The sequence below is a fragment of the Xyrauchen texanus genome, chromosome 47, assembly GCF_025860055.1.
Source record: "Xyrauchen texanus isolate HMW12.3.18 chromosome 47, RBS_HiC_50CHRs, whole genome shotgun sequence".
Lineage (NCBI taxonomy): Eukaryota > Metazoa > Chordata > Actinopteri > Cypriniformes > Catostomidae > Xyrauchen > Xyrauchen texanus.
The window spans coordinates 8,941,733-9,085,911 of NC_068322.1; the positions used below are offsets into that span (position 1 = coordinate 8,941,733).

The 144,179-nt window shown below is 38.9% G+C and overlaps 4 protein-coding genes, 1 non-coding gene and 1 pseudogene across 6 annotated transcripts; all 6 read right to left on the reverse strand.

Annotated features, from left to right (window-relative positions):
- LOC127638841 (ankyrin repeat and SOCS box protein 13-like) overlaps positions 1-1,047 on the reverse strand; it is a 2,940-nt pseudogene extending 1,893 nt beyond the window's left edge.
- A 1,975-nt stretch (positions 1,048-3,022) lies between these two features.
- LOC127638920 (rab GDP dissociation inhibitor beta-like) lies at positions 3,023-17,441 on the reverse strand. Its single transcript, XM_052120678.1, has 11 exons — positions 17,296-17,441; positions 10,118-10,225; positions 8,283-8,382; positions 7,873-8,007; positions 6,241-6,439; positions 5,959-6,090; positions 5,692-5,791; positions 5,426-5,597; positions 5,091-5,235; positions 4,932-4,986; positions 3,023-4,317 (listed from the first exon to the last, which is right to left on the reverse strand). The coding sequence occupies exons 1-11, from the start codon at positions 17,338-17,340 to the stop codon at positions 4,162-4,164; spliced, it is 1,347 nt and encodes a 448-aa protein (XP_051976638.1). The 5' UTR covers positions 17,341-17,441; the 3' UTR covers positions 3,023-4,161.
- A 2,170-nt stretch (positions 17,442-19,611) lies between these two features.
- On the reverse strand, positions 19,612-22,308 carry LOC127639175 (ankyrin repeat domain-containing protein 16-like). Of its 2 annotated transcripts, none has more exons than XM_052121059.1 (7): positions 21,842-22,308; positions 20,775-20,995; positions 20,623-20,665; positions 20,404-20,512; positions 20,142-20,303; positions 19,958-20,036; positions 19,612-19,834 (listed from the first exon to the last, which is right to left on the reverse strand). In XM_052121059.1, exons 1-7 carry the CDS (start codon positions 22,171-22,173, stop codon positions 19,680-19,682), a joined length of 1,101 nt encoding a protein of 366 aa, XP_051977019.1. In that variant the 5' UTR covers positions 22,174-22,308; the 3' UTR covers positions 19,612-19,679. The 2 variants fall into 2 exon arrangements, with proteins under 2 accessions (XP_051977019.1, XP_051977018.1); XM_052121058.1 differs by having other exon boundaries at positions 19,612-19,846.
- Positions 21,683-21,770, reverse strand: trnay-gua (transfer RNA tyrosine (anticodon GUA)). Its single transcript is given in 2 exon segments — positions 21,683-21,718; positions 21,734-21,770. It is a non-coding gene; the product is annotated as a tRNA-Tyr (tRNA).
- A 1,134-nt stretch (positions 22,309-23,442) lies between the features above and the next one.
- LOC127638890 (protein piccolo-like) lies at positions 23,443-77,344 on the reverse strand. Its single transcript, XM_052120618.1, has 27 exons — positions 77,163-77,344; positions 74,523-75,471; positions 72,111-73,196; positions 56,673-57,200; positions 50,370-54,594; positions 48,462-50,008; positions 45,913-47,974; positions 44,343-44,411; positions 43,021-43,109; positions 42,307-42,382; positions 40,636-40,761; positions 38,085-38,193; positions 37,621-37,682; positions 37,275-37,468; positions 37,129-37,179; positions 36,701-36,831; positions 35,362-35,388; positions 34,935-35,028; positions 32,928-32,999; positions 32,457-32,706; positions 31,293-31,469; positions 29,798-29,938; positions 28,658-28,799; positions 28,387-28,442; positions 27,828-27,962; positions 26,776-26,921; positions 23,443-26,579 (listed from the first exon to the last, which is right to left on the reverse strand). Exons 1-27 carry the CDS (start codon positions 77,342-77,344, stop codon positions 26,436-26,438), a joined length of 12,870 nt encoding a protein of 4,289 aa, XP_051976578.1. The 3' UTR covers positions 23,443-26,435.
- Positions 77,345-94,126: 16,782 nt separating this feature from the next.
- Positions 94,127-134,411, reverse strand: LOC127638891 (semaphorin-3aa). The gene is made up of 17 exons (XM_052120619.1): positions 133,878-134,411; positions 121,329-121,489; positions 118,805-118,867; positions 111,591-111,710; positions 110,745-110,838; positions 110,519-110,638; positions 106,001-106,143; positions 105,773-105,887; positions 105,588-105,657; positions 103,430-103,574; positions 102,832-103,051; positions 102,556-102,647; positions 102,339-102,380; positions 102,074-102,231; positions 98,636-98,703; positions 98,322-98,467; positions 94,127-96,554 (listed from the first exon to the last, which is right to left on the reverse strand). Exons 1-17 carry the CDS (start codon positions 133,987-133,989, stop codon positions 95,820-95,822), a joined length of 2,604 nt encoding a protein of 867 aa, XP_051976579.1. The 5' UTR covers positions 133,990-134,411; the 3' UTR covers positions 94,127-95,819.
- Positions 134,412-144,179: the final 9,768 nt, after the last annotated feature.

Below are 144,179 nucleotides of genomic sequence, written 5' to 3' on the forward strand. Positions count from 1 at the left end.
GTCCAGTATTTGTTGGAATATTTTTACATTAAAATGAAATATGTTTTATATTTCTTTAGATTCAGATACCCAAGTATGAGGCATAGAAGCCCTTGTGACTGTGGAATGATGCTGAATGTGGGTTCAGGGGTGTCCCGAGAGAAAATGTAAAAAACATTTTTGGAAAAAACATATTTTCATTAAAGTGAGAGTCTACTAACTAGTAATTTTAGCCTGAGAAAGCCGAACTGCTTGTGTTTTAGCGACACACAGTAAATATCGAAAATTTCTCAAAAACTTAGCGTGGATTTTCTTTATCGTGATATATATCGATATAATTTTATCGCCCAGCCCTAAGGGGGCGTGGCTAATTCAACAGTTCAGCCACACAAAAGCTTCAGAATGCTAAAATCGCTTACAGCACCTTTAAGTTGCTCTCTCTCTTTCTTTCTCTGCTTTACCTGAGAATCTATGTGACAGCCTGACTATCAATGTAGTTAGCTTGTCTTACTGTACTGTCTACTTCAAACTTAAAACTGTTAAAACTAGTGTTATCTTTCAGAAAAGGCTTTGTCAAGACAACATCAAAGCTTGTTTCCCATACAGGCCTCATGTAGAGGGAAGGTGGTCCGTGAGGTAAGGGTTGGGTTGACTTTTGCTCCATGCTCCAGAAAAAGCCTTGCACACTCAAGATCAAAGTTCCCAATGGAGCACGCCTCACACAGCGTGGTGCCATCCACATTCCTTGCATCAACCTGTAACCCCAGGAGACAATTTCCATCTGATGTGTTATCATGATCAATTTCAGACATAAATAATTGAAGACATTCTGCACTTGTGCGTGCGACTAGTACCTGTGCCCCAGCATCCAGCAGGAGTCTCACACACTGTGTCTGTCCCCATGTAGCAGCCTCGTGGAGGGGGGTGATGGAGTCTACTGCCACAAAATTGCCTGAAGCTCCACTCTGAATTAAACTCTGCAGCTCACACCTGACCTTGATATGCAGCCTTATGAACTTCTGTCCTCTCTGCCCAGAAAACTAACACACACACAATCAACCCAGCCATGCACAAGCAGTAAAACCATAACCAAAAGATTTAAGAGTCACACAACAGCTCACTTCATAATAACTTTCATTCAGTCATCAACAAACAATGTTACATTGTAATATATAATGCAGAACAGATCATTAATGTAGATTAAAACAGTTTGAAAGGTCATAAAACTATTTACATTTAACAGTAATCTGTAGAAAGCATTATGTAATGTATATTTAATGACTAAATTAGTTTTGTTTTTACTTGTATGGAATTTAAATAGGCTATGATATATATATATATATATATATATATATATATATATATATTTTTTTTTTTTATGTAATTCCATTCACGTTAAAAATTATTGGGCAATAAACTAATTCTACATCTAACATGAATGCTATTATAGTGTTGCCGCTTATGTTAAAAAGGGGGAGAAGTTTTACATAATTTATATAAGTTATATGATCACTGGCATTAATCAATGACTGTATCTATTTAGACATTATTTGTATACACTGTTATTACATGGCGTGATACAGAGAGCATTATAATGTGACATTTTATAGGTTGTGGTAATTTTATTATGTATTGTTTATATGTGGGCTGGACGCACATGACACTGCAGCAAACACGCTCTTACAATTACAATTCGCCGTTACAATGTCACCGAAGAAAGGTCATGCTGGTTCCACTTCCGTCTGTTTTCATTAAAAATTGCAAAATTGTAAACTTAACAAAAATTGCAAACAAAAAGAAGGAATCCAGCCGTATTTACAAATAAAGGATGTACATCACGTGGTCATAATGACGTTTCACTGTGAATGCTGGAAGATGTAGTTAATTGTGCGTATCAGTCGCAGTAATTTTAACAGAACATTTTTATATTCTTAAGTGCAATTCAGCATTTTTAACAATTACATACACGTTTTGAAAAAATGTTCAAGACATTGTGGCACATTCATTTTATTTATTGGAGGTCAAGTGTGCCAATAGTAATAAAAACAGAGTTGCGGAAATGATTTTGTAAATAGTGTTTTCTCTGTACGCCTACCAATGTTTTATTTAAAGCTGTCTCTGCAGATTAAATAGGATGGGATAAATTATTTAACAGAAACCAATTGCACACACCTTCTCGTATTCTGAGGTAAAGAAGCACAATATATGACACCAGCGTTGTCAGATGTTAGGGCTGATTTGAAATATGTCATTTGAACGCAATCTTGACCATTTCCATTTCGGTCTTTCCCCAATCAAGTTGATAGGAGCTGCACAGGCATGACTGGAAATGGTCTCGCGGGAGGGTTTCAAAGATGGCCGACAGTGGACTGACTTGCTAGAAAAACTAAAAAGAAAAAAAAACAAAAAAAAAAAAACAACTCAAATGTTGACCTGGCTGGAGCGACCACCACAAATCCCCAAAAAGTATTATTTTTTTCTTTAGCTGGCATTAAATATTTTTCATAAAGCACTGAGAAGTTAAACTAAAAGTAAACTATGTAGATGAGTAGGATCTACGTGGTTTCTTATGATTTGCGACACAAGGGACTGAAGGCAAATTCCCAGGGGCATTCTGGGAGGTGCAGTTCCTCAAGTGTTTAAAAGTCAAAGCTCAGAACTGATACCACAATTTTGAAAACGTAAACTTGTTTTTTTGTTAATGAAGCTCATTAGTGCTCCAGTCGATATAATTCAAATGTTAAATAAAAGATTAACCTGCGGCATTGTCTCTGTGTATATGTGCAAGGCATGCGATCATAGGTTTATTGTTTTAAACAATGTAAATTTTCTCTTATAAGGCCTACAGCTGAAACAAAAGTATATCTAAAATGGAATAGCGCTGATGTAATTCCTACACTAAAATAAAACTCAATGCACTTTCATGGAACAGACTTTGATCTAATAAAACTGCACCAAAAAAAAAAAAAGAAGGGAATTTTGGCATTTCCACCTTTGAGCACTACATACTCACAAAAATTTGTCTCCATTTCGACACATTGACAAAAGAAAGAAAAACACTGTTTTCCACAAGTTAATATTTTTTACTTTGCAGTATATAAATCATTTGAGCCCCATTCGTTCAGCATTTGTTTAAAACATTGGTGACAATTTGCACAGGGCCCCGGTCATGTCAATACTGCTATAGACATTTTGGTCCTTTAACACATCAGAGCCATTGAGGAGTACTCAGCAACTATTGCTTGCTCCCATCTGCTCTGAGGTGAGGGAGAAGGAGAGCTCCTTTAACACACACAAGACAAGCAGATTCCCAGACTTACAGTTAAGCAGCTTTTCCCGATGACGTGTGATACCTCCCTGGTTAGTGGCCTTAGAATCATGCATAAACCACCAGAAAAGAGATACAAGGCAAAGCTAAAGGAGAACACCACATAAGCAAGTAGCACAATTTACAGCTAATAGAGGGTCAGTTATGTCAAAAGAATGTAGCTTTACATTAGCATTGCAAAATAATTACTGTGTACTTGGACACCGATTACACAAAAGATTATCTACACTTGTGTGCTTGATTTTTCCCTTCGGTCTGTAAACATAGGAATTGGAGATATATTGTGAAACAATATGCTGAAATGGTTGAAGCACCAGTTTTGTAGGAAAATAGAATAATGACTCCATGGAAGTTGTTTTAGTAGATCGTTTTTCCTAAAAATTATTTGTGGAAATCGTGTGCTGTTAACCTGCAACATATAATTTCACAATTTTGCAAACCTGATCCCTCTCTATTTGAGAGTTTACTTTTATGGCCCACACGCATAATTAAAAAATACGCATTTCTTCATTTCATTTGAATACATCTGATCAATTGACATTTTTGGACTTTACACATCCCATGTCTTAGCAGGTTGAGATAAAGATCACATGATGGTAACAATGCAGGGCAATGATAAACAATGAGTGCAAAATGTATCTTGTTTCCTGATAATAAAAGCAGACTTGCAGAACCTTCTCCCCTTCTCCCCCCGAAAATGCTATATTTGTAACGGTTTACTTGAAATTCCATTATGGGCAAAACATACATTTGGATAGCCAGCTTGCCCAATTTGGTTGGCTTTTTTTTTCTTCTTTTTACGTTAAGATTATGATCGTCTGAATATCCGATATTCAAGAGCAGCTGGAGCTAATTTACTGGTCGGCACAATCTCCAAAGATGTCATTCTTCTTGCGTTCCATTTCGGCGAAGTCAAACTCTGTGCCTGTCATTCGCTTGTAGATGTCTTTTATGTCGTCGCAGGTTGTCTCGAAGTGGGTTGTGGCATCATAGGTGCGAGAGATGAAGATCTGGATACGGACAAACATTTCATTATTGTATAGTGCCACAAAACAAGCAAGAAATCAAAACTAGTTATTTCCTTTCTTAATAAATGTCCCTTGTTTAGTGTGCCTAATTCACTCACATTATTCTTAAAGGGATAGTTCACCCAAAAACGTGAAATCAATGAAAACATTTGAAAAAAATTCTCATTACTTTCTCACCCTCATGATATCCAAGGTGTAAATGACTTTCTTCACCAGAAAACATTATTAGAAAACAAAAACTTAGCTCAGTAGGTCCTTACAATGCAAGTGAATGGAGATTTCTCTTTTGCAGCTCCAAAACTCACAGACAGTCAGCATAAACGTTAAGTTTTGGATCTTCAAAAGAGTAATCTCCATTCACTTGCATTTTAAGGACCTACTGAGCTATTTTTTTATTTATTTTTTCTGGTGAAGAAAGAAAGCCATACACACATGAAGGTGAGTAAATATGAGAGAATGTTCATTTTTGGGTGAACTACTTTTTCACTGGCTTTTATAAAAATGTAATTATGTAATTTCTCCAAAACCACAACCACTTTTCTGGATCGCTACGTGCTAGATTTGCTTCAGTCATGGGGTTGTGCCCGAGCACTTACCTGGCTGTCAGCTCCCAAGTCAGTTGGTGCATACTGGTCACTAATGCTCACAAACCTACAAAAAGCACACACACACAGATATTATCTTTATATGATTACATACATATATGATACACATCAGGATAAGCTTCAGATTTCAGCAAGAACAAACAAACATACTTTTGCTCAACTGGTTCCAAAAGGTCCAGGGCTGGTTTGATCTCTTTCTCAGGGTCGTTGGTTTCCACAGTAGTACTGACGATGGCCACATATTTACCCTGTGCTGCCACATTGTGTGCATAGGAGATCATGCACACATAGATGTCTGAAACAAAACAAGAACATCTTAAATCTTTAATTAAAACTCTACACTAAACATATCAATGAACATACATTTCTAAAAACAAAGAATAAAGTGACCTGAAAATAAATTGGGAGGACTTAATGTTGTATTGCTCGAGTTAACGAATAAAGTGAATAAAGATCATAGTGCTGTAGCTTCCCTTCAAACTAACCATGCTTCCTGTTGACCTGGTTCTGAGGGATGATGATCTGGCAGGAGTTGGCGTCACTGATGTTTTTGATGGGGTGGTTCATGATACAGATGACCCGGATCACCTGACCCACCTTGTTGACTCGGTCCATGACATAGCTGGGGTCGCATATCAGCTGCTTACAGCGTGCAATCTGAGCATGAAGAATACAAATATGAAATCGTTAATTCAGAATGAGGTATCTGGTTGTGTACATTCACAGCACTCAGCCTACAACAGAAACTCACCTCTCCCTCAGATTTGACGCCCACCACTTTGCCGTTCTCTATGACAATCTCCTCAATGGGCTTGTTCAACATGTAGGTTCCTCCATAAATGGCACTTAATCTAAAAGTGACAAAAATAAACCTCTAGTGCCTGCACAAAGTACATCGCAGACATATAGTCACAGGTGACTGTTAAAATGAGACTCTACTTTGTAGACTTTGAGTGTGTATACACACACACACACACACACACACACACACACACACACACACACACACACACCTCACCTGGCAAAGCCTTGGGGCAGCTCTCCCAGGCCATAGAGAGGGTACAGATATGGACTCTTCCCATACCTCGCCAAAGACTCACTGTACAACTTAATCCTGTTTATCGCATCCATACAGGGCTGATCCAGGTAGCTGTATAGATAAAGAGCACAAACACACAAACAGGGTTAACGTCACCAAATATAAAACATTTTGCTTTTACAGCATTCAACGTTCTCTTCCTTCACAAAGTAGGAATCAACACTGTTTTAAGTGCATTTCTGAAGCAAAGGTTTGACTCACTCATCTGTGCGGTAGAGTGCGAGAGCATGGCCGGTAAAGTCGACCACGTCCTGCCCGAGGTCGAACTTTTTGTACACATCCCGCATGGTGCTCTTTTTAGGGTCTACTCCCTCCAAGGTCTTTGGGTCGTTTTCATCAAAGTTGGCAACAAACACGAGGAACTTCCGGAACCGTCTCTTCTCAAAAAGTCCCATGAGGCCTGAGAGACAATTAACACACCTTAGAAGATACCAAAGGTTCCACATAGCTACACAAGTATGAGTGGACCCAACTATAAATGGTTTACATCTGCTTTAGTAACGTACCATGCAAGCGTCTCAAACTTAGATTGCAAAAATGAAAGAGGAACCACAAAAAAGTTGTACACACCACACTATTTTCATTATAGTATAAAATGAATAAAAAGAGAAGTACAGCACATTACTGTAATTCCTCTAGCTCTCATACGAACATACAAACAGTCTTGTCATCTACGCCATTCAAATTCGTGGTTATATGGTATGGGATTTTTGAAAAATAACTAATTGCTTCATTACATCAGATCTAGGTGATAGTTTTGTTTGATGTACTTAGTAGCAGGTTAACTGGATATCCACAAGCAGAACTTTATATTCTGTGAGTTACAAATGTGAAATAATCAGTACCTTTTCTGGATAAATTAAGAATCAAGATTTTTTTGCTTAAAGTAAAGATTGTGATTATCTCACAAAGACTGCTTGTGTCACTGGATTGCAAAATTCCCAGAATGGGACCATAAAGTATATTCTATTCCATTCTCTTCTAGAATAAAATATTCTAAAAACAGCGGCATCTTGTGCAGAAGCGCTGCATTCATCACGAGACACAAGTGCACGGGCAGACCCATGCATGTGAGCGTTGGAAAGCAGCCGGCTGTAATCAAACAACTCCCGAGAAGTTAATTTATTCAGATCTGGGTAATGCTGATATTTTTTTTTAGCATCAGTCGGTGGCTTGCATTTAAAGTTTAAAAGATAAACATTTAAAAATGCATCTTGAAGTTAATTTCTCATTTAAATTCGACCACCATACAAAAGGCATGCCACGGGAACATTTATATACGTCGCAGAATCGTTATCAGTTAGCATCGCAATCTTTTAACGATTAATTGTGCAGCTCTAATACACAGCAGTTCTGATTACAAAATCTACACACTCCCACCAATTTCTCTTTTGGTTCAAACATTCCCAGATATATTGACCCAGTTTTATTTATTTTTTTCCACTGCTGGTCCAATCTTCTGATCTTACTCATTTCCGATGTTGCCCCTAAATGTAAAAAAAATTAATAAATCTATATGAACTGTGGTTGGTTCATTTATATGTCTGTCAGATAGTCTCTTTCTGTCCAAATGGGCGATTCTTGGCCAGAATAAGATGCAAAGTGGAACAGACTTAGTCAAAAATATGAATTTGAGAGACTAACTTGGCCATGACTTCTTGAAGGACAGGTAGTTAGAACCAGTTAAAAGGGTTGTTTTATGTCATGTTAATTGTCTGTAGCAAAATATCGCCAGTTGCTGTAGTTGCTACCATCAAAAACACAATTAAGGTTAACATATAGATGGAATTTAATTTCTCAAGTTTGAGTCATAACCACGTAAATGTCACTTACTGGATGCCAGCGCTTCAGTCTCAGTAGATGGCACTTTGTAGATGCTGCCCTTTTTGTAGACAAAACTGCCCTCGATCACTTTGAAGTCCAGGTAACGCGTCACCTGTGTGATCAGCAGCATACGGACAAGCTGGCCTACATGTGCAAAAAGGAGATTGATCTATCATTGGAGGCTTCAAAAATGTAAAAAAAAAATGTAGCCCCTGCATTTCCGCTTCAATATAAAAGTTCCATCAATCTATGATTCGCCAAAAGTTTTTGATGCATTTTAAAAGAGAGGAACTGCTTAGCAACAGGATAAGCAAGACTGAGGAATCCAGCTGCCACAGAGCGGTCCAGAAAATGCTGGGTATTTTATGCAGTGATGACTGAAGTGTTAATGCTCAGAGTTGGATGTTGTTGTTTCTTACCATTGGCCATTAGAAATTTGGGAATGAGGTCCACGTTCCAGTCGCGACCCTTTCCCATTGATTCAGGAGGGCTGCCAGGAAGGCTGAAGCGCTTGTACAGCTACAAACAGACCGTGAAAGGGTGTTAGCACTGGAAAGTCTTAGGCGCAAAGTCTTTCACCTGCATAAACTTCAATAATACAATAACTCTACATTCTACATTTAAAGGGACAGTTTGGACAAAATGAAAAATCTGTCAAACCTGTTTGACAAGAGATGTTAGGCAAAATGTTAGCCTCAGTCACCATTCACTTTGACTGCATGGGAACATTTTTTGCAAGTGAATGGTGACCAAGATTAACATTCTGCCTAACATTGTCTTCATGGAAGAAAGTCATAGAATTTGGAAAAAATGAAACTGATTTCATTGGGCCCTCCGTTTTCCATTTTATTATTTCTGAAATCTGTGTTTTAAAGTTAAATGAAAACAGAATAATTACATTTAAACATACCACTACACTATTTTTATCACACAAAGTGCTTCTATACAGATCCTCACCTCACAATCCAAAACTCAAAATGTTTTTTTTTTGTGCTGCATAATATAGCATCAAAGTATTAATGAAAACTTTTCTGTACAACAGCACTCTTGCTTGCAAGATATTGATTAAACAATGTAATTATTAATATATTGTTAAACATAAAAAAAATTTTTGAACTTGTATGGTAGACAGCATCTTTACTTGCTGAGCTACCCAGACCCACCTATTAGTACTATTATTATTATTATTAATATTATGATCACTAAATTGAACATTACATTTCACCATACAGTAGTAATATATTTCTGCCGCATCTTTTCAATTTCACACATCTAGTTATTTTCAGATTATTTTAATGGAAAACCAAATTAACCCAGAAGTTTGTATGTTTGACAAAAGCTTCTTTCGTCTAAGCAGTTCGCTATATGACCTAAAGTGCTTGTTAACAAGTTTGAAATACCACCTGTTTTCAGCAGAGAACAGCAAGCGAAAACAAGCAGTATAAGAAACGGGCAGCTGTACAGAGAACAAACCACACTCAGGCTTGCTTGACACTAGCGACAACACAAGATGAGGTTGTGTACTTCAAACTGTTCAAACAGCTAGACGGAGCAAAATTCCAAAGTCAGGTATCTCGAAACATTTCAAACTGTTCAAACTTAACTTAGGTTTAAGTGAGATGCTCTAAAAGCATTCATCTAATGCATGTGTTTGTTGAGTCCTTAGAAAAGACCTTAATAAATATATCTCTGACATATTGATGAATTAAATTGCAAAATGGATTGCTGTGGACTGCATTTCAATGACAGGCTTAAGTTCAATGATATGGAAATAATATTTTGGCTTCTAAAGCAACCTGTTAATTTTTAATTGATTAACAGCCATAATAAATATAATCTTCATATGCTGGGTGCTTCAGTGAATAAGCGATCTGCTCTCTGTCATGAATTACGCACAGCACGCTGTGTTTTTTTAAACAAGTGTTTTTGTATAAACGGTCACATTAACACATTCCTTTTGAAGCAAGCAGCACATGCAGAACGTATATTTAAATAAATTGCTGCCTTTTGTGGTTTAATAATGAACATTTCATGATTTTAATTTGATAATTTGTGCATTCATACATTCATTTTATCCCAAAGATGTAAAATTCCATGACATAGGCCTACACATTTTATAGTTAATTCTGTTTTTATGATTGGATTCAGCAAATTCACCCGTGTTTTCTGGAACACCATGCCAGTGAATAAAATCAAAGAACCTCTGCAAAGATTTAGATAACAGTGTGAGGTCAGAGGTAAAACAGAGACATACATCCTCCAGAGGGGTGATGGAGGCGCTCTCCCCTCCATAGTATGAGTTCCTATCCATGTGTAACACCTTCTTCCCCTTCACGGACATGATCCCGGACAGGATGCATTCCTAGGAAATGAAGCACAACATACATAAGCCATATGCAGCAGGACTTCACACAAACCCAATAAAAACATTAAGTAAAAACGCTTTGCAACATCATGTATTAAATGCCAGTTTTTCATTTGTTTCAAGGGGGATGCATCACTGTAGTAAATGCATGTCAACAACTGTGTGTGTGTCTTTTAAAACACTGCTTGTATCGTTTCATTTTCTGGAACCAATCCAAGCAAGTTGACAGCTTGTAGACATACCTTTAATAAAAAAAAAAAGCCCTAGAACATGTTTGAGTTTTTTTTTTTTTTTTCCAATGGCAGTATGGAGTAGGTCAAAGGGGTTCTGCAGAGGAACTTCCCATTTGATTAACATTACAAGAATTCCACAACTCGAACAGTCAGAGAGCTTTACTTATTGTTGACATTTTAACACTGCAGCACTGAAATCACAATAATCTAATAAGAGCTGAACAAATGATGTAGAAGTCCAGAAATAAACTAAGCAAGTAGTTAACCAAGGGAGAAAGAGTCAGAGAAAAACAGCAAAACATATTTTCTTCACTATGTGCCCACAAATCAAATCACTGCACAAATTCATTAGAATTATACAACATTATGCAACAAAATCCATCCAAAGTGGAGGCGAGCCAGAGCCTTAGCATTACAAATATGTGTCTAAATAAGGAGAATGGCTGCTTTGAATGACAATGATAAGGAGCTGCTGGCAAGGAGCAATGCTGGTATTTTGAATTAATGTAAAATGATAGCAGCAGGACTGGGTTACACATAAGATCTACATCTCACCCTGTCTATTTAACACTAGGCTGTTGGATATGCAGCAATGTACTACTACTACTACTGGAAATACGTAATCGTGTACGTATTTGCTAATTCACCCCTTTGTCCATGATTGACTTTATGGATAATGTCCAAACCACACCTAGTCCAAACTCTCATAACCAAATAGAGAAACCACCTCATCTCTGGATCAATGTATGCCAAGAAGGTGTTTGAATAGACTTTTCATGCTTTTCAGCATTTTTTTTTTTTAGACCTCTGAGGATTTAACACTGCAATTTTGCATTTAAAAAGCCAATTTCTCATCCTTGCGCTTAGGACAAAAATCAATGTCCTCACCTTAAATTCTCATGACTCAACACAACAATCGAAAAGGTTCTCAGCTGAAATAGGGGGACTGCCCAAAAATATGTTTTTAAAGTTCATGGATTACAGGACTCCACACTAAAATCGGAGAGCGGTAGCTCCGGTGCATCCAAGTTGAGGGTGGGCGGTTCCTAAACAGATGTGACGCGATACCACGATATCCATACACTAAAATACTTATAAATGTTAATAAAAGCAGTTGTTACAACAGTCAGATGAAACGGTGTTTATTGAATGTACCTAATTTTCCTACTGAAGCTGCGTACATGGACATACACTTTCTATGGCAAATCTCAAGGGGATAGTACACGTTAACACACATACACACACAAGGCAAAATTACTTTATGAATCTCGTCAAAAATCAGTCCGTTCCCATATTTTTTTATGTTTATCCACTTACGCAGTACAATTTTGTTATTTGTGTCCTAAATTCAGAGAGCAACTTCAGCAGCAATAAGGGTTAAACGTTAACATTCACTGTAAAAAGTATGGTACAGCCAAACAGGCCACAAAAGACACTTTGCTTAATAAAGAGTCAGGCTTCAGTCACATGAAAGGCAAAGCTTATGACATTTGTATTCCTCTTTCATAGCTTTGAACACCTGCTGGGATCCAGAGCTTTTGGCTATGACAGTCAGGGTGTTACCATCTTGACAGAAATCATCAGGGTCTGTCACTCTGCAAAGCTGCTCGTCATTTCTCTCTCTTTTTCACATCTTTGCTCTGCATTTTGATTTGATCTCCCTTTTATCTGTTGTCTTCACCAGTCAATTCACAACAGATGATTAATCACATTATGTGGAGAAATAGAGGCATCTACACAATAAGATATGCTGCATTGCTGAAAGAGAACTACAATACAAAGAGCTACAAGTGTTTTTCATTTTACTGTAAAGCTGCAATTACAGGCTAAATGCTGTCCTCATAGACAGTGCTTCAATACTTTGGCAAGTCATTAAAATTCTCAGCAACCCATAGAGAAATATCGATCATCCAAAAATGAAAATCCTGTCATCATTTATTTATGTTGTTCTGTGTAACACAGGAGGAGTCTCACACCAGACAAGAAGCACCACAATGCAATTTCTCTGTATGTAGCCTTCAACAGGTTTTGTTCAAGATGCCAAACCACAAAGAGACACACTTGTAAATGAAAATACATTGTGCAGGCTACATGAACGATACAAATATGCATTATCTCATCTAGTGATAGCACGAGTAAATTATCCATGTCCTTTGACAATGATTTGGGTCGTAGCTGGCACCGCTGACAGATGGGGAATGGTGGCCATGGTTTGCATTCCTTCATAGAAAATAATTGTTTTGAATTTCAGAAGACACCATGTTGTCCGCCAGACATGTCCGGTGTGCGACTCACTTAAAGGGACGGTCACACTAGGCTTTGAGCAAGCAATTTTTCTGGATAACTGCTGTAAGTAAATAGTACATCACAAATAATATTACATATAAACTTTTTAAATTAGGGCTGTCAATCGATTAAACATTTTAATCAAACTAATAACATGACGATTAATTAATCAAAATAGTCACAATTAATTGCATACATCATTATTTGCTGATAAAGGTCCCAAATAAAGGTATTCATATAAATGATGCATAATAATTCAGATATTTATAATATGTAGGCCTATAATAAATAATAGGGATTGAAATTAAGTTTGAAATAAATTGCATTATTGTGGCAGAAGAATAAATTGTTTAGACAATGCAAAAAGTGGCTTAAAAACTCACTATATTGTTAGTTTAATTCTCATATTATTGAACAAGCCTACAGTTGACAACAACCTGTTTGCATGGAGTTCGTCAATGTTTTGGTCGTCAGTTCTCACAGTACATGTATCTACGTTTGGAGTGTGTCATTGGTATTCAACATCCACATTTTTATGACGCTTCATCAAGTTAAAAGTAGTTGAAAGAATCACATCTCAAGATCCCTTCATTCTGTTGTTCTTCGCCCAACTGTTGTGCTTCAGTGAGCAGTTCACATTCTGTGACTGCACTGCTTGTGAGGTTTGTCAAAGACAGATGTACTTTTATTACATCCATACTAGAGATGCACCGATTGCAATTTTCTTGGCCGATTTCGATTTCAGATTTTTGGCAAGTGTGACCTGCCGATACAGATTTTTTCCGATTCTCTTTCTAAGAACTATTATTGACCGCATATACAAACAAAATCTACCTTTCTTCAATGCTAAATTTTATTTTCATAATAAAATAAATGATTAAACATTACAATTTCCCCCAAACTGCACTAAGTTTACAGGATCTTCTCTCACTTAAACAACTCTAATAAAGTGCTCTGTGACTGGAAAGAGGTAGAAATAACAATTAACTGCAAATTATTTGCTTTATATAACAAAACAGATGTAATTTTCAACTATTTTCATAAATGGACCTTTTTCCTCTTTATTATTCATCTAACAAAACAATTCCAAAGATTACAAGCCTAAGAACAAAACTGATGTGTCCAATAAGCTCAACATTGACATTAAGCTTACGTTAGATGTCCAAAATCTGACTGCTGCTTCGGGATCGGCTTGTAACCATACCTGTAAACACTCCCGGTTTTCCCAGGAGTCTCCCGTATTTCATACCCATCTCCCGCCCCCTCCTGTTTTTTTATTTCTCCCGGGAAACTCCCATAATTTGTATGGCCCAAACCACGTTATATGAATAATCACATCAATATATTACTCCAAGGTTGTCCAGTTGCCAGATCTTATATGAAACGCATCCTACTCACACAATCGACACATCATACAAATTTCTAATAATTTGTGACCTCAACCTGGCAACAAAAACACAGCTGCTCTGCTGATATCTGCGCAGGCAGTAGACGCGGGAAGTTGAATCAAGCATCACTGGTAGATTGGAGGAGAAGACTCAGGTGGTGCTCCGGCAAAAAATATAAAATAAATATTATATATTATATAAACACACACATACATTTAACAACAGCTGGACGGAAGAATTTAATTACATATCCCGAAGCCATATCAACAAAACCTTTTGCAATGTGTGTCGCACTGATTTTAATATCGGACACGGTATTTTCGCTGCTCGTACCAAGGAAAGATAGGAAAGGCTGCTAACTTGTGGCTGGCTCTGAGTTCTGGCTAGCTTTAGCAGCTTTCCCTTTTTTAGCTTCTTTTTTAAAATGGGCATTTTCAGCTGGGTGATGGTGTTTTAAGTGTGTAAATTAGGTTTGTTGTTCCGAACGTTATTGTGGTGGTTCCCCGCGGTTTACTTAAGCCTTACAATCATTACAAATTGCGAACTTTGTATTCTTCACAGTGATGATCTTCCACGCCAATGACATGTTTACATGCAGCAGTGACGTTATTGCCTGCGCCGCTGGCAACAAAACGGACCGGCTTGGAATCGGAAAGACGAGAGGCTGACCGGCCGGTCACTAGTCTGGGCCGAGCATGCGGAAAATCGGGTGATTCCGGTCCCTGGCAGGTCGATCGGTGCATCTCTAGTCTTAACTGCGCTCACAGAAGAATAACAAAGCGAAAAAATACAAATATATAAAATACATTGTCTTATCAATGATTAACTCTTCAGCCACCAGAATTTAATGCATTTTAGTTATCTGAATATGAATATATATAAATATTTAAAGACAACTACATATAAATATTTCATCATAATACATTGAATTATTGTTATATGAAGTGCTTTCTTACCAAATATTTGTATAGGCAATTAAATGCGATTAATTGGGACACCGTGTAATTAATTTGATTGACAGCCCTAGTTTCTGGTCTCCCACATTCGGATGCATTTAAATAGGAGTGAATGGAGGGCGAAGTGTAGTGTGACTACCCCTTTAGTCAGCATTCACTTTGATTATATGACAAAAAGATGCAATGCAAGTAGATGGTGACTAAGGCTGTCATTCTGTGTTCCACACAAGAAATTAAGTCACATTGGTTTAAAACAACATGAGGGTGCACAAATGATGACAACATTTTCATTTCTAAGTGAACTGTCCCTTTAAGTTTACATGCATCTTATATTCTTCCTAAAATTACCATTTGTATTGCATGATGCTGGTATACAAATTTTAGTTTTTACAGAATATTTTTAATGTAACTATTACTATTGCATTTGAAGCATTTGCTCAATTAAAACTCAGTGCAGTTTAAGCATCAATGCTTTAACTTCTGGCCACCAAACTGGCTTGCTCAGGCTGAAGGGATTATGCAATAAGCCATGTAATACCAGAGCTGTACTACACTGTGAGAAATTCCTCAAAACAGCAGAGACTGGGGCACTGTTGCTCATTTATCGCTCACATGCCAGCAACATAACAACATATTACCATTCTTGTACAATTTGCAGAACTGAACGCAAGACGTCAGTCTCGGTTCCTCTCTGGGGAGGACTAACTCCTTTCTGGAGCCCTACTGATAGCCCAAAGCACCTTTGCACAAAATGTCTACTGTCAGCTTCCCAGACTTCCTGTTTCAGGTTTTAATTTAACCACTTCACAAAGGTTCATTTTTTGACAAATTAAACCATTCCATACCAATACTAAAAGTCAAATGTGCAAACTCAATATCCAAAATCAACTTGCTTCACAAAACAGCAGTTTTAGAGCATACTTGAGACTTGTAGGATTTAGTATGGATCACAGCTGACAACCAATTCAGACAATGAGACTAGAAATGAATGCATTACATGTATGTCTATGGGGATGTGGGTACCTTTGCATTTAAGGCAGAGTTCAAGAGGAGAAATAATTTAAACTGTTTATTAGGAAGCCGGCACAGGGACAGTCCCACAAAACAAATGACTTGGGCTGCAAAGCAGTTTGCAGGACTTACATTCTCATCACGAGTGTTTCTGTCATGCTTGATACATAATCTCCAGGTAAAGATTTACATAGCACAACCTAATCTACATAAATGCATGCTATGGACAATGCCATTTCAAGAACCCATGGGAAATGGGAGGTTTTATAACTGGCGTTATAAGCATAAAATAACTTCCTGATTGTTAGTTGGTGATCTTAAACTATTTTCCAACGTGATCAAATAAATATAATTTTTAATGTAAGGTAACGGAAAAAATGGGGATATTCTGTTTGGTTTGAGGGTGTGGTTGTTTACTGTCCTACATTGTCAGAATTACTCATCTCAAAGCTGGGCATAATACTACTTTGGCATTGCATTTCGAAGAAAAAAAAAGAAGAAATGACTCCCTCCACCACCCTTAAAATAATTATGAAGTCAGCGCCTTGTGCAATTGTCCACCTTAGCACTGAGGAAAGCTTACTACGATCATGCATAGAATTTACCAAGCACATCACATGCTTTTTAACACGCAGTTATAAATATTGCACGATCACAATGTTATAATGTCTTAGATAAGTACGATCCAAAATAATATAACTAGTGATAATATATTTGCTGGCCGGCCACAGAAACACAACCCAGACTGTCTAAAGTCGGCACTGCCAAACGATGAAAGCCTCATTACAAGCGTGCTTCTGATCAACAAAACCACACTAAAAATAACAAAACTCTGTCTCAAAACAAGAACACATACGAGTCGTTAGCAACTTGACAAAATAACACACACGCGTCAGGAAAAGGTCACAGGTGTTCACAGAATACAATTTTGTAAATGAGGCCTGTGTTAACCAGAGCGCCGATAGAAACACTAATGCTAAAGTTAGCATATAATGGTTAGCATATCCCATTCAGTTAGACTGGCTGCTTTTTAGCATGATGCTACAATTAGCATGTTAGTAATTAGCCTGCTAAAGTGAGCGGTCCATACACAGTAAGACCGAAACAACCTTTGACTGTGCATTTTCTGCAGTTATATATAATTCAACAGTGCATATCTGGATTCGAAAATGTGTAATTAATAAATTAGATACCGTTAGTCCAGTTCCCAGAACGATAACGTCGTATTCTTCATTCATTTTTCCTCGTCTTTAATCCCCTTTACCTGTACGTCGGCCAGAAGAAGATGGAGAACTTGCAAAGCTAGAAATGTAAGAAGAACTCATTCACGTCACCTCTGTGGGCTTGCTGGGAGTGGGTGGTGCTTAGACGGTTGTCTGGTTCTGAGAAGGGATTGGCAGGCTGTGCTGTCTATCACCGAGATCAACGAAGGGGGAATGCTCCGCCCTCTGCTCACTAGTGCGGCTCACCTACTTGTCACAGTTACAGTAAACTAAACACTGTTGTTTGTCGGCCATCAGTAGGCCCAATCTATTCTTTTATTTAATAACGTCTTTTAATTCATTTTTTTCTGCTGTGGTATGTTTTAGAAATGCTCATCTGATGTAAAGCACATTGGTCAATATTGTGTTGTTTTTAATTGTGCTATGTAAGTAAAGAAAAGAAGAAGAAGAAGAGGACTAAAGACGTACATTGTTAGGTACATATTTCATCATGTTCTAGGGATAAACACCATGAATATCTAAGATAAACATGTTCTAAGGACATAGAGCCAAATCCTTAAGAACCTGTTTCAGCCAGCCAGAGTTACTGTGGACATGAGTTACAGTATTGACATAGTCAGGAGGGCTTGCCTGTAAATGCTGCAATGTACATCATCTTGATTTGTAGTTTGTTCATTCTGGAGAAATCGAAGGTTCTTGAATTAACATTGCAATTTTATTTGGTTGTTGTGAAGCTACACTACACTACACACTATAATTAAAAAATAATAATAATATAGTACTGTGCAAAAGTTTTATGCACTTGGGAAAATCTTGCATAGTGAGGATGTCTTCAAAAATAATGCCATAAATATTTTTTATTTATCAATAATCATCATACAAAGTCCAGTAAACAAAAAAAAGTTAAATCAATATTTGGTGTGACCATCTTTGCCTTCAGAACCGCACCAATTCTCTTAGGTACACCTGGATACAGTTTTTCTTGGTTGTTGGCAGATGGGATGTTCCAAGTTTCTTGGAGATTTTGACACATTTCTTCTATCTATTTCGGCTGTCTCAATTGCTTCTGTCTCTTTATGTAATCTCAGACTGACTCAATATTCAGTGGGGGGCTCTGTGGGGCTCATGCATCTGTTGCAGGGCTCCCCGTTCTTCTATTCTAATTGCAAAAGAAATGTTTGGGGGCCTAAAATGTATATTTCCAATTGACACACTAAATATTTTTGTGAAGCATTTTATGTGCTTAAGACTTTTGCACAGTACTGATATATATATATATATATATATATATATATATATATATATATATATATATACACACAATTTTGCAAGGTTTACGCATTTAAATTTCATATACATTTTCCATCAATTTTAATTGAGCAATCTTTAACAAAATTAAAGTTTTAAGTTTAAGTTTAGGTTTAAAGCAATAGTTCACCCAGAAATGAAAAATAATTGACTCACCCTCATGCCATCCCAGATATGAAGGATTATTTGTTCTGCTGAACACAAATATATATATATTATTTTACAATATCTCAGCTTTGCTGGTCCATACAATGCAAGTGAATGGTTGTCAGGCATTTGAAGCTCCAAAAAGCACATAAAGGCAGCATAAAAGTAAACCAAACCATCTGACTCCAGTGAATATCTTCTGAAGAGATCCAATTGATTTTGGAAGAGAATAGACCAAAATGTAACTTGTTTTTCACTGTACGTCTTGCCTTTGTAGTCTTTAGGCACAATCATGATTTTAAGCTTGATTACACTTCCTAACACTTGACACACACGCCCTGAGGGCTAGATGGTGCTATTGTTATCGAGCTTGAAATCATGATAGCCAAATGATACTGCTTTACTGTGAAAAGGAGATATATTTTGTCTGTTCTCACCCAAAATCGATTAGATGAGTCTTATTGACAACTTTTATGATGCCTTTATGTGCTTTTTGAAGCTTCAAAGTTTTGGTCACATTTCACTTGTATTTTATGGATTTACGGAGCTGAAATATTCTTCTTAAAATCTTTGTGTTCAACAGAAGAAGGAAAGTAAATGATGAGAGAATTTCCATTTTTCTTTGAACAATTTCTTTAAAGTTAGGAGTACAGTAGGGCATGGTACTCTTTATTTTGTTTCTTTGGGATATCTTGAAGGCAAAACTTCTGTAAAATTATCCCATGAATTATTCCAGAGGCTTTTTACAGCAAGCAAAGCTAAATTCAATGGGGTTAAAACAACAAAGGGCTATTCGTATGTAAAGGCACAAATAAGAATAATTTTGCCATGACACTTTCATAAAAAGCATTTATTTAGGTGAAGCAATAATTAATTCATATGACACATCTCGTCAATGATTAAATGTCAAGACTTTCAAACACTTCTCTTATGTGAGGTTTTTTGGCATACTCTCTTGCTTTATTGCCGGCGTTGTCTTCAGTATCGGAGAGTCCAAGCTGTAGCAGTGTCTTGACAGTTTCAGCATGCTGACCAATGCATGCCATGTGAAGTGCTGGAAAACAGACTAAGAGTACTTCAGCCACTCATTCTGTTATGCAACAAAAGATCTGTCAGACACATTTCTAAATAAGGTGATATGCAGCATTGTGAAACACACTGTAAAGGGCAATCGCACCTGATCTTCCTTTTGTGTCTCTCGCATGAAGATCAGCGCCTAGGGCAAGCAGAGTATTTATAGTGCTTGTGTGACCTTCCTACAAAATGAACAATGAGATTGAAGCCACATAGAGAAAGCAGTTTGTTTATTTTAGCCTCATGTATAATGCAATAGATACTTGCAATATGTGCAATAAAACAACCTTAGCAGCATAGTGCAGTGCAGTCAGTTCCAGTTTTGTGGCTCTTGCATTTACATCAATACCTAGATTACCCACAAGAAATGACAGTGCCTTTTCTTGGGCGGTAACAGAGGCCTGGTGCAAGGGCTGTGCTCCCAGAATATCTACTGCACAGGGAGATGCCTAGACACATCATCACAACATCCACATTAGTTAAACAAAGACCGATTTTCTTTGTGTTTATTGTAATGACTGTGCAAAAACATTTGTATCCCTGTCTTACTTGGTGATTTTCCAGGAGCAATTTAGCGACACCTATATGTCCATTCCTTATTGCATCCATGAATGGTGTGACTCCACAGCTATCTTTGCAATCAGGCTCATAGGAACAGCTAAATTAACACAAGTTTCCACATTTCAATATATACAGTGTCACTCCCAAGACTTTCATAAATAATTACACTGTATATGGTGAAGTCCAAATTGATTTTATAAATGTTACCTCTCAAGAAGTATATTCACAGCATCCTCACAGCCATGCATAGCTAGGATAAGAGAAACCAATGTGGGAAGAGTATACATAAATGCATATAAAGCCAATACAGCATTTTTAATCTAATGTGGGGGAACACATTCACTCCTCTAGTTTCATACCAGCAGTGTGGAGAGGGGTTCTGCCAGTCTTGCTCTTTGTCTTCCAGACCTCGGGTTTGGCCAGTAGGAGGTGCTGTATGATGGCTGGATCTCCCTCTCTGCATGCAATGTGGAATGCATTCCATCCATCCTTGTTCTGCAGCATTGGTTCAGCACCATGATCCAGCAGCTCTAAGATGACTTCAAGGTTCTGTCGGGTACAGGCCATCATGAGAGGGGTCCTGGAGAGGGGCCAGAGCTCAGTGTGAGACAACACACTTTGACATAATATGAGATGAATACATAACTCTTAAAATATACTTCAACGTGTTCTGCATGGGTTTACTGTATTGACCTGTTTCAGTGATGTCACATTTCCACACAGCAGCCATAATTGTGTCCATTAGTGGGAGGAAACAAATGGTGATGAAAACACCCCAAAAACAATATCAAGAACATTTAAAGAAATGTAATCTACGATTCATCTCTGTATGCGGGAGAGTCTGATGTGTGACCAGCGAGTACATAAGTTACAAATGTTTTTGTTGTTTTCTGGTCTGATTTAGTCACAGTATTAAAAAATTATCCAGTCTGTATGAACGTAGGAGCTGCTTTTAACTCCTGAAAAGGGTTTTGTCAAGATTCATCCACCAAACTCAGCACTTCAGACTGACTCACGTTATTATATCTTTTTTAATTGATCAGAATTACTGCTTACAAACCAGGACTATCAAAAAAATATATATTTAAAATAATTAATAAATATATATATATAGATTTATGCACATGCTCTTAGGATGTTGCACAGATTTATACAGGTAGTCTATCTCCCACAGCAACAATTCAACAGCATTCGAAACACATATGTACAATTAAAGATGACATTAAAATATGCACAATTTAAAAAAGCGTGTTGAACAAAAATCTATTCCTTCGAGCCGGATTCGAACCAGCGACCTAAGGATAACAGTGTTCAACATCTACAGTCCTCCGCTCTACCAACTGAGCTATCGAAGGCGTTGATAATTCCAAAGCAAATGTGTGTTACTGATATGTGATTATATATACTGCATCTTAGTATGACCTACCAATCTGCTTTTTTTAGACAGTCTATTTTTGCTCCTCTGGCAATCAGATACCGCAAACATTCATAATGACCCATGGAGGCAGCTTCATGCATAGCTCTCTTGTAGTCGCTGTTAAACACCTCAATATCCATGTCCAGCTCCTCTACTAGATAACGCACAATGTTCATGTGTCCATATCTGGCAGCATAGTGCAGTACCGTATCTCCAGATTTCCCAAAGTGAGAATAGATGACAGACTGCTTGTTCACTTGCTCATTGAGTTGTCGTCTAACACTGCACAGCTCTCCTTGTTGAATTGCTTTGATTAAAGACTTTGTGTTTTCTTCCTCCATTTATTCCAGTTAAAGCCTGCTAAACAATGTACAGTGTAAATAATGTCCAAAACGACGATGCGTGGTAAGTAAAATATTAATAATTACAACAGATACCATAGTTTGCTCCTTTCAGCAATGCTACAGTATCGTCGACAGTCGCCATTTTATTCAAATTAAAAGTCCCTTCATCTACGACGTTTTTTAAGATGATTGATTATGAGCTTGAAAACGACAAGCCCAAAGTTAAAATCTTCCAGTTCTTGTACCATTTGGTTTACAAACACAAACTTGGGCTTGTTTGAAAGTAGACATTAATTATTCAAGAGTAAAAATGTATTATTGTAGTATAAAAAATTTTGTTAGAGCTATTCAAATATTTTGAATAGTGACCGCAAATATTATTTATAAAATACTTTCGTTATTATTTATAAAAATATCGATATGACCAAAGCTCTTTTGTTCCGTTATGATTTATGTAAGTGTACTTCCAAAAAAAGACCACTTGGAGACGCCAATAGACCACTTGTCAATGATCAAATAGTTTTAAAACAGACAATTTGTTGATATTTCAATGTAAAAAAAAAAATACCACATGAACCAAAATATACATGAAGATACCTTTTGTTTTTTTATTATTATTTGGGAATATATTATAATTCCATATATATTTATGAATTTTATAAACAATGTGAAAAGAACATTACAATTTGAAATGTTCCAATGGAAATAAACTTTAACTTACAATAAAGATGCTTCTCTTCATTTATTCCCAATACAAATGTAAACTGACTTAGTAATTTACAATTTTTTGCTCTGCCATTCACCCAGGGTCTTTAGCCACTGCCTCACTCTTCCCGGCTTCAGTCACCGTCAGAGAAGCCTGGAGCACACCGGGGGATCTGAACTTCCGGTTTAATTTTCCTTGTTTTGATTTTCACTCTTGACACGTTTAATAAAATAGTATTATTGAAACGTTGCGATCATTAAAATCGCTTTAAAATAACAAAAACTTGAGACCAAAATCTTTCAAATGATATATTGAATGCCAATATTAGTTTACAATTTCACAGTTTAAGCATGCATTAAATACAATAAATATGCAAGTGGGACATTTTTGAACCACCCGTCGTTACGAGGTTAAACAATATGTTAATTTGTTAAAAATATAACATGTGCCTACTGAAAACATGAAAAAAGCTAAATATTAATTAGACTAAAAACAAATCAATAGACAGACAGACAGATAGATAAATAGATAGATATTGTTTTGATGTGGTGTGAGAGTGGCAAAAATCACCTCAGGAACAATTTATGTATTATTTGATATTTAGACTCAGGGCAATAGCCTTTTATTTCAGCACAATTTGCATAATTTATCAACACCGTTTGTGTACAACCACAAAAACCATGACAGTTAAATTTTTTTCATCAGTTTACAGTAAGTGGAAAACCAGACAGATTATACAAGCATATCTTTGTACAGTCAGCATACATATTTAGATTTGATTAATTTTTCATAATATTTGTCTCTTTTTGTAAATAGAATCTGGACACAAAAATAGTATGAACAAACCACCGATAAAACATGCAACATCCAAAGTGAAGACACCATGTTTCCTGATTCTACTTCGAGTCAGTAAGGTCAGTTTCTGTTCTTTACTATACATGATAAAATCTGTCTGTTGTGCAGGTCAAGTCCAGTTCATCTAAGGCAAGCATGGGGAAACAAAGCTTTTACCCTAGTGTACAGTATGTACAACATTTAACACACAGATCAAATCACAATCGCTCTGCTCCTCTCAACACATATTTTTCATTGAACCAGAAAACTAAGATCCTATTTGTACAAAAAGAATATTATTTTGTATATACATGGATTTCTATTTTCAGAGGTGAAACAGTTAGTGTGGTGAATGAGATTTGGGCATGCACTGATCAAAGGATGCACAGTTGATTACAATGTATTTATGAATATTTGTTTAATTGATCACTTATTAATTTATGCTTTTATCTAATCAGTGAATGTAAAAATTAACAACTTAAATTCTGGGAGATCAGAATATATAGTGAAAGTTGAGCATTTTTGTACGTCGTGCATTGAGTAAACTGAGATTGTGATTCCAAACACTTGGTTTGAATGGATGGCCTATGACAAACACAACATGACTAGTCTGCTATGATCTTTTAAACACACATTTATTCATGTACATTTAAATTGTCAAGACTAGTGATTAGATAGCAGTTTAGTTTAGCAGGTTAATCTCAGCTTACATTAAGAAAAATATTGCTAAAAAAATTGCAAAAATAAAAAAAATAAAAAAATGGATAAGACGCAGCAAGCAAAATACACAACCAAATATATAAAAAACAAATGATAAATACCAAGTGAAAAAAACCCCCATATAAAATACATAATGCTTTATCTGTTCTCTGACACCTGAATAATAGAAACACCAGAAGCCTTTTTGCATGTTGCATAGAATTACATACACAGAACCTGTGGATTTGGTATTTTGACACAGGTTATACAATATCCAGGTCTCAATTTACCCTTAATGTTTGTCAGTTGAGTGGAATATTTGTAAGGAATAATGTGTCTGACCTAAAAGTGGCTATGGGCAGTCCTCTTGGTTATGTGTAAATGGTTGTATCCAGTTTAAAAGCATGAAAATATGAAAGACACAACATGCACATAACACTAATGGCATTCAAGTGCACGATCAGCATTATATTAAGAGGTGGTCAGATGGTAGGCTCAGCATCTAAACATACATTTTCCTATAAGACATGTAAACCAACAATACTACAATTACAGTTAGTAATAATAATATGTTAAATAAAAATAAATAAACGTATTGTCATCACCCTGATACTCACAATTATCGCACTTGATTTAAGCTTCATGCCTTTATGAAGAACCTGCTTAGATTAAAAATCAGCCAATAATATTTAAGCAAGGCTTTTCACAAGTGCCTAATCAAAACCTGAGTGTTTAGAAGTTTGTTTTAATAATAAAACGTAATATAAATATTGTATCAGCAATATGAGAAATTAAGAACAATTCCACATCCAGACAAGACATAAAATGTAAAATTCATACACTAATCTTGAATAAACAAGAAAGCAGTTTTGTATGTGTTTGTGTGTTAAGGGTTGACAGTGTTTCACTGTGTTAAATAGCAGGTTGTTGAGTGCTTTGTTTTTTCGGAGGAAAAAGCTACCAACTAATCGCAAAACATATAAGTGCTGCATTTGACACTTTTTCAACCGATGCTGCATACTGGAGATATTTCTGCTGTCACATTCATGAAATGAGATCAAAACAATCAGCGGACACTTCTATCTGATTTCCCATTCATTTCCTATGGAGTCAAAAGAGACCGGCAGTTTTCTTAAATGTTTAAGTTCTTTGAAATTATCTTGTTTTTGATTTATAGAGTCAGCTCAGCAGAATAAAAGGGAGTTTGTTTCAACTGTAGCTCTCTCTTTTATGGATTCAGTAACAGAGAAAGACTAATGTGTTACTCCTTGTAAGTGGAAAGGATGAATTACCATACCAGCACAACGTATCACCACAACACTCAATAAATCATATTTCATTCATTTAAATCTGTCTATAATATACCATAAAATACTTTCTAATCCATTAACAATATGCTCTAAATATCTGCTCTTTCAACGCATAATAACATCTGAGAGAGAATGCAAAGGAATGATAAATATCTAAAACTGAATTTGTCTCTATTATACAAAAATAATGTGTGTGTATATATATATATATATATATATATGATATCAGTCTCTATCTGTAGATTATCCGAATGTTCTAAAATATAAAAGAAAAATTACTGGAAATTCATAGTTAAACTTTCTATCATAGTTTTGAGGCCCAATTTACCCATATTATTTACTCATACACAGGTATAAACATGTAGATAAAAGTGTAAGTGTCAGTGATTGTGGAAAAGGTATGTTTGTGAAGGTGTGTACACTTGTGAACGTCACGTGAATCTCTTGGTCAGTTCTGCACCTACAAGAAATTTCGCCAACTTCTGAGACCTGTTCCTTCTCACCAAGGGTCAAAGATCCTTCTTGTAAACACTGTTAAACACCTGTTTCTTCATGGCTTGGGTTAACACAATCACAGTGCAACCAGGAAGCCAAATCTCTTCCTATGTTGGCTCTACAAATTCAGCTCAGTTTAGAATTCCCAAAGAATGCGGCAGAGATGTGTGACTCCACTGCCTGGTCTGTCCTCACGTCTCATTCAACCACTTTCTTTAAGAGTGGATCTGAGCTGTGCTGGCCAGCAGCTTGTGCCAGCTCACCACCCGTTTACGCAGGTCCACATTATCCAGCCACACGTAGGCCTCGCCGATTAGGGTCTTCTTTACAAACTTGCCGCCATTTGAAACAAGAAAGAGCTGCGAAGATTGGAATAATTATTAAGACCAAAATGTGTTTGATTGTGGCAAGTCAAGTCAGGTCAATTCATCAATTTAGTAGAAAAGTTTTTTTTAGAAAAAAAAATCACAATATTTCAAATAAGAACATATTGTAGGCCCCTCTAGTGGAGAAGCAGGGGAATTATTTTTGTGATGCTATTGTTGTGTTGCATACCTGAATAGAATGACCAATTGGGTTCATACAGAAGCGGAAGGTTTCGTTGAAAGAAGGTTCACGATCATGACGACACACTCTGGTCTTCTTCTTGATAATTCTCTTTTGAGTTGCCACATTTACCACATACAGCTTCACATACAGGTCTGTAAAAGAACATCAGGACATCACATCTCTTATTGTGTGCATGGATAGTGGTCTGCAAAACTTAAAAGAATATTCAGAGAGAACATTTGTGGCATGCAAAAGAACAAAACAAAAGAAAATAACATTGTCGAAATGTCAATATTATATTTTTGTCAAAGTATTTACATAAATTATTCAGTATCTTTTTAATTATTATTATTTGAGCTGTAATGTTTTCATGATCATCTTTTTCCCCCAATTTGGCATGCCCAATTCCCAATGTGCTCTTAAGTCCTCGTGGTCACATAGTGATTCACCTCAATCCGGGTGGCTGAGGACGAATCCCAGCTGCCTCTGCGCCTGAGACCGTCAACCCATGCATCTTATCACGTGGCTCGTTGAGCACATTGCCACGGAGACATAGCGCATGTGGAGACTTCAAGCCATCCACCGCGGCAACCATGCTCACCACACGGCCCACCAAGAACAAACCACATTATACCAACCACGAAGAGGTTAGCCCATGTGACTCTACCAGGACAATGTGGTTGCTTAGGAGACCTGACTGGAGTAACTCAGCATGCCCTGGGATTCGATCTAGCGAACTACAGGGGTGGTAGCCAGCGTCTTTACCATTGAGCTACCCAGGCCCTGCATGATCAACATTTTGAGGTGGAAATATATAGTATAGTATATAGTATAATAGTGCAAACAGAGACTTCTTGGGGAATAATGAATGCTGTTTAGCAAATGTATTCAGTCCCAGTGCCTGACAAATGTTTTTGTCTAAAAACAAGCATGGCTTACTTAAATAAAAATGATGTACAAAATCTCTCATTTAAGTTCTGTGAGCACTTCTGAGACTCAAATACTGAGACAAAGTGTATATAAAGAATGCATATTTTTGCAGTTATGTGTTTTGTTACCCGGGAGGTGGTTGGGAGACTTGAATTTATATGTGATGTTCCTGCACTGTAAGATCTCCAGCACCAGGTGTTCTCCCTCCGTCTTCATCTCCTTCTTCAGAGCAATCTTTATCTCCCCCAACACCTGAGTTTTACCTAAACACGCACACAGACATCAATATTGAAATTATTCTTCCTATCTCTTATCTCCATTCCTCTTCCTCCTTCATTTTGGAATTCTCTGATCAGGCAGCATACAGGCAATGAAATATTACCCAGCAACTCAACACCTGTTTAGTAAAATTTAGAAAGATTATAGATTAATCAAGGAGAAACTGTGTTATTCCACCCAATAGAGATCAGTACAACATAGAACTCGTCAGAATAATAATACATTATCTCATTGTGTTACTTTGGAAATTCAACAGAGCTGACAGTTTTGGGGACTTGTCAGCTCATCAAGGAAGGGAGACCATGTAGACCAGCTTTTGGTCAGCAGGAACATTGCACACACTCATATAAACTGCTATAGCAACAGACATTCACACATAGACATCCACACAACTCATGTAAACCTTACCCTCTGTATCTCCATGAGCGGATTTCACAGCTTCTGTACCGTTTGGAATCTTTCCACTAAATAACAAACAACACCAGGTTAGATTATGCATTATATGCTGAGATAGTCACAATGGAGGGATTATATGAAAGAACAGTGAAATTGTTATTTATTACTGGAATTAAATCCCAGTCTGCATACCAGCACTTCCACCAGAATAAAAAGGATAAAATGCCTCAAATAATGTATAGATGATTTCAAAAAGGAAAAAGAGAGCCTGAGCTGCACTTACAATCTGGGAACCTGGAAGATGGCACTATCCACTGCATTGGTCCCACCCTCTTCATCCAATAGGCTAAAGGCACTGCCACTCAGACCACTGTCCAATGAGGCTGCAGTAACAGGAACATCACCAGATCTATGGCTGCGGGAAACTGTTTTTAAATTGGACTATGTGAGTTGCACAAGTCATATACACAACTACTGGTTTAACTGTGTTGCCTGGTTACTATAGGAAGTGAATGGGAAGGTAAATCTCCACACATCCATCCCACACTTAATCTCACAACACATCCACACACATAAAAAGATACTGGTATTGCTGTCAACGTTTAAAGAAAGCATGACAGCACTCCATAAATTAAAGGTATTATCAGACATAGATATGCTCAGCAGACATTAGACGACAGAAGCAAAAGCACAGACAGACAGAACAAATTAGAAAACTGGTAATTAGTAATCCGTGTGTTTAGGTGTTGAAACTTTGTTTTGCCTGAGTAACTGCATTATTCTACATCTGTTGTGTTTATTTGAATTGTTATTAGTATTTGAGAAACTGAAAATATTGATGTGTTTTCAAAATGTTGATTCAGTTGATTTCAGAGTGTAAGACTGAGTGATGAGTGATGGTGTGATGTGAGATGCATGATATCCGCATGTAATTCATGCACACAGTCTTTTCCAAACAGACTAAGCAACGTAACACTAATTCCAGGTGCCTTACAAGACTCTGTTAACACATATACTGTATACCTCCAGTCCTGGTGTCTGTCTGAAGACAGAAGAGGCAGACAGGAAAGTGGTTGAGAAAGGGGAAAATACAGTTGTTGGTTCACACGGACCCGGGTTAAAATCTGGTCTCGGTGACAAATTTTATGTGTTGTGAGCAACAGTGCTACCTTCTGAGCCATGGCTCCAACCAAGATGTCATAGTTGAGTGTTACTGTTTGGTTACAACTCATCCCCTGGTTTAAGGGAAGCACGTTGCTAGACTGTTGAACAGACTGAGACTCGCTGCATGAATTTCCTGTGAAGTGGTATAGTGTCCTCGCTAGTTCCGCTAGAGGTGTGGTTAGTATCTGCGTTAGTAACTTAACATCCTCTCTCGCTCGCTCTCTCTCTGTCACTGGCAATCATACGGTTCAACTCTCACCTCCGTCCGGCTGTGGCCTCTCTTCCGACATGGCTTTCCTGAGGGTCAGGTGATGGCCATCAGGGATCTCATTGGCTTGAATGGTGAGCACACCAACTATGCTGTGCCTGTGGTGCCTTGGGTCGAGGCGGCCATTATGGGCTGGTGTCATATACCAGCCAATGTGTGGGGCAAAAAAGGGGGGAGGTTTGAAGAGGGGAGAAGGGGGGAACGAGATGGAGACTCAGAGTATGAACTTGTCACAACATAGACAGCACCAGCTTTTACTGTAGGTCAGAGTCACATGCAGCCACAGTACGCATGCCCTGGCTCGGGCTTAGCGTGTCAACTGAGGTGCAGTGTAGGCCAGCAAGCGCCACAGAAAGAGTGGAGGCAGGGTGGAATGGTGCTTTCAGGAGCAGAGGCCACATGCACTGCCAACTTGGTGGAGATGGGGCAGCTGCTTAAAAGCCGGCCGTCTGGGACAGAACACAACTCAATGGGACAAATAAAGAGGAATTTAAAAAAGAGGTTTAGAGGGGGGGCTGTCATGAGGGTCTAAAGTGGATGAACTGGGCAAAACTTGTGGCTAAATGCATTGTGTGCTGACCATGGATGTCTTATTTCTAGATAAATTTTTCCTAATGTTTAATTAGATGAGCTGTAAGAAATGGTCATGTAGCCATCCCTTTCAGTTTCAGGTCTGCCAGACTAGGTGCCTGAAATGTCCAGTCAGATTGTCTTATGGTGACTGACTCTGGCATAGTAAGCATCTCATTGAAGACTGATGGACAAAGTGCCTGACAGAAAATTGCTCAGAAATTGAGTGCATTTGTTTCTCAGTTTATTAACAATGCATCCATTCTGAACACTTACATTTATTTTCTTATTTCAGAGTTTAAAAGGTTACTTTTTCAGGATTCTTTGATGTCATATTGATTAAAACAATCATATTTATAATCATATTTATATTATCTACAGTATAATACAGTCACACATACATATTTACCAATAGATTGATTCATATTTGAGCTGTTTCTTCAGTTAAATTATTTAGTATATGATTTATTATTTATAATTAAATATTTATTGCACACCAAATGGCAGAATATAAATTAAAGTTATATAAATTAAACAGTAGAGGTAGTATATTTATTTTGAGTGGTTAAATAGTCCATTGTTATAATACCGTAATGTAAAATAAATGGACTGGTCTTGTACTTAAGTGTGTGTGTGTGTGTGTGTGTGTGTGTGTGTGTGTGTGTGTGTGTGTGTGTGTGTGTGTGTGTGTGTGTGTGTGTATGGTGTTCCCAATACACTGACAAGAATGCACAGGTGATGAGGCAGTGAAGTGAACAGGCTGTGACCACAGGGGAACCAGAGTATGATAAAAAGGAAGAAATCCAAAAAGGAGGAAGTAAAACTAAAACAAAAGAGGGGAGTGAAATAGAACAGAAGTAGGAACAGATGAGTGCGAAGGCAGCCATGCTGTGGAGGTTTTATTTGCTTCGTTTACTTGGTTGGTGGCGGGGCTGCTGGCTGGCAGCTTCGGCATCTTCGAGGTGTGTCCGGGCCGTGCCACTTTTGCCATGAGCACGGGGGACTCTGGGAGGGCGGGCTTGGCCCTCAGAGAGTGACGGCTTAGACGTGCCAGGGCTACTGTGAGATTTCTCAATAGTGGGGACCTGCGTGTCTAAAACAACCAGAACCAAATTAGCTCTGCTTTTGCCTCGTTAATGTTTAATTTAATTTATTAGACCATTTAATTTATTTATTTATGTTTTACATAAACTACAATTATTATTTTCTTTAAGGTTATTCAAAATTATTGAGTCTCCATCTGACACAACTGATGTTATACTTGAGGTACAGCTACAGTATTGTGCCCTAGCCTAGCATCTGAGCAGGCTGCTTCCCGTCTGAGCAGCCCTGTCACACCCTGTGTGAGGTGGCTGGAGTGAAGCACTGGTGAGCTCAGCGCTTTTGTGAACTGAACACACATATATGGAGAGCAGGAAGAAAAAGCTAGAAGCTTGAGTAATAAAGGATGAAGAGATCAAGATAAGTACAGAAAAAGATAGAAAAAATAGAGTGCATAGACATACTACTAATAGAAAAATGGACAGTGTGCAAAAGATGAAGAGGAAGACGTCATATCCGGAATTCATTGCAAAAAATTATATTTCTTAATCTGTATCTTTGTCTTGAAGAATAATTGTGTAAGATTTTGAGACTTAGTTTTAAGAGAAAATATATTTAGAATTGAAGAAATAGATTTTCAGTAAATAATGACACAATGGCATTGTATGGCTTTAGAATACAAATATATATATATATATATATATACACACACACACACACACACTCTCATCTGTCTTGGATACTACTATTCTGATGCTAGTGAAACTTTGTAATGCAGCACTATTCTTACCACTGTCACTTTAAGACGAGTCACTTATGATGTATTATTCCTCTTTTGGAAATTAATTGGATAAAAGCTTCTGTCAAATGAATAAATGTAAATGTAATCTTATGCAATTTTACTTCTCAAGTAAATCCATTTTTTAAGGATGTTTAGATATTTATTTCTGGAAAACAGGACAAAAATATTGATTGAGAAATTGATTTTTACAGTGAAAGAGTGAGAGTGAGTGATCTGGCATGCAACTTTCTGTCCTACCCTTGGCAGGATCAGGGAAGATTCCATGACTGCGACTCTTGATGACCGAGGATTTGGGTGACTCCTCCTTGCTGTGACTGGAGGTTTTAGGGGAGTGTTGACTTCCATGTCCTCCAGGAGGTTTGGGCGAGTGCTGACGGCCCTGTCCTGAGTGAGAGCGGCGGTGATGATCGCCCTCACTCTGCTCCTTCAGAGGCAGCCAGTGCGGGACGTTGTCCAATTGGGCCGTGTTGGACAGGTCAATTAGCACCTGCAAAACCCCGCACATACCTAATCTGTTTTTCATAATTTTTAATTGTTGCAATACCAAACCATTCATTTAGGTAGTGCCAATGATCAATGGGATAAATTATTTGTGAATATTTAATTACTCTCATTATTTATTATTATGTATCTGTCATTTAATCCCATTATACCTTGTGCAAACAGTTAGTCTTTCAATATGTGGTTAGAGAACTTCTAGACTCTCACCTCTCCCAAGAAGTCAATTGCAGAGCTCTTGTCATAGTCCCACACACTGACCTCCAATGTCTTCTTCTTTAGCTAAACACACACAAAACAGCTCAGTTTGAGTAGATTCCTCATCAAGATGATATCCTTTGTGAATATCACACATTAAAACATTGTTTTATTATTCAAATTCTAAGAGAGAACTTTACTGTACATCATTCCATTACTGATCTGTAGATCAGGCAAAGAAAATACCTCACAAACCTCTTTTCTTCATCAGTATTTTTTGCCTTGTTGTCTAGTAAAATTATCAAAACATATTCAAACATACTTAGCATAAATATAAAAAAGGAAAGATATATTCACTGAAAACAAACTTTTGTGTCTTTCACAATTTTGCTTGTCAAGAAAATTTACCGTATCTTGCTTTAAAGGGTTCATTTACCCAAACGTTCTCTCATCATTTTAACACTCTAATGCCACCCCAGTTGTGTATGACTTTCTTTCTTCTGCTGAAAACAAACAAAGATTTTTAGAAGAACATCTCAGCTCTGTAGGTCCATACATGAAGTGTATATTGGCCAGAAATGTGAAGCTCCAAAAAGGACATAAAGGCTGCATTAAAGTAATCAATAAGACTCCAGTGGTCAAATCCATGTCTTCAGAAGTGATATGATAGGTGTGAGTTAGAAACAGATAAGTCCTTTTCTACTATAAATTCTCCTCCATGCCCAGTAGGTAGCGATAATCACGAAGAATGTGAATCGGCAAAACCAAAAGAAGAATGTGAAAGTGGAGATTTATAGTAAAAAAGGACTTATGGACATAAAAGGAATATGTACCTGTTTCTCACTGACACCTATCACATCACTTCTGAAGACATGGATTTAACCACTTGAAATGTATGGATTACTTTTATACTGCCTTTATGTCCTTTTTGGAGCTTCAAAGTTCTGGCCACCATTCACTTGCAATATATGGATCTAGAAAGCTGAGATATTCTAAAAATCTTGGTTTGTGATCAGCAGAGAAAGCAAGTCACACACATCTGGGATGGCATGAGGGTGAGTAAATAAAGAAAGACGTTTTTGGATGAATTTTACCTTTAAGGATGTTTTGAAATTTTTTCTGGAAAACAAGACAAAAGTAATACATAGATTTTCCAATGAAACCAGCAAACATCTCCAACACGATATGCTGCACTGGAGCATTTGATACAGATGGTTTCTGATGTAAGCCTCACCTTCCTTGCAACATTTCCCTCTACCTTCTGTCTTTCTCTATCATTTCAGGCCTATTCGCCTCGCTTCAACAGTCCAGTAAAAACATCTCAATCACATCTGTTAGCAGCCACCTCAGAGATTTAACTGAAGGAGCTCCTTGGTCTTAATTAGGCTAAAGTACTTCTGGGAGACGACAGACTTATCCCTGTTTGGAACAAAGTCTTGGATTCTCTATTAAGAGCTCTCACATAATTGAAACCTCAAAAAAAATGTAAGGTATTGAAACTAAAATGCATATTCCCACAAGGTGAAATCAGAATTTTACTTGAATTTCCAGACATATTATGTCATGAGCAATGTTTTTTGGAGAATATACGTGATGTGCCAATCATTCTAGAAGTAAAACACAACAAGTGGGAGCACTCAAAAAATCTTTAAAAAAGCCAACTAGAGTTACAAGAAAAAGTATGTGAACCCTTGGATTTTCTGCATGAATTGGTCATAAAATATGCTCTGACCTTCAACGCAGTCACATGTATTTACTGAAAACATCATGCAGACATTAAAATGGCATGGTGGAAAAATTTGTTTCAGTAGGTCAGATGTTTCAATTCAGCAAAATTATTTTCTGCAGTAAATCGCTCTCTTGAGGTCTTGTCAAGCATCTCGACCAAAAATGTCCTTCAATGGATCAGATCAACTTTTATGACCATTTATCTAGAAGTCCATGTAAATCCAGGGTTCACATACTTATTCCTGCAACTCTATACATTATCTTGTGTAAATGGCTGGGAGTGTGCTTAACCTGTTCCAGGTGGATGTTTTTGTAGATGACAGTTTGGTTCCACTCTGGATTCAGGCTCTTCTGAGCATGTTTGGACCTTCTTTTATTCTCAGCACTGTAATTAGATAGATTAGTTAAACCACAAAAGGTCACCCTGAGGCCCCTCTATAAAATTAGCACAGTACAAACCACATTTTTGGAAGCACTTCACACAGGTGGCAAATGTTGTCTATGGCAAATGGATAGCAAAATGAAGTCTAGTATAGGACCACTTGTGTTGCTTTAGTGACCGTATTCTACATTGAACGATGATAACAAATGTATTGATGATACAGAAGAAGGCAAAATGCACTCCATAAAACAACAGAAGTTATATTATTAAGCCATTCATGTCCAAGCACCGCCAATCTTGTATTATGTGCTGTTACTATAGGAAATAATCACATACCTGGCATTCTGCACAACCATGACCTGACTGTAAAGATCCAGCATGCAGCAAAAACAGACAACAATCAGTGATGAGCGGGAGACTGTAATAATGTCTGTGCCTGTATGTGTTTGTATATGTGGTGGCAAAATTGCTTTATGCAGTAGTATTCATGCATTCATGCCCATATGGAGCAGATAAATGGAGAGATCTTGCTTTTGTAGGTTCAAACTAGGTAGTGCAAAAAAAGATGCAAAAATGGTCCATTGCACACACACGCACAAACAAAGGCAACTTACAAAGTGCAAACAGCCCTATCGTTTTACACACAAACTGAGCTGGCCTGTTTTGCTGGCCTCTTTTGCTGACAAATAGACAAATGCACACCCGTATACACACAATCACACATTTAAAAGCAGCTCCAAACTAGAGCTGGGTGATTATTACACAATATGCACGTTCTAATGAGGTCTTTCTCAGTGACTTGGTGCTATTTATAACTGGATAAGTGATTTCCTGCTTCGCTAACTCTCAGAAAGTAGCCGGCAGTATTAAAGAACAGCTCAGGGAGTCTTAATTTCCATTGCCAGGGGTAAAAGAGAAAGAATTATCACATTTGACTCTAGAATACTGATATTAAATTATTCTAAAACCTTAAAACTCTCTGAAGTCTCACACGTTTGACTATTCGCATTAAGTCTTGTCCACAGTTACAGCTTATTCTGGCCAAGAACAGATCGTTTAAAAAGGAAGAAGACATCTGACTGATCTGTAGGAGCAGGCAAATCTGAAATCTGACTGTGGCAGGGCGGAGGGTCGTGATTCTGCACACCCGTCCGTAATCAGGCTAATTAGCCCTCGAGAGGGAGGAGGCGAGAACTGGCTTGCTAATATAAATAATATTCTAATTATAAACTGAACCAAAAGGGGGGGGCGGACACACACACACACACACACACACACACACACACACACACACACACACACACACACACACACACACACACACACACACACACACGTCGGACAGCTGTTCATAAATCTCCCCAGTCTGCCTTTATCCCTCTCGGAGCCTTGATTAGCGTGATTAGGGGCCGGGTGTGCAGCATCATGACCCGGCCCCGCCCTCCGCCCTTCCACAATGACATACGAGAACAAAGCAGAATTTGTAGGTGTATTTACGATGTTTTGTTAGGCTATGTGTTACTAAGTGTCTTAAACAAAAGACTTTAATATCTTAGCTCAGTCCTGAAAGCAGCACAGTAGCTAGGTTTCCAGCCAGGAACTGGAAATTTCAGCCAGCTCTTGACATTTTTGGGCAATAAAACTATACACTATAATGATACAACTGGAAACTCACCCTCTGCCTGGCAGCAGGTAAACTTTCACAAATGGATCAGAGTAGCCATTATTATCCCGTGGAGTCAGGTTCCGCGCTTGAAGAACATGGACGATGAGATTTCCCAGTTGTTTGTCGTAATTTATTTGAAGCTGCAAAATCAAACCAAGTTGGTCTCTATGATACAACTAATAAACAATATGAATGTGACATAAATATATTCTAATCTTGACATATTCATAAATCAATCTGTTAATAGGGCATTCTCATAGCTCACCATTTTTTAAATGAGTGAAGGTAAAAGGGACATAATTTAATCATTTAACATTTCAATTTGTGTTCCATTGAAGAAAACAACAAAAACCATTTGTAACAATATGTGGGTGAGTAAATGATGGCAGAATCTTCAATTTTGGATGAACATTGCCTTGAGAAAGTTAAAAGTCTACCTGAATCTCTCCTGACACTGGGTGGAACTGAATCTTTACAGCCTCAGAGGTCTAAGAAACAGAATATCAGCAATAAAAAGACATATGAAATAGATGCATTTGACTATGTACAAAATAGTGCGGATGTGGGCACGTGTTTGTTGGACCTTGCTGTGGCGTTTCTTGCTGATAGAGGGTGAACCAGGCTGGCCAGGGCTGGGTACTGCACTGGATCCTGCAGACGCTGAGGCCTTATCCAGCGCTGACGTCAAGGAGGATGGCACCTGCTGCTGGGACACTTTTTGGAGCTCTGCAGCCAGCTGCTTAGGGTCCACACCTGGAGACCGTGGAGGTCTGTCTCCTGCAGATTAACAAATGCAAGTGTAAAATAAGTGATCAAGCAATACAGTGCAATTGAGGTTAATTACTTTCGGATCTTGACATCTGATGAGCTTGAACGTCTGTTCTGATCACAGGAGAATAAATTGTGACAGAGATGTTATGTGTTCTCACCTTTGGTCTGGTCTTGAATGTCTAGGTGGGAGCTTTCAGAATCAGACAGCATGTTTAGGTCACTATAGATGAGAAAGAGAGAAGTCATGGTTTATAACGATAACAGCAATTTGACATGTAAAGGTGCACTTAGTCAGTGGTTCTCAACTGATGGGTTGCAACCCAAAATCGGGTCATACAGGTCTGTTTTAATAGGGTTGTGGAAAGAAGAGAAAATTTTTTACAAAATGTTATATTTGGCCAATGTCATTCATTTGGCTTATTATTGGACCTGTGCAGTTCAAGGTCATTTTTAGATAATACATGTTTTATTTACTATTACTTTTGATGTTAAAAATGTTGGTACTGTGTTGGGTCTCTGGTAGGTGTTCAATATAAAATCTGGGTTCCGTGGCAAAATCAGTGCACTAAGTAATTTTTTGTTTATAAATAATATGCAGTTGTAATGTAAATCTGGCACTCACAGTCTGATGCATAACTCCGCCTCTCCAACCTGATGACCAACCAGAACCTGCACCTCTTCGTATGTCTTTCCAGTCAAGGAAATGCTGTTCCACTCCAGAACTTGCATTCCTACACACACACACACACACACACACACACACACACACACACACACACACACACACACACACACACACACACACACACACACACGTTGTGTTTCCATGTTTTATGGGGACTTTCCATAGACATAATGGTTTTTATACTGTACAAACTTTATATTCTATCCCCTAAACCTAACCCTACCCCTAAACCTAACCCTCACAGAAAACCTTCTGCATTTTTACATTTTCAAAAAACATCATTTAGTATGATTTATAAGCTGTTTTCCTCATGGGGACCGACAAAATGTCCCCACAAGGTCAAACATTTTGGGTTTTACTATCCTTATGGGGACATTTGGTCCCCACAAAGTGATAAATACACGCTCACACACACACACACACACACACACACACACACACGTTGGTGCGGCTATCCTTTTGAGGACTCTCCATAGACATAATGATTTTATACTGTACCAATTACAGATTCTATCCCCTAACCCTAAACATAAGGGGACACTAGAAATCTCATCATAAACCACACACACACTCATACAGAAAAATCACCACAAAACAAATTTTTTTTCTTCACTAGCTTGAAGATGTTCTAAAAAGCACTGCAACGCCACACATTATCTCTTAAAATAAACTGTAAGTGCAATTCACAAGACACCCAGAGAGAAAGGGCAAGAAATGCTTGCAGAAGTGAACCTCAGAGTTCACTCCAATTCACAGCAAACTTAAAACCACTCTGTTGGTGCACTTACACAGGTGAAACCGTGTCTTCAGGTAGGCCAGGTAGGCCCTCTTTGGACGTTTTAAAGCTCCCTCACTACGGTGGATGCTGGGGGTCCCTGTAGGTCAATGTGTATGATGTGTATGTCATGAACTGTGCACACATTCACTGATTTTCACTTTATTGTGAGAGATTGAACAGCCAGCTCACATTACTCCAGTTCTTAACACCAGCCTGTTCTACTAATATTGCGAATGTGAGTCATGTGTCTGTTGTAATCATGCCGACCATATGCATAATCACACTTACAGCAAATAGAAACTTTTGACATTTCACCCTTAAGAAGCTTCATCAGGTGGAACAGCACGTGGAGACAAGACAATAGGAGAGAAGAGGGAAAGGGTAGAGAAAAGATGAAAAGAGGCGAGAAGAGAAGAGAGAACACGAGAGGAGAAGTGATGAGTTGAGACGAGACAAGAAGAGAAGAGTTGAGAGAAATGTAATTAAAGTTGAAGATGAGAGGCGATGAGACAAGATGAGAAGAGGTGTTAAGAAACTAGAAGAAGACCAGATGAGGTGAGAAAAGTCAAGTAGAGATGAGATAATAGACAATGTGTAAAAAGTAGAGTCGAGATCAGAAAGACAAGACGACACAAGACATGTGGAGAAACGAGAAGAAACGACAAGAGCACAGACATGATGAGATGAGAAAGAGGCACAGAGAGTTAAGGAATCAGAGGCCTAAATACAGAGCAATATCTAATAAAGAATGTGCGAGCAGAAGGAATACAGATGCGAAGTGTCATTCCCAGTCAAAGCTCACAATGTTCCCCCACAGAGCCCAGCTGTTGTATATAGCCTCATAAATAAGCCTGTGCGCAGAGAGATCCAGCCCTTCTGGCTTCACTTTCCCCCTTGCCATCAATCCCAGTCCCACATAAATTACGACCTGTAGTAAGCAGCACAAAAGCTAGAGGCAATGTAGACCTAGTTTACAATGCTCTGTGCACGTCCTCACCCCTGGAGAAAGAGAAAGCATTAATGTCTCAATCAAAAACTGAGATCAATAGAGCTTGTAAAATTCAACTCTATTCAACATTCAATCAAAATGGTTGAAACACTCAATCAAAAAAGCCCTGAAACTCAAATTGCACTATGATTTTACTCTGGGTTTTATTAGATAAGTCTGAGAGGATTCTTTCCAAAAGAAACATTTTGCCATCGGCCATCATTTGGTGAATTTGTCACAATGGGGTCAATTACAGCATTGTACAGTGCATATTTATATAAAGGCTTTGTAAAAGCGGTATTAAGCCACTAAAATGTCATCAAAACTTACAGTTCACCTCTCCAGTGACATCTCAGTCAAAGTTTTGATGTAAATTTTACATTCAACTCTTTTACTGGCATGTTTATCTAACATTTGATCTGTGCAACACCTACACTCTGAAACTCATAATGTTCCTCCTCTCTATCTTTATCTCTCACATCAAGAATGAGTCATTCGTGAAGCCTGGAGGTGAAGAATTGTGCAGATTAGCATAATTTGTCTTTCCTGTCTCCTACTCTGAACTATCACGTCAAACCATGCCCTGAAATGTCACCACATGAACTTCTATTCCTACTCTGACAGTCTCTGAACACTGATCCAGCTATTCATCTAAAACAAACAAATTACTCTATACAGAGAAAGATCTTGGGAGAGTACCCATCCCTCACTGAAATGCCTACCTTCCACAAACTTCCCCGTCTGCTCCGCAGCTCCTCCAGGTAACACTTTGGCTACATATGCACCAATGTCCCCACTGCTGCCAGGGAGCTCTTTCCCTCCAACCACACGGATGCCCAGCCCATTTCCTGTAAGCGAAGAGCATTGTTAAGACATGCTGGTCAAATATATGTTGCTAATTCATTAAGCTGTAACAGACAACACACAGTTGAAAAGCCCAGCATTGATGGTCACCAGCTTACGTTGTGTTTTGGATGCTGATCTCAAGGACTGGGTAAAAATATCGATTTACTGATTAATCTTGATCTTCATTTGAACAATCCCAGTATCGATTCTTAAAATCCCAAGACCGATCTTTCACCTTTACTTTAAGGTTTACTTCAGTTTTGGTTAAGTCAATTGTTATATCTGTTAAATGAATAGCAGTTGAACTGCATAGTTCGGCCCCTGTTGGTAATTCATTTAATTAATATTTTCGTAATGAACTAAGTGAGAAGGTTCCCTGTATAGTTAGAAGCATTAGCTGAGAGAAATTTCTTTCATTTGTAAGCAAAATGAGCATTAGAACTGAAATATACCCAAATGAATCACAATAAAATAAAACTGTATCGAAATCAGAATCTCATCGAGAGCTTGTGAATCGGAATCAATTCAAATAGCAAAATACTGGTCCCCCGCATGAGATGCTAGCATGCTGGTGTCCCACAGACTTCTTAACTATCTTAACTAGCAAACCTACCTTGATCAACCAAATACATTAGAAAGACCATGCTGGTCAACCAGCAGTTTTTGCTGTTGAGAAACTTGGCTATGCTGGTTTACTAGCCAGACCAACACAAAACCAACATACACCAGATACTTTGGGACCAGTGTGGAAGTTAATGCTGGTCTTTTCAGCACAGTACCATGACTGTGAACAGCCAAATCCAAAGTGTGACTCATTTAATTGTGCGAAGAACATCCTGCAATTCAGAATCATCGTACCCAGACCCCTCCATCAGACTAATTACTGTACCAATGTAGGCATTACCTTAATTACAGTGCAACAAATTCACCAGTCACAACACAGCACACTTGCTATAGACATCCATCTTTTTTTTAAACGCAATGCACTGGTTTGTTCAGCATTTCCTAATTATGAGAATAACCCAATGTGTGCATTTCACAACATTTTGGGCTTTGATGACTGAGGAAACTGGAGGGGCGCCAATCTGCCACATTGCTGCGTAATATCTGCCCTGTTTTATCGCTTATAAAAATGGTGCCAAGGGAGACTGAATTGAGTCAACCCCACCTACATGATTTAAAATACTAGGGCATGTGGAGGGGGTGGATCACTGATGTGGCTGCTATGCACTGCAGTCCTATGACAGTGTGTGTGCATTAATGTGGCAAAGTGGAGCACCACAAGAGGACGCTTGACGGAAAATGGGAGGAGAGCTAATGTGTTGTTTAGTAGTAGGCATAAAATAAACTTTGCCAACACAATCTCAGCATGGTAAAACGAATGTTTGCATAGACGTAAGCTTCAGGCGTCTCCCCATGCAGGCCTGGTAGGCGAATAGATCTTCTGTTACCAGGGGCAGCTGTCCTAAACATCTGTCTACATTGTAGGGGCATGTCTGTAAGCCAAGCTGAAAAGTGTCAAGTATTGGACTGGCTGCTCATCTTACCTGATACACTATGATCTTTAGGATCCCTCTGTAGTTTTACTCTGTTATGGGGAAACGGGTAATGCGCTGACTTGCCCTGTGGGCCAACATACAAGCACTGTCAGATACACTTAAAGAAACACTTGCATGATAAGTTTATGAAATACTTTAATAAGATTGCTTACAATGAAATTAAAAAATTAATTCAGCTTTTTCTTTGTATGTAATTACTGTATCAGGTGCATTGTTTTCTTACAATACTGCATATGGCAAAATATACATATTTGTACACCCAAACACCACACCCATTTGTGCTAATTGAGCATTTAGTTTAAAAACCATTGGCATTAATAAGGAGTTGGTCCTCTTTAGCAGCTTTCACTCTTCTGGGAAGGATTTCTACTAAATGTTAGAGATCGGCTCCCATGCAGACATGAACATCTGTAACGTCAGGCCCTGATGCTTGGCATGGGGACATGGCTCAAATTTGTAAGCAGCCATATCTCTAGAATGCCAATGTATTCAGTAACATTAAGATTTGTATTCACTGGAAATAATGGGCCTTGCCAAACCTGTCAACTACAATGGGGTGTGCACATACCTTTGACCATGTAGCATATTGTATTTACAGCCTTGGTAAATATGTCCAGTTTGTTATGAAGTACCAAATGTTTGTACTGTCTGGTCACTGTTGTGTTTATGCCCCAATATACATGCAAAAAGTGTCTTTATTACCAGTCTTCTATCCATCCCTTGTCCGTTCTCTGTGCGTCCTTCTCTGGGTTTGTCAAACCAGTCAGTTTCCTCCCGACGCAGGTGGTACGCTTCAGTAAAACAGATGGGAATTAAATATTTAAAGTCCTGCCTGCCAATCTGTCAAAACAAACCTCTATGCACCCTCCCGTTATTTGAACGTAATATCAGAGACAGTTAAGGTATTTAGTCTACTATTCAAACCATTGCCTTTCTTGTACTTCCAAAGATGTTCATGAGGGGCCAAACAATATAGAGCCATTTGGGACAGAAAAGGAAATGATTACAGAAAGAAGATCAGTTATTTTATTTTTACACGCAAACCTTGTAAATCTAAAACTAAGAATGAGGACACAATGCAGTAATATTATTTCCCATAAATATTCTGAGCTTTCACAAGTGGAATAGGACTAACTGACACAGACACAGGTGAAAAAACTTTGCCATACTATCTTGCATTATTATGTCACCCAGCATGGAAAAATTGTCTTTCAGCTATACTGTATAAGAGGGGGGAGTTTTTATTGAAATTTTAATAGTTTTATAGGATAATTGCCAATCACATTATTAAACATTATTTCTAATTTATTGGGAACATTCAAAGGCTACAAAGATAAGCAGAGAACTGATGCTTGATTTTTCCAACTAGGGGTGGGAAATCTAGGTAACATCTTGTGAAGGTTATTTTAATTTAGAACACTCATTCCTTTCTTATGGACATCTGATTTGGAAATGCATTGTGATGGATAGGTGAATAGCTGACCTTAGGTCATCATGACGAATTAACATTCATCAATACACTTTTAGAGTTTGCAGACCTGACACAGATGTAGAATGATATGACATGTAGATCTTATTACATGCTGAAACAATCACTTAAATTGAGATTTATTATTATGTATATCTGTGGTCATTCTGTCAGCTTCATGAGCCAGACCAGCTTTATGATCAAATCAATGCACTCATTAGATTTGATATGCACAAATATTACTAGCATTACATGAATGCTGTTTTGTTCATCAAATTGGATGAATTGCAGCAGATTGGATCGAGATGAGTTATTTTTAGCGAGAAAAAAGTGAGAAATTCTAAATTAACCACAGATGCAAGAGCTGCATTTACTAACGCAGCATTACATTAGTGTGCAAATGTGTCCTTCTTCCTGCGACATGTTTTATGAAGATGAATTTGCAGTTGATTCAGTTGTCTAACAGCTCACGGGTGATTGGCAGGTGGGCAGTCATGGTAGCGGAAGGTGTGGGGGAGATGGGAGGCGTGCAGGAGTCTAAGATGGTATACTCTACCGTTTCTGACATTCTCATGTGAGTTTCCTGGATCGTCTCTGTTCAAACCCACCAGGGATTCACTTAGTGCTGCAACCAAGGCAAATGCATTTACTTCCAGATGGCACATATGATGACGGCATCATATGCTGTTAAATGTGTGGGTACAGTTACTTTATAGATGAATGAAAAACAAAAAATACATGTTAAAAATTGATATTTTAGGTTTGAGCTTGAAGTAATGTAGTTATGTTATTCTTGCTATTGTGCAGTTAATTTGATATAATTCCATGAATTTATCCACTACAATGTTTTTATCACTTTGATTTTAAGATTTATTATGGGTAGAAATTAAAAGTCAACAGACAAATATTGTCAACACAAAGCTCAGAAAAAGCAAAAGCTCAATATATATGAAAGCATTTATCAGGTGGAAAAGCATGCAAATGAAGAAGGACTTTTATTCAAAAGCAGACAGGAAGAGGCAGATAACTTATTTATTAAGTTCAAATCAAACATGCATGCAAACAGAAACAGGCATGTAACAATACTCAGGGATATGCTAGTAACACAAATGGACAGTAACTTTGTTCATAGAAGGGTGTATAGGCTATAGCATTTATTTTTCTGAGAAGGGAACTTTTTAAAAATGACTTAAATAATGCCTGACCTTACACAGAAATCTGTCAGAATATCTTAGTAATACAGTTCAAGTTGTGTAGCTATAATGTAATCTGTGTAATATAATGCACAACTTGTGTTTTAAACTTAATTAAACTATAAAACAATATACAAAACAAAAGACAACAGATTCTATGTAGACAGAACTAGGAAGATTTTGATAGAAAGGCACTTTCTGATAACTAAACAGATGACTAATCAACAACAAACACAGCTCTGTTGTTTACAGCCTGCTTGACTATCAACTTTGAAGGGATATAAAGCTGCTCCTATGCAACTTACAATAAGGATTTGAAAATGGATGTAGTCCTGCCATTTCAAGCATAACATTTTTAATTAATCCCACCCAAATAACACACAGGCCATGTTAACTGAACATGCAGAGAGTAAAAGCATGCAATATAAGTGTTCACACAGGACAAAAAGGCAGTCAGCAAAGAAATCACATGCAAAATGTTAACTGCAAATGTTAGAAATGTTACTATAGAAAGTAAAATATGATTTTTCTTAAGCTGTTATTTTAGCAAACAAAAACATAGTACAGAGAACAGTGCAAAATCATATTCATTAATTCTTCTTTCTTTAGGTGAAAAACTACCATTGCCACAAAATAAGATAAACTTATATTCAAGATGCATAAAAAGTTTTAATAACTTAGTAGTTTTTCTTATCAAGTGAATTTATCTTGTTTTAAGGAGATTTAAATTTTTCATTTTTACTGGAAAGCAAGACAAAAAATATGATTTTTTGCAGTGGAGACAGACAAGCAGATATATTCAGTGAACAGATGCCTTCACATAGTCATGACATGAGTGGACACTTAGAAATAGACGAGACATACATAAATAAAAAACTGGATTTGTGTATGAAGCGTCAATCCAAGAGAACATTCTGAGGATATTTAAATTACCTTCACTATCAGACATGGTGTCCTGCAGATCATCCATTAGCACATAGCCACGCCCTCTTGAAGGATCTTCTCTAAGATGTTGCTGTTGAGGGTCCTGGAGGGAGAGGCATGACCCAAACTGATCACGGGAGTCAGCAGAAATAGGTGGAAGTGGCCCTGCAGAAGCCCTTGCCATACCCATTGGCTGACCCACCGGACTCAGCGGGCTCTCTTCTTCTGAGTTCTGTGCCACAATAGGGATACGCCCACGCCCTCCCTGTCCAATAGGCAAGCTTGTAGGTTTTGACCTTCCTGATGGAGTCTGGAAAGCTGAAGTCTCTAAGGAGGGGTCAGCTTCTGCTTTGAGCCCCAGAGAAGAGCTGGAAGTGTCTATTTTAATGGACAGGTCAACACCATACACTGAGGAGGGTCTAGAGGAAGGCCGGGATCTGCTTCCACTGGGGTAAGCAGAGTCTTCTCCCAAGGAAGGCCTCATAATTTGGCTCAGATTCACGCCTTGGCCAAGATTGAGTGAACCTGCTAAATTGGCCCCAAGTGTGGAGCCCAGGTATTTCTGCTGTTCTGCAATATTCTTTCGTAGTCCAAAGGTGATCTCATCCTGTAGAAATCTGCTTGATCTGGGCGAAGCACCACTGGACCCCAAGTAACTACTATAGTCTGTTTCTAGACCTCTGCTGTCCTGGATAGAGGAAGAGTGCTTTCCAATGTTGCTGGTGTTTTTGTGTTTCTGGTAAAGCATAGATGTTGGGAGTTGCTTTGCAGCCTGCTTCTCCAAGGTTAGTCTGCTGATGCTGTACTTCTCTGTTTTGGGGAAGGCTCTGTAGCCTCCAGTGGACACTCCTGTGCTGGTGGTATAGTGATGAGAGAGTCCAGTAAGTTGTTCCAAGCTTTCATTGCCCCCTGTGCTTCTTCTGAACTCCTGTTTCAGTTGCTGTTTTAAAAGCTTTAGCTCATATGGCTCTTCCATTGGGTCCTCTTCATCCTGGGCCTTACCATATGAGTGAAGTCTGGAGGAACTACTCAGGTAGTCAGTACCCACATCTGCAGCAGTATGTCTAAGAAGACGCTCTGCTTTGGCCAGCTCCCTTTCAGCAATGCCATAACTAGTGGATGAAAGGCTACCAGTCCTTTTTGCCAGTTCTGCTGCATCCTCTAAAAGCATGTAGCTCTGTGGTGTTTGATGATGTTGATCCAAGTCAGCATAGAATGAGTCGGCCGACACGTTGGACATTGGACTCATTGCCAGGCTTCCAGCACGCTCCTCTAGGCTTCGCAGGTCAAGGTGGTTGCCATATTTACCCCCTAAGTAGGATTGGGTATCATAGCTGGTGGCAATTTTGGTAGAATCTAGTTCAGAGAGGAGAGCAGCTTGTTGCCTTGCTTTCTGTTGAAGCAGTAGCATTTGGTGGTAGCTCTGTTGCTGTGAGGCAGTCAGAGACGGAACAGAAGAGTAGATGGATTGGGATTGGTATGGCAACTGAGGCTGGTACAGTGACTTCTGGTACTGTGAGTATTGGAACTGGGAATACTTTCCATATTGGACATCGTGTTTAGTCTGCGGAGGAACAAACTCATCAAGCTCTGACTGTGGTGCAGTACGAGGTCTCTCTAGCCCATGTCCACTGACCTTCTCTCCATCTCTTGTCTCACGAATGTTACTCACCTCACTGTCCGACATGTAGTCTCTGTCCTCTGCAACACTCTGCAAATATGCCCTTTCCCTCTTCTCCCTCTCTTTAAGCAATACCTCCTTACGTCGGTTGATGCCCATCTCCAGGTAACGCAGCTTGGCATCAATCTCCTTCTCTTCCTCATCCAGTTCAGCTTGCTTTTTACGCAGTTTCGAGGACTCTCGCTCAACCAGGTCCAGCTCACGGTCAATGTCTTGTAGAATTTTTGCCCGTGCCATGTTGGTGCTTCGGCACTGGCGACGGCGAGCTGAGCCAGAGCTATAGGCTGTTTGACCAGCATCAGATGCTTCTTCCTCAGAAGGTGGGTTAGGAAGGGTCCTTTTAACTTTCTTTTGGGTGCCAGATGGAGTACCACTAGGAGATCCCTTTGCCTTAAAGATAAAACCAATGAAGCAATAATAGTGTAAAATGAATAAAATGCTTTTATACAAACAAACTTTTTTAAGACATATTTCATCCTAGGACTACACATACTTTATTGTGTATGCAATAAGCTTTGAAGCTGGTTTCATAGGTAGACTTAAAAAGCAAGCAACTAACACTTTAGTTCTCCTGGTTGCATAAGACTAAAAAGAATTTAAGAAAACCTCTGGAGGATTATGCACACTCATGAAACATGCCTTGAGGACGACAAAACTATCAGTACAAATTCTTTATCTTCTGTACTTTTGAAATGCCTATAAAAGGGCTATCAATAAGCTTTGCTTTTTCAGCTTATAGAAATTATAAAATGAGAAGTAACTACAAAGAAAAATATGTCAATAAACATCCTATGAAATTTCAGTATTTTTTTCAAGCAAAGTTGAGCCTGCTCATAAAATACAAATGCCAACACTAATTAAAATCAGGTATACTTACAGAATAATCATCAGAATGCTGGAAATTTTCATTCTCCTCTCCAGTTGGGCTCATGGGTTTGGGGTCAGACATTGACCTTTGTATGACCTTGGGAGCCCTAGGACTTGGTGGTGGACCTATGGATAGGTCGGTGGCAGAATGTATTCTCTGTGGGCTTCTGTCTCCAAGGGATTTCTCATAAGACAAATACTCAAGGGATTTGCTAGGGGATACACAAGGGGAAATGGGAGAGTACAGAACTTTTGGGGACTTGGGTGGACCTGGGACAACCTGAAGAGTGGAGGAATCTGCTTTGAGGTGAGGGTACTGGCCTATATCAAGTGGTGTGGGGCGTCGCTTAGGAGAGGAAGTTATTTCAGAGTCAGGATAAGCTACTCTAGTATCTACCTGCACAGAGTGCCCCCTAAGTGTTCCTGAGGTGTCTGTTTGTACTGAAATTTCAGTTAGGGCCTGAACTGAAACCCCTCCCCTTTCACCCATGCCATTTTTTACACCATGTGGTCTACTGCGCCTGCCTCGAGCAGGAACTTCCAATTCATCCTGGTCCTCATCATCTGTCTGTACACTGCTATCAACATTTTTCTTTGCACTTTTCTTCTTTCTTCCTGCAGTGTAGGCCTTTTCAGTATTATCCTCCTCATCAGTCTGGCAGCCGCTATCCATCTTTCTTTCTCCTCCAACAACAAAAGCCTCTGGCAGGATCTCACCAGGATACATTTGCCTGAATTTCTGTTCCTCCAACTGCAGTCTGAGCTGCTCTTGTAGCCTTTGTATCTGCTCTAACTGCTCTTGTTGTTGAGCATAAGTCTCCTTTTGCATCAGGAGGTGGACTTGTCTCTCCTCTTCTTGCTGGCACAGAATTTGCTGCTTCATAGCCTGAAGCTCTTCCAGCTCCTTTTGCACCAAAAGCTGTTCTTGCTCACGGAATCTCTGGATCTCTTGCCTCTCCCACTCAATTTCTTCAGCCAAGCGCTGTTGCTTCATCTTCTCTAGTTCGAGAAACTCACGCTCCATTTGGTACTGTCCATTTCCAGGAACCACAGGTGAAGACAAAGCTTCTAAAGAGGCTGCAATTGCTTCCAAAGAGGCATTTGTGTAGGTGTCTAGTGCTGCCACTGTTGTAACTGTAGAAATAACATCTGAGAGAGATGTGGAAAGGCCAGCCTTTGAAACTGTAGTGTCCAGATTCAAGGGCATGTAATTTTGTTCCTCTGCTCTAGTTACAGCAATGGTTGACAGAAAACTGTGTGATCTAGTGAGAGGTTGGTTCTGTAAAGTTGACAATGATGGCATAGTATCACTTGTGTGCATGCCTGACAGAGTATTGTAGGATGTGCTGAAGATGGAACCAGGCTGGGTGGTTATGGCATATGTAGAGGGGACTGGTGCTGCTACAGAAGAATAAACAATACCATTGGAAGATCTTAGGACACTAGGCATGCCATAATGGGTTCCAACTTCTGAAGTAATCCTGGCTTGCGTGTACTGTGGAATTGTCATTGCGGTGCATACTCCTGTAGCTTTGCTTGAGTAGTCCACAGCCTCACCTGTTAAAATTTCATTCTATTGGATTAATGTTCAGCACATAAAAATAGTGCAATAGTAACAGGACAGAGACAGCCATGCGTCCTCCGAAAAAACAAAAATGAAAACAGCCAAAATAATATTGAATGGTATGCAGAGGCATGCAGACACATAGAAGTAAAAAAAACAATCTGGAGCATACAAAACCATTCCACACGTAAGACACATCTGATTAAAAACATTAAATCTGGAGCATGCAAAACCGTTCCCCAAAAAAAGAGAATATAAAAACACAACACATATTAAAAACTAAAAATCAGCTGGGAATAAGCAGAGGTAGCTCAAAATTATATCGACAAGAAAGATCTTCAATTTCATACTGACCTGTCACAGACATTTTTCCAGATGTCAGGTCAACAGCACCTTCTGTGGTCTCTTTGAAATCATAACTATGATTATTTTTGTACAGAAAGAGACCAGCCCCAGCTAAGTTTGTTTCAGACATTGAAGGTTTAATTCCACCAAGACCTCTCATACCATAAGGAGTCCTATCATATTGATAGTGGTCATCCCTGTATCCAAAACGATCCTCTGGTAATTGGCCTGAAGGCTTTTGAGTTGTGCAGCTGCCTGCAAAAGGAAGTTTATAGACTACATCACAGCAGACTGTTCTTCTTCCAGCAGTCAGATCTACTGGTTTGCCCTCTTCCTCTGTAATTACAGCAGTAACCACCTCTGCAGTGGACCCATTCATGGTAACTATGGTTTGTGTAGGTTTAACTGTGGTGAGGTCAACTGCACCTGATAAGCCTGTTTCTAGTCGAGGGGGGATAGTTGCACTAATGCCATTGTTGGTAAATGTAGGAGCTATTGTTACAGGAACATGATGAGTTTTTCCCACTGTTGTAGAGAGATTAATTGGTTTCTCTGGCTGAGTATTCAGAGGCCTGTAAATAATTTGGGATACAGGCTCAAAAGATTTAGCAGTTGTGAGTTGAAGAGGCATTGATGTGGACTGAGAAGTATCACTGCCATAAGCTACAGTGGCTGTGCATGTAAGGATGGTGATGCTGTCTGTAACCACTGACACTGAGGAAGTATCAGTGCTTAGGTTCACTACAGATGACTGCACAGCACTTTGATGATGCCCACCACAATCAATAGCAAGGGATTGTCGTCTTGACTCAGAGGAAGACAGATCCACACCCTTCATGGATGTCTCTACATCTGTCTTTGGGGTTCGGAGATCCACTACCTCTCCAGGATGGTAAGCATGGCCATTCTGCACTTGAACTGGTTCAGGTTGCATGTTTTTCTGAACAACAGAGATACCAGTGGTTCTTGGAATGGGGTGTGGGGGAGGTGTTCTTTCATGCACAACAGACACTGTGGTTCTTTGCACTTCGGTGGTAACTACCTGAACACCAACATTTTGGATAGCTGATTGAGGCTGTGTTGAGGCTGAAATAGCCTCATAGACATGGCTCATGCTAGAAACTACCTTTTCTGGACCACATATTTCTTGACTTTCAATTGATTCGGTAATTCGTGTGAATGCCAGTGGTACTCTGGTTCTTTGTGGCTGTGGAGGTGGTTGAGTTTGTGGCTGGGATTGAGTTTGTGATTGTGAAGAAGCCTGTTTCTGAGGTGATTCTGGGCCAGGACTAGTTGGGGCTTGGGTTGTGATACTTTCTGTAGGTGAACCAGGCTGAGATGGCAATGTAATAACAACATATGTGTCACGCAAAACTTTGCCATACCTGGGTGATGTAGGGGACTTGATGGGAGATGTGGTTCCAATTTTACTCTCGGAAGACGGACTCAAATTAAGGACACTGTCTTCACTACTGAGAATGGTAGGTTTTGCTAGAATATGAGCTGTAAAAGGTGGCTGAACTCTAGCTATGGGTTTGGGAGCAATGGGTGGTTTAACAGACTCCCCTGCTTTGTGACAGAAGTTCAGACCTGCAGGGATGGAGGATGGCTTTGGTGGTACTGGAGGAGGAATAATGGGCTTGTATGTTGGAGCAAGAGGTTGCCTTACTGGTACACTATCACCTGAGGTTGGCATGCCAACAGGAACGATTCTTGTGGGGACCTGTGATGGAGTCATTTTGTGGTACATAGAGGGTTTGGGTAGAGTTGGAGGAGATAGCGGTGGAGCATCTGGAATGTCTGCTTTTTCTAAAGATGCTGCTTTGCGTAACACTACTGGTTTAGGAGGGACTGTTGGGGCAGTTGATCCAACACTAGGTAGAGTGGATACTATATATTGAGGTACAGTTGCGAAAGGTGATACACTTACAACTACTGGGGCTGATGGTCTTAAAATTACACTCTGAACTGTAGGTGTAAAAGAGTAAATTTGACTAGAGTCTGGGAACTTTGAGAAGTCAACAACACCTGTTTGATCAATTTCTACATTTTTCTTTGTGAGTGCTTGTGCATCACTTGATCCTTCAGGTGATGCTGCTTCTTTTTGTACTGATAAATCATCTTGTTCCAGGGAAGCCTCACCAATAAGTGGCTCTGGTTCAGTATTTGTAGTTGAAAATGTAGCTTTCTCAGAGTCCTGTGTTTGATCAGCAATACTCTCTTCACAAGATTCCTCTTCACCTGATGAGCACTGTGTCACTCTTAGATCAGGTATTGGCAGTATTCTTCGTAGGGGTGCCATCTCTGTTCTCTCAGCTTGGGCTACTGTTTTTCCTTGTGCCATTTCACTCAGATCAGGGCCTACTTGAGTTGGACTGGTTCCTGGAGTCAGCACTGTTCTTTGTTTCTTCATAAGTTCTTCATAGGCTGCCTCTGCATCTAATAAAGGCCTTTCATCCTTTCCAGACTGGCCTGTGATACTTGATGAGAAAATCTCTTTGCTAGAGTCAGTATGAGTGAACACAACTTCTGGTTTAGGAATGTCTTCTACTGGCTTATGACGTGTTAGATCCTTTTCCTTAAGCATAATTTCTTTCTTTCTATGCATCATATCTTCATATACCTCATCAGGTGATCTCAGAGGTTTTTTGGGTTTCTCTGACACAAGAAGATTAGCTGGTTCCTGTTCATATGATGGGTCATCAACAAGAGACTCATATGCATAATCTTCAATCAGCATGCCACCATAAAGAGATTCTTTCCCAGGTGGTTGTTCTTTTACCTCAGCAGTCGGAGATTTGGCCTTCAGCATGATCTCCTCATATGCCTCATCAGCACTTCTTAATGGTCGATTTCCTATTTCTTTGAACTGATTATCAGCATGTTGTTCATCTGTGGGAGAGTACAAGGAGACTGACATTGGTAACTGATATACTTTTTGGACTGCAGCAATCTTCTCCGGGAGTAACTCAAAGCTCTCTGGTTCTGACTCCATGCTTGGGGAGAGGTCTGAGCAGGAAGACCTGCGGAATTCCTCCAACTCTGCTTCCTGTTGTAGCTCTTCTGTAGGAGATGCATCTTCTGGTGAGAGGTTGCTTGGTGGTGTTTTTGGCCTCTCTCTCCTTCTCTGTGCCTGAATCTCCTCTTTGTCTTTCTCTGACTTCTTCCCTGAGCCCTTGTGCTTCTCCTGTTCTTTTAGAAGGTCCTCTTCCTCTTGCAGTTGCTCTTCCTCGAATGAATCCTCAATGGTGGGAAACAACTGGCCTGGCTGCCGGTGTTTTTCTTTCTTCTGCTGCTTGCCCTCACCACTTGACCGAGCATGACTAGGGCTACTGCTGTCACTGTCTTCATCAAGGGAAGACACAGATGTGGGGGATGTTCCTGGAGTAAAATTGGATGCATGTAAGCTTGAAGAGCCTTCTCCTCTTGACCGATCATCAGGAGAGTCAGAAAGACACTCTAGCTCACCATCATCTGATGTCTGGCGTACAGTCGCTGTACTGTTGAGTTTAATTGTTTTGAAATGCTGTATGCCAGCTCCACTGTCCGAGGAAAGCTGTTCTCCTTTAAGTATTTCCTCAATTTTAGTCACAGAGATAATACTCTTCTGCTCTGGCTCATCTTCTGGACTGATACTACTCTTATTGAGAAGGTGCCTGGCCTCCCCTGAATAATGTTTTCCCTTATCATCCTTCTTTGCATTCTGTTCCATTTTTTTCTTCTCTTGATCTTTGATCTTCTGTCTGACAAGGTTTTCTTCATCAGATGGTGATGCATCCTCATCTGCGCTCATCTCTATGATCTGCTTCCTGATCTCCTCTTCCTCCACAGAGACGGGGCTATCCATTTCCACTTCCTTATATCCAACAGTTTGTTTCCTCTGGTGCTGAGGTGAATGCTTTTCCTCATTACTGTCCTCAAAAGAATCTCCTTGGATATCAGTTGGAACGAGGAGTTTTTTCCATTCTTTTTCCAATGCATCATCCTTTTGTTCTTTAGTTTCTCCAAGTTGGTCATCCTCTGAGCTTGGTTCTGGATACATTGGCAGAACCTCCAGTTGACAATTGACCTTCTGCGTTTCAGGTTTTGATTCCTCTTTTGCTGTTGCCTGGGCCTCTAGAATTGGAAGGACAGTGCTTTCCAACTTGACCAGGTCTGAAGGACTTGTAGGAATGCTCTCTCTGTCTTTCTCACCAGGTTCCTTCAGAAGTTCAGAAGCAGCATCTTCTTTTTTCTAGACAGCAGAAAAAATGATTACAATTTGCCAAGTTATGATTTCAGGGCTTAATATAAACATATATTATATCATGAAAGACATAAATGAAAGAACTACATGAGAATACACTTTGGAATACTATAGGTGACTAAACACTGATCTGCAAGAACAAATGTACTGTACAGTACATCTAGATCTATTTTTACTGTTACCTCTCCAGATTCATCAACTTTATTAGGCTTTATCAATGTCTGTAGCATGCCATCCTTTTTCTCTTGTGGTAGTGAGGTCAACTTCCCCTCTTCTGAATGGTTTCTTTCCTGTTGGCTAAATACAGAGGGTGGGGAAGCTATCTCTACAACATGGTCTATGCTATGGGACAACCACTCAGCAGATGAATGATTTTCAGTTTTTTTGCTGATCATTCCCTTCAGCTCCTCATCAGCAAATGTGTCTTTTTGGCAAATTTCTTTCTCTTCTGCCTTTTTAAAAATATCTGGAATTTTGTCATCCTCATTAACTGAGGATAGTGAATCATTGTTTGTCTTTGCAATAGCAGTACCAGACTCTCTTTTTTCCTCAGTTCCATTTTGTTTATTTCTCTCTTCTCTTTCTGCAGAGGGTAATAGCAGTTCAACTGTCTGGTTTTTAGATTGATCTGTTTCTGTCATAGAAGCCATAACTTCTGTTTCTCTCTCTTCTTTAATTTTTAAATTTAAAGTGTTTAGAGAAAATACTTCTTGCACATTCGACTGATCACCCTGGTCTATTTTAGAGTCTATCGTTGCTGTTTTCTCTACATTATATTTTTCAGGTTTCTCTACTTGGATAATTAATAACTTATCTTCTGAATTTTCTGATATTGAAGAGAGATCTTTCAAACACTCCTGAACTGCTTCAGTATTTTCCATAATTTTTTCCTCTGTTATAAGAGCAACATTTTGAAGGGATGGAGAGAATGCGTCTCCCATATTTTCCAATATGTCTTTATCTGGGCTAATCTCTTGTTCAGAGAAAGTGCCTTCAGATTCAGAATTTTTGTTTTCAGACACTTTCTTAAGAGTGGCTATCTGATCTGTCCTCCTAAGGTTTTCTACTTGATCTGGCAAACATGTTTCCTGTTCTGTTTTATCTGTGCTCATCTGTTCTTTTTTCAGTGGTTTCTCCTCTTTCTCCTCGCAGAGCTTTTCAGGGAACTGTTCCTTTGGATTATATTTGCTAACATTTCCAGCTGCATTCTCTATTGTTTTTCCTGTGTATTCAAGCTCAATATTTGGATTGAGTGGAGATGGTGAAGGTTTATCTAATTGTGTCTGTGATGTGGCCTGCACTTTCTTGACCTCTGTCTTATCTCTTGTTAGAATCTTTTCTGAATTGTCTTCATTTTTATCTACAGAAACAGCATTTGCATTTATACCAGATTCTTTGCTAATGACCTCTGTCTCTACCAATGTATCTGTCACATCTGACTTTTCAACAATAAACTCTTCTGTTTCACACTCATTTAAATGATCCTTTGTGGTTAACTGCATCGATTCTGTAACCTCCTTTGCCTCTGACCCGTTATTTGAAATAGGTGTTTGTTGTTCTGGCTCCACAGATGCTTCCTGATTAATAATATTATGGCATGGCTGATCATCATCTGACTCAGCAAAGATTGGTGCCTCAATTTGCACAGAGGCTTCAGGTTTCTCTTCTGGCACATACCTTGTGTTAATCTGATCAGGATCAGTAGTAGCTGTCTTGACAGAGCTTGGCTTAACAGCTACGTTATCTACTAAATCTACATTCAAGGGTAGACTGATCTCTTCAGAATGTTTCTCAGTAGTCAGACTAACTGGTTCATTGCTTATAGGAGGAGAGCTAGCATTGGGCTCTGTAACATTAAAATGTGTTGCTGACTCGGTGTTCCCAGTGGATTGTGGCTGTTTGTCTTTTTCTGGAATAGATTCCATGTAACTAGCCTCATAAGCCTCAATAGATTTTTCATCAACACTGTAGGGCACTGTGTTTTCAGGCTCTGTTTTAACAGTGCAAGTACTTTCTGGTTCTACTACCTGGCACTGCTCTGGCTCACTTTTCTCTACCTTCTGCACCTCTACAAGAGCCTTCATTTGTTCTAGTGTTTTAGCCTGTTCTATGTGTGCCCCTTTAACATCTACTGTCTCTTCTGCAACATGATGTGTGGGAGTGGCATCCTCCTTAAATGTTTGAATAGGTAGCATCGATGCACCCTCTGTGTTTTCAGTCAGGGTGCCAGGTGTTTGATCTTTGCTTCCTTCTGGTACTACCTGTATGCTCTTCAGTATTGGCTCTGCTGTGACCCCTTTTTCTGCCTCTGTATTTTCGACATCTTTTGCACCAGCAGCTTTGGCTGGGTCTGACTCAGACTTGTCAGCTGGAGCCTGAGTTACGCTGGGCATCCGTGTTAACCCTCTGGCAGGGGGTGCAGAGGCAGTAGGTTTAGGAGATGAAGGCGTGGAGGATGCAGCACCAGCTGGGGAGCAAGGTGGGTTGGGTTCAGGTTTGGCTGGCAGCTTTGATGGAGATGGTGGAGGTGGCATATCCCCAAGCTGCCCAGATAGAGCCCTTTGGGTCTGGCAGTTTAGGCAGAGCCATTCTTTCTTTAAAACAGAAAAAAAATGGAAAGATATTAGCATTAAATATTAGAGAATGGTGATGTGCTCTAGTAAATTCACACCCTTTGATTTAGCCATTTTTAGGGAATGTGCCATGTTACACAACACTTTTAATTAATACATTTCATATGCTACTGCAAAAGGGAGATGATCAATATTACTATTTCCAGTGTGCCTTTAAGTGTATGCACCAATGATACAGAAACTCTTGATCACGCCTTTATTAATTCTAGACTTGTCTATTGTAATGCCCTCTTTTCTGGCCTCCCGACTAAAATAATAATCAAACTTGGCCCCTCATGCATCACTGACCTTGTACGCCACTATACCCTACTACACTCACTCAGGTCATCTGTTTTGGCCCTATTATTCATTCCACATTGCAAGCTGACCTCACTAGGTGGTAGGGCTTGTTGCTACACTTGCTCCTTCGCTTTGGAACTCTATCCCTCATTCTCACCGTGATCACATCTCCATACATGATTTCAAAATCAATCTCAAAAGCAATCCTTTTTGGGGGTCGGTTCTCCCTTTTTTCTCCCAATTTTGAATGCCCAATTCCCAATGCACTCTAAGTCCTCGTGGTGGCTTAGTGATTGCCTCAATCCGTGTGGCCGAGGACGAATCTCAGCTGCCTCCGCATATGAGATCGTCATATCGGTCCAAGCACAACTCAACACGTGCCCCACTGAGAGCGAACCACATTATAGCAATCACGAGGACATTACCCCATGTGAATACCCTCCCTAGCAACCAGGCCAATTTGGTTGTTTTGGAGACCTGGCTGGAGTCACTCAGCACGCCCTGGGATTCAAACTTGCGAACTCCAGGGGTGGTAGCCAGCGTCTTTACCACTGAGCTACCCAGTCCCCCAAAGCATATCTCATTGACTGTAAAGCGATCTTGAGTTTGAAGAAAGGCGCTATATAAAATAAACTTATTATTATGTCAATTAAGAGATTGTTCATTTATTACTCATAGTAATGGGATGAAGCTTAAGCAGTTCAATGTAAGAAAGGCTTGAATGTGCAGCAAAGACACCTCCCTAGATTTTGGAGATGCTGATGTATATATTTATGGGGTGTACACATATGTATTTAACACACAAGCAAGTGTGCGATATCGCCCTATAACAGCACGGTCTGTGGCCGAATCACAGCACTGATAATTTAGGGACATATAGCATAATTGCGAGTGTGATATTGCTTATATAAAACATAAATGAACACGTAAATGAAAAAAATTAGGAAAAACTGAGTACGGTCACAAAAATGCATTTGTGCATGGAACTACATTCTTATGCGATGGATCAGAATCTGTCATTGCAGGTTCAAACCAAATTATGTGTCCAAGCCTCTCATAAATATAACTTCAGAACTACTAGTATCACAGCTTGGAGAGATGGAGCGTGTGTGATCAACTGTTGATGATGCTATAGTCTGTTAGTCAGCTTTCTGAAGATAATGTCATTTTGGTGAAATGCATCCTATTTTCTCAGTAGAAAAATAGCCGTCCAAGCGGGGGTATACCTCCCTATTTTGCAGTAGCTGGTGTGCAAGAGCCTTTCACTACTATAGTCTTCTGCCATTTTGTCCTCTCCAATGTAGAAACTCTGGTAAGCGATAAGCACCATGAGTTTGTGTAATTAATCAGTCTGCTGTGTCTCTCAGCTGTGATGAGCCTTAATGTTGAAGTAGTTAAAGTTGTTTAAAACTGTTTCCTAGCTTTAGTATTGTAGTAGTAATACGAGTGATCACAGAAGTGTTGTTGAGTATAAACACTTCACATCACCAACTGGCTCATATTACACACAAAAATGGTCTTTTGCCTCTACCTGCTGGCTAAAATATGTAATGTCACAAAATGAAATGTAAAGAGACAGATGGCTCTTAACACATCTTCACTGCTCTTACACTTTAGTTTAGAATGGCACAAACACAAGCGGAGTGATACACAGAGTTAAGCATACGAGTGATGATGATGTGAGACCATCAGTGCTCATGGAACGTTTCTCGTCTAATCAGATCCGAGGACCGGAACTAACTGTTGTATATATGCCTATATGTGGGGTGGGTGTGTTGGTGTTTGTAGTTTGTTGAATGTCCATTACTAATGTTAAAATAAATAAGCTAAAAAATGCCATTTGTCTGCAACATTTAAGCAGGTTTATGCAGTGCTCTCTAAATTGATGTTATTACAAAGGGAGGATGAACAAAGCTGATGCTGTGAGATGATGGGTATAGCAAAATCTCACAGTAGAGTGAGCTAAGCATATCTATTTAGAGCCAATTATAACTGTTGGCACAGGAAAATGCAATAAAGGAACTGCTGTCTATAGCCGTTTGTGTAGACTAGCATTCTTGAGACCACATGGGAAAAAATTCCATCCCCAAATAAGTGGTGACTGTCATTTGAACATCTCAATTAAAACAAAACAACTGTTTATAACGGCTGTTTTTAACATGTTTTTTTCAGGCCACAGATACAGTATATTTAATAAAAACACTGATATTGTCAGTGACATCCTTGACATTGTGTGCTCTACAAATGATAATGTAAGAGATTAATGTGGACTAGCATTCTTGCAGCATATATTAATTGCCCTGAAGGGATTAATAAAGTTCTAATAATAATAATAATACATGTTCATGGGGGGGATAAAGCTGCCATGTGCAGGCGGTCCTCTCAACAGGAATCATGCCCAACTGGTTGACGTAAATCCAGAGCAATCAAAGATAGGCTTCAGTGCTGAGGCAAGTTTAGTGAAGTTGTGTCTTCATGGTTCTATTAGCTTGGCTGCAGGGTTTCGTCTAAACCTACAAGAGGTCTGGGGAGGTCCCCATGCCAGATGAGGCAGAGACACTTCTAGAAAGGGATATTTTATACCACACATTATGGGTTGGAATGTGGGACATAATGTGAACAAAAGACAAAGGGACAAAAACACACAACCCAATGAGACTGCATGAGATTAAAGAGAGACATGGTTGTAACAAAGATATTTGTACATCAGCATTATTTAGTGAGGATTTTCATACAAGCAGGAAATACTATTCCTCCTATGCAAAGAGACAATGTACAACCTCCATTCTGAAAAAGTTGGACAGTATATAAAAATGCTAATAAAAACTAAAATTAGTGAATTGTAAATTATAATTTTTTTTAAATGTACAGTAATTTCAAACCAGATGATTGTAACATGCTTCAAAAAAGGTGGGACGGTCGAGTGTTTACCACTGTGAAACATCATAATTTCTTCTAATAACACTTATTAAGCATATGGGCACTGAAGACACAAGTTTGTTAAATTTAGAAAGTGGAATTTTCCCCCATCCATCCATTATGTAGGTCTTTAGCTGCACAATTGTATGATGTCTTCACCATCTAATGCACTTAATAGTGTGCCTCACATTCTCAATTGGAGACAGGTCAGGACTACAGACAGGCCAATCTAGTAGAGGTGGGAATCTTCACTGGCCTCATGATTCAATTTGATTACGATTCAAATGGTAACGATTAGATTATAAAACGATTCTCTGCATCACGAAGCATCTTGCTCTTCAATTTCTTTCTTTTTTCAGTTTCTTCAAAATGTATTTTTTACTCTCTATTTTTCCGTTTCAGCTTTTTATTTAAAAGGTGTTTTAAAAAATCAGAATGAGTCACATTACATAAACTGGCCTTTTACATTCAGTATGAGCTGTGAACAAAACATGGAACATCCACAAGATTAAATAAATGGTTTTGGCAGAGGATATTTTTCAAAAATCTACCACAAAAGAAAGAAAATGACATAAGTGTTGAAATGACATAAAGGTGAATAACATGGTGAATAAATAAATGACAGAATTTTCATTTTTGAAATTATTCCATTAATCGCCTCACAAACCGAGGTATTAAATCCAGCAGGCTGAGAGATGGAGAGATTATAACTGAAGTGAAATAATGAGAGCTCAGTCAGTGATACATGATCAGAGGTTTGGTCTGAAAATATTGCTTGTCTTCTCGCCACTCATTCTTTTATTTTTGCTGAGTCTGCAGGCAGGGATCTCAAACACGGCTACACTGAGTTTTATATGAGGGCAAATATAATCTATGCCAGACTTCTTTAGAGTGTCTAAGACTGCTGATAATTGATTGTGTCTGAGATATATTACTGTGCATATTAGTCGGAATAGAAATTTACCAGATGTACAGTACAGAAAAAAAACAGTTGCCGGTAAAGCAAAGTGTTTCCCCACTCTGTGTTTTTAAATAGCACCCATGGGGCTTGGTTTACATACATGTGAGTCTTTAGATTTCTGATGGGATTTTGACAGTACAGTATACAGAACACTAGTACTGAAATGCAAAGACAAATCAATACACAAATACTCACATGCAGACAAACAAATTCATGCCAAATCAATGGCCAGTTACATGTGTGCTTAAATGCCTCTCAACTTTGTGATGTAAAAGAAATTGGCCTTTCAGCATCAACCATTCTCCAGAGACTTCTTGCCATGAAATTTGAAGTAATGTTAGTATTGTACACCAACACACAATTTCGCTCATATACAGTACACATGTAATCTACAGAGACAATGTTCTCATTATTTACATAATTTAAATTTATTTTACCAGTGGTGTCACCACAGAAGATAATAGAAAATATATTTACAGATCATTTATCATTTTACATCTCAAGAGTAAATACAATTAACTTGTCACTGTATGTTATTGCCAAAAGCCTCAAATATGCAGTTATAGCACAACAGACACCAATTTGCTAAATCAACAACTACATCAACAAAGCAATACCATATCATTTAAAAATGAGAAATATCCTTACAGATCAATCTCCTTAATTAAGAAATCAACCTCGCATTTAAAACACGATGCCCCATTCAGAAGCAATTAAGCTGATGAAAGGCTGAAAGTGTCCAACGAGGGGTTATCTCTTAAATTTGGACTCTGTCAAAATTTTATTTCAATCCTACATTAAATAATTTCAAAATATCTACTTAAAACATTATTCAAAGCGTTCCATAAAGCAGTGCAGTGAAAAATAATTTACTTCTGTTTTTGTGTATATCTCAAACTAAATTGTTTCAAAAATTCAAACAAAATCTAACATAAAACAAAGGCAATCTGAGTAAAGACAAAATAAACTATTTAAATTATAATATTATGTAATGAAGCAAAAAAAGTTATCCAAAATCAACCGGGCCTGTGTGAAAAAGTATTTGCCCCCTAGTTACTAAATCCCAAAATCTATGAAACTGCATTCATAATGGGGTTCGGCTGGACTAGACACACCCAGGCCTGATTACTGCCATTCCTGTTCAATCAAATCAACACCTAAATAGAACATTTTCAGCAGCATAAAGTTGGCTGAAAGGTCTCATCCAGTAGCACGCTACGCCAAGGTTGAAAGAAATTCCAGAAATAATTGAAAATTGACTGAAATTCATCAGTCTTGGAAGGGACCAAAAAACCACAGTGAGAGATATTATCTCCAAATGGAGAAAACCTGGCACAGTAGTGAACCTTCCCAGAAGTGGCCGACCTTCCAAAATTCTTCCAAGAGCACAGCAACGACTCATCCAGGAAGTCCCAAAAAAGCCAAAGGCAACATCTGAGGAACTCCAGGCAACATCTAAGGAACTCGCATTTAAGTTTAAGGGGGCAGTTCGTTTTTTACATGGGTAAGTGTTGGATAACTTTTTTGCTTCAATAAAAAAATATGTATCTGAAAACTGTATTTTGTGTTTACTCAGGTTGCCTTTGTTTTATGTTATATCTCCTTTGAATATCTAAAACCATTTAGTATGAAAAATACACAAACATAGAAGAAATCAGGAAGGGGCAAATATTTTTTCACAGCACTGTTGATCAGGGAAAACTGTGCATGGAAATTCTCATAGAACAGCACTCAGTGTTGTATAGCGGAGCACAGGAGAAGTGGGTGTGCTCATTCTCACAGCCAGAATGTATGTATGTCAAATCTGTCAAAAAAGGTGTGAAACAGCTACATTTACTAAAAGCCCAAAGAGTCGGCTATGACAGGCTTATTCTGCTAATAGAATAAACTGACAAGGATTTACCATGCTAACCACAGTTTCTGCCAAAATACAAAGTAAATACAGTTATTGTTAACACTGTAAAATCGCAACACATTAATATGGGAACTCCTTAATGCCTAATGACTCCTAAGCTTTTAGAAACTTGTCTGATCAGTGAACATCATTATTGCTGTTACTCATATTTAGGGTTAGGGATATGAACAAACCCCTATGTCTAAGTATTTAACTTCTGCTTACTTTTCTAAGCAATAAAAACATGCATTTGAAAGGCAGCTGATATAACATGCGAAAGAAATCCCATAGACTTACTGTACACTACAAGAGTGTTCAGACAAGGAAGCCCCGGGCCATATCTAGGCAACAGAAAATGGGAAATTGTGGAGAAATTGTCAGGCCAACTCCAACATGCCTAACTCCGTTACAATACTTTTATTTAAGTAATATTAAGCATTGTAACACTAGTATTGAGAAAGGTTACCATGATTTTTGTAAGGGTTATCAAAGCTTTGACATAAGCAGTTTACCGAGTTTATCTAGACTGAAATATTTAGACTTACAGTATATATACAGAAAAGCCTTTTTAAATGTTGCATTCAAACATAACCAATTTAGGCATCTATATTTCTTTGTACTACTGTTATAAAAACTGAATCGACAAACCTTTTTTTTTTACTTGCAGCGAATAGATTTTCTCAATGACCTTTCCTCAGATTTCCTCCTCCCAGCTCTAATATCATTCACCACCTCCTCTCTTCCTCTCCTCTCCTCCTCTCACATCCGCCACACTTTCCTCACCTTATTAGCTAGCTGCAGTAGGTCCATGTGAGGTTGAAACTGAAAGGCTGTGTGTTGGCACCATACTGGTTCATACTTGTGCTGCAAGTTTACTTCAACTGTTAAAAACACATATCGAGACACCAGAGTTCTGCGCTGGGTCTACAGGGTCTATTCCCTATTTGTCTGGAAGAAAGCTTACTTATAAGCTGTCTATGCATATAATACTGGCACAGGAAAAAGTATTTTAACTTAAAAAAAAACATTAAACAAATTGTCTTGAAACCTAAATAAAACATGAATATCTGATGCTCCAGATGAAGACAAGGCATACATTTAACTGAACAAATATTTGGTCACTCAGTGTGAAAGGTCATGCACAGACAAAGGGTTGTGCTGTAGATGAAGAGAAACAAAGATATCAATATTCATAGACATCCTGGCTAGAAATCAGAATATGGCTAAAGATAAAGCAAACATCATAATCAAACAGACAGGCAAACAGATCTCCATGGCGATGGAAGGCACAGAGACATACACGTCTGTACACATTATATAAAGTGACCAAACAGACAGACAGGAAGATGGTGCTGTACAGTAGCTATGGGAACAGAACACACAAACAGAGGCAGACTGAGCCTTAAAAGAGTTATGAAGTTTTCACACTGAATATTAGTAAGAATTGTCTTCAATTACAAGATGTTTAACTTCTTCTCATTTTACTGAGAAGCTTCATCATCTATTTATCATCAGCTTTCCATTTACTAAGTAGGCCAGGGGGGATTTTAGAGCTTGAGTCGAGTCTTATACTTGAGCCCCCCCAATACTGACAGCAAGCCATTTGCAAGAAAAAAGGACAAATTTGAAAGAATGTCTAGACTGTGTTTTTTCATACAGTGACCACAGACTATCAAATTACATAAAAAGGACAAAATAGCACCAAACAGTACCCTAAAATCAGTCTATACCACTTGAGTGATACACTACAAGCAGGGGTGTAAAGTAACGAATTACAAATACTCACGTTACTGTAATTAAGTCACTTTTCCCAGGAATTGTACTTTTTTTATGTAGTTTAAAAACTGTATACATTTACATTTTTTGAGTAAATTTTAAGTGCTGTAACTGTTCTTTTAATGTGCTATTTTCCCACCGTCTGTGTTAGCTAATTCCCTGTCCTGATTTTCTTTTTATCTATCAACATAATTGGCTAGGGGGCGTCTTGTGTCTCCCGTCAAATCAAATCACACACTTTAATGGCAGCTGTAGATCAGGTGCTAACTGTTATGGATGTGGAGCATGCCTCAAACACATTTCAACATCTGAACATCACGGCCGTAGCTGAAAGGGCTTTTCGCAGTGAAAAAAGCCAATTGCTTGATTGTTTAGCTTGCTCAAGACAGATATCAGCATTAATCCTGCCTCTAATTTTTAGAAACATATCAAGGTAAATTTTATATGTCTGCTTACTAGATTCTGTGTCTATTATGTAGCCTGTAATTTAACTTTCTGTCACTGAGATTATTGAGTTGATGTGAGAGATTAAGGCAATGTTATCAATAGGGCTGGGTGAAACAAATATCTTGATGTTGGTTGATCTAGATAAAATATAAAAGTTTGAATTTTTATTTCCTGATGTCTGTCGCTGCGTGCTGTTTGATTGATAGACGGCTAATGTTTGTGCGCTTTACATGTAAATGTGCTACGAGAGCGCTAATAATGATACGCGACTAAATGGTCAAATACACTTCATAATTCCACCAATGCCCGTCTTGGTGAGGCATTAATATAAACACAAAAAGCGTATTTGTATCAAAATGTTGGACTTGAAGTGTACATGTAACCGAATTGAGCACTGACTAGTAGAACATGTAATATAAAGGCTATTAATCAAACAACAATAACAAGGAAACTAAAAAAAACACTCACTACTTTTGGCTGAACAACTTTAGTAGCTTTGAAAGTATTAATGAAACAGTGACATCTTTAATAATAATATTTGTAATAATATTGTTCGTTTTTTTTTAATAATACCTGATGTACAGAGTGTTTTAATTTGTATAATAAATTACCAGGAAGGTAGAGATGATAAAATAATTTATAATTATGCTTAGCCTTTATAAAGATCAACATTTACAGAGCAATACTTCAGCAGAATATTCCACCAGTCACAAACTTCAGAAAATTGTGCATCATGCACTAGAATGAGAACTATTTCTGGGCTTAAAAGATGCAAAAACTTAATCAATTTGAAACATTTTATCCCAAAAGGAGGACAATGTGCCCCCCCGGGGCTATTTAAAAAAATTGTTGACTCAAAAATGAAAATTCTCTCATCATTTACTCGCCCTCTTGCCATCCCAGATGTGTATGACTTTCTTTCTTCTGCAGAACACAAATTAAGAGTTTTTGAAGTATATTTCAGCTCTGTAGGTCCATAAGTGAATGTGATGCCAAAATCTTGACGCTCCAAAAAGCACATAAATGCAGCACAAAAGTTATCCAAATGACTCCAGTGCTTAAATCAATGACTTCAGACGTTATATTATAGGCGTGGGTGAGAAACAGATCAATATTTAAGTCTTATTTTGTGATTTTTGGAGCTTCAAAATTTTGCCACCCATTCACGTGCAATATATGAAAAGAGCTGAAATATTCTTCTAAAGATTTTAATTTGTGTTCTGCTGAAGAAACAATTTCCTCTATTGTGCAGGTATAGTGTGTGTGTTTTTTTTGTTGTATTCCTTGCATTGTTTTGAACATGTTTTATGCGCAACAATAACTCTCTCATTCGGCATTAAGGAAAATTTAGACCCTACACATAAACTGATTTTTATGTAATGGTTTCATACATAATGATATTACAAATAACTTTCATCTTTTAATTTCTGTTGTCAATCACAAACACTTAGAATAAATATAGGTATTTTATTTCTTGCAAACAGGCATAAAAAGGGAATGTAAATTAAAGTAACATTTTTAAACTGCAGCATAGAGTTTTTATTATAAAGGGGCATATCTTTTAAATGAGATACTCTTTTACTCTTACTAGAGTAGTTTTTAGGACAGGTAATTTTACTCTACGCAAACTACATTTTTTAAGAATTAACAGTACTTTTCCTTGAGTATTATTTTTCAGTACTCTTTCCACCCCTGACTACAAGTCTGTTTAGTTATATTCTAAACCCATACAACTGATTTGTTTAAGAAACATGCTGAAATGTAAGTTGTTATTAATTGAAAACCTTGCCCAAAGCAATTGTATGGCTTCAGAAGACTTTGTATATATCACACAGACTAATTTTATGGTGCTTTTTTTTTGACAATTTTGGAGGTTTAAAGCAATAAAAACAATAAAAAAGAAACAACAACTACAAAAAAAAAAACAATATAAAATCACATTAAAAAGTTCTGGCTGTTGCACATTGATTCAGGGAGGTGGTGGATTATGTAAAACTGTTTGGCAGGGATGAGTTCTGCTCTGAGGAAGGCCAAGCAATACTGTATCTGACCTGGGGAGGAAATACTGAGGAAGGGTAGTCGGCCAGATGTTTAAGCCTGGGGGGAATGTGAGGTGGATGGGTCACAGTGGATATGAGGGTGTGGGAGTAACCCTGGAGAACAGAGATATGGCAAAACAAGAGACAAGAGTTCATCTTAAACATATAAGCATGTACACGATTCTGTGATACACAGAACTGTCTGTGACTGTACGTATGGAATGAGTGGGACATTTTTTGAGATGGGGGCGCACTGTGGGGAGGGATAACACATCAGATGGCTGGCAAATGACACAAAGCCTGAGGTAGATGGACAAAAAAAAACAAAAAATATGCAAGAGTGTGAAATCTAATCCCAGGTCCAGTTCTCTATGGGCCAGCTGTGAATCTGTCAACACTCTGCCACATTGAAAAAGCATCACACCTGATTTGTCCAACCTCATTAACCAAAAGGAAATGGTCACTTCCCTGATTGACTAATGTGCAACAACTTGAAAATCTTGCAGTCCAGTCAATTACTTCCAGCCACTAATAATATTCTGATGACAGAAAAACTAAATTTGTATATATGCCAAGGGAATATTGCAAGCTTCTCTCAAAACAACCAGGGAGGAATGGTGAGAACTGAATTGGAGTGAAGCAAGGATTCTTTCTGAGAAAAGGGATGAAATGGGAGTCAGGATAGACTGTATTAATTCAAGTAATATATTGTAAATCTGTGAAGAAGGATGAAATGAGGTGGAAGAGCAGGACTACCGGTACAAGGAATTGCAGTATTATGAATAAGTGAAAAACCAAATGGAGAAGGCGTGTTGCCACTGGAGAGATAAAAGAAAGAGGTACAAAGGAAAGAAACAGAGGAGATGATCTTTGAAAACCAAAGCGTTTCATATTAATACAATGTAAATATTGAGAGATTTAGAAATAAGGCACTCGAATGGCCTTCTGAAAAAAACTTAGCTCTTGCCCTTTAAATCCTGTTAGCAAAAACAGATTACTAGTACACAGGATGCACACTCTCACATGAACACTCACCCCACGTTGACACAGCAGCACAAGCAGTGTTGAAGTCTAGCAGGAAGAGAGAGAGACTAAATCTAATCTCAAGTGAGGATGTTCTTCAAATGGAAGCACTTCAGCACTGATCCTGATAACACAATTTTGTATGGCCCTGAGCTATTTTGATCAGGATGATCTGACCAAAAACAACACATTGCAAAGAGTCTACAATAATATGTTGCCTGTGTAAATTGAAAATGACAGGATTCTCTTTGCTTTTCAGTTTCAGTCTGAGATAAACTGGAATCACTGATGTCCGCCATCTTGGTAGGGTACGCTAGAGACAGTAGCCTATAGTGGGGAGGAGACTCGTAGAAAATTAAAAAAAAATGGTAATGCTCAATATGGTGGCTCAATGAATGGAAGTCCTCCCCTTAAGTGAAAAGAGCCCATAGTCTTTTTGATATACTTTGTATACTCTAGAACCTGTGCATTAACAAGACTGGCCTGGATGTGTTTTTTTTAAGCTAAAGAAGCAATATAATACCATTGACCCAAAAGTGCGTCGGCCCACCGGGAAAATGATACTAGATTACCAGTCCAGCCCTGACCATTGATATCAGATTATATTGTTAATTATATTATTGAAATTAAACCTTGACAAATAGTTTTTGAGAGTTTGGTCTTGCACCATTCATGTAAATAGGAGTCGTACTGTTACGTACACAGAAAAAAAGCTGCCAGGGAGCGTTACACAAGAGTTTAAATGGATTGTTCACCCAAAAATGTAAACTCTCATCATTTGCTCACCCTGATGCCATCTCAGACTTTCTTCTTGAGAACACAATGATTATTAGAAGAATATCTCAGCTCTGTTGGTCCTCACAATGCAATTGAATGTTGACCAGAGCTCAGAAGGTCCAAAAAGGACATGAATGCAGCAAAAAACAAATCCACAAGACTCCAGTGGTTAAATCAAGAGCCTGGCCATCGCGAGAACCGTGACTTTTCCTGGTGGACCGGCCACGAAATGGGGCTGCAATATGCCAAAGTAACCTGTAATATGATGAAGGGGGTCACAATATGCACCAGGGGACAGTGAAACAGAGTCTTATGGCCTACTTCTATCCTGCTTTTATGTCCTTATTGGACCTGCTGAGTTCTAGTGACCATTCATTTGCATTGTGAGGACCAACAGTGCTGAGATATACTTCTAAACAAATTTGTTTGTGTTCTGCAGAAGAAAGAAAGTCATACACATCTGGGATGGCATGAGGGTGAGCAAATGATGAGGGAATTTTCATTTTTGGGTGAACTATCCCTTTAAAGGGACTTTGGGTACACTTGAAATTATAATGTGTAATGTTATTGGTTGTACCATGTGAGGTGGAGTCAGATGCACATGATCTGGCTAATCTTCTTGGATAACCTGAAATAGACTCATGAGATTACACAAAGCAAGCATGAGTGACCCGGTGTAACAACCCATGATCAAACACGCAGGGTGGTATACACGTGAACACCATCAAATGCTGTGCTGCACAGGGAAAAGATTGTCAGCTTAGTCAAACATGTTCATACAGAGTGAGAAACATGTGAAGGTTATCAGAGATGGAAGTGACCTTGAGGAATGTTATGATAAACTTAAAGATGTTCTCTCACTTGGAATATCAAATCTTGGCTTATTTTACAACAGCTGATTTGCTTACAAGACAAATTCAGTGTCTTCCTTCAAAATTATGTGTTTGTGTCCTTCATGACACTTTGTTACAAACTGTTGATAATGATGCACTTTTTCAACCATCAAAATGAAGTATGGAATGTTGGACACTTTGTGCTTTCGGAGCACATGGCTTGCCATACATAGTGGAAGGGGTGGAGTTATCTGGCTGCACTGCTGGTCTGACAAAACAGTTGTAAATAATGAAGAAGGTAGCAGCTAGTGAAATTTCTGTGAAGACAGCACCTTGCATATGTAAGTTGAATGCTTTACCAACACACAATGCTGTATGTTGTTTGAGATAAAAGTGTTGAACTGAGGTCCACTAATGCGCTTAAGCTAGCAGCAACACATCACGTGCGCTTGAAACATCACTTCCGTCAGCTGTTAAAAGCAGAATGCTTCTGTGTAGCAACAATCCGCTAAGTGTTCTATTTGGGACAAAACTACACTTTGAAAATTCATAGACTACACGGTTAAGTGCATAGTATATTTTGTAAATGCATAGTGTATTGTGTGTCATTTGGGACATTCCATGACTTTACGAAGCCTGGTAATAACCATTTAAAAATTCCTTGGCATTTCTATGGCAGTGGGAATCCTAGTAGCTAAATGTGATTAGCTACTATATAATATTATACAGCAGTTACTAATAGAATATGTAAATAAACAATAGTCCCTGAGGTCTAGATCAATCATCAAGGCAATTGATATCACATGCAATGACAGCAAAATTACGCATCACATTACACTTTTTTAAATATATTGCCACTGATCACTTTTAAACATTCAAGTGTAGTCAAGGTTCAGGATGTGATTGATGACTAATTCAGAGCTTGTTAAATGTTAAGCAAAGAGTATCCTCCAATCTCTTGTCTAACTCCTTACCTAAAATATTTGCTAAAGAGCAAAGCAAATTTCCAGGCAGGGAGCAGCAAGTTGGTGACTCATCAGAGATAGGATCAGACTATGAATCTCCCCTATCCACAGAACACACACACACACACACACACACACACACACACACACACACACACACACACACACACATGTTGTGTTTCCATGTTTTATGGGGACTTTCCATAGACATAATGGTTTTTATACTGTACAAACTTTATATTCTATCCCCTAAACCTAACCCTATCCCTAAACCTAACCCTCACAGAAAACTTTCTGCATTTTTACATTTTCAAAAAACATAATTTAGTATGATTTATAAGCTGTTTTCCTCATGGGGACCAACAAAATGTCCCCACAAGGTCAAAAATTTCGGGTTTTACTATCCTTATGGGGACATTTGGTCCCCACAAAGTGATAAATACACGCTCACACACACACACACACACACACACACACACACGTACATTCATTCAAATAGGCTCAATGCGAAAACAGAGAAAGGAATGATGGGAATTCTCTTTAATGCAAAAGAACAATCCAACACTTTAAGATAACCAGCACAGGGCCTTAACTGTGAGGCTAACATTGCAAATGCTGTTGACAAAATAAATGTTTAGCAGACATTTAAACTATACCATTTCGGTTTCTGAACAATGGACCAAAATATTGCAGACTTCTCTTTTTGCATGGGTGTATTCAAATTTGTCCAATGTACTGCTCTCTTGAAAGAGGATGTAGCATCCCAGTAAATTATAAATACCACCTGATATGTGATGTAAACTAAAATTATTAGTTTTTCTATGTGTTGCACCTTAATTTCCTGATGTATTTCGTGATGTAACACGAAATACATCAATGCAGGGGGAAAAAGTGCTTGACAAAAAAATTTAATGGGGTCTTTAACAAGGAATTGTAGTGTTGCAGCAGAATGTCTTACCTCTGAGAGATGTGGAGTGGGGTTAAATCCACACAAGTTGCACACAATCTTCTGGCACTCTGTGCAGGTGCTGTAGTTAGTTGTGTCCCCTGATCCCAGGTTCAGCTTCACTTTACAAAGTGGACAGCAGGACTCAGAGCCTGGGACAGGAGTTTGAGGCTCCTCTACGTTTGCTGATTTCATAGAGGATTCATATGCTAATGCCTTCCCTTCAGCAATTGCAGGTTTTGGAGATGCTGGGTCTTTGGAATAAACAGTTGGAGTATCTGGGGGTGAGTCTGAGCCTGAGTCGGGGGGCGATCCAGGAGGGGAGTCTGCATCGGACCCAATGGGGGAATCCGGGGGTGATCCAGGAGGAGATTTAGGGGGAGAATTTGGTTCCTCCCCAGTGATGAGATTGGTGGCAGAGCTCAGGATGGACGAGCCAAAACCAAACATCTTTCCAGACACACTCTCAGTCGCCTGAGAAGCAGTTGCTGGAGGCTTTACTGACTCAGTGAGCCCACCGAACCCACTGAAGAGTTTCCCGGTGACTGACTCGCTGGCCTGAGCTGTGGAGCCACTCTGAGTTTTGGATGAGCCACCAAACCCACCAAATAGTTTCCCTGTAACTGACTCACTAGCCTGGGCACCTGCAGAAGGTTTTGTCACCTCTGTCAAACCCCCAAGACCAAATCCCCCAAAAAATCCTCCATCCTGCTTTGGGGTAGTTTTTGCAGGAGAAGGCTGGGGACTACCTTTTGGGCTCTGTGAAAGTTTCTGAAGAGGGGGAGGCTGTCCACGCTTTGCACCTAGTGGTCCAGGCTGAGGTCCTTGCAAGGCCTGCTGTGGCCCTGGTCCAGATTTTGGAGTTGTTGGAGGTGTAGCTCCTTTTCCTGTGTCAGCAATACTTTGTTGTTTGGTCAGCATTGGGGGCTTCTTCCCTGGTTCACCCCTGGAGGGTGACCCAGATGGTGGATCTTTTCTTTGTGGGGAGGGAGGGGCAGAGCCCTGCTTGGGGGGCTGTTTCATCATGGAAGGCCCAGGGGGCTCCATGCCCCCTACAGCCCGTTGCATCTGACAGTTCAGACACAACCATTCCTTAACCTGTGGCAGAAAAAACAGAGAAAGTCATGGCCTGAGATTACAGATGTAACCCAGAAACACATACACATATTAAAGGGATAGTTCATCCAAATATGAAAATTCTATAAATCATTTACTCACCTTCATGTTGTTCCAAATTAATATGACATTATTTATAATGTGGAACACAAACTTTGATATTAGGCAGCCTAATCACCATTCACTTTCATTGTATATATTTTTTCCCATGCAATGAAAGTGAATGGAGACTGAGGTTGTCTGTGCCTACAATTTTGTTTTACTTCTCCTAATGTGTTCCTTAAACAAGTTGGAGACACAAGGGTGAGTCAATGATAAAACATTTTTTGGAACAGTCCCATCAAATGTTTCTGTAAGAGTATACATTTGCGTTTGGTTTTACTTAAAGCTCACTGGACTTATAATAAAGAGCTCAAAGTTCTTTCAATTTGTTCAGCCACCCACTGAACCGAATCCCCCAGTATTGGTATACAGGCGAAGTACAATATATGATAATTTGAGGTGAACCTCCTGTTATTAAACTATTAAAATGTCACTTGAATTAATTTCACGTACTTTCATTGTTGATGGGATACAGTATGCGGTCTGGTTATTGTTTGGCTGAGTCATTCACTTTAACTAGTGCCGGTCCTCCCTATAGGCAAACTAAGCAAGTTGCTTAGGGCCCCCGATCCGGCACTGACTTTAACGTACAATTTAAAATCCTCCAAACAAAAATAACACTGCAAACACAACACTTAGTGACTAATAGTCTTGTTCCCTCTAACATGGACCAAGACTAATGCCAAATGCCTGCATAATGACTACCTATAAAGCTCAAGAATGAGATTTCTAAATGCAGTGAAAACAACTCCCTTCACTTGTAATCTGAGTGATGCAAGTGTCCTTGATAATAATTCACCTTCTGTGCGCATCATTTTCCTATCATCTCAGGATGAGTATGTACACAGAACCAGACAATGATTAAAACAAAACCCAAAAAACAAAAAAAAAGTTTGGAGACTTTTTAAGAGAAAGATTACATTTTTAAGAACAGAGAATATGGTGGGTACATTTTTCATTCACTTGATAATCATAAATCATCCAAAACTGACTATTAAAGATAAACTGGATGATTTTAAACTTACACTTACATAGAGATTAGGAGTTGTGATAACCTTTTCTGAAAAAAAGAAAAAAATGATATCTACATGAAAAATGTATGTCATTACATCTCATCTCTCTTATCTATATCTGGACATTAAGACTTTTTAAGGACTGTGAAATCTATGTGATGGATGTTGTGAGGGATGCAAATATGTCTCTTACCGCTGAGTCTGGAGGACTGAAGCCGCACAAGCTGCACACCTGCTGTTTGCACTGAGTGCAGGTGCTGTAGTTGGGTGGCTGATCTTTGGCCTGCACATTCAGCTCTGTAGACTTACAAAGAGGGCACATCATCCCACCAGCTTTCCCCTGGGCAGGTCCAGCCTTACCAGGCCCTTCTGCTTGAGCTCCCAGCCCAGGTTTTGCTGGGCCTCCCTGACCAGGTTTAACAGACCCTTGTTGTTGGGGTCCAGGCTCTACAGGTTTAGACCCCTGTTGTTGGAGTCCAGGTCCTCCAGGTTTGGATGCCTGCTGTTGGGGTCCTGATCCTCCAGGTTTAGGCCCTTGCTGTTGAGGTCCTGATCCTCCAGGTTTAGGCCCTTGCTGTTGAGGTCCTGGTCCACCAGGTTTTGACCCTTGCAATTGGGGACCAGGACCGCCAAATTTAGACCTTGGCTGTTGGGTTCCTGGTCCACCAGGTCTGGGTCCTTGTTGTTGAGGACCAGGACCACCATGCTTGCTTTCAGGTCCTTGGGGTGGATTACCCAGCCTTTGCTGAGGAGGTCCTTGTCCCTTAGGTGGACCTTGCTGAGGTAGCTTACCCCCTTGCTGTGTAGGACCCTTTGCTGCTCCACCTTGTGGACCAGGCAGCTTTGCTTCCTGCTTGGCTGCCCCCTCCTCCTCGTCGCCAAACAGGCTAAAGGAGGAGACAGCAGAAGAGACCGCACTTAAGGGGTTGGCTCCACTTAGGAATCCGGACGAGAACATGCCGGTTCTTGGTTGTTCTGTATCTTTGGGCTCCTGCCGGAAACGTGACTCAAGGAGGCTGAGGGATGAGGGGCTCCGTCCAGGCTTTGGCTTGGGAGGTGACCCCTCTACAAATGCATCTACAGTCCGACTCTTACTGAGACCTGCTGTGGCTCTCGTGCCACCAGCTTGAGCCTCTGGTGGCCTGTGGAGAGAACAGACAAAGGGTCAATTCCCCTTCACTAGTCTCAGGCCAACATTAACTTATATGGCCATCATTTGCTTAATTGCTCATCTGGGTAAATACCATTAACAAACTGTAAAGGGGACAGAGTATTCTGACATTAAAGTCAGTCAATAAAAGCAATAATTAAAATTCAAATGGCAGAAATATGTAAATATGAATATTTGCAGTAATAACCAAAACTCAAATTCACTATCCTTTAAAATGTTTCTTGATTCCAGTCCTGGGGACCCACAGCTCATTTTGGATGTCTCCATTATTGAACACACCCAGTTCAGTTCTTGGAGCTTTTACTAACAAGGCAAACGGTTGAATCAGCTGTGATAAATAAGGGAAATATACAAAATGTGAATATAGTGCTGTGGGTCCCCAGGACTGGAATTACTTTTATAATGCTTAACTAGTTTATTCATTTTGGCTTGGAAAGCCAGACAGTGGCAACAACATACACATCACTAGCCATAAGAAGGGTAACTGTCACTCTCAATACATGTTTTATGTGATGGGAGAGTTATTTAAACTGTTAACGCAATGGCTTTTCAAAACAGCAACCTTTGAGCTGCATTTGGTTTACTTGAACATTATTTAATACAATTATTTTAACATACCAGAGACGATCATCATGCCATGTCATATTCTTTCAGATCAAGTGGCGCTCAACGCGCAGGCATCACGGTGCTTTCAGCACCAAGGACAGCGAACAATTGTCTAATAATCACTTAATATATGGTCGGTCCACACAGTTATCAGGTGTAATACAACTCGCACGCCCCCAAAACAAGTAAAGCGAACAATGAGCATAATGGCATTTGTTCTTGCAGTGCTATATTTAGTCATATTTATACCCCTCCCCCCATTTACACTTGGGTAAAAATAACACATTTTAGCATGTGCAACTTATAAGACACGATTCAATAAGTTTCCAAATGAGCACTGCGTACATTTCACTAACATGCCAAAGGGAATGTCGATCGCGTGCTTTCGTAAGATCGAAATGTTCATACACTTGCGTTTGTTTTCCAAAGCAGCTCTCATGACATCACCTACACAGCCCACAGGAGAAAGATGGAGAGTGCATGGAGAACGCAGTGGTTTATAACAACACAGATCTGGAGTAAAAACTGATCTCTGCTAGGGCAGAGGGAGCGAAGATCATTCATATTTGGCAAGGAAATCTTTACCCAGCAGGCAATTTGAGTTCTGTCCATAACGATGGTGTCTTGTGGATTGAACAAGGCGATTTTTAAGAAAACTAGCCCCAGTACACGTATTGTGATCCTCCATATTAACGATGATCACAATAATTATGGAAAAAAATAAATCTGAGATCGTCAATATTGAAGTGCATCTCAATCACGTACAAGTTTACTATCAAATCGCATTTACACATTTAAAAATTGGGCTGGAATGCTTCTCCAAACATGCAGTCGATGCACGTTCTTGATTACGATTAAGCGCGTGAATGGGTGTGATCATGTCTTGCATCGGTGCTGCTGTCATGATGTGCCAACCTGCAGTGTCACGATCAAAGCACAACCGCCTTCAGCACAAGCACAAGTGCTCGGGCACTGGAGAGGTGGGCATCATCATCATCATCACTGCATACATTTATAAAAACGCTCCTTTGTGCGCGGGAGCATCCTTCAACTTGCCTGGACTGCCCTTTGGACATAGCGGCCACAAGCTGCTTTCTTTCCTCCTCCGACAGATTGCTTAGATCTGCCTCCACCTCTGCGGGCATCTGGATGAAGCCACCCTTTCCGTCAGGTGCGAGTCCCGCTGGAAATCCAGCGAGCGCCCCTTCGCTGCCTTCCATGCTCGCTTCGTTACCCATGATCAACCCCCGTCGTTAACCCCTTCCTCCAGCTGATTTCGCGGCGATATGGGTCTAAATGTCCAGATTAAGGTGACGGTCTCCGTAACCGCGGTCGTTGTGGATGCATGTTATTTTATTTTTCCATTTTATTCGATGGTCTCTCTGGCGAGAACGCACATCCCGAGAGCAGAGCCTCTCCGTGCGGGTCTAGAGTTGTGCGCCTCCCTCCCTCCTCCATTCGACGCGCACGTCCCGCCCCTCACAGGTGTGTGTCATCAGACGTAACCGTTGGGGGAAACGTTCAAGGGACAAACCGCTAGAATTAACAAAACTTCTAATTACCCTATTTATTTTGCTTTCAAGGCGAGCCAATAATCTCCTAATTAGCTATAATGAGGAAGCAACCGGTTTGTTTTTGGGAACTAGATGCTGTAACACTATTACAACGACCACGTTACACATCCTACATGTACATATATTTTATATTTAAGCAATAACATTAATTCATTAAGATGCTTTAAACCTTTGATAAGGGATAATATATTCACATTTTATGTTTGGTTAGACAGTATCATTCTCCTTTCTTTTAGAAGAAAAATTCAGTAAATAACTTAATTCTAAACCATAATTTATTAAAATGTTACTTTTATTTTTGGCTTGGTTGTAAGGGCAGTGCTCTATGAAAAAGCTGGTAGACCTCACAAGATAAATGAAAAACTACATAAATAGGGGGTTAGATTTGAAATACTTTTCAATCTTATATTTAAGGGTTCAGCAATTATGGTTTTGTCTCTGCTTAACGTTTATTGCCACAGTATGAGCACTGTATTTATATTTTTGTGTGTGTGTGTGTGTGTTCTCCCCTCTCTTGAGACCTAAATTTAACACTTGCATTCATGCCTTGCTGTTTTGATACTTAAAAGTTACAACTCATGTTATATATTTACACAAATTTGCAAGCTGCTATGGATAGACAGCATCTACGTTACATACAGTAAATGCATATAGTTGAAGTTGAAACAGCACTTAACCTTTCACTGGTTGCCTTGTTTGGTGCTTCAAGGAATAGTTGACTCAAAATCAATAATTTTACTCGATACACAAATTATTTGTCTTTTAAATCTGTGAAACACAAAAAAGTTTGTAAAGTAGTCTATATATCTCTTCCACTATATTCCAAATTTTGTGAAGCCATCCAACAAATATGTGTGTGAAACAGAAGGAAATTTTACTTGTTCCAAACCCATCGGACATTCTTTCTCCCATGGAACACAAAGGGAGATGTTAGGGAGAATCCTATGAGGACTGACAGTCTCAGACTCTATTCACTTCCTTTGTATGGATAAAAAGAGCAGCTTTACCATTCTTCAAAAATCTCCTTGTGTTCCAAAGAAGAAAGAAAGTCATACGTGATTTGACTGATATGGGAGTGAGTAAATTACAGAATCTTCACTTTTGGGTGAACTAATCCTTCAAGAATGGAAAAACCTGTTAAAAGTTCATCCGACCACTTCACAACTAACTTGAACATAAACGGATCAATTCATCCATCCAGTCATATTGCTCACATGTCTCCTGATGAATAGGAATCATGAGTCACTGCATCAATATGTTCCATATGTCATCAATGTCCTTGGCTCATAGCTCTGCCAAGGGTCCATGAGAAAGAAGGAGACGCTAAAGGAGTGCATCACCACTGACTTTGACAGAGGGAGAATTTAGGAGGACACATGGGGCTTTATAGGGCTGCATACATAGTGTCATAAGTCTCTAAAATCAAATGTCATACGTTTCCAGAAGATACAAATCCTAGAAAAATTGTTAATGCTTAAAAAATAAATCCACGTGATTTTCCTTTTGCTCTACACTGCATATGAGTTGGTGAACCATTGTTCTATGAAGCCTATTTTCTTTCTCTTTTTTTTCTTTTTCTTTTTTGTGTGTATGTGGAAAAAAAAAACTAAAAGCCCTCGACATGCAACTTAATATTAAGATGTCTGAGCAGCCTTAAGGAGTGACTAAAGAAAATCCTGTCTCCATTAGCAATCTTTATTGATTCAAACTTGTTTTGAGCAGAGATGAAGCTGCCAGCAGGAACACGCTCACCAGTGTAATATTAACACAGCACTCAACCAATCCTGAATAAAACACCCTGAGATATAAAGATAGGATGTTATCCAGGCAGGGCTATATTTAGTACATGCTTAAAGTAAACATAGGCCTATTTCATAATGGGTGACACGTCCTTCACTATAGACCATCATGCTTTTAAAAGACCTCCAAAAAAAAAAAATAAAAAAAAAAAATAAATAAAAATATTTGTGATTCTTACAGTATATTACTGCAAAATATTTTGGCGGAATACACAACTACTTTTGAATGGCGGTCAATGGAAAAACATGCTTTTTCCCCTCAAAATGGTGTATTTATTGCATCTACCTGAAGGTGCTACCTTCCAAAGCTAACAAGCAGCACTGCATATTGATACATATTCCCTGATTCAATTTTAATTTACAAGCTCTCAATTCGATATCGATTCATATTTCAGTTATATTGTCCATTTTTCTTACATATAAGCAAATTGCCAATGTGTGAACGGCTTGTAACGCAACTGAAAAAAAATTTCCCGGACTTCTTAGGTTGCCTATTAAAGCCTGTAGACTGATTTTCATATGAAGGGAGTGGGTCACTTATGCAGGGAAAATCCAAAGGATGTAACGATTATGCGCACTCCTGAGAGCCTTGCCGCAGACAGTAGCTTCTCTACCGCTATTCAACAGCATCAACAACAAACTGCAACACTAGGTAACGTTATCTTAGAGATGGAATCCAACAAACGTCCGGCTCCCAGCACAACACCGACTCCTACACAAACTCAGAGTAAGCAAAAAAAAATGTATCTACTGAATCCCGTCTGAACATCGGCAGGGCATTTGATTCCTGGAGGGAACTTTGTTCGCTTTGGGGATCAAAACCGACCCTGAATTGGTGTTCTTCTTATTGGACAGGTAAGCTTACATAACTGCAAAGCATGTGAAATATAGTGCCATAAGGATTGCTCTGTGTAATTTTAGCTAACTTGATCTTGCCTGCTAATGCTGATGAATTGCAGGCTACCTTGCTTCATAACTTTCAAATAATTTAAATAATCGATTCAAATCAATAACAAGCATTCAACCCCAACTAGTTAATTAAGATCCTCCGGATCTCTTGAAAATTACAGGCAGGTGTGTAAAAGCAGGAATGGGACCAGACTCCATTTGGTATTGGTCCCTTCACAGGGTTAAGGAGACAGACATGCTTAATCAATGCTGCCTAGACTGTAGCACTCCTCAAACAATGTCAATGTCCCTCGCAGCATGTACAAATTTTCATGAGGACCCAGTTCCTCAGCATCCATCACTGTAATAATGCGACAAACTTTCATGCACACATTTAGCCTTTCATCCAAGGATTTGACAAGTTCTTGAGCAGTACACAAATCACGTGATGCTATTGCATGCATCACATTCCTATAAGTGGATATCAGATTCCTTGGGTCCAATAATGCCAGTCCTGGTTTCCTTATAGGTTAAGTGTTATCCTCTCCACACTGCTTAACATCAGATTGACGGCTGTGTGATGTGACATTGGAGGCTTTTTCAGCCTAGTCCAGAGCTCAGGGGGGAATTTGTCCTCTGTGTGACCAGCTATATAGAGGAGATGGACTCTATCAAGATCCACAGATCTCAGCAAATCAATTAATGAGATCAAACAGCATTAGCTGTGTGTTAAACTCTGTATAACTAGTATCTGCGGTTGCCAATACAAAAATGATAAATACAATGACACAAGAGTCGCAGATTAAGATTATTGTGGTTTAGGTTTATTGTGGTTTTAGGATTCTGCCCTCATTCCCTGTATTTCTTGCTCTCTCACTCTCTAGTCTACATTATGAATGAGAGGCAAGAACAGATAGCCTTTCCCACACAGGGCTGACCACTGGAGCAGACACTAATGACCTTAACGCTTTGAAGCGGAAGTACACACACACAAAACAAAGATAAACACACACACACACACACACACACACACACACACACACACACACACACACACACACACACACACACACACACTAGCAGCATAAACACCACATAGCCATAGTATTTAAACCTATATCTGTGTAGTTGGTCATTTATTTTTTGTTTTCAATATTAAGATTTTAGGATATACATCTATATTAAGCAATATCACATGCGCAAGATCCCTACATCAGCACTGCTGTGATTCGGCTGCAAGTGCCGTAGGTAATTACAGCAGTGCTGATGTAGGGCCATATAGCATTATTGCGAGAGTGATATTGCTTCTATACAACAGTTCAATAAACAAGTACATTTTAAAAAATTAGGAAAAACTGAGTACGGTCATAAAAACGCATTTGTGCATGGACCTACCTTATTACGTGACCGATCAGAATCTGCTGTTGCTGGTTCAAACCAAATGAGGCGTTTACAAATTCAAAAAGTTCACTACAGAAATAGTATCACGGCTTGTGCTGTTTCTAACAAGTCATTGGATAAACAAGGATAGACAGATGGATGTGTGTGTGTGAGAGAGACAGAGAGAGAGAGAGAGAGAGAGAGATCGAGCGTGTGCGATCACTTGTTGCCACACCCAATAAGAGATGCTTACAGCTTTCTGAAGGTCAGTTTTCTCAGTGGAATATAGACGTAAACTTTAGTTTAGGACGACGAACACAAGTGGAGTGATACACAACAGTTAGTTACAGTCTTCGAATCTGATTGGATGAGAGACGTTCCATGAGCACTGATGTTCTGACACCATCAGCACTCGGACGCTTCACTGTGTTGAACTAAAGTGTAAGAGCAGTGCATATGTGTTAAGAGCTAATGTACTGTACCTAGGCTATGTGTCTCTTCTTTTTTTTAACATTACATATGTTAGCCAGCAGGTGGTGGCAAAAGATAATTTTTGTGTGTAATATGAGCAGTTGGTGACGCAAAGTGAATCCGTTAGTTATTGCTTACATAGAACAGCGCTCCGTGATCGCTCATATTATTACTACATTACTAAAGCTAGGAAATTGCTTTAAACACTAACAATTTCAGCATTAAGGCTCATCACAGCTGAGAGACACAACTGATTGATTACAGAACTCAAGGTGCTTGCCTCTTACTGGAGTTACCACATTGGATACATACTGTTTAAAATGGCAGAGGACATTGCGGTTTCTTAAGGGAATGACACTTGCGCACCGGCTGCCACTAAATAGAGAGGAATACCCCCGCTGACAGCATCCCTGCTTGGATGTGGCAACAGGTGATTGCACATGCTAAGTCTCTCTCTTTCTCTCTCTCTTCCTCTCTCTCTCACACACACACAAGTTATTGGATAAACAAGGATGGATGGATGCGTGTGTGTGTGTTTGTGAGAGGTACATAACATGAACAGGAATATTATTGGGATTACAGGTAAACTGAAACATCTTATTGCACTGAAATTACTTTTGGTTTGTATCAAAACCTTTCACACTGTACTGTTTTGTAGAGTCATTGTTTATATGAAGATCAAAACCTGCGTGTAACTTGTTGTTGTCATGTTATTTCTCCGTTATAGTTATCTGTTGGGTCATTCTTGGCATATTTTCTGTTATAAAACATTTATGGAATATAAAATGTCATATTTTACCTCTCACACACACACAACCATCCATCCTTGTTTATCCAATAACTTGTTCGAAACAGCACAAGTCATGATACTATTTCTGAAGTTACATTTTTGAATTACTAATGAAGGCTTGAACGCATCATTTGTTTTGAACCTGCAAAGGCAGATTCTCATCGGTCTTGTAAGAAAGTAGTTCCATGCATAAATGCGTTTTTATGACCCAAATCATGAATGATAATTTTATATATCAGTATTTTACTTATTTTATTATTATTATTATTATTATTATTATGCATATATACATACAGTATATATGCATAATAATAATAAAAGAAGCAAGATACTGTTTAAAACTGTTTAAGATAGAGTAAAGCATGTCAAACCGCAGGACACGTCAACTTTCCAAAAGTATTTCATGTCAGCTACCCATCCCTATAACCTCCACCTGCCTGTTTTTTTACATCCTATTGCCCAGACTCTATAATTAACACTTACACACTCAAATATAAACACACAAAATGCATCGATAATTCTTAATTATGTGCTAATCTGTGTTTCTGTGTGACATGTTTTGTATATAATTGTATGTACAGGTGACTTACAGCACACAGAGAAGCAGAGAAGTGTAACTGTAGCCTGAAACCTAATCAAACACACTGTGCGTTGCTCATTAAATTTGAATATGTGCTTCAATACAGAAAATATGCAATGAATGACCTGACAGATAACTATAACGGAGAAATAACATGACAACAAAAAGTTACACACAGGTTTTGATCTTCATTTAAAACATGACACTAGAAAACAGTACAGTGTGGCAGGTTGATACAAACCAAAAGTAATTTCAGTGCAATTAAATGTTTACCTGTAATCCCAATATTATTCCGGTTCAGGTGCAAACATGCACACACAAACACTGTCATACAGAAATTTATTATTACAGGAAATAATTATTACGTGCCGCTAAATTGCAAGAAGAACTGAGAAAAGGATAAGAAAATAGGCCTACCTAAAAAATTGTATCCAAATGAAAGTATAGGCCACATACCTTATCTATGATTGGTGTGTCTGCTGGCTGTAGTACTTGTTAGTGGACAGGTCCTTGTGTGCTTTGTTCCCTTGGGACGACGTTTCATTTATGGTATATTAGTCGTCCAGATCTCCACATCCTTCTTAGTCAGTCTGCATGTACTTAATTCCTCTCTTAACACCCTGTTTTCCCTCCAAATAAGCACTAATAACTGCCCAGCTAAAAATACTCTTTTAAAGTATCAGTCTCTAACCTCTACGACTTAGCCCGGCATCAGCCTTGGTGGAAAGCACACACCCATTTAATTTACATACACCTCTAATCAGCTTTCTTATGACCCATCGGCCAATCAGAGAGTCTAGGATAACACACACACACACACACACACACACACACACACACACACACACACACACACACACACACACACACACACACACACACACACAGAGAGCAAGTCACACATAAGTACATGCACTTACTTAAACACTTGAATGCATAAACACAAATACACATTCATTTATAAAATTGGGTGGATGAAGCCTGTCCAAAACAGGTCTTGGTAATATTTAGCCCCCAAAATATACAGAAACAGAAAAAAAATAAAAACTATAATTTTTTTTTTGCATTAAGAACACAGGCCTATACAGAACCAAGATTTTTGCTTGTCCCCCCCCCCATTACATTTTCATTAAAATTACATTTGCCCGATAGATAGATAGATCTATTATTTAAAGTATTTAGAAATTATGTCCTGCCATGTGTTGTATTTATCAGGTTTATAAAAAACAAAAAAGAATATTGACAAGGAGAATTATAAACAAATACATTCTTTTCTTTTGATTTTGGAGTCCAAAAATTACCCTGATATTTTTTAATGAGATTCACCCAAATTCTGATCAGTTTATTAGTACTACTTCCTGCTATAAAAGCCTTACCTTGAAACAAGGATGCACAGATGAGATTACCTGTTGCCTTGGTGGAAAGAAATATCTATATTTATAAAATCCAAAATACAAACATGTTTATTGTGGTTTAACAGCATGTCAGCTTTTGTGGCTATTAGCATGACAAAAAACAAGTAAAAATACTATTAAAAGTATAGTGATTAAAAACCTATATAAGGTTTTTAAAATCTATTTTTGCTAAAATCTCCAAAACTGATTCAGCACTGACGTTGTTAAACAAAATCTTTCAAAAGTACCAGGTGAATAATAATAATAATAAAATCATGTTATCCCAGCTTTTTTTTTACAATCAATTTGGCACCAATTTCAGAACCTTGATGTAATTTTTTAAAACTCTAGACACAAAACTCAAAATGGTCATCACTTGAACCACAGCCTGTCTAATTTTCAAAACATTGCATTGTGAATGTATATCTTTAAAGAAACATTGGACTTGCAGAATCATTGGTTCAAATAACTAATTTATCATGAAATACCAAAGGAACATTAATTTAGATCACCCACACACAAGATACCGATACTTTCACTGTGTAGTTGTTCATACATTCATTAAATATTGAAATCAAAGCAAAAATAATTAACTAAAAATACAATAAAACGTCAACTGCAGTGTTCCTCACCTGGCTTACTGAAAAAAGCAAAACAAAGGATTGATTACTGTACTTCTGTATTTCCATCAACCCTGTCTTGGTACACAGGTTCTCATCCACATCACAATGGATGTTTTTATTAGCCAAACATCAACGGCCTAGAGAAGGGTGACTTGTTCTTGTGGGCGCCTATCATATACCGTCCACCTCCATGTGGAGACAAATGCCTCAATCGGGTTAAGGAGAGTATGGGGGTAAGTACAGTGTGGTAAATTGTGGACGGGCCGGAAACCGTGCTTGCACCATTTGAGCAAGGTGGAACCTGGCATTATCCCACACAATGGCATAGGTCACGCCATCAGCTCGACAGACCTGATTTAGCTCATCAAGGAAGGTTACAAGGAGGGCTGCAATATATGATCCAATACGAGGCCTGCGTCCCACCACACCATCTTCCGATATACTGTAGCTGCACACATGGTGATGTTTGCCCCACGTTGTCCAGGTACTCGCATGTTTGCCCACAGGCCAATGAAATTCCAACCAATCCTCCTTATCAAGTCAAGTGGTTTTTATTGTCGTTCAACCATATACAGATAGTACAGTACACAGTGAAACGAGACAACGATCCTCCAGGACCATGGTGCTACATAAAACAACATAGGACAAACACAGAACCACATGAGACTAAAGACTAAATAACATAGCTATATAAAGTGCACGTGCAAACGTGTGCAAGAAGTACATGACAGTACAATAAATTACTAAAAATTAACAGGACAATAGGCACAGTGAGAGACAGTGCAGTGCCAAATGTAAACATAACATACTATGAGATAGTGTTCTACGCACATAGCAGTTATTGAGATAGCAGCCAGGTATTAAGTGACAATAATTAAAGTGCAACTCAGGACACGTTTGTGTGTGTAAATCAGTCCAGTCCCTGAGTATTGAGGAGTCTGATGGCTTGGGGGAAGAAGCCGTTACACAGTCTGGCCGTGAGGGCCCGAATGCTTCAGTACCTCTTGCCAGATGTCAGGAAGGTGAAGAGATTGTGTGAGGGGTGTGTGGGGTCATCCACAATGCTGGTTGCTTTGGTTGCAGTGTTTTATGTAAATGTCTTTGATGGACACCCTAATGATCTTCTCAGCTGTCCTCACTATCCTCTGCAGGGCTTTGCCGTCCGAAACGGTCCAAGTCTCAAACCAGGCAGTGATGCAGCTGCTCAGGATGCTCTCAATAGTCCCTCTATAGAATGTGGTGAGGATGGGGGGTGGGAGATGTGCTTTCCTCAGACTTTGAAGAAAGTAGAGATGCTGCTGGGCTTTCTTGGTAATAGAACTGGTGTTGAGGGACCAGGTGAGGTTCTCCACCAGGTGAACACCAAGAAATTTGGTGCGCTTGATGATCCACATAGGAGCCGTCGATGTTCAGCAGAGAGCGGTCACTCTGTGCTCTCCTAAAGTCAATGTAACACAGTTCAATGGAAAGGAGGAGGCGAGAACCGGCTTGATAATATAAATAATATTTTAATGATGAACTTAAACAAAAGACAACAAACACACACGACGGGCATGTCCGTAAACGATCTCTCTCTCGTCGCACCACCGTCTGCCTTTATCCCTCTCGGAGGCTTTATTAGCCTGATAAGGGACCGGGTGTGTATAATCACAACCCGGCCCACCCTCCGCCCTGCCACATCCCTCCCTCATTCTCTCAGGCTGGGGAGCCCCTCCTATCTCCGGCAGGATATGACGGTTCCGAGTACAACTTCTTCGGACCGCCAGACAGAGACATTACTTTTCTGTTTTATATTCATCAAATAAATGTCATCTTAACTATCACTCAAGTCTGCAAGTCTTCCTGATAGAAATGAATAGACAGTCATCTCAGATTTAATGTGTGAATTGAATTTTGAAATGGTAATACCTTTTTTAGTTCAATTAATTAATGACTATAGGTTTATGTGTATCGTACAGAAGCTATTGGGAAAAAGTATTACAGTTTTGAAAAATTTGCATATTGATCATCAATATGGTTTTGAGTTTTGTGTCTAGTTTTGAAAAATTACATCAAGGTTCTGAAATTAGTGCCAAAGTGATTGTAAAAAACTGTATTCAAGTGACAGCACAAAATGACACCTGGCCCATTTATATGAAATGTAATATGAATCATTTTTTGTAGATGATGCTCTACTTCTATAGGTCCAAGGTTAAGTTAGACACAGCTTAGCCAAATCATTACATAACAGTGCTTGAGTATCTCTTGTTCATTATGTGTGTGTGTGTGTGTGTGTGTGTGGACTGGTTGTTTTTCTCAGACCAGAGTCAGATTAAGGTTTAAGTCTATTGTTTGTGACGGACATACTGATGTCAGTCACTCTCTCTTTTAATATGCTCTGCAGGTCACTGTTTTGTATAGGATGCTCTTCTGCCAGTGCTATCCCACTCACCTCCTACAGATTAGCTAGAGTTCTCACTTGTCAATCAAACAACTAAGATGATGCCCTAAAACATGTTCTATTTAAACACGCTTTGCACTGTATCATTGTAAAACAGATTTTTTTCTGTAATTTTGTTTTGATCTATTTAACTTGTAACAATTTCTGTTATTTGTACTGGATCATATATGTTTTAAGAGTTTAAACTCAATATTCTGCTCAATAAATTCAAAGTGGTCGGAAAAGTGCAATTATCTTTTACTAAAGGCACCAAGTTAATTTTATTTAAAACATTTTTGCAAGTTGAAGTTTTTACCAAAAACACCTCTTAAACACTTTTCTAAGAAGTGAATTAGCACGAACTGATTGTAACAACAGGGATTTAGAAAACTGTGATTATGAGCCAGTTCTATTAGATTGGGTATGGCTTACAGGGAGAAAAGATAAAGTTTATGCCCTCCAGTCAAATAGGTTTCTGTGTGATCTAGCTTGGATGCTAATGAGAGAAAATAGAAAAGTGTCATATTCTAAATAATGCAAACAGTAGGTGAGACTGCCTCAATACTGCTCCATGGGTGATGCCTCAAACCTTTCATGACAGAGAGAGAGAAACAGTGTGATAGGAAAGGGTATTAGGAAGAAGCAGGTGGAATGGATGGAAAAAAGCAAGAGAAGGAAGGAGAAGAAAAAGAAGGAAATACATTAGGTGTGGTGAAGTGTACAATTCTCATCAAGGACAGAGCTCATTTGAACTCTTTAATGAGCCTGAGATTAGGGGATGAGGGGGGTTGTGCTGGGTGACTGACTGCTGACTTCATCACTTGTCCTGTGATGCTAAATATAAATGCACTGTTTGGAACCAAGACAGCAGGGAGTCTTTTCTATTGTGTAGTTCAAATTAAGATGTACCTTTTGTCAGAAACACTTTGTGGTTGCTGTTCCGATGATTGTCAGGCCACTAGAGTACATCCTTCAGGGATCCAATGTTAGTTACCATGTACTGTACTCTTGTCAACCTGGGGGATTGTAATTCATTTTTTATTTGTATTTTTTAAGACACTATTCATAGTATTATTATGACTTTGTGGTGATCATAAACCTTCCGACTCCACACAGAGAAAAACTCCTCCATGGGGTTTAGGAAGGGGGAGTATGGAGGCAGGAATAGTACTGACATCCTGGAATGTGCAGTAAACAAGTCTGTGACAGCAGCAGTGTGGTGGAATGCCACATTATCCCACACAACAACGAAGGAAGGGGAGTTCCTTGCCCCTCTCTCCTCCGCAGGCACAAGTCGATTATGCGGGTGACAAATAAATGAACCTCTCTGTATTGTAGCAGCCAATGAGTGGTTTGTGTAACATCCTATCTGGCGTGGGACATGTTCGGTTGCTCTCTGTCTAATCATGTTTCTTCCCCTACTGCATGTTTTTGCCAGGTTGAATCCAGCTTCATCTACAAAGATGAATGTATGTGCAGTTTGCCTGGCTTCCATCTCCATTACTCTCTAAAATAAAGTAAATCCACATTTTTACAGTACTTTACATTATGCATAGCTGTGTATGTACCCTGTTTGGTTTTATAACTGACATCTTACCTGGACACATTGATACTGCAGTTCATTCACACATTCACCATTTTTCTCAAAGGGTACATATTCTGCCTCTCCCTCCTGTGGTAGGTAACTTTTGGATCCTACTGAAAAACAGAAACCAATATATATGTTTCAAAATGTCAGTACATGTAAAAATGTGAACATACTGTATTGTACAGTAATATGTAGTTCAATTATCATTGATGGATGCACATCTCACCTGTTGTTTCGCAGGAAAATGTGTACTATTGAGGCAACTGTTGAACACTGCAGATTAGGTTGCACCCTTACACCGGCCTCTCTCAAAGAGAGACTATGGTTTACAACATGGTCAATAATATTGGCCCTTATCTCACAGAGACCGCAGCTCTTGGTCTTCCTCTCCTTTGTCCTCCACACATTCTCACATTCCCTGCCACTCTTCTTTACCCACCAACCTGTCTTCATTGATCCATGTTTCCAAACTACAGTAAATCATTCTGAAACTATCCTCTTTTGTCTGTTTGGTTATAACACTAAAACAGGACACTTGGGTAGGATTTCAGCTGAAAATTCAATCAGCTGTCTTTGGAATGATTAAATATTCTGTTTTGAATGTGTTTTTAACAGTTGTGGAAACAGTATGTTAGCATTTGAAAATATGTGCTGCACATAACCCTAGTTTTGCTGGTGGTGGACTATGAATGAGAAAAAGAGTTCATGAATTTTGGACAATGTGGTCATTGAATGCATTTTGTGTGAAAGCAATGAAAAATGCTTAACAGTTTGGTCCACATACACTTTGTGTACACACGTGAAGAGTTTTGACAATGTGACTTCAGTATTGACCAATGCATGTTAGCAATTGAAAAAAACTGCAAGTGCTTTTTGGAGCTTCGCAGTTCTGGCCACTGTTCACTATGGACCTACAGAGCTGAAATATTCTTCTAAAAATCTTTGTTTATGTTCTGCAGAACAAATAAAGTCATATACATTTGGGATGGCATGAGGTGAGTAAATGATGAGAGATTTTTTATTTTTACAAAATTTTTTGGTGGGTGTTGAACTATCCCTTTAATCAATTTTAGGTTAAACCTTGGCCACCAAATCAATAATAAAACATTGATGTTTTGATTAAGTTTGTTTCATTAAAAAATATTCCTCATTTAGTCCAAGAGAGTCTAAAAGAACAATGACATACTCCGCTATATTGTTTACACAGTAGTAACATTGCCTCTCACATTACCCCAACCATAAAGGCCTCGATATACTTCTGGAGAATTTATTCTTTTTTTCTTCATTCTGGGGCAAAAAGAAGTTCTAAACAGCCTAGGTATGGTATACGTTTTGCAAACATTCAGACAATTGCCACACCGCTGCGGGAGGTGTTTAGAAGTACATTTAAATATGAGGATGCTCAGTAAAACCTCAACTAATGTTACATTAAAATGTGTTATCAATGACTTTATTCTTCATTCAATGAGTAGAATTCAAAGGCGGTCAGTAAAATAAGTTAATTTAACCACACAATAATGATTTAAAGTAATATATATATGCAGTAGAACATTTTGAATTTGTCTTGTATAAATTCTGAATTAATTATGCTAATGCACTAACAATTTATAATTTTTTTTTCACCAAAAGCAACTGTGTCATTTTAGAAAACATTACTTTAACAGCTGGTGTCGTATGGATGGCTTTTATGCTGACTGTCAGCGATTTTTGGAGCATCAAAAGAGAAATCTCCATTCAGTTGCATTTTAAGGACCTACTGAGCTAAGATTTTTTTCTTCAAATGTGTTCTGGTGAAGACAGAATTTCATACACATCTGGAATATCATGATGGTGAGTAAATAATTAGAGAATTTTCATTTTTTGGGTGAACTATCCCTTGATCCCTACTCGCACAACAATGGGTGATGTGGAACCGCAAAAAGAGGTTACACGCCATCTAGCGGTGACACATATTAACTGCGGCCTTTCAAAAGCCACATTATAAATCCAATTTCATCACGAGACCACCCAATTAAGTTTTTAAAATGTATACATTTCATGATTATATATTATAATTTATATAATTATTTTTGTTAGAAAAGGAAAGCATGACTAATATGGTTGCCTCCTCAGTCCTGAAAATTCTTTAAAAATAAATCAACAATAACCAAAGAACTTAAATCATACATGCAATGAAACTATATCTTTATGACTGTTTACTCCTTGTTTGCATAACAACCAGGTAAGACCATTTTTATATTTCTATTGTGTACAAATCTAAAATATTATTAAAGCTACTAATTCTGTAATGGAACCAATTGTGACCAATTTTCTTTTAAGTTGGTTGTTCATACAGTCACAAAAAGACACCATATGACTCCACATTGGTCATTTAAGATGTGCATTTTGTGTGTATGTGTGTCCACCTCTCACACATTCCTGGCAAGCCATACTGAAATGTAGCCTTTATAACAACGTTTGACATATTTGAATAAATAAATACATAAACTTACTGAAATTGTGAATATCGTGAAAAACCTCTTCTAATGTTATTAAAAGTTATTATTTATCATGTGTATTCCATTGCAGATATGACATCAAGTCGTGAGTAAACAAGACACACAAAAACGAAAATTCTGACATAATTTACTTACCGTCATTTCACTTAAACCACGTATTATTTTCTTTTAAATCTGTAAACACAAAAAGGACCCTAAAGTAGTCATACACTATATTTCAAATGTTGTGAAGCCACGACAGCTATGTGATGAAAAACAGAAGGAAATTATCTACGAATGATCTTTCTTTTCCACAGCTCTCTGATTTCATTTGTCTTTTGGCTTGTCATGAGACACGGTTTGATTCTTCTCCGCCTTCTTTCCCTTATATGGCATCAAGTGGTCTGTACTTCCGCCTGTATGCAAACGCCTGAACGCGATAGTCGTTTTTCTTTTTTCTTTTTTAATGAGGTAAAACAGTTTTTCGATGAGATTTATGAAGAACAAAAATACCTTTAAATTATTGGATTTATTAGAAAGCCTTAGAATTACCATATTATTGTTTATTGAGAATGTATTTATTTTATAACTTTATTTTATTTCCTTGTTTTTAAATTTGCTAAAAATTGTCGAGATGTTTGTCTTGATGTCTCGATGCCTTATTTAATCCATATCTGATTTTTTTTTTTTAATGACATTTATTTTATTAATATTTTTATGAACATGATGATTACATTTCAGGATCCCTGGAATTTCAGGAAAATTCTTATAGTGTTAGAAAAACTCTAGGGTTCTATTACAATCTGGGATTTACTGTTCCTTATTGCACATTAACTATCATTGTACCACAGTGCTATGATAATTTACACAGTAATAATGAATATGTGTCTGTGTTATTTGATTTATCTCTATTCTATCTTTTGTTTATTTTTGGATGTGGTAAAAATACTATATTGTAATGGACAATTAATACATTAATTTAAATTAACCTATGACATATGATGATTAAATCATATATGGTATATGCTGATTTAAAGGAATAATTCACCCAAAATGAAAATTCTCTCATCATTTACTCACCCTCATGCCATCCCAGATGAGGAATGACTTTCTTTCTTCAGCTGAACACAAACACATTTTTTTTAGATGCTCTGTACTGTAGGTTCATTCAATGCAAGTCAACAGGGTCCAACATTTTGAAGCTCAACAAGCATATAAAGGCAGCAGAAAAGTAATCCATGCCTTCAGAAGATATATGACAGGTGTGAGTGAGAAACACTTTTATGTCCTCTTTTTACTATAAATATCCATTTTTGAACATCTCTTCTCTTCTGAGAGTTCTTCTTCTTTTGTTTTTGCATTCTTTGTGCATATCTCCACCTACTGGGCAGGAAGGAGAATTTATAGAAGAAAAGAAGAAATAAATACTGATCTGTTTCTCACCCACACCTATTATATTGCTTAGAAGACATGGATTTAACCACTAGAGTCCTATGAATTACATTTATACTGCCATTATATGCTTTTTTGAGCTTCAAAGTTTTGAACTATGTTGACTTGCATTGACCTATAGAGCTTCTATAAAAATGTGTTTCTGTTCAGCTCAAGAAAGTAAGTCATACACATCTGGGATAGCGTTAGGGTTACTAAATGATGAGATAATTTTCATTCTGGGTTGAACTATTCCTTTAATTGGATAAATAAAGCTTTTTAATATCCTCTACAGCCTAGCAGCTGATTTAGCAAAAAATAATTTTGAGAAAGATAATTTTGAGAAGTCAACAAGTTTCACTAGCACATCTGTCCTCCAAATGGTGCCAAAGAAACATCAAAGAAATAAACAAATAATCCATCCAAGACCACCCTGAAATTATAGATGAAATATTTATTTAGACAACCAAATGCATGCCAGAAACACCAATTTTACATAACTGACAGCTTCCATCTCCCTTACTGCACCAGCCAAATCCAAAATGAACTATGTCTGGGGCAAGAAGTGGATGGGAGAGCCATCTAGTGAATATACCTCTGTATTGCATTGAAATGACAATTTTGCCAAAGAGTGTTGGGGACAAATTGCATTTGTAAAAAGACTATAGACCTATATAATACATAAAAGGGACAGGGTATGGATTAGATGGTGTATCTTTGCAAATGGCACACAAAAAAATAAAAAAACATACATACATCTTGCATGGCACAGAAATGACCTCTCACACAACTCTGACAAAACAAAAATAAGCACAAAGGCAGAATTCACATGCAGTTGTGTTCTCTGGTGTATCTAGTCAGACCCAGACATTTCTTAGGGAGATTCACAGCGAATCATTAGAGATGAATTATTTTCTCTTGTTAGATTTGCACAATGAATTAAATAGCTATGAGAGAGACCTGGCTTAAGAAAATGTAAAACAGAGATCAAGAATCTAATGAAAGGAAGAACAAAAGTTTGAGAAGAATTAGAGTAAAATTAAATTAAAACTGTTGAAGTGAGAAACAAGACACTTAGAAATAACAATAAAAAGTGAATAACAAATAATTGGTCCATCTATTGTTATTGTGGCCTGTCGGGCACATATGTTTACAACTGAATAGAAAAAAATTATATCAAAAATAAATGCAAACTTTTGAACATTAACAATTACCATCAATAAATAATCAAGTGGTGTTTCGCTGTATATATGTACATATACAAGAGTCACTCAAATCTCAGCCTAACATAGACTGATTTAGCAAATTAATATGACGCAACCTTATGAAATATGAGTAATAATAATTTAGAAATACGCTACGGACATTATGGAAATATCTTTAACACATTTTTAAAAAGATACTGTGATTTGCACGAAGGCGGCCTTTAATTTTTAATGCAACCAACATTAAGAACTATCATCTAGACTTCTGTAATCTGAAGATGGTAGCTGGCTTGGAAGAGCTTATTCATTCATCTCATGCACATTTTATTTGAAAACTAACTTTTGGCAGAAATGGTCACCACAGCTATTGACTTCTTAGTCAGGCCCAATTGTTTATCTCAAACATAATTAATTACACTAACATTTAAGTCAAAATGCTTCTGAGAATCAGAGGCTAGACGAGCTGTTACTAAGGCATGCCTTATTATCACCTTTGACCAGTTGTATCCATAATTACTTAGGGTTGTTCTATACACAGTACAATGCTTGCTCCAATAACAATATTTTTACAGTCTTTACATATTAGAGAAACTGGCCTCCAGTTTCCCTAGAGCTCCATTCGCTCCCAAGCAAGCAGTAGTCCACTTCATCTCATTCACAACCATTGTCATAACAGCAAATGGTACAGATGGATACAGGAACAAAGAACATCTCCTTTAATACCAAAAAGCAAATTTTTCCATTGGCACTATCCCATCTTATCGCAGAGGTTTTTGGCAAACAATAGGCTCACAAATGTCCTGCCATTAAAGCAGGCTTGAAAGATTCTTGTAGACTGGCAAACACTCATGTCCTCTGATGCAAGAACATCATGTATATGAAGTTGGATCTGTCTGTTTGGCTAGAATAAAATGTCTTTGCTGTTACATTTTATTAAGTCCCTTGTTAAGATGTCAGGGTTCAGGCTTTGCATTTTTTTTATTTTGCGCTTGTTTTTGTGCTCATTTTGTATGTGTGTATATGAATGACTGATGTTGCTGACTGTGTGCGTATGTAATATTTATGCATGTGTGAAAACAGTCAAAGTGTCTCTCTCACACACTACGTGGTGGTCTTTGCTGTTCATGGGTCCTGCGGTTGCGCCCCCTTTTGTTCTCCTGGAGCTGTTTCCACTTGGCTGTGTTGGGAGGTCCTCTCTGGGGGGTCTGGCTACCTCTCTTCCCATGGTTTGGTTGTGATCTTTGGGTGTCTGAAGCAGTCTGGACCTTCTGTGCGTTCTGAGTGATTATACTATCCGGTTTGGTGCTTTGGCCCTCAGTACTTACGGTACTTGGTGGGACTTGACTCCTCTGCAGCCTGGCTGATTTTGGTAGAATCTGAACTTTTGGGTTGTTTGGCACTTTGGGTGTGTTCTGGTTTCTCAGTGTCAGGTTCTGGAAGCTCTGAGCTGTTATTTGAGGTGTTTTCTCAGTTTTCCCACTTGTTCCGGTGTTGATTTTGGGAGCTTTCTTCCCTTTCGGCTTCCTCTCCCTCTTCCACACCCGCTCGCAGAACTCGTCCACGCTGTTGAGATCCGGGTGCTCCAGCAGACTCATGAAATCCCGGTACCAGAGTTTGTGTTTAGGGGTAGGCTCCTTATCGCTGGCCCCTGCTCGGAGCAGCAGTTCTCCCACGCGCTGAGAGGGGATCACCTGCAGGTTAATGCGTCGCAGGGGCTGTATAAAGCCGTGTTCCACTGCATGGCAGTGAAACACTCCCGAATCAGCCTGGGTTAGACTTCGGATCAGCAAACCTTGGCCAGTAAGACTTACCCTCTCATCAACCATAATCTGACAGAGAGAGAGAGAGAGAGAGAGAGAGAGAGAGAGAGAGAGAGAGAGAGAGAGAGAGAGAGAGAGGGAAATAGGAGTGCAAAAATTAAAAGTACGATTTTACATGATTAAACATATTAAACATATTAAACACTGTTATTACAGCATATATAGTTTAAAATGTAATTTTCATTTAAATTTATTTTTATTTAATTGATCCACACAATAGTTTAATTTTAGTTGGTATTCACTTTTTAACTTTTTTATTTTCACCAACATTTCAAGACAAAATTCCATCAAATTGAACTGTGTAATTTTTTTTTTACAAAATTAAATTACTAAAAGTTAAAAAAACATTTAGTAAAATTTGATTGAATTTTGTTATGAAATGTTGGCGAAAATAATTTTTAAATGTGGTTGTGGTAATTTAAATGCATAAATCATTAAATATTCTCTTGAGTGTAGTTTATTTTGTTTGTCATAACATTTATTTCATAGGCTAAGTTTTAGTATTTAAGGGCTGTCAAATTAAATTTGTTCAATAATATAATATCATTAATTGTAATGCCATTAAATTTCTCAGGGCCATCTAAAGATATCAGGTTTCAAGGAATGTTCCTGGTTTAGTACAAGCTCAATCGACAACATTTGTGGCATAATTTTGATGATCACAAATATATTCTACTCATCAAGGAATATTAAAAAAAAAAATATGAATAAGCTACAAAAATTATGGTTACAGCTGGCACTTACAATGGAAGCTTGTAAGTGTCTTTTATTAACCACCATTTTTTATTTATTTAAAAAAAATGAGGGATGAGTCAAAAAGATTTGAGGTAATCAACATTATGCCACTTATGCTGTCGATTTAACTTATTTGTAATGAACCCAGATCATTTCTTTAATGAAGGAAGAATGTAAAGGTTTCAAGTTTATAATTTACTGTTTCAAAAACTAAAATTAAATCATGGCCATTTTTATTTGTAAATACAAATTTGTAAAAAAAAAATTGAAAATGTATTTAGTTTCTTATCTTTTTACCATTGAACTTGATCATCATTTTCATCATGATTAAAGCTTTTGGCAGGGAGACACTGGTCCCAGAACAGAATGTAACCGCTGAGGTCACATCTGAGGTGAAAGTACACACTACAGCACAGTCAGAGGATTTTCCTACATAGCAGGAAGGCTGAAATCTGAACGTTATTAAATTAACATAATGACCGTCTAGGGTGAAGTGTTACTTTAGTGCTATTTTTGTCTGATCATATCTGAAAAAGAAACACAGCTGATGTATGTGTGTGTCTATGGGTAGGTAGTAAGAGGGTTATCATGTAATTTCAATAAAATGTTTTTTCAATAAAACATCATAATTTACTAGTAAAACATTCCCCATTCCCCTTATAAAAAAACAACACTTTATTTAATAGTAATTACTATAAAGGTGAAATGTACAATTTTATGTTACCCTGAATAAAAATATATATTTCTGCATTTATGAATAATGAATGCAGGCACTGGATAGACTAGAGAGCAAAAACACAAAACTGTTAAGCTGCCAATTTAAGGGGGCTTGTTTCTGGCACGTGAAAACCCTGGAACTGAACACAGCGAAATTAATTGAGAAAAACATTTTAAATATTACCGTGACCATGACATGTGATGCATGTTACCTTTGTAGAAAACTTTTTTGCAATCCTGTTTCAGTATGGATTTTAAACACAATGGCAATTCGTCTTACCAATGTAAGTCTTATGTGCTATAAATTCTGGTGTATGTGTGTACCTCATGTTTACGTTCGTCATTTGTTCTCTGTAGCTGCCAATAAATCAGAGCTCTCTGGGACTTTGGGCTGCATTCCAGAAACATACTGCTGTTCTCTACACCATACACACTTCTCTCCTCCACACTACTGTATCCCTCCAGATCATCTAACACACACACACACACACACACACACACACACACACACACACACACACACACACACACACACACACACACACACACACATCCACACACACCCAAGTTATGTACAATAATAATCGAAGGACTGAAATAGGAAGAGTGTGTTTCCATGTATGTGTGTTTATTCTTACCATTGTGGTGCAAATCTGAGCACTGGGAGAGAGGATCTCCATTTCTGATGTCTTGACGTCTTGTTCTCCTGTTAAATATAAAGAGATTTATATTTCAGTGCTACATCAGTACTAAACGCATACCACTAGAATGCACTGTTGCATCAATCAAAGAACTACATTTTTCTTTATTGCCCAACACACTTAAATGTATGTGAGGGATAATGCACTGTCAGTAGATTATTAGTAATTATGATTTATTTAGCAATACTGATTGACTGTACATTATCCTGATATAAATAAACAAATGTACATGAAATGCTACTTTGATTTAATCATGTGAAAGGCATTGATATGAGAGACATGAAATATCACAACTATGTAGAAAATCCTTCGCCTAGGACAACAGGTACAGTGTAGCAGTCATAATCAAAAATATTTGACATCAAAATGTCGCAATTGAATTGATCAGAATCAAGTATGCCAGAGAGCTGTGTAAAAAGGAAATATGTGCACGCTTGCTTGATTATCCCCCATTTGGTTTTCAGAGGTGTGACTCATACGCAGATATTTCATAAGGTCCATTATGGAATTCTAAAACTCAGAGCCTTCGGAACAGCTCTGCACGTCATTCTTGGCTGAAAGAGTCTTTCAGTCTCTATCAGACAGAGGCTTGTGAAAAGCCAAAGCTTTTACAACAGTATTGTGCCACTTTAAGTGAGCAGCTTTGCCTCTTAAACATTAACATGGGCCAGGGCTTTTACAAAGGCAAACATTCTTGTCCTTTCTAAAATGCATAAAAAAATTCAGGATTTGTTGTGAAGGCTGGCTGATGTCGAAGTGGTTTAGCTTAAATCTTGGAGAATGATGAGAGGAATATTTAAACCTGACAATCTGTGTAAAACAAGTAAAATACAATTTAAAAATAAAACAGTTTGTTGGCTCAACCACCGTAACCTATACAAATAATTAGCTTCTACTCAGAAATGTACATATTTATTTTTATTCTTTACTTAATTTGCATTTAATATGCAAAACACAAAATACAAATTCTAAGGTGAACTTAAGCCATCCTTACACTGCAAAGGTGGCACAGAAGCTGCATCTAAAGTGGCATTTAGGTGCATATACACAGACCGTTTAATGCTGCTCAGAGCATGCATTTACACAGCAATAACAACTGTATAAATAATGTTATGAGATTAATGTTTTATATATATATATATAATTTTTTGAATATAGAAACATGAAACAAATGAAAATATGAAGTTATACTTATATGAAACTAAATTATGAAAGATATGAGTCAGAGCAGGCTTAATGTATTTTGGCTTTTGCATCTTTACACAGAATTTTGCGCAGGCTCAGAGCAGGCTTAACTCTGCTGTGTAAAGACACCTATAAGTGATAAAGTAAAATAATAATTGTAAGTTCCTTGAACTTATTTGGCTTAAAAATCATCCTCAAATGATCAAGTACAGAATTGAGGTTGTGGGAAATACCCATAAGCCACTGTGTTTGAATAATTGAAGCATGTTTGTTTAGTCAGAAGGAACTTTTAATTAGGTGTTATTAAAAAATCATATAGATTTTAGATCTTTTAGTATTGTTAATGTTATTTTCCTGTAATTAGTGTTCATGTAAAGTCACCATATGTGTGATTAGTGTTCCATTTGGTGAAGTTGGATTCTGTTAAATTTATGTTTTCTTTCCTTGCGCAAGTGAATGTGCAAAGCTGATGTGCAGCTTTATTATACTTCTTTGGGTTTTCTTGCTATTTTGACATAAAATGACCATACAATGAATTTACTTAAAAATCTTAATGCAAAAATGCTACATTGACTGTATATTTTAGGTAAATCCAACACATATTTTTTTCATGGTGAATGCTATTTTTCTCTCTTTAGTGTGCATAATTTTCCATGATTGTCTTCCTCCTAAATTCTTGCTTCTTTTGGATGTGTTGTAAACTTTGTCTAGGTTCAAGTGCACAAACAACAGCCAAGCAAGGCCAGCACTCTTATCCTGGCACAAACATATTCAAAGACTTAGAAGATTTCATGCTCTGAACTGAAAAACCTCCTGGATCTGAAGTGAAGTTTGGCTGATGTCGATTAGATCTTGGAAAATGATGATTAGAATATGACACCCTGATTTAAAACACCCTGTGATCTATTTTCCTTTTAAATGTCCTCTCCTGCTTCTTTCTTTGCGGTCCCACATTTCAGTGTGTCTCTCTTTTTGTTCACACCAACACATTCCATTACTTTAGCTGTCTAGGCACGTGCGGGAGGTGCTGTAAGACATCTGTTTTATATTTCAGGCACAGTGAAAATATTTGGAGTGGTGTGGACCATAGTAGTGCTGTGGACCATGAGGGTGTGTCAAGCTGTGGCCAAACCAAAGCCCTGACCATGTTCTTCATCTTTCCTCCATGAAGGTGTAGCTGGCGCAATGTACTCCTGCAAAAGTGTGTGTGAGACTCAGGGTATTTTAAGACAGGACTATGTGTATTACCAGTGGATACATGGTGTTTTGTGAACATGTGCCTTTGAGACGGAGCATTCTATTGTTCTTATACATGTATATGTTACGTGATGAAAAAGTAGAAAACAATGTTGAAAAAAAGAGTATACTGCAAATGTGTTTATTGGTTAGAACAGTGTTTATCAGCTGGTTTTGCTTCAAGACATGGATTTTTCATTGGACATCAAGTGGCAACCCAACACAGTTCCGAAATTGCTTGTTGTGCAAAAGTAAACAACAAATTATTTTAAAAATCAAGAAATTATTTTTATTAAAATTATTGTTTTAATGGGTGAGGGCATGTCATGCAACAAGTCTATGTTGGCATCTGCTGAATTTGGCTAGCTTCTGCCACATGAAAATCCTGTAAAGTTTGATTGGACACATAGCCTTTGATGCTACAAGCACACAATATGGAGTTGTTTTCTCCTCCTTTTTAAAAGTTGATTAGCCCATATATTTTGCTATCCTAACTAGCATGTATGACTATGTGATACATTTGATTATTTTCATTTAGCAATACTTTTTCCTGCTGTTCTCATGAAACTTTTTGAACCTGCAACCCATTTCTGGGTCACAAACTATCAGTTGAGAACCATTGGATTAGAGAGAGCTGACCATGATAAAGTTGAACAGGATTTGTTTTGAGAACCAGTAGGTGTTTACAGTCTGTTTAAAAGCAGCCCAAATACTTGGATCCAGGTGTGTTTGTGCGTGTCTATGCATGTGAGTTGTGTGTGAATGGGGTCCTGGACAAAATGTGGTAAGATGCAGAGTTTGTAGTGCACTAAACACATGAACTTTGAATATGCATATGACCTAAGAATATGTCATGTGATCCTACTTTCTAAATGAAAACGCCAAAATGTTAACATTTATAAAATAGTAAAATAGATGTCAACTTGTCTAATGATGGCTTCTGTTTATGCTTACCTCTTAGCAGTGGGGAAATATCTAGAGCATTCTGTCCCATCCCAGGCACAATATGGATCTCTTGCAAGGCAGCACTCCGCACATGCCTTCCCATACACCTCACAGCGGTGGAGGGGCATCTGGGATATGCCTAAATCTGAACCCAGGTACAGCTGTTGCTGTTAACAGATATTCATCAATTAGGACACAATCAGCTCAAGGCTAATGGCTGGTGAAATGGCAAATGGTAACGTGATCAATCGATTTTAGTAGCAAGCAGACGTACTTGTTTAGTGGATAGTTCCATGGCAGTAATGGGTGTTGGCTCCTAAATGAGGAAAATAGAGTTTAAACTCATTATAAGATCCAAGGATACATATTTGATGGTATACTGTAGACATGAAGACAGATTTATGAAGGAGCCATTAAAATATACTAAGGTGAAAATTATAGTTTTGGGATTTTGATTCCCATAGCCAGTGGAAATACACAGTTTCCCATACCCTGAACACAGTCATCTCTTCCAGCACCACTTCCTCCAGATCATGCCAGCTTTCCCTGGGAATGGTCACCACCTTCAGAACGGTCCCTAAATCTGTATGAAAAACCATATTTAACATGTTTAACCCAGCATTGCTGACACTAATATAAGTTTTGGATGCTGGTGTACCTGCCAGGCTTTTTAATAAGTTTAACGAGAAATTAAACTCACAAATAAGGCTTGTTTTGATACTCAAGCCATTGTATTTATGAAGTAAGATATTGTTGTTTTTACTAGCCTGTGCCGATGAACATGACATCATACTGGCCATCCTCTGCTTCAACGCGGTCCACCACCAGCTGGGTGAATTGGTATTCCACGTTTGTGCGCACCACAATGGGCTTCCCCCCCATTGGTTGCACTGGGTTATACATGGCTGGGTGCAGACGTGCAAATGTAATTACATCATCTGGCAAGTCTTTGGTGGAGTCAAAGCCCCCGAATGTTTTGCTGGGACACTACGAAATGGAAGGGAGTAAAATAGGTGGTATAAACAGACCTGTGATCACACATCAAGTTTAATTGATTAGTATATTAATGCACCAAGTCTACATATTTCCACATGTCACATGCAGTTAGCTAATAAACTATTACCTGGTTGAAGAATTGATTATGATAAACACTATTATCATCAGTACATTTATATTGATTTATATGAACTATGTTATAGTAAATTATTTCATGATCATTTTACAGTGATGTTAAAATCACTAGCACACAGCCTCTTGTGGCTTATTGCTTTTTTTAAACAAATGTGTAAAGAAATAAAGCTGTAGTTTGTCAAAAAAGATTAACAGGTTTTTGTTAACGACAAATGTATTGGCCGTAGTACTCACTGTGCCAGGACGGGGGTATGGCACTCTGCCCTGAAAGGGAACCCACTGGTAGTTTGGCCCATCCCTGTGTGCATATGGACCTAGAAATACCCTTCGGATGTCTGCCATACTATACATGCAGATAGCTGATCCACGGAAGATATTACTGAAAAAAAAAAAAAAAAGATTGAGGGAAGGTTTAAAACCATTTCATAATAATAAGCAACTTTACAAAAATGCTTATTTTACAAGTGAACAATCCATTGTTCTGATGCATTCAAAGTTAACATGAAACAGCATTTACTGTATATTGTCACTAATTTAACCTCTGTAATCTGATGTATTTTTAAGTGAAACAGGATAAACAAAAATTATAGGGTGGGACTTTCAGGAATTGATTGGATTGTGAAAAGTGGGCATTCTATACCAGAATGGAACCATTTTACTGAAGGGGAGGGGCTGACAAATAAGAGTGCTTAATGACATCATTTGCAAAGGAAATTCTTTTCTGAGGGGGAGCAAGTTATTACATTTTGATAAAATATTTCAAATACAGTCTTTGGAATAACGTGCACAGATGAATTATGTACAATAAGACTAGGAACATGTATATAAAGTAAATAGGATCAGTTCTGATTTATGTTGGCTTTAATGTTTGTGCCTATCTGCAACTGATTAACTTGCATATAAACTTGCATTCGTTTTTCAGTGTGTGTGTGTGTGTGTGTTGTGTGTGCCCAAGCACCTATTCCCCCATACAGCCAAGAGGCCAAACATGCTGGTGATCAGCCCATTGCATTTGTAAAATGTTAATTAGTGAAAAATTCAATTAACCACAGGACACATGAATACACTAATTCTCCATTACACAGTCAGGGGCCCACGCTCATGCACACATTTACACACACACAGACTCAGAGACAGCGAGAGATAAAATACAGATCCGTCACAGCAGTTTTCAGGCCTCATTAAGTGGCAATATTAAAAGCAAGTTCCTAGAATGCGCTTCTATTCATCACTGAAACTGGGCACTTAGAAAACCAATTAAAACAGTCTAATTCTTTAAAACCCATAATTGACTTTTCAAGTGTTGTGTTCCCTGAATACATTAGGAAATCAGTGAGGTGGCAATAAACATATGGGATCGCCTCTTTCGCTGTTTGACAGTGATAAATCATGATATGTTTGTCTCTTCCTCATATCATGTTTACATGCATGCACACCTCCACACACACACAAATGGTGTTTAAGTGTGTGAACACACCTTGCACTCATCAATCATCTTAAAAGCCTTGCTCCCTTTTGAAAATCGTTTATCTGCTTTTCTTACATCCCCCACCCCATCGCTCCACACCAGCAGGCCCAGCGGAGAGGCTGTCTGACAGGGGAGCGAGGTTTATCTTACCACCATAATCATATTTCGTCTGAGCTTTGCTAAGCCGAAGCTGAATGGGGAAACATGTAAGAGGGGGCAAGGAGCAGGGTGAGGAGGAATTTCCTATCCAGAGCGAAGTGGCATGAAGCGTCTAACTAGATTAATAGACTGAAAAGCTTCTAAAAGGGCCAAAGATATCGCTTTGCAAAATGACTTCACTTCCAGAAGAGAAAGGAAGGAAAATTGAGAAAAGGGAGAAAAGAAGGACAAAAGAGGGAGGGAAGGAAGTACAAAAAAGAGGTAAGGAAGGAATGAAGGAAACAGTAAAGGAAGATAGGTAGGAAAAAGATGGAAGGATGGAAGGAAAGAAATAGAGGGACAGAAGGGAGGAAAACAAAGAAAAGGAAGGGAGAAAGAAAGGCAGAAAAAAGATGGAGGGAGGGAGGAAATAGAGGGAAGGAAGAAAGGCAGAAAGGAAGGAAGAAATGAAGGAAACAGAGTAAAGGAAGAAAGGTAGGAAAAAGATGGAAGGATGGAAGGAAAGAAATAGAGGGAAGGAAGGAAAAAGGGGAAAGAAGAAAGGTAGGAACACAGAAAGGAAGAATGGAAGGAAGAACCAGTGGGAAGGAATATAGGCAAGAAATATTAGGAACGAAGAAAGGCTGGATAAAAGTGGGAGGGAGGAAGGAAATAGAGCCAAGGAAGAAAGGCAAGAAAAAGAACGAAGGATGGAAGCAGGGAGGAAGGAAGGAAGGGGGAAGGAAGAAAGAAAGAAAAAACAGTACACATTCAGTTTAGCATTACCTGGATGTGGTAAACACAGCATAGATCACTGGATTCTTTGGGTCTTTAGCACTCATCAGAAAAACGTCCTCTGGAAACATGAGGTCAAAAATGTACAGTTATTAAGAAATAATTTATGTACTCTGCAACAGGATTTATAATTACTTTCAGATTAAACACATATGCACACACTCATCATTACTTACGCAGCTCATCAAAATGTGTATCTATGCCATTAAGGCCGGGCACTGAGCAGGTTAGCTTGGCTTTCAGGAAGGTTGTCCATTTGTTCACAAGACTCCTGTGTCCACCCATATCATTCTAGAAACACAAATAATCAGATTCCTCTCATGCTCACTAATAATATAACTACCTTTTTATGGATATAGGATATGGATAGTGAACATGTTTTATGTTTCTGTGTGTGTTGTTACCTTACACAGTTGTCCTATCCTGGAGATAGTAGCTTTGCCTGTATGTTCTCCATCCATGGCATTTTCTTTGAAGAACAAGAAGATCTTATCATCTTCAGGATTATCACTTTCAGGGGTCAAGTGTATACCAACAAACCTGGGGTCTGGAACACACATACAAACAGTGCAATACATCACAATCTATACAGGAAAGAGGATACAGTAGGAACTGAACTGTATAAAACCACACTAAAATATTTTGGACTGTTAAAAGATTTCCAAATGATTGCACACTTACATTAATCCAACTTTTCTAAAATGAGCCAAGACCTCAGTATTGGCCGTGAGGGGATCAGTCTGACCCAACCATGACCACTCTCTCACAGAAACGATACGTAACATGTACCCCACCCACGCGGGTGGCACACGCACGTAGCTACATGCAGGGCTGCATTACAGCGCAATCGAGCTAACAGGATGTGAAGCTTAAAGAGCGGAACAAACATCTGGAACGGACATTTACCACAGTGAGACACTGTTGTGTATTATGAGTGTGTGTGTATCCATAGAGACTTCCATGATATAGTTCAACTCATAATTCAGACTAGGCTCAGGTCATTCAATACACTTATAAATGCTAAAAGACCTCTTCATCTCAGGATGCTAGAGACTCCATAAAATCACTTGATGAGCACAGCTCTCTTTCCTGCCATGACATATTTCTAATTGAAACCGGAAGATTTGGTGGGACATATTGAATGGCTCGTCCCTAAAATAGCCAATAGGCTTCAGTTACTGGATGTCATAGCCATAAACAAAGATTGGCTGCTTGCTCATTAGTGTTGTGATATTAAGGGAAGGGACTTTCTCATTCTTAAGGGGATTTGATTGGACAACAATCTGTATAGTGCAAGATGAGTCATCAATATTTTGGGTCTGTTTTCCCAGGAGAGGAAGACAAAACAAACTTAAATGCCTATGTATGCTAAATTTTATTTTGTCAACTTTTCAGAGTACACTTGCATATATATATGTATAGTTTCACAGCTAATAGACTTGGACTAAATTTCAATTTAATGAAGTCTTTAACGAAAACTTATTTCAGCCTCCCAAGCATCGCCTAACTTGACAATCTGAATGAATGTTTGCTTTGTAGAGGCTGAGGCTCATTGAAGTGCAGGAAGAACAACTCAACCTTTGGCTGTATTGTCTGAAGGTACTGAGAGTCTGGTGTCTCTACTGATAAAGACTTGATAGAATATCCATGTGACTAATCCTCCAAATGACACTGGCTCTTTTGTGAGAGAGAGACAGCTTTCAGAGGGGCGAAATGGAAGTAACATCCGATGTATCCGTGGCAACAGATGGCAAGGATTAAAGTGAAATGAGTGTTTTCAAAAGCACCTTTCCTCATGAATATATTGGGAATTGATGGTGCCGGTGCTGACCCTGGGCACAGTTGTATGAGGATTGAAATTGGAGCCACTCGCAGGAACAGCTGAGAGCAGATTAACTTCATGGGAAAACACTGACCGACTCTTCAAGCTTGATATTGACCTTTTGTGTTCCATAAGTCCACAAAAATGCAGGCGGGATGTCGGAGGAAACACTCAACACCCCAGCCAAGCTAATCTCTTCTGCAGACGTTCACAAAGACGCTCTGTCTTTCTCTCACACAGATAGATGCCCATACACATTTGTGTGCACAGATATACACTCACGAAAGGAAGCCCAAAAATGTATATATATATATATATATATATATTTTAATAGGGCTGTCAATTTAATGCATTAATTCAGTGCAATTAATTTTACAAAAAATAAATACAATTAATCGCAATGCCCCCGGATCGTAATAAGGAACATTCCTGAGAAATGCAAGCTTGTAGTACCACCTGTTTACTCCAGATGGCAGTAATTTAAATTTCAGCTGTATGAGCAACGCACAGTTTATACAGTGAAGAAAACAACCATCCAGCAGCAGAACAACACAAACATGCGTTACATTATTGCATTCAGAACACATGAAGGAGCGCAAATGCGAACTAAGGGATCTCAAGATGTGTTCAAAGATTGAGTATTAAACTATATTTAACTTGACACAGTGACCTAAACATTTGATGTTTATGATGCAACTTACCCGAGACGCTACACAAGCATGTCTGATGCAGGTTTAAATTGACAGATCCTTAAACAAGCCCTCATAATAAATCTCCAACTGATTGGCAAATTCACTTGTGAAACTTGTCGTCCATCTCAGGAACGCTTGGGAGCCTTCCGGTCCTGGAGGGTGTTCGTGAGATGGGGGGCGTACGCTTCCTGCGGGGCGCTCGACGCTGGGGCTGAGTGCTGGGCCCAGGTTGAGGCAGAGCTCCACGTTTTCTGGAAGCCGCAGGAGGATGTCCTCGGCGGGCAGATGGAGCACGGCCTGTGCTGGTGGCACAACGGTGCATGATATGAGAGATGGCCTCTGTCTACTTCTTCACCGCTGAGAAATGTCCTCGACGGTGTCGCTGAAGAGACCGAACTGGGAGACAGGGGCGTTGAGGAAGCGTGCTTTGTCCATATCCCACATCTCGACCAGGTTCAGCCACAGATGTCATTCCTGAACCACGAGGGTGGCCATCACCTGCCCGAGTGTCCGCTCTATGACCTTGGCCCTGAGAGCGAGGTCAGTTGCTGAGCGCAGTTCCTGCAACACGTCGGGGTCAGGACTACCCAAGTGCAGATCTTTAAGTGCCTTGGCCTGGTGGACTTGCAGGAGTGCCATAGCATGCAAGGAGGAAGCGGCCTCTCCGGCAGCACTGTAGGCTTTGGAGGTCAGTGACGACATCATCCTACAGGCCCTGGAGGGGAGCACCGGGCGATCCCGCCAGGTGTCAGCATTCTCGGGACACCAGTGGATCACAACCGCTCTGTCCACCTGAGAGACCACTGAGTACCGGTGGACTGCTCCGCCGTCGAGGGTAGTGAGAGCGGATGAGCGAGGGGGTCGATTACAGGCAGTAAAAGGTGCCCTCCACAACCTCGTCAGCTCAACTTGCACTTCCGGGAAGAAAGGAACCGGGTGGGGGGGGGGCGTGGCTGTGAGAGGCACCCAGACCCGAGGAAACAATCATCCAGCCACAAAGGCTGTGGGGAGGATGGAGGATTCCAGTCCAACCCCACACTGACGGCAGCCCGGGCAAGCATGTTGGCCATCTGGGCGTCATCCTCTGACTGGGCGTGCTGACCCGAGGGTGGCAGCCCAATCGAGTCTTCCACATCAGACGCTGGAACACTCTCAGATGCAGCGGTGAGCTCATCATCCAGCTCAGGGGGCTCAAGAGGATAGGCAGACAGGCAGTGAGGCAAGCCGCTGTCACCCCGAGCCTGGGCGGAATTGAACTAGCGTGTCGGGGGCGGGTGGTTCGTGGGGATGTTCCCGGCGAAACCGAGCCCACTGCCATCCCCAAATCACCTCCATCGCCACCCGAGTCATCCTCAATCCCGTGGGAAGGAGGAGCGATGCGGGGGCGGCTGGAGTGGCGTTCCTTTTTAGGAAGGAAAGCCACGACCACAACGTTGCCATGGTAAGGTTCTCGCAGTGAGAACACGAACCATCCACAAACGCTGCCTCGGTGTGATCACGGCCCAGATACACAAGGCAGCGCCTGTGACCGTCAGGAGCAGAGAGAACTCGACCGCATCCAGGAACTACACAGGGGCGGAAGGGCATCTTTATAAAGACGTGTCCTGAAAAGGACATTCAACGCCGTTGTGTATTGCTCTTTTAGAGACTCAAACTCTTTTACAATATTCCCTTTTAGACAGTGCTGTCGAAGTGCCTAGGGGCAAAGCTGCACTGCCATGCAGAGAAGGAGAAAGCAGCTGATATGCATCGTAGATCCAACAGCATATGCACTTAGAGATGAGGTGAACAGTTTTGTGAATCGCAGCTCGCTGCTCACACAACCAGTTGGCTCCGAAGGACATTTCTGAATGAACAGACGCATTTCCCTCCCTTTATACCCATATGTCCGGGGGCGGGACATGCAAATTCTGTCTGCCAATTTCTCATTGGCCTATTCTTAAGTTCAGAGATGCGCGAGGCTCTCAAGAGAGATCCCTAGTGTTGCTTCTTCGACACAACATCGATGTGAGTGACAGACGGGTAAAAGAAGGTGTCTGATTATTAAACAGCTAAAAGGTTAGAAACTGAGTACTAAGACTAAAATCACTAAGGCCAAATAAAACATTTATTTTTTAATAAACCCTCAAAATTGGATTAAAAAAACATAATTTGTTTTAATTCCAAGGTATAAACTAGAAATTTAATTTAAGGTCATGTGACTACAATATTTTAAACTAGAAATGTTAATTGTTGAATAACGAAGACTGTTTCACATACTATTTTTTAAATAAAAAAAAAACAGCAGGTACTCTATATACATTGTGTAGAATACAGTATGCTATTATGCAATTCCGAACATACACTGAGTTTCACCAATGATTTGTCCTTATTAAACATTCTGTCCCATCAGAGGAATCCTTACTTACCATTTAGCCACCTGGAGTCATGCTGCTCGGTCCTGATTGGATGCTGTGACCCAAGTGTTCGGAAAATGGCAAAGTCTCGTCCCATAAAGTCTGCTGATGTTCCAGAGTATAGCTCACCATCTATCAAATAGTTGAGAGTGTTAGCCACCAATTCTTCAATCACACCACAGCCAACTTCCAATCTAACAAATTAAAACCAATACAACAAAATCTCTCACTGACTCACCAAGCAAGAGGGATGAGGACTGCATCTTTGGATCATAGGGACTTTTCCCACGTCCATTCTCAAAAAGGTTGGCATCCAGTCTGAATATATTGTCCTGAAGAAGAAGAAAAGCTCAACAGATTTCCAAAGATTTGGAAATGCACCATCCATTGCATGTTTATTAAATATTTTGGTGAATCTCATAAAGAATTTCAGCTACCAATAAGAGTGATGTACTACCGGTTCCACCATGTTTGAATCCATTCCACAGAATTCCTAACATTTGTGTCACATGAAAATTTAGGAAAAGTCTGCAAGTTCTGTCTGAGCCTGCTGATGCGCCAAACAAGTGAGATAATGGAGGGCCTAACGCCAGTTAAGACCTTGTTCAAAAGACACATCGGGAACGAACCTCTCATCAACAATAAAGTAATGTTTTGAGCACATTCAATTTGTAAAATCCTTCTTTCATATCCTATTTTACGATTTTGGCTTTCTAAGCCCATGTCAAATCAACACAGAACTCAAATGATCTTTTGTTATGGTGAAAACACCCTATTAACTGAGGACATGATTAATCAGTGCGGATCAAATCTACAAAATGCACTGACATTTTCCCAGCATGGAAAGGCCATCTAATTTACCACAGTTGAGGAACTTGTAAAATACACACTCACTGCTTTGTGACACTCTCATTTTCTACTTCATTGCACTGAAGTTATTAACAGGGTAAACGTAAGCAGAAGATAGCCACCATCAATTTCCTTTTCAGTCCTTTAAAAGTATTTGCAAGAGTGCGTATGTTTCAGTGATGATAGTTTGCTGAGATCGTGGTATTGGACAAAGAGAATGGTAGTGTGTTTGTACCTCTGCTCGTTTTCCCATCTCCAGGTAAGCGCAGATAGGGTTGAAGGCTCCGGTGCCACACACATATATATGTGTCTGATTATATGGCTGCAGCACGCGCACATAGTTTGAGCAGTCTTTCTGAAAAAGACATAACACAAGAACATCCCTCTTACAGATTATATAACAAAAATATAGCAGTGTATTTTAGGTATACTCTATTCTATCATCAACCAAACATCAAACAAATTAATGCTTTGCTAATGATACTGCATTATAGATAGCACTTAGATGGAAATATAACAGCTATTGTGCATACAAAAGGGTCCCTCTTTACATGTAAGTTTTTTGTCATTGGGTCTGAATAGAAATGTAACCAGCTGCCAAATTTGAGGTACCATTTCACTTCATTCTGTAGCACTAAAAGTACTCTTAAATATTTTATTCAGAAATGTAAACATCTAGTGTCAATTATCATAATTTCTCACTATAAAAGACACTCTGGCTCTGTATAGTTTTTCTAATATATCATGCAACTGTGCCACATTAATAATTGATGATGACAAATGCATCTAAAATGATGAGTAAAATACATCTAAATTGACACTAAATTGATATCTAAATTGATATTACAAAGCTTGACATTTTAATTCTCTGTAACCCTAATATTTAAGCTTTCAGCATCATTAAAATGCCTTTAAGTTCCTGCTGAATGACTGATGACAATCCAACCTGTTTTATCCATCTTAATATCCTGTCAGCCAACTCTCATTAGTACTGTGAGTGGACATGTGTGTGCATGTGTGTGTCTGGTTTCAATGAAAGGTAAATGCATAGCACTTGTCTCACTCCTGGGGCCGTCTAAGTGGGTCTGGCGAGAGTTGATGAGAGAATTGTTTAATGTGAGTTAATGCGCTTTAGCTCCCTTTCATTTGAAAGATAAGTGAAGGCTAGGTTCAACCACAAACACACATTTGCACTCACATACAATTGTGTGCATACATGCACCTAAACACAAAGACAAAATAAAGCAGGAACATCTGTGTAAACACTGATGGTCTTGGCAGATGTGTGCTGTCTGCACAGAGAGAGAAATCGGGTTGTCATTTACGTGCACAGGAAAGGGTAGTGCCATCTCTATGTGTGTGTTTTCACCACAAAAAACACAAATGTTCACTGTATGCGTGTGTTTGTGAGGAAAACAAGAGAACAGAATAGATAAAAAACAGGCCTGTTCCCCCTGATTACATCCAGTTCAGTTTGCACAGCTCTATTCATAACAGATAATGGCAAAATTGCTGTTTGCACAGTGCTCAGCATCAACAGATATCCTGGCAGCACATTTAGTTCTCTTATAGAACCATCTTGTAAAACAGGCACTTATATTACCTGTAACCTTTATACAGCAGCCAATCAGATTGCTCCTTCACACAGGGGGTGACTGGGGCTAGATGTCACATACAGAAACTGGTACATGGGCTATATCTCAGTAACTAAACAATTTTGAGTCAAAAGTCCAATTACACGAATGTCAGGTTCTCGTGTTTATATTCTCTCATCTTTTACTCGTCTTAATGTTGATTCAAACATGCAGGACTTTCTTTCTTCAATGGAACGCTAGATATTAGACAGAATACGAGTCTCAATCACCATTCTGTTTCATTGCATCTTTTTCCATACAATGAAAGTGATTCTATTGCCAACACTCTGCCTTATACATCTCCTTTTGCCAGCCTCATCTCATTAAAATTTACATGACAATGGCAACATTATTCAAAATGAAATTACTTATTTCATTACACGTTCTGCAGCCATTTCCCAGTGAGATGTCCAGCATGGAGTGCCAAAAGTGAGTGAAATGTTATCGGAAGCAGACATGTTTTTTTAAAGCGATAGTTCACAGAAAAATTACAATTCTCTCATCTTTTACTCACCCTTATGCCATCCCAGATGTGTATGACTTTCTTTCTTCTGCAGAAAACAAATGAAGAATTTTAGAAGAATATTTCAGCTCTGTAGGTCCATACAACGCAAGTGAATGGGTGCCAAAATTTTGATGCACCATAAAGCACATAAAGACAGCATTAAAGAAATTTGAATGACTCCAGTGTTTTAATCCATATCTTCAGAAGCGATATGATAAGTGTGGGTGAAAAACATATCAATATTTAAGTCCTTTATTGCTAGAAATTATTTTCCCTGCCCAGTTCATGCAATATGCATGAAGAATGTGAATCACCAAAAACACAAGAAGAAGAAAGTTAAAGTGGACATTGACTGAGCAGGGAGGAGAATTTAGGCTATAGTAAAAAAAATATTAAAAAAATATATATATTGATAAGTTTCTACACATACCTATTCTTCTGAAGATTTGGATTTAACCACTGGAGTTTTGATAATCACTAATCTAATGATTATTACAATTATTATTCGACTATTCGGTCGATCGTTTCTACGATTAATCATTAGCTCTAAACCGACTATTCAACTTGTGCCTTGACTTAAAAGGTTGCATTAAACATGCATACTAAAAATAAAGAGGACAAAATCATCTGTTTTTTTTCATGTTTTGTCTTGTTTCCCATTAAAAAATATCAAAAAATCCTTAAAACAATATAAATTTACCTAAGAAGCAACATATAATATGTAGACTTCCTATAGAAAGTAGAGTATCTTAAATATAAATTTATTTTGTATATACAATAAGTGTATTTTTACACTTCATATTTATGCCACTGCAGTAAAGTTAAAATACTTATATTCAAGATATATTCTCTGAAAGCAAGTCTAAATCACTTATATGCTGCTTCTTAGGTAAATGTATCATTTTTTAAGGATTTTTAGATATTTGTAAATATTTAAATAATTAATATTATATTCAACATTCTCAGATAAAAAAATTTTCTTCAGCAGTATATCTAGTGAAGTACATGTACATTCTTTTAAAAGAGTTTTAGATATTCAAATTGGAAAAGATGCCAAAATAACAACGAATCAAAAACGTATTTTGTTGCAGTGTTTAATGGGCGAAGACTTCCCACTCTCACCTTTCTGTTCACTTCAATCCATCTTTAACTCACAAAAAAAAAAATCTCTCTCTTCTTATTAGAGCTGCATATCACCAATTTTCTTCATGATAAGATGCACACCGCAACACGTACTGTATGAATTATGATTCACTACGTCATGTGCCATCGCGTTATAATCAAGCTGAGGCAAGCATGCAATGGACGAGCATCTCCGAGAGAGACTGTGCATCAGCCGGGATGCAGTTTCAATCTCTCCCGTTTAGATCAGGTCACTTCACAAGTCTCGAGGCGCTGACCACGCAGGGAGTTTGTATTTATTTACCTATCCTGCTTTCTTATTATTTGAACTTTAATAAAGGATGCATTAAAGATATAACGCCGGTCTATTTCCTTTAAAGACGCTATGACATGCAAGTTTTTCTTAAGAGGAACGGCAGATCCAGCACCACTTTATTTCAGAATGAGAGTGTTTCTGTATTTACTTATTTCATATTTTTGAATAATTTCCTCATACTTTGCGAATTCAACATTGTCGATAACGTTGAATAATCGTTTCAGCCATAGCATTCTTATGTGATTTTTGGAGCTTAAAAATTTGGTACCCATTCACAAAACAACATGGATCAAAAGAGCCGAGATATAGTTTGTGTTCAGCAAATTAAAGTAAGTCATACACATCTGGGATGGCATAAGGGTAAGTAAATGATGAGAGAATTTTCATTTTTGAGTGAACTATCCCTTTAATGTGAACGTTAGATGGAGGTTTTAATAAGTAAAACGTACCTCCCTAACCTAAAGCTTTAACCTAAACCTAACCAATAAATGCTTAAAAGCTAATAAGAGGTAGACACAAAAATATATACTTACCCTTAACCAACACCTAAAACTAACCAATAGAGTCCAAAAACTAAATGAGAAATTAAAGCAAATTTTATTAAGCAACCATGTCATTTTGTGATGTTACATTTTCGTCTCACCTGTGTACTTGTGTTCTTGGCTTGGCTTGAGCCTCAGTCTCCCGAGTCCAAATTCCAAACACCCTTTCAAGTGAGCTACCACACAAGCTAATCACGCTGTATAAATAAGTGTATAAATATAGGTGGGTCTGTGAGACAAGCATTACATTTATGCATTTGGCAGACGCTTTTATCCAAAGCGACTTACAGAGCACACATTACAGGGACAATCCCCCCGGAGCAACCTGGAGTTAAGTGCCTTGCTCAAGGACACAATGGTGGTGGCCATGGGGATCAAACCAGCAACCTTCTGATTTACAGTTATGTGCTTTAGCCCACTACACCACCACATTATGATATAGCATTGTGAGTAATAGAGAGAAAAACATAATCAGTTTATAAAGTCATAATCAGCCGTTGCAGTTGTGATTTGTGTGAAAGTGAATAAAACACACAGTTGTTGTAGGGCCTGTAGTGTTCATTTCACCAAGAAACTCTGGCAAAATGTAGAATGCTGTATTTAAAAGCCAATTTGCTAAACATTCGTTATATTAACATTCATTATATGATACTAGGTTGCCTTTTGTGTTCCAAGAAAGAAAGAAAGTCATATGAGTTTGGAACAACATAAGGGTGAGTGAAATAAGGATGAAAGCATCATGGCAAGGATATGAACTATATTATGTGAAGACAGTTCAGCGTGTGTTCAATGAACTGTCTTTCTTTTTTCCTGGGCAATACTAGTTTAAATGTCCACAACTTATTTTTTTCTAGCCAGGATATACAGAAATTGACTTTCCAAAAGTAACCAACCTTGAGATATATTCTCCAGAATAACAAGTGTAATAACTAGCCCCAGTCTCCCCTATGTGTGAACTAACTTGGCCAATCCACACAAAGTCACTTTAGATTGTCAATGTAATGGCTTTTCTAAGCTAAAGGAGATGTGTGTATTCTTAACATAATCATTCCACATATGCCATAAAAAATTAATCTTTCCCTGCGTTGAGCGACAAATTTGAAAATTCCCATGGCTGTTATTGTTTTACAGGCCCTGCATGCTCGGATAGAGCCAAGTGCAACGTTTGCGTGATCTAGAGGTGGCTTAGCTGGCAGTCATTGCAGTTTACTATGTATACAAACCTCAAGTTGTAATAACTGGGTGGTGTACTGTAATTACAATGTAACTACTGTGTAATTAGACACATATAACCCTGCTGTTTTATCTTCAAGGTCCATAAAGAAGCGGCTGAGTTTGCAAGGCAGAAAAGTGTGTTTGCCTTCATAAAAGTGAAAGATACATGATACCCTTTTAGCTAAGAGAAGAATACAGGAGATTACGATTCAGAGACAGCTGTAATTATGTACAATACTAACAACACAGCAGAGACTAATTTCATTCACACACAAGTGAAGTCATGAAAAGATAATAACAGTATAGGGGTTATCCTTGTCAAAATCAATGCACAGTTTTTAAAAGGTACTTGAAGTGCTGCATTCAATTCACTCATGTGCATTAGTCATATTACTGTCAGGCATCCTATGAAAACATGACGTTATAAAAAAGCTTTTAGAAACAAAGATTAAAAAATGGCTTAAAAGATCCTCCAAATGTTTTATGACATTACATTTCCACTAAGAAAAGTCATTTTAAAGGGTCAGGTGAGGTAGAAATAGCTTCTAAAGATAAGTGCATGCTTTCACAACTTACAGCATATGCTCTTTAATGTATAGTGTTGAAACTTGAATAGACACAGTTGTGAAGGGAGCTGCTAGAAAGTTGAAACCTCTGAATTTCACATGAAATACACAAATAGTTTAGACTGATCATTGAGGCAGTTGTACCAGCTGTCGTTCTGGGCTTGTTTTTTCTTCGGCAGGCCAAGCCAAATGTGAGAATGAAGAGATTTATGGTTGCGGAGAGGAAAATGTGCTGGTAATACCCTAATCAAGTATTCATGCTCACTCGCTATAGCAGCATTCAACAACTCCGTCTCCAGAACAAACATTTTCACAGCATGCAAATGCCTAATTCTGGGCTGGGTGAATTGTGTGTGTAAATAATGCAGAATAAACACACACTGCCGGTGCATGCATATGTACTGAGTAGACATGTGATTACTAGGCCCTCATTGCAATATTAGGGGAATGTATTTAAGGGTGTGAGTCTCAGAAGAAGGCCTGGTTAGATTTCTGTGACAATCCTGCTCCCTCCTGCCCTATCTCAGCAGGAACCCAGCCGTGAAATAACCATCAGATACAACACACAAACACAGAGTGAAGTGAGAGCTGGGTTGATAAATAAACCATTTCTGTTGTACAGAAGGGCCAATGGTTGCCAGAGCCAAACACAGCATATATATATAAACACAAGGTATATAAACTCTCTCGATGAACAGAAGAGTGCATGCACCAGCAGACCTCCATATCTAATGGTAAACTGTGATCAATCATTACAAAGCACACACTCAACACCCCGTCACTCAGTAATGCAGGTCACAAGAGGCACACAACTAATATATGGTACACTCAAACTCTTAAGAGGTAGATGTTATTCAATGTTTCTTTGCAGAACCTACAGTAAAGCAAAGAACACTAATGCTATCAAGAACCATTTTTGTTGTATTGGGTTCTTGAGTTGGCAATATGGTTCTTTGGAAATTAAAAGAAGTCTTGATGGTACATTATTGGTTTTTCAGATCAGCAGAGATTTACTAAAGCACTGGAGCATAGAAAGTTATTTGTGGATGTTAAAAAGGTTCACCAATGGCTCAGTCTGTATAAATCCTTTTGGGTGTAATTGGAACCAGTTGAGTCAGGTATCAATATTATTTTGCTCATACTTAAGGTTAATGATACCAGTTAATGGTAAATTCTAAGTAATAAACTTGATTTGTAACTTGTCCAGCACCGTTTGTTATACAGACATGAATGATACCTCAAACCATGCAGTTCGTTCAGGAAAGGTGTGCTATTACTCTTCTAAGCAATTGGATGTTTTCTGGGGGAACAAATCTCATAGACTTACATTGAAGGAGGGACCTGAGCCATATCTAGGAACCAGAATTTTATAGTATAGAGGCTTGGGCATGGGTCTTTTGACTTGAGCTAGGAACCAACCATTCATGGCTGCAAGTTTTGCAAGAACCATATTTTAAAGTGTAGATTAAGAGTATAGACACACCCTAAACAAACAAGAATTATAGTTTGATGTAGATTTGGAGGTTTGCTTCCTTCCCCCTACACTTACCCCCAGGTCTTTTCCAGCCCACTTACATTCATCACGTTTGGAAGGTGTGGCAGGCCAGGCGATCTATAAAACAGCGAAAGAGAGAATGTGTGAGAACACAATGAACTGCAAATGACTGACTAAGGCCAGAGATTATTTAGCAGAGATGGGCCACTTCTATTGAAATGAATTGGAGAAATTGGAACGCTCATCCAAGGAGCTCTGAGCGCCCAACGGTCAACGGATGTAGAAAGGAAGTCCCGCCTTACAGAGCCAGTCACCTTTTAGATACAGACATCACCTGTCAATCAACTCTAGAACGTGCATGCAGATTAGCTATACAAGCTGGGAAAATTTAGTTTTTTAGCGTAATATGAGGTTACAATTTATGATTCAAGTATTGTCAGATTTTATTGTTGATTTGAAATATGTTCTTTGATTTTAATCTTGACAAACCATTTTTGAGATTTTGGACTTTCTCCATTCAAGTAGATAAGAGCTGCACTTTTATGACTGGAAATAGCCTCCCAAGAGCATTCCAAAGATGGCCGACAGGGGAAAGACTTTGCTTATGTGCTCTCATGAAACCTGGCTGTAAAATAATCAACGACTTCTGCCTGCCTTCATTCTGCCATCTCCATCTGTGACAAGGATGAAAACTACCATAATTCGCAGGAGCAAGAGAGACTGTGATTGAGAAAGCCAATCAGACACACACACACATTGGCCTACATTCAAAATGCTTTTTATTCTGTTATCTCTAAGATCAGCTAAGGTATTCTCTCTGCGAAAGTCATTTATTTAATTACGATAAGTTGCCAAATCGCTAGCTCATTTTCTTTAAACGCTGACATTGCTGAAGTGTGTGTGGGTTGATGTTTAATAAAAGTCACTCTTAAAGGAATAGTACAACCAAAAATTTGAGTTCTGTCATAATTTTACTCACACTGATATCAGTTCCTAACTCGTATGACTTCCTATCTTTTTTGAAAACCAAAAGAAGAAATGTTGTACTAGTCGCTATTTTTCGTGCAATTAAAATGAATGGGGAATGGAGCTTTCCAAGCTTTAAAAAGGATGCTAAATCACTGTAATATCATGAAAGTGGTTCCTACAATCACACTGAAAAAATTTTATTAACTGAAAATCTTACCACTCTATTGAGTTTTGACCAGATAATTGAGTCAGTTGAATTTGAGAACTAGATCGGTCTGATTAATAATAATAAAAAAAAGTGTCCAGTGTATTCTTCAAAATGTCTCCTTCTATGTTCCACAAAAGAGATTAAGTCATACAGGATTAGCATGAAAAGAGGGTGAGTAAATGATGCCAGAATTGTTTTTATATTTGGGTGTACTAACCCTTTAACCCTTCCATGGCAAGCTGATAGAAGAATAAAGCAAATGGTCTACTCTGCAGACCCCTGGACAAAGAGAGAATGAAAAAAGAAAGGAAATCAAAGTAATGGAATCCAAAGACAGAAACAAGGAGCAAGAGCGATAGAGGGATTGAAAGTCAATATGGTGCAGATATGATCAGAGAATCAGAAACAGAGAGAGGCAAACCAAGATCAAATGGAAAGATAGAGAGGAGATATAAGAACAAGTAATGGAGAAATAAGAGCAAGATGGGAAGATCTCTGAAGACCTTGGGTCTCTCTGACAAACTCAGTAGAATTATTCACTGCTCTGCCATTCTAAGTCTGTAGGGCCAATTCAGACAGCAATAACAACAGGCTAATTTTCAAGTCAGATGCATCAATGTTTGTAGGAGAGTTTGGTCAGCATTATTCTTAGTGTTGTTGAATTTTCAGAATATATGCCTATGCCATAGGTATTGTATGGCTCTGCCAATTTAAAGCAATCTAGTAATTTCTGTGAAACAAATGTACTATTCAATTGTCAAATACCTACATCTTTTTCATTAACCATTGCTGGAATAGCACTGTGCCATGATTATTTAATTGAAAAACTTTTATTCTTTACAGTGCAAACATTCCTTTATGTACTGTACATTATTAGGCACAGCACTTTTTCACTTTGCGCAATTAATGTAGCACAACATGGCGTAAACAGAATTTTATTTAAAACAGATGTAAGCAATCAAAGCAGCAGTAATGCATCAAATGATGATGAAATAATGGAGATGAGTGTTATAACCGGCCATATGCAGTTGCGGATTGTAGACAAGCACATTTTTAGAATTTTAAGGAGCCAATAAGTGTCTGGATCCCAGTGATGGAGTGATGCTCTACAGACAAAGTAAAGTGAAAGTCTGCTGCATTGTCCACGAAATAGCACTCAGAACCAGCCTGCTAGACAGGGAATTGTGCTGTGCAAATTGTATTGAGCAGAAATGATTATTAGTAATTAATGTATTTTTTTGGCTGAGTTTGCTGTTACCTGACTTCAATAATTGCTTTAGTGAATCAGGTGCTAAAACAACACAGACAGTGCATGCAAATAAATGATGCTATCAGCGCTGGCAGGCACAATTAATTCATAGAGAATTCCCCCATGTGTGTATGTGCATGTGTGTGAGTCACCTGTTTGAGGTCTCTGTTGATGTTGACCAGGTCAAAAGAGAAGATATGGTCCTCTGCTCCAACCAGTAATCTCCCTCTCTCCTCATCCAATAGGAACGTGTCGTAACTTGAACTGTTTGCAAATCCAGTGAAAGTCACCAGATTACTGGATTCGAGCATTTCTGCAAGAGAGAAAAAGAACAAGGAGAGTATAAGACAAATCATTTCTGCAAACCGGTCAAAAATGTATCTTGTTTAAAGCATATTTATTTTGACAAAAAACAACAACAACAAAAAACAAGACAAAAACACTGATAAAGAAAATTCTTTCTTTACAGTGCACCCATGTAATTTGCTCGACTGCACAAGCGCTACCATTTATTTGGGATCTTAATAAATCAAGATCAGAGTGTCCACAAGCACAAGAGGAACAAGAAATCAAGTAAAACCCCTGTTATTTTGACAGTTCTCTAGACAGATAGTCAAAGACACTATCTGTCAAACAGCAGTAGACTAGACACTGTGCAATATAATGACCTGTGATACAAAAACTGTCACTAGTCCAGTGAGCAAGGACACTAGATTCCCAAAAAGTAATGGAGATGAAGTGAGAATGATAAGAAAGAGGTAAAAGAGAGGAATGACTTTGGAAATGGCTTGCAAAAGCCACTGTCCAAACATCTACTCTTGGGACAGGGTGAGGCCAACATCTCGGCAACGTTTCTGCAACACGCACACGAAACATAATCAACAGTGACATGCAAAGCCTGCAGCCCCTCTCTAGAGCCCAGATAAATCTGCTCCCATAGTAGCCATCTGCATTTCTCTCTGCTAAGATTTTGGACATCTGTGTGGTTGTGGGAGAAAGACAGAGAAATCGAGCAAGGGAAAGCATTGACGAGAAACAGACCATCCTTCCTTTGCCTGTGTCAATAACACTGCATATAAAATGTAGAACAGCATTCCCACAGGACAAATTGCACAATGGGCACAGGTCAGTCTGTCCATTTCAAATGTTTTCACTCGCTACCTCTCACCAGAGCCGGATTATCCATAAGGGCACTTGGGCCAGTGCCCAGGGGCACCAACCATTCACAACCACTAGGGGGCACCACATGACACAAGCTTTAAAAATATTTTTCGTAAATTGTTATATTATTAACTTGAAATTCTTGAAAGACCATACATAACTAGTTTATGAACACTAATTTAACAATAATAATAATAATAATAATAATAATAATAAATTATAAATAAATGAAGATTACATGACCACTATCACTCCCCCCCTCCCCAATCTGTCACAGTTGAGTTGGTCCACAAAAATTACGCGCAAATGTGTCATTTTTTTAACGGCTACAGAAAATGAATCAAAATCCAAAATGGACAGACGGCAACTGAGTGGTTTCGCAAAAAGAAGATTAAAGCAAGAGAAGGATGCTAGACGTTTAGCTACAATAAAAAATGTTCCAGGGATCGACAATTTTTTTGTTAGATCACTTGTTTTTTGGGAGAACACGGGAATTGCAGACACCAGCAGCACTAAGTCTGACACCGTTGGCGCTGCTAGCGGGGGAGATGCAGCAGCTGCTAATGTTAGTCAGGGCGTCGGCGATGACCGCCAGGTGAATGAGGATATTCTCCTTGTCCTTGGGGGAGACAGGAGCGAGGAAGACTCGGGTGAGGAAGAGGACATTAATGAAGATAAATATTAGGGGTGGGACGGTACAATGTAAGTTATTCGTATTGAACCGAAACGGTACGGGCGTCACGTCTCGGTGCACGAATTTACACGGAGAATACACGGTATAAAAATAAATAAAACTAAATAGCGATACATATCGCTCTATTTCGCATAATGAACAGTCTGATCAAGATTGCAATGCTGGAGTGTGTGTGTGTTGGTGTGTGTGTGCGCGCGCGTGATCAAACTTTTTTTTTGGGGGGGGCCTTTTGAGGTATAGTGCCCAGGGGCACCACACTGTCTTGATACGGCCCTGCCTCTCACACAAGGGTTTCATTAACCAATCAAAAGCAATATCCAGCTATATGGATACTGGGTCTGACTGACAGGCACTGGCTGTATATTAAGGCAATAAGTCAAAAGAGGTTGTACTGTATATTACAGTGATTTTAGCCCAGGTAATTGGTGATGCTTACTACGCTTATGAAACAGCGGCAATTGCAATATGATAAAAGACACTATGTTAATTAATATAAATTACTTTTAAATTTGATGAAAAAAGAGACTAGGTGTTTAAAAGTTCCATCAGTAATTTTTTTCTCATTAAAATGTTTTATTCCAAATTAAACTAATTGTAATTTTGAAAATTACGTATTAAATCAAAAGCACTTAAATGAGATGAAGCCTCATGGGGGCTGCCATGCAAAGATCACATGAAAAATCGAATACTACACGCTTAATCTCAGTATCCGCCCTGTTATTGGACACTTTCACTCATGGATTCAATTAATCATGCCTGACTGTGAATTTATACAATGGCATTGGTAACTGAAAACTATTTGAATGGCACTAGGTGTCCAAGACGACATAAACTAAATGTTACTGTGTAAAACTTTTAGGATGAGTATTAATCAACAAAAAACCTCACTACCCTAAACCTTAAACACAAACCTAACAGATAGTGTCATAGAAGTAAATGTGAGGTGAAAATCTTAATTGTTGAAGCAATTACATGATTGACCAATCAGAATTAGTAATTAAGAGAGCGTTTAATAGTTCTTGATAATGTGTTTTTCGAGGGTCAATACGATGTGAACTTTCTCCAGTACAACAGCTATATTTATGGAGATGTAGGCTGCTGCACAAAGATTAGTCTCATATACTGTAAGATGCTTCTGAGCTAATATGGGAGAAATAGTTTTCATTTTTCCATATTTAAAAAGTGTATAACAGCTTAATGCCAAATAGGAGAACCTATTTGGCATTAAGCTTAATGCCATAAAAGAAGAAACCTATTTTCCCATATGTAGGAGGGTCCTCAAAAAACTTTTCATTCTCTAGTTCTTAAGTTAACCACCAAATGCTGGTTCTTTGTAAACCCAGATACCATCCATAACATTAAGAACTTTGTTTTAATCTCCAAAGAACCATATAGCCTCAACTCAAGAACACCATATAGCAAAAATAAAATAAATAATTAAATATTTATTATAAGAACATGGTTGAGTTTGCTGAACCTAAGGGGAAACCAAAGAGCCATTGAGGAACCTTTATTTAATCATGAGAAGATCACATTTAGGCTTTGTTTTATAACATTCATGAATTAACAGAAAGTTCTAGAAATCACACAGATATCCTCTTGCCAAACTTTAGGGGAGGACTGAGAGAACAAAATAGGACATCCCAGAAAGAGACTTCATTTCAACTCTCCATTTCTCTTCCCGCACTTCATCTTCATATTTCTCATTCATTTATAGCCCTTCTTTGCATCCCTTCATGTGCCAAATATTCTTATTCTTAGCCTCCTTTCTTCCTTTTTCTCTGTCAGTGTCTCCATTACTGCTGTTAGCTTAAGTTCTCCACACCCTCACTCTCCTGCCATTCTGGCTGAAGATCTGACAGTTACATCTGACAGTTTCACTATTCTCCAGCTGAAAGTGAGCGACTGCTTCGTGATCTCTGAAGACCTTAACTTGTTGCCTTGGCAAGGCCGCCGCAAAAGGTAGCCTTCATATGGTCCGTGATCACACACACACACACACACACACACACACACAAAATCACACATGCCTTATCTGGGGCTACATCAAATCAAATCACTGGCTTACAACATTTTATGATCTTATTTCCCACTGTTCTTTCCATCATTTCCTGTCCTCTTTCTAGTTTACAGTATGTTTCACTACAGCAACACATCCTTTTTCAACCAGCTTCAACATTACGATTATGCTGTTTTATCAACATTTTATTCTGGTTATCTGCTTGGCTATGCTGGACCACCAGCTAGACCAGCACCAAACCAACACAATTCAGCATGGGCATTTATGCATGCCAAAGCTGTTCTTTTTAGTAGGGAAGACAAAGGCATCCTGACTCAATGAAAATGACAGGGAGCCAACCTGTCTCTGTGTTTGAGATTATAAAGTAAAAATCGAAGAGTAGAGGCAAAATAAGAAGAAAATAAATAAAAGATGCAGTCTCAAGGACTAAAACCAGATGACATAACTTTGGGGAGGGCATACAGTGTATGTCTGCATCTTTAAGTGTCTAGGTGAGTGTATGTGTGTTTCAGGGGTTTAACGTATGTGTGCGTGTGTTCTGCCGCCTCTGTGCTTTAGGTCAGCCTCCGGCTACTTGGAGCCCCAGGAGAGTGAGGGAAGTGAAGAAAAAAGGAATAAAAAGTGAAAGAGTGCTGCAGATGGTTTTGGGCGCTACCTGTTTATTTAAGCCAGAACAATGGCATGCTTCAAAGCACACGTTGTTTACCCTGACACCGTTTTGGAAAAAGTTATTCTTCTCTTCTTTTCTCAATGGGCTGAATGTTTGGTTCGGTCTTGTCGGTTTTGTGCTTGAGAGAACATAGATTTTTGAAGCAGAGATTTGCTTAACACTTTTTGCAAAACATTTTGCATGTTTCTTTAAGCCCTGGGATATGAATAAGTGCCTAGTTTTGCTTCAACTTAACTTGATTTCGCATGCAACCGGCCACAGGTTTTGGCAAGTTGTCTTAGTAACAGTGTTGTATCTGAGGCTATGACAGCTAAGACCTGGGTGAGAATGTTCGATTGACAGCTTGTAAAGGGCTGTATATATATATGTATATATATATATATATATATATATACACAGTACAGTATGTGTATATAAAGCAGAAATAGTTATTTCGGTAAGGCACTTACAATGGAATTGAATGGGGCCAGTCCATAAACATAAAAAAACGAATAAAAAAAGATTACAGGGTTTATGGCGTTAAGTCGTCATGGCAACGGTGTTGTAATATTGCATCAAACTTTACACAGATATGGTTAGTAAACAATTTTGACATATGTGACAGGGCAGAGGGTGGGGCCGGGTGGTGATTCTACACACTCGGTCCCTTATCAGGCTAATCAAGCCTCCGAGAGGGATAAAGGCCGACTGCGGAGGGTGGTGCGACAGAAAGAGTTGTCATTATGGTCAACTGACCATCATGTGTGTGTTTGTGTCTGTTTGTTCAGTTATTTATATTGTCAAGCCGGTTCTCGCCTCCTCTTTGGCCTAGTTCCCATTACAACTTATTAAATCATGCCACACAGAACATATATGATGTTTAATGTTGAGTTACTGTATGTAGATCAGATGGTGGGCAGGACAACCCACTGTGACGCAGCAGAATTACATTCTCGGTTTACAGTGGTCATGGCTGTTTAGGACATAGAACATTTTACAGATTGAAGAGATTGCGTGTATCGCATGCCACTTTATTGCATTGCTCCTCCTGGTTAGGGCACAGTACAAGAAAGCTCTAATTAAATTTAAAGAATTGTAAGCTAAAACATAATAATGTAAATATCATGTTGTTTGTGTTGTTACATTTATGCACTGCGATCTAAGTGCATGTGTTGCTCCACATGAAAGTGCACGCACTGCTAAAAATCAAGTGTCCTCGCTGATCTAAATATTTGGCATGACCACATGAAATTCCTTTGTTGCCCTGATCCACAGATAGAGGGGAGAGTATGGGAAACCGTTTAATTACCCCTGAATCTGCTTGCAACATGAAGGCATTACCACAGAGTCTGTATAAAGCTGCCGCACTGCCACAGATTGTGCAGCCACAGCTAAAGCTGAATCAATTCTCAGCTGCTACAGACGAGAAACAGGAAGACAGCTCATGTACAGAGAGAAAGAGATAATGTGACATAAAAAATATGAGTGATTTTGAGGAGAGTGAATTAACAGAAATTTAAACACACACACACACACACACACACACACACACACACACACACACGTGTCGTACTAAATCTGACTTGTCTGGATGGCTGTCTAAGGACACTACTGAAATTCAAGGACATAGCTAACTCAATACACACAGTATCTACATTTACATTTACATTTATGCATTTGGCAGACGCTTTTATCCAAAGCGACTTACAGTGCACTTATTACAGGGACAGTCCCCCCAGAGCAACCTGGAGTTAAGTGCCTTGCTCAAGGGCCCAACAGTGGCATCTTGGTGGTGCTGGGGCTTGAACCCCCAACCTTCTGGTCAGTAACCCTGAGCCTCAACCACTGAGCCACCACTGCCCCGACATCTACATCAACATGCACTACATCGGAATAATCGAAGACATTGTTTATAAATTAAACTTCTTATGGAAATTAAGCTTAATGTGCAAATCCCTAAACCAAGTGGAAATTGAAATTAAAGGAGCCCCCTAACAAGACTAATAGAAGGCCGTTCCACTGTGATAAATAAAAAGGTCAATAAGGGATGAACCCCTTCCATAGCCACTAAGTAAATACAGTAATTCATGAAACAGATAAACTTTAGGTGACCTTTAAGTTCTCAACAGCACACAAAAAGAGGGAATTCAATAGAGGGAGAGAGTGAACAAGAGGAAGGACACGAAAGATAAAGATCAAATCGAATTTTAGAGGTTGCAAAAATAATAGACAAGTAAAGAGAAGTCTTGAACAGTAACACACTAACTAAATTTATGAGCATGACAGTAGCTCATCTAGTTTTTGCTAGCGCCACAAAATGCTACATCACCATATTTTACACTGTTTTACAGTCAAGCTAACTGAGGTTATAATCAAACATGCTCATGTGTCTGTCATATGATGTCTTGGAAGGTCTCATTCATTTTTGTGAATCGGTTCCTATAGACATATAATTAAAATGAACTGATTAAACTGATTAACACAATTTGTAGTGACACAAAATTAAGTTCCAAACTAGGGCTGTGAATCAATTACAATTTTTAAACTAATTAATCACACAGTTTTCTGTGATTAATCACGATTCAATTATGGTACATGATACATTACAACAAACATTAAAAAAATCATCACATGTATATTTACTTTATACTTTGTCTCAAAGAACTTGCAAGATATTGGCTAGTCATCATTTATTTGAAGTATTTAAATATGTAGATGGCACTTTATTTGCGTGCAGATTTTAATTCAGCAATAGAAAGTGGGGAAAAATGTGAATTTTCACTCATTGTACAAAATTGGCTGGGTTTAATCCTGGCGGGCAGCAGATGCCCTAACCCCGCCCCGCTCTAATTGGAGCCTGTAAGGCTGAGTAGTCTGCCAGGAACAACTCGGGACACCTTTGCCCTATCATGTTAAGTGAGGTGTTTTATTAACCCAGAATTTTTAATCGGAAATATCACATTTTGATTCCTTAGAATAGAAGTAGAAAAAGGAGTCCTGCAACAGATGTATGTCCCTCATAGAGTCCGCATCTCAACATTATTGAGCCAGTCTGGGATTACATGAAGAGACAGAGGCAATTGAGACAGCCTAAATAGATAGAAGAACTGTGGCAATTTCTCCAAGAAGCTTGGAACATCCCATCTGCCAACAACCTCAAAAACTGTTTTCAAGTGTACCTAGGAGAATTGGTGCTGTTTAAAAGGCATCAGATGGTCACACCAAATATTGATTCATGGATTTGGCTTTGAAAACATCCTCACTATTTTTCACAACTGCCTAAAAGTTTTGCACAGAACTTTATATATAATAGTTGCAGAGTAGTTAGATATTGGGTATTATTAGATTATGAGTAGCTTGTATCTTGGCAAACAACAGTTTTAAAGTAGTTTCACCAACATTGGAAGAACAGAGGAAGCAGGAGAGGCAGAAAGAACTAGCATGTGAAAATGAGAGAGTCAGAAAGAGAGATAAAGGCTTGATATCTTCTGTGGATTTCTGATGAAAAGAGACAGGAAAGAGACAGTGTTTTTAACATATGAGGCCGTGAGAGAAATAGATAGAAAGAGAAACTAACATAATTCCCAGCCTTTCCGTATAATCATTCCTTTCCAGCCCAAATCCTGGCTCAATGCCAGCTTGCACTTCACCCGGCAGCCAGCGACAAGCCTGCTATTATGGGATGCCTTCAGTCTGCATCCAGTGCGGTTGAGTGAGGAGTGTCTATTTTGGAAGATTTAGGCTGAATTCCGACAACTCTGAGTCTCTCCTCGTCCCAGTGTCGCCCATCCCAGTCAATCCCAGGATGCCATGGGACAACGTAATGAAATGGGAAGCCTGGTAATCATGCTGTTGTGAGTAATTATCAGGTTGTTTCACAAGCACTTTAAAGTCCAGATGCACCATTTTACCAGATTGTTACAGCCAGGATTGCATTTTTTTTTTAATGAAGGGACCCCCCTAATCACAGCCATGTGCTCGCATATTGCCACCTGCAGGGGGCACTGTCTTCATATACACCATCCACAACCATCCCATTCTAGCCTATCCATCTCAAATGCTTTATGTGATTTTCTGGGGAACACATGGACTCTTTAAACCCACCACTAATCCTACAGTGTGAATTCACAACCTCATAACCACAGGTTTGAGATCCGAAAGGCAGTTTAATTTAAACTCAACAGCTTTGACGAGTATATGAAGGCCTATGCCTAAAGTCTCTCTCTCTCAATGCTGATGGATGTACGGGTACGTTGATAGCCTTGACAAGAGCAATTTGAACTGACGGTAGCATACAAGGAGAATAGAGATAATACATGGGGTGGTATAATTACAGAGAGGGGGAAACGAAAAGGAAAATCTATCACTCTGCCATAATCTAACAACTGCGCCCCCTAAGATGGATCTCCCCTTCTGTGATCGTCCGACTGGCCTCCCCGGAGGCGACATGGCTGTGAGTGTCCCTGAATTGCAGACTCCATGTGCAACTTGTGATAAATCTATGTGTGTGTGTGAGAAGCCGATACCCATGAGTGTCTCTCTCCACACTCGTTCGAGTGTGTGTCCCTGGAGAGCATGTCTGTGCGTTTATTTGGCTTAATTACTATGCTGCATTCACAGAGGGAGTGAGAATGAATGACACTTCACTTAACGACTATCCTCTCCTGGCCAACTACTCTCTACCCACTGCCTTCATTAAAACACCCGCTCTCTAACCCCCCTTCACACTCCCCTCCAGCCATTCCTCTCTTCCTCTCTCATTTTAACACTCAGACATTGTGTGGGTGTGAACAGCGATCTGTCATACTGCACAGCATCAAAAGAGCCATCAAACACCTGTGGACATGACTATCTCTCTTCATTGCACACACACAAACGCAGCAATATCACCATGGCCAGGTGTCTAATTATCTAAGCCTGCCTCCATTCTCACACATCCTACTGGCCAAAAACATATCAGACACATTAGTCTTACACACACAAAAAATACACACATTTTTTTTCTAATGGGAAACATCCAATTGCAGAGTAGAAGTTTTTACCATCCTGTATGTTGTAAAGAGCCTATTTTATTCTGATTGTATACTAATGTGTCTTTTCAAGTTTTTTCATGTTTTTTTATACAGTGTCTGCCGAGAGGGCCATTACCAACATAGACATTGAGGCTCACCATTCACTTTCATTGTTTGGAAAAAAAAGATGCAATGAAAGTGAATGGTGACCGAGGCTAAAATTCCACCTCACATCTTCTTTTGTGTTCCACTGGAGAAAGAAAGTAATACAGGTTTAAAATATTAAGTGAGAGTGAGAGTGAATGAATGATAACAGAATTTTCAATAACAGGTGAACTATCAATTTTAATCCTAGGCGTTTGACACAGTTTGCATAAGTGGGCACTGCAGTTTAAACGCAACTTGCATTGAGCTTTCACACTATCAAAAAATCAGCTTAAAAAATGCAGACAACGGAAGAAAACTGTGTTTACATGAGATGTGAAATCATCAGGTTATTCTCTGTTTTTAATGACAAAACATAAACAGACATGCACTCAACACTTGCGCACATTGGATAAGCCAATATGAAAGCTGGTTTTTTTGTTGTTGCTTAAAACGTTATAGCCATAACCCTAAAAAGTAATACAGGAAAGTTTAAGGCTATTTTGTGGCCTGACATGTTGTCGGCAAATTATCGGTGTAAGATACTCTATACAAAAAATAACATGAAATCTGGGTTACCACATTATGTTGATGTATGTGTATTTCCTTTGACAGTGGCCATAATTAGTAAAATAGTCATCTTGAGTGGGCCATTGAGAATTATTATGAATTTGATTGGCATGAAATCTAATTTACATGAGGATGGTATCACATTTACTCTAATTACTCTGGTAAATAATATACTGTGCATGGAATGGAACCCAAACCGGAAAGTGAAGGCTATAAACTGCTTAATCATGTGGATTTTGTCAGATTTTCACTGCAAAGAAAGTGTTTGTTCACGTGGAACAAGTATAGTTGCTCTATAGAACATTTATTGCAAAAGAACATGGTCATAAATTGGCCTACAGAGTGTAAAAAATAAAGTTCAGCCGCAAAACTACTTACAGTCCCCTTATGCGTACAGTGCGAAGGCTGTAACCTGTTAATATGGCTGCTGAAACAAATATGCTCTACTTATACATTGCTTATGCGAGCTGTGAGAAACAGGCCTAACACTTGCGAAATGTGGACAACCTTACAGAAATCTGAATGGGGGAAAAAGCTAAATTTCACAGGTGGTACAAGTTGGGAAAGCATTTCGATGACGCAATGCAGGATTTTTTTTCCCCTTGTTTTGGCCATTCAAAGCACAATAACATTAACTCAAAGACGCATGTGATTGGACACAGGTGGACATGCATCTTTTTTATATTAAAGTCTCCCTCCTTTCCTCTCAGAGTTAAACAACAGATGCCTATTCTCAGAGCAACAATTGACTTCTTAAATAAAATGTCCTGACAGATCTTCCTTTCTCTCTCCACTTTGCACGATCTCAGTACTCTGCGTTTCCAACAACACTTTCTCAGACAAAAATAAATCTTCCTATGCACTCCTTTTTCATCTTTATGTCTATAAAAGAAATGAGAGGGCGTTATATGGACCCTGATGGGGTAAACTCATGCCACACACAGACCTTACAATCAACACAAACACCAGATGCACAAATTCACTAACAACCAGAAAGCTATATTTACAAAATGAGGGAGAAAAAAAGGTTAGAGGGATCACCACCAGCATGCGTAGATCTGTATACTTTTGGTCATGTTCCTGAAGAATGAACCACAGCAAGCCCGCTGAGCTTACGTTAAAAAGGAAACAGCCCAAAATATGCAAAAAATGCTGCCGCTTATTTCCGTGGGAGATGAAAGCTTTGGGTTACAAAGAGGCTGCTATAGTCTGGATCTTTTCGCTGTCTCTGTTAAAATAGCACAGTCCAGAGAATAACATATTTGCTGTTACCACCATTCACAGATAGTGGCCAGCATCACTCAAGCCTTCATGTATGCATGCACCTACCTACCTACCTACCTGCCTGCCTGCCTGTCTGTCTGTCTGTCTGTCTGTCTGTCTGTCTGTCTGTCTATCTATCTATCTATCTATCTATCTATCTATATCTATCTATCTATCTATCTATCTACCTACCTTCCTATCTATCTATCCATCCATCCATCCATCCATGCTAGGGTCAAGGAAGAGTGCATAAATGTTTGTGCGCCCATTTGTCTGCAAGATGAGAGTGTTAGTACTTTCCGTGAAACTCAGACAAAGCTAATAAACTCAAAGGATTTCCGTAAAATAAATTTGGAGGCATGAAAAATTAGACTTGTGCCCACGGACTCCTAGTCGCAGCTGCAGAGTCATTACCCACGATACCCCACTCAGAGTTTATAAGCCATATGACAGGACACTGGTACAGAGATAAACATATAGGATAACGCACTGGAAAATCATGTGAGAGAGCTAACACATACAGGTCCACATCTCTGAGGCAACTTGTGAACATTTGGAACAATCAATCAGGACAAAATGAGAACAGATCACGAGTAAGAGAGAGGGATATTGATAAACTTAAACTAGACTTTAAATCAAATAGTGAAGATATAAATATATTAGATAAACACAGTCACAGTTTAAGGTTGTATATGTTAACATAAGTTAATGCAATAGTTAACATGGGCGAACCACAATTTAATATATTAATTAATTAATTTGTACATATACTGATGCATTTTAACTTTAAACATGTTAACATTTGTTAAAGCATTGTAAACTAACAGTAACAAACAATAAAGAAATGTGCATTTATAAATGAACATTTACCAAAATTAATCAATGCTGTAAACAATTATTGTTCATTGTTAGTTCATAATACCAAATGCATTAACTAATATAGAAATAGATATATAATAGTAATTGTAAAGTGTTACCCCCCAAAAAAAACGAAACAATAAAGCTTACAATTGGAATAAAGATAATAAAAAAAGAACTATTAATAATAATATAAAATTAAAAGGCATTTTGAGAATAGAAATAGATATAGGATAGATAATAAGAATAAAATCCAATTTTCCCAAAAAACAAATAAAGTTTCTGTTCCGTGCATTATGATATGGTGATCAGTCTGGTTCTAAAACTTACCCTTGTAAGAGAGCTTGAGTCTTGGCACATTTTCTTTGGTGTGCTGGGGCACCACACTTCCAGGTAACACCACCCCACACAACAGGAGAAAAATCCCAACTAGGTAATCCATGGTGCTGGAGCGCTGGCCTCCAGCCCAGGAGGGCTTGTAGCCCACAGTGCCCAGAGCAAAGTGCTCCCCCTCTGGGACAGCCGAGATCCTCACAGTCCCTCCTTACTTCAAAAGATCCAGTGCCTGGAGCTCGCCCCCAAGGAGGAAATCCAAAATCAGATCCCAAGCCAAGCAGGAGACGGGGGTTCACATGGTTCCATGTGGGGTCTGTTTCAGTGGTTGAGGGGGTAAAGGTGTACTCCTCTGGGATGGGTTCTCCAGACCTGGTGTGCTGGACCGCTGAGTGGGATTCTGTGTTCGTTGGAGAGGTAGAGTTTCAGCAGGGATCCGGCAGAGCCACTCCACACCGGCTTCACACACACACACACTCTCACAGAATGCTACTGCTTGTGTCCACAGCTCAGTCTGAATGAGAGGCAGAGCAGGCGAGAGAGCAGTACACCATCCACTGGAACGCAGAAAGGGAAGGAAGGAGGAGGAAGGGAGCACAGTTGAAGGGAGGGGGGTGAATGAGGGAGAGGAGCTGAAAAAAGAGGTATGTGTGAGACTTCTGCACAGGTTTGGTTGCTCTTTTTTGTAATTTTTTTGTATTGCTTAAACTCTACAGCCACAATGCAGCTGCTCTCCCCTATCTGTCTGTCTGTCTGTCTGTCTGTCTGTCTGTCTGTCTGTCCGTCCGTCTGTCACTCCGTCCATCTGTCCGTTGTCTTCCTTTGTTATTTCAAAGTGTGCTAGAGACACATTAAACATCTCTTTTGTAAGTCGCTTTGGATAAAAGCGTCTGCCAAATGAATAAATGTAAATGTAACTGTCAAAAACGTTCTCCTCTTTGCTCACCACAAAGAAACTCCAACCCTCTTACTACAATATGAAACAAGCAAATGAGATGTACTGGTAATCCTAAAAACATCAACAAAAAAGCAATTTCTTTCAAGTACTAAAACCTCATCTGCACTAAAATTCTGCATTTCTCTCTCTCTCTCTCTCTCTCTCTCTTGCTCGCTGCTTGTTGTAACAAAGCATCTGATTGAAAGAGGTGATAATGTGTGATGTTTCACCCCTGAGTGCTTAAGACAAAAGTGCCTCACTGCCTCACAAACACCAACTGAGTGTGTGAAGGTATTTCACAAGTTTACAAAATGTGTGCTCAACTAGCCACTATACATAACCAAAAGAAAGAAAAAAAAAACCTCCATGAACCTCTCAATGTCTTTGGCATGTCAGCGTGTTTCCTGCTTTCATGAGCAGGTCTGTTCCAATATCTCATCACCTTTACAAGCAAACATGCTCTTTAGGTGTTTACACCAAATAGACTTGCGTAGATGATAGACAGACCCTACACTTTGCACTTCCTTAGGTACCAGAAGGTTAAAAGCATCCACCTGCACACACAAATGTTTGTGCTGTTCTAGGCTGGTTTATAGTGCTGGTATATCTGGTGGACCTACACAGCCATGCTTTTCACCAGCTAAACTTACCTGTGGCAAAGCTGTTAAACAATTCCTATGCTGGTCTAAGATGGTTAATGCTAGTTAGAGCTGGTTTGGTGCTGGACTAGCTGGTGGACCAGCATAGCCATGCTTTTCTCCAGCAAATCCCAGCTGGTGAAGTTGGTTGACCAGCATGGTCTTTCAGGTGAAGCTGGTTTAGCTAATTAAAAAGCCTGGCAGAGTCACCAGCATAACATACTTGGGAACCAGCACATAAAACACAACTTAAGCTGTTGACCAGCAATGCTGGATTTCTTTCAGAGGGAAATATCTAGCTGGATAAGCTAATTAAAAATCCTGATAAAGACACAAGCACACCAGCATCCAAAACACAACATATGCTGTTATCATGGTCTTTCCAGGATGGAGTAAAAACAAAGGGGAATTTATTTGACCAAAAAATAGCAAAACATAAACTACCCCGTAGGGGAAAAGTATAATCCAGGCTGGGGCAGACATAAACAGGGAACATGGGATAAACCAGACTGACATGAACACGAAACCAGACCGACTGGAACAAACAAGACGAGCTGGCACTGGACAGCACACATGAGGAGACTAAAATAGGGAGAGAAATCAAATGGGTTAACAGGCAGGGCAGGTGTAACAAATTAACTAATATTGGGCAAACAAGGAGGCAGGGTATGACACAAGACAGAGAGACAAAACAAAGCTATGTGCTCTCACAAGACAACAAACACCCAAATGGTATGAGCGCACATCGCCAAGACAATAATCCTGGCCACGCCAGACAAAGCGATGCCATGCATTCCCACACTAAACAAAGCCTGAGCATACATCAGGCAACATGCAACAGGCGACAAACCAAGGCAGGACACTTGAGTGAGAGTTCGGCCACAGGTAAACCCGACACCTCAGACTGAAGTGACTGCACCTCAGCACAACATGAAGACAGCTCACGACCCGGGTGTGCAGAGCAACACGAGACGCACCCACGTTCATGAGAGACAGACATAAACTATTGACGCGAGTGCATACTGCCAAGATGACATGAGCACAATGCGCTCAAGTCAGTAACAGACAGCACATGGAGCATGGGTGTCAGGACCACGGCACAGACCAAAACCCAAACAGACAGGGAAGTCAGGATTTAGACACCATGCTCCGGATGTGAAACACAAGACAGACCGAAGAGACTGACGTGAGTGCATGCCTCCAAGATAACATAAGCACAATGCCCTCACTCATGCCAATAACAGACAGAACAAGGAGAACGAGTGTCCAGATTCCGACACCAACCAAAACTGAACCAGACAGGGAAGTGAGAATCTAGACACCATGCTCAGAACATGAACCAGAAAACGAAACACAAAACAGACCTAGGACAATGATGCCACGGTCCTGTCACACAAAAACCCAGACTAACAGAGTGACAGGACTGTGACAGGAGCAGCCTGCTCTCCATCCACCCACAGTAGACACAACATTCCAAGTACATCCAGTGGCATGCCAAGCTTGTCCTCTGGTCATTGCTCACCCATACAGTGGCTAAGTACAGAGGATTTGTCAGGGTGCTCTGACTAATGATGTCTTAATGAATTGCGACTCGCTCTGGGCTAAAACGAGATAGCTCATTGACAACTAGCTTCCACAGGCCTGTCAGTGTCAAAATGGTAAATATAGCCTCCGAAACATGAGATGCACAGAGGAGCGGCCACCTCGAAACACGGCAAATGGATCCTGTCAATCAGAAAGGCTTTGATAAATACTGCATTTATGTTAGGGATATTGGCTTGTAAAGTGTTACTTGTAATCTATCAAATGCAACAGGTTTTTCGACACCAGTTGGAGTGACTGAGAGATTGCATGTTGTGCAATCTACTGTTAGTATGCACGTCATGTAAATATTTATCTGTGCATGACTTATGACTAAGCCTATAGGCAAATTGTTTTCAAATTGCGCTGACATGCATAGACATGCAGAAGCACACATGCATGCAAATAGATGGCCATATGTATATGGAAACTCATTTTGTAATGAATGGATTTGGCTTTTTTACTAGCAGGTGCTTAGATTTGAGCATACAACCATGCAATCTCCTTAGACAAACATTTTCAGTAGAATGGAGCCCTTTTCTGTTCCAGCATGACAATGCCCCTGAGCACAAAGCGATCGAGGTCCATAAAGAAGTGATTTACTGAGTTTGGTGTGAAAGAACTTGACTGGCCTGCTCAAAGCCCAGACCTGAACCCCTATAGAACATATATAGGATTAATTTAAACACAAATTGTGAGCCAGGCCCCATTGCCCAACATCAGTGTTCGACATCACTGATGCTCTTCTAGTTCAGTGGCAGCAAATCTCATTGCCCCATTGCACCAAATCAGCATTAACTGTGCAGTTCTGGAACTTCCACCAGCCCAGCCAAATTAGCCATGCCCCCTCTTTCCAAAACCCTTCACTCAAAATACACACACACACACACACACACACACACACACACACACACACACACACACACACACACACACACACACTTGTTGTGTTTCCATGTTTTATGGGGACTTTCCATAGACATAATGGTTTTTATACTGTACAAACTTTATATTCTATCCCCTAAACCTTACCCTACCCCTAAACCTAACCCTCACAGAAAACTTTCTGCATTTTTACCTTTTCAAAAAACATAATTTAGTATGATTTATAAGCTGTTTTCCTCATGGGGACCGACAAAATGTCCCCACAAGGTCAAAAATTTCGGGTTTTACTATCCTTATGGGGACATTTGGTCCCCACAAAGTGATAAATACACGCTCACACACACACACACACACACACACACACACACACACATACACACACACACACACACACACACAGAGAGAGAGAGAGAGACACACTGGTGGCTGTTTTGTATATGCATATGGAGGGCGATGGGTCCCCCTGAGCACTTTGTCATTCCACTCTGTGTCTTTCGGCACTTATACAAGCATAAATGTGCTGGCCTGTGAACACACACAATGATTGACAGGCATAAAGTCTTTTGATTGGCTTAACAAAGGATCTGACCACTGCCCACAGACATCTTTTAACTCGCAATTTACGGGGCCTAGGGCTGATACAGAAAGATATGGCACCTACTTCATTGAAATCTGAAATGTAATAGGGACATTTTCTGCATGCAATTTCATAAAATGTTAACTTACAGCACCTTTAAACATCCAGCCAGCATGGATTTGGAAAGCATGCAGTTGTCTAGGAAGCATACAAGAAACCAACAGTACAGAATTTTCGTGACCTTCAGTGATTTAATTGCTGTCGGTGTGAAACGCCCACTTTACGGAAGCTAAAACTGCACTCTCATGTTCTACTTGCCTTTCCCTTCCTAGATTGCATCCTTTGAGGTCATTGTCATGACTATTATGATATCTGATGAGCATGTTCCTGGTTCCACTATTCCAGAAGCAACTTCCTGTTTGAGAGGTCACACTTTATGGCTGACTAACATACAACAGTGACGTCTCTCCCAATCACTTTAGTGTGCAAACCCTGAACACTAAGTCAGCAGATACCACTAAACCACACATGCACGCACACTCAACCTGTGATTCCTCAAGGAGTTTTGGCTTAGGTGAGAGGGGAATGATGAAAGTAGAGGAGAGGAGAGATTGGAGACAAAAAAAAGAAAGAGAAGAGGGAAAAGAGGTGCAAAGTTTGCTTGGCATAAGAACTCAGTCTCCACTCTACCCACATCATCAACTCCCTGTGATGACAGCTCAGATGCCTGGGTCTGCTCAATCAACACATGGCCCAGCGAGAGAGAGAGAGAGAGAGAGAGAGAGAGAAAGAGAGAGAGAGCAAGCAGTAAAAGACACAAATCAGGAAACCAGTTACTCTTTCAAACAGGTTCAAATCACATCTTCTAATGAGAAACAAGCAGGTAAAACAATGCAAGCAGTTTTTGGGATGGATGGAAACCTCATTCTTGGCATTTGACAGGATGACATAGGATTTGCATGGTCATGACATCAATTAAAGAGGGGAAATATCACTGATAACATGGCCAAAAAGCCTCCCTTTCCCTAGAGAATGTGCAGGGAATCTTAGGGCTATATTATACTCCAGAAAGAGAGAGTCTGTGCGTAATCACTTTACCAGAGTCTCCTGCTGGAATGGCAAAGCCTCCTGCTGCCCTCCATGACCTGATACGATTGAGAGGTGTATTATACTAGCATAGAGGCGACAGGTGGTGATGAGAATGGACATTTATGAAGGTGTGGGAAAAGATAAAGATGATCTGTTGTTCTCACAAATTGCAGCTAGATTTAAAGTTTATTTTTGAGGAAATTACATATACCTCAATATATGTAACTGTACATTAAACATTAAATGTTTTTTGAGACTGTGTCACATCATGCAGCATTGTTGTGTTAAGAGTAGATTGACAAATGGCTTGTTGCTGAAAACTTGTCGCATCGTGCCTGGTTAGATCTTTAAAAATATATTAACTATGTTTATCGATGTTGATTTACCTAAGTTGTTTTGTTTCATTTAAATGAAAAGTAACATCTTGATTCTATATGGTCAAACAACTCTCTAAGCATTTATAACTGTTAAAACAGTAAATGTTTCATGATGCAGCAAACAGAAGCTCTACTGAATTTGGCATTGCTCTCAGAACTTGAGTGTGTGTTTGGTTCATTTAGTACCTCCTGCCTGCTTCCACTTCACAAAAGGGGTGTTTCCTCCATTTTATCTGAAGTGCAAAGGTCAGAGGTCACTCTTCATTTAACAAAAGGGATCACAGTCCTTACCCTGCGTTTGACGGAAGTTTCATAATCCACCGTCACATCCTCCACCTCCACATGCCCCCACCTTGACACCCTCCCACCATGAAATCTTTTTATATTAAATCCTTTGACATAAAGTTCATAACAGGTCACGTAAATAAGCTATGAGTAATCACATTTTGCTGTTGAGGTGGAACACCACCTTCAAAAAGCATTAGTAAAGAGTTTAAAAATCTAGCAAATTTTTTAATCTGTAATTTCTTCCCATCTATCACCATAGAGGAAGCTTCCCGCAGCGTGTTCCCCACAGATGCATCCGTTCCAGTTGTGCATCAGCAGGGTCCTTGAGTTACAGGAATGATTTACACAACAGCAGAGGAAGAAAAAAAAAACATCCATCTGATTCATAAAGTCTGACAGTGCTTGAACTTGTCTTGCAGGTGATGTAACGTGAGTCGGGGGACAACAGGATGAGATGGAGATGTATCATGGTGTAGTTTATGATGAGAGAATCTCAAGTTAAGATGAGGGAGAGTGCACCTGGCTACCATTAAAAGTGGATTTTTTGGGGGGTGGTCCTTTAACCAAGTAAAACACATACTAATGTGATGTGTTTCATTTTTTCGATTTTAAAAGACTTTGTTCTATTCCAGCTTAATATGCAGATCCAACAACAAATGAGATATTCATTGGTTTATTTCCTCAAAAAGCATAAACACCATGCCGACCAGCCAGACACAGCAACATTTGCTCAAACAGTTGACCCTTGACTAAGCTCCACCCCCCTTGGTTACGGTTGCTTGATCTGATAAGCTCTGCAGAACTCCCATTGTAATGAATGGAAGATTGCTGTGAACTTTTTGCCAATTATTCTCAAACGGAATGGATAATATTTTTTTGTGGGCTGGAATGAAGAGTGACATTGTAATGTATATTTAATTGACCTTTGAGCAAACGTAGGTGTCGTTGCAGATGATATATGTTCATTTGGGAATGAGGGCTGACACAGTTTAATCCTTAACATGCTCTTCTCTAGATTTAATTAAAGATTATTTAAATAAAAGAAGAACACTGCATGTATCCTCTCTGGGTAACTCATGCCAATATTAAAAATGACTCGGCAACAACGTGTTTTACATTTTTGGATTATTATGATAACATCCTGATTAAAAGTACTCAAACAAACATTACTTCCATAGGCTGTCGTTGGAAAAAACAAACACATGTCAGAGTAATGGCAGCAGGTTAACTGTTGCGCTTTTAAGGCAATGCTTAGCGAAGGGTTATTTATGTGAGTTTTGGGCTATGACCAATGGTAGCCAAGGAGAGTGTTTCAGAGCCTGAAAACTGTCAGTCTTTGCAATTCTGTTTGGTAATTCTGCTGATAATAAATTTGTTCTTTAATCATAATCTTGACTAACCATTTTGGGGATTTAGGTCTTTCCCCATTCAAGTAGATAGGAGCTATACTTATATGCCACTTGTTTACATAGAGCATTTTTAAGATGGCCGCTGAGTGGACTGCCTTGACTTGAAAAGACCTTTGTTAAATATTATGGTACTGAATGATTGCCTTATTCACGTACCATGGTATTTGCGTGGTACTTCAAAGTGACAGAAGTCCAAAGAACCATGGCATGTCAAAGGTATAGCACCATACTCAAATCATGTGAGTATCATGGTAATTTGTAGTTTGTGAAAACTAATTTGGGGAAAAAAACAAACAAAAAACATGGTATTTACAAGGTACTTCCTGAAAACCATGGGAGTACAATATTACATATCCAAAAAGAACCATAAGAGAAATACAATGGTGGCCTACCATGTAAAAAACATGGTACTTCTAGGCAAGTAAAACTCCCACAGTCTATTAAAGTGTAATAGACTGTGGTACTAAAAAGACCAACATTACATCAACATCACCATGTTTTACTAAAGTATTTAGTTCAGAACAAACACTAGATCAAACTACATGCAGGGTGTATTTTGATCTGACTTTCAATGGATATGCATGTCTCAACTTTGGATCACGGGAGTTTATTGTCCGATAGACCACTTCTAAAAAGCACTACTGATGTGGAAAGGCCAAGCTGAGTTTGTGAGGAGGCTGAACTAATCCAAGAGTCAAAAGGTCTTTTTAAATCTCATGTATATGTAAATGTTGTGTGGCATCAGTGAATGGCCGATCCACAGAGCCTAACTCCAGATCGGCTGAGACAACAGAAAAGCACTCATTATTCCATCTGTATAACCCAATCAGAAGGCTTAAGCCTGCAGAAAATCCCCCAGCACCCCCCAGTCAAGGTGAACTGGGGTTAAGAAGGACAGAGAAAGAGCATTAACCTTTTAGCTTGGCTAATGAAATGAAATTATAACCTAATCAAATGTAGAGTTTCAGAAGTGGGGGGTCAATTACTGTATTGGGACGAATCAACATGGCTTGTTTGAAAATTATAAATAGGCTTCACTTAATCTACCATTCAGTAAAATTAGAGTTCTTTCAATGACAGGTAAGTAAACAAGAGTTTGCAAATACTCCACATACAAAGTCCTGTCCATAACAGAGAGCAAAAGTATTTGAAAATCAACCAAAGAAACACAAAATACCACTGTGGGAATCAATCACATCTCTCACATCAGCAAGGGTTGAAAAATAAAGGGAGCATCGATCGTAAGCTGATCACTCGGGGCACTGGCTAAGATTTTTTGTCATCTAACGTTAGCCTACCAAAACGCATGTTTACTAATTACCCTTGTTACTTAACGTTGGAAAAGGGGTAAGCCACTAGGGGCAGCAGAGGGTGTGGCCTCCAAAGACATGTGCTCATAGCCCAGCCTCGGAATTACATTAATTGCAAATTTAAGCACAAATCTTCCCCAAGTAATTCTTTTGTATTTGTAATTTTTTTGCATCGCAGGCTTATATAAATGTGACCTATTTGTCATGAATCTCTGTCTCAGTATATATATCCCTGTTGTCAGGCACTGAGCTCTTCAGCTTGGGAAAACTGTCACAGTGACATTGCAGTTCAGCCTGCATCTCTATTAAACATTTACACGCTTGTGAAATGAATAAAAACTAACCACTGGCACTCACGTTACAACCAGGCTGAGGAGTCATATTTAATATAGAGCTGAAGTGCAGCCAAGAAATATCTGGGTACAAGAGAAAGAGACCAGCAACTGTAATCCTCTTTTGGGCTCTGAAACCTTATGATCTGTGATTAAATCCATTTATATGTTTTGTTTTTCACACTTCAATTGATTTTCATTATTACACACTATTTTTCTTTTTAAGTGAAAATATAGACTTTAAAAAAAAGTTCAGAAGCAAAGCTGATTTTGGTGAAAGTGCTAAAGTGTTCCTGTAACCATGTTCCAATAAATGAAGGTGTGGAGCGGACATCCTTTATCTGTTTTACAGAAGGGTTAAATTCCCATGAAACGCATATACAGAACTGAAAAAATGTGTTCCTTAAGTAATGTAAGTTGCTTTGGAGAAAAGCATATTCCAACCCTGCTACAGAGACCAGCTTACCCAGTGTGCAAATTCCCATGCTGTTTCATGCTGGTTAGTGCTGGTTTGTTGCAGGTCTAAGAATAGACCAATATGGCCATGCTTTGTACCAGTAAAATCTAGCGGGTAAATCTGTTTGACAATTATGGTCTTTCTTATGAAGCTGGTTAAGCTAGTTTAAAAACCTGGTAGGGTCACCAGCATACTCAAAACACAACAGAACCTGGTGATCAGCAATGCAGGTCTTTTCAGGAGGGAAATGCATAAACGTTAACTCTACTGCTGTCGCACCTCCAAAATCTGTTTTAAAATACAGAAATTGTATTAAGCCAACAAGAAATTTTAGATGCAACTAATCACTAAATATTTTTAGGGTAGACTTTTTTTTTAACAGTGTAATGAGTCAGTTTGTGATTTGTAACCTAATGTGA

Excerpts from the sequence above, each read along its gene's own strand:
- LOC127638920 (XM_052120678.1), bottom strand. The coding sequence starts at position 17,340 with ATGAATGAAGAATACGACGTTATCGTTCTGGGAACTGGACTAACG. Across the intron at positions 10,226-17,295 it reads TTCTGGGAACTGGACTAACG|GAATGCATCCTGTCCGGGAT; the intron begins GTATCTAATTTA and ends TTCATTTCCTAG. Across the intron at positions 5,598-5,691 it reads GCGTCAAATCTGAGGGAGAG|ATTGCACGCTGTAAGCAGCT; the intron begins GTGAGTTTCTGT and ends CTTCATGCTCAG.
- LOC127639175 (XM_052121058.1), bottom strand. The coding sequence starts at position 22,173 with ATGGAGGAAGAAAACACAAAGTCTTTAATCAAAGCAATTCAACAAGGA. Across the intron at positions 20,513-20,622 it reads GTGAATATACTTCTTGAGAG|CTGTTCCTATGAGCCTGATT; the intron begins GTAACATTTATA and ends GTGTTAATTTAG. Across the intron at positions 20,304-20,403 it reads TGCTCCTGGAAAATCACCAA|GCATCTCCCTGTGCAGTAGA; the intron begins GTAAGACAGGGA and ends TGATGTGTCTAG.
- LOC127638890 (XM_052120618.1), bottom strand. The coding sequence starts at position 77,344 with ATGGGTAACGAAGCGAGCATGGAAGGCAGCGAAGGGGCGCTCGCTGGA. Across the intron at positions 37,683-38,084 it reads GCGGAGTTATGCATCAGACT|TGACCTAAACATGCTGTCTG; the intron begins GTGAGTGCCAGA and ends TCTCATCTATAG. Across the intron at positions 37,180-37,274 it reads GCAAGAAACGCCACAGCAAG|ACCTCTGAGGCTGTAAAGAT; the intron begins GTCCAACAAACA and ends TCTGTTTCTTAG.
- LOC127638891 (XM_052120619.1), bottom strand. The coding sequence starts at position 133,989 with ATGGATTACCTAGTTGGGATTTTTCTCCTGTTGTGTGGGGTGGTGTTA. Across the intron at positions 105,888-106,000 it reads GGATAGGACAACTGTGTAAG|AATGATATGGGTGGACACAG; the intron begins GTAACAACACAC and ends TTGTGTTTCTAG. Across the intron at positions 96,555-98,321 it reads ATGACGAACGTAAACATGAG|ATTATGGTTGATGAGAGGGT; the intron begins GTACACACATAC and ends TCTCTCTGTCAG.